The sequence below is a fragment of the Podarcis raffonei genome, chromosome 2 (assembly GCF_027172205.1).
Source record: "Podarcis raffonei isolate rPodRaf1 chromosome 2, rPodRaf1.pri, whole genome shotgun sequence".
In the NCBI taxonomy this organism is placed as follows: domain Eukaryota; kingdom Metazoa; phylum Chordata; class Lepidosauria; order Squamata; family Lacertidae; genus Podarcis; species Podarcis raffonei.
In genome coordinates, this window is record NC_070603.1 from 68,198,878 (window position 1) to 68,303,868 (window position 104,991).

The 104,991-nt window shown below is 42.8% G+C and overlaps 5 protein-coding genes across 7 annotated transcripts; 1 reads left to right on the top strand and 4 right to left on the bottom strand.

Annotated features, from left to right (window-relative positions):
• Positions 1 to 1,635: 1,635 nt before the first annotated feature.
• Positions 1,636 to 16,036, bottom strand: LOC128403675 (serine protease inhibitor Kazal-type 10-like). Its single transcript, XM_053368655.1, has 8 exons — positions 15,889 to 16,036; positions 14,972 to 14,997; positions 14,248 to 14,366; positions 11,538 to 11,616; positions 6,544 to 6,679; positions 4,262 to 4,287; positions 3,068 to 3,198; positions 1,636 to 1,725 (listed from the first exon to the last, which is right to left on the bottom strand). Exons 1-8 carry the CDS (start codon positions 15,944 to 15,946, stop codon positions 1,680 to 1,682), a joined length of 621 nt encoding a protein of 206 aa, XP_053224630.1. The 5' UTR covers positions 15,947 to 16,036; the 3' UTR covers positions 1,636 to 1,679.
• A 6,386-nt stretch (positions 16,037 to 22,422) lies between these two features.
• LOC128408025 (ovomucoid-like) lies at positions 22,423 to 27,557 on the bottom strand. The gene is made up of 4 exons (XM_053377142.1): positions 27,383 to 27,557; positions 26,678 to 26,712; positions 23,321 to 23,430; positions 22,423 to 22,631 (listed from the first exon to the last, which is right to left on the bottom strand). The coding sequence occupies exons 1-4, from the start codon at positions 27,435 to 27,437 to the stop codon at positions 22,568 to 22,570; spliced, it is 264 nt and encodes an 87-aa protein (XP_053233117.1). The 5' UTR covers positions 27,438 to 27,557; the 3' UTR covers positions 22,423 to 22,567.
• Positions 27,558 to 36,087: 8,530 nt separating this feature from the next.
• Positions 36,088 to 68,024, bottom strand: LOC128408026 (ovomucoid-like). The gene is made up of 4 exons (XM_053377143.1): positions 67,933 to 68,024; positions 38,555 to 38,583; positions 37,694 to 37,803; positions 36,088 to 36,324 (listed from the first exon to the last, which is right to left on the bottom strand). Exons 1-4 carry the CDS (start codon positions 67,985 to 67,987, stop codon positions 36,264 to 36,266), a joined length of 255 nt encoding a protein of 84 aa, XP_053233118.1. The 5' UTR covers positions 67,988 to 68,024; the 3' UTR covers positions 36,088 to 36,263.
• On the top strand, positions 50,011 to 53,489 carry LOC128408027 (ovomucoid-like). The gene is made up of 4 exons (XM_053377144.1): positions 50,011 to 50,132; positions 51,020 to 51,048; positions 51,768 to 51,877; positions 53,260 to 53,489. Exons 1-4 carry the CDS (start codon positions 50,078 to 50,080, stop codon positions 53,312 to 53,314), a joined length of 249 nt encoding a protein of 82 aa, XP_053233119.1. The 5' UTR covers positions 50,011 to 50,077; the 3' UTR covers positions 53,315 to 53,489.
• A 9,151-nt stretch (positions 68,025 to 77,175) lies between the features above and the next one.
• LOC128408028 (ovomucoid-like) lies at positions 77,176 to 86,738 on the bottom strand. 3 transcript variants are annotated; one of them, XM_053377148.1, is made up of 4 exons: positions 86,618 to 86,738; positions 80,098 to 80,126; positions 78,747 to 78,856; positions 77,176 to 77,401 (listed from the first exon to the last, which is right to left on the bottom strand). In XM_053377148.1, the coding sequence occupies exons 1-4, from the start codon at positions 86,670 to 86,672 to the stop codon at positions 77,347 to 77,349; spliced, it is 249 nt and encodes an 82-aa protein (XP_053233123.1). In that variant the 5' UTR covers positions 86,673 to 86,738; the 3' UTR covers positions 77,176 to 77,346. The 3 variants fall into 3 exon arrangements, with proteins under 3 accessions (XP_053233123.1, XP_053233122.1, XP_053233120.1); XM_053377147.1 differs by lacking the exon at positions 80,098 to 80,126 and adding an exon at positions 86,044 to 86,072; XM_053377145.1 differs by lacking the exon at positions 86,618 to 86,738 and adding an exon at positions 81,006 to 81,126.
• Positions 86,739 to 104,991: the final 18,253 nt, after the last annotated feature.

The following is a 104,991-nucleotide window of genomic DNA, read 5'->3' on the forward strand; positions in this document are numbered from 1 at the left end:
AAACATCCATATTTTATAATTTATTGGAAATTCAGCACAAACTAGAACTAGGGTGTGTGTATATATATATATATATACTGATCTGAATGGCACAGTAATAGCCTAGGTAGGGCATAGACTTGAAAGGGATATTGTTGGCCTTCTACTTCAACCCCTTGTTTGAGGCAAAAACTCAGAGGTGGCTTTCTCAGCCTCTGCTTCAAGACCTTCACTTAAGGAGAACCCAACACTGCTCATGTAGGGAACTAGCTGCTCCTAGAGCTAAGTTGTTTCTCCTAATGTTCAGCTGAAACCATCTTTTCCTTTAACCCTATTCAATTAAATATTGCCCTGTCAGGCAACAGAGAACAATTCCAATGTCAAAAAATGGGGCAAGTGGCCGTGGGTTTTGTGGATTGATGCTGGAGTGCCACATGTTTAATTAGTGGTGCTTGATCTGAATTTGTTCTTACATGACTCTAAATCATATATCATACGGCTCCTGTTTTGTGAGCCTAAGCTGTCAGCCTTCCCTTTGGCAAGAAGCACGTAGATGTGTGAATTCTTCCCAGATATCAGGAACTCCCCCCCCCCCGAGAGCAGGAGAAGAGTTAGACTCAGAAATTGAACTAAACAAACGAGGGGCAGACTCTGCAGATAACAGCTGGCTGTCAGTCGAGAAAGGGCAGTTCGACCCTCCTTCCCGGGGAAAACTCTGTTAGCTCTCGAGATGAAGAAGAGCTGGAAGGCAGCTAGAGCGTTGCTAGGCAATCAGCAGATAAGCAGAGATCTCAGTCTGGGTCGAGTAGCAGTGGGAAGGGGGCAGGCCAGCCTCTCAGTCCTCATGCTAGGCGTCAGGAAAAGATCAGATGGCAACGGAAGGGCAAGAGGGGAAAGGCGGGAGTTTGGCGTCCTTCCTGCTGTGGGAGGGGCAAAATTTCAGACTGACCAACTATCGTAAATACGAGCAGGCAAGAAGCTGTGCTGTGGATGTGTCTTTTTTTGTAAATAAAAGTACATAAAACTGCCAGAGAGTTATTACTTCATATCGAGGCTTGGTTGCCTGCCAGAGATCATTACACCACAGATAGGTTGTCACAGCATAGGCTGTCACATAGATCTTCCCCAGTTTATGTGAAGAGTACAGTGGTACCTCGCAAGACGAAATTAATTCGTTCTGCGAGTTTTTTCGTCTTGCGAATTTTTCGTCTTGCGAAGCATGGATTCCCATAGGAATGCATTGAAAATCAATGCATTCAACAAACTTGCAAGACGTTTTCGTCTTGCGAAGCAACTCAAAAATGAAAAACTCTTTCGTCTTGCGAGTTTTTCGTCTTACGAGGCATTCGTCTTGCGAGGTACCACTGTATCCATGTCTGTGCTAGATTTCCTGGTGGCATCTGCTGCTGGTGTGAAACCTCACCATATGACCCTGGAGATTCTGGGTGTGTCAAGTAGCAGTGAAAGCACTTAACACTGAGCTTAGGTCCTGGTTTAGTGTGCTACTGCAAATGTTTCTTGAAAATTAATCATTCCACATAAGACTGGGAAGTCTTTATTTTAAATCAACAGATCAGGAGAAACTTGAAAAGAACAGAAGCTTGAGTGGATTAGGATGCGGCAGGATGAGTTGAAAAGAGCAAGGCAGAGCTGCCAGAGATGAACGGAACACGCCTCCATAGACCGTGTGTGGCAATGACTCAGCATTTCCCATATTGCTTAAAATGGATCTTCCCTTGACTTGCTCTAGGGCGAAAACAAGAAAATAAAACAAAGCTAATAACAATACTTAACATTTGCACAGTGTTTTTAAGTGTCTGACATACACACTTGGTTGCAATCCATACAACAATCTGATCGGACACAGATGTGAAGCCTGTGGCCCTCCAGATGTTGCTGGACTACAGCTTTCATCACCCCTGACCTTTGGCCATACTGACTGGTGCAGATGGGAGTCCAAAAAGATCCGGAGGGCCCCAGGTTCCCCAGCCTTGCTGTCAGATAGGTCAGTATTATTAGGCCAAATGCTGCAGATGGGGTGGAATAGAAGCTGACAGAGAGTGGCTTGCTTATTGCCACCTAGTGAGTTCACAGTAGAGACAACCTTCAAACCAGGAACCTTGATTTGGAGTTCAGCTGCACTAGCTCTAGTGCCCTAAGTGGATAGCCTTAGAGAAAAACCTTGATTCAGTGCCTCTGCTGATCCCCCATGTTCCAGAAATGAAATTTCTGTGGGTTTAGGGATGGACAAACCTGTCCATTTTGGTTTCTCTCAGTTTCTCATTTTCCCCATCTTAATTTCAGTTTTCCACATTTCTGCCAGCATATTAGTGTGAATCTCCGCTAATGTGTGCATTTAGCATGCAGTTTTGAATAACATGCATTCCTTTTTTACAAGCAATTTCCCTGAACAGAATGCATTTCTGTATGTTACTTTCATAAATGTATACAGTTTAATGCACACTTCACCCAAGTATATGCATTGCCTGCTAGGAGAACTGGTGCAGCTCAGTGGTAGAGAACCTGTTTTGCATACAGAAGATTCTAGTTCCAATCCCTGGCATTTGCAGGTAGGGCTGGCCTGGGAGAGACCTTTGCCTGAAATCCTGGACAGCTGATGCCAGTTGGTGTGTAGGCTATACTGAGCTAGGTGGACCAATGGACTGATTCTGCATCTGGCAGCTGCCTATGTTTCTAACAACGTCGCAAAATTCAGAGAAGCATGAATTTTAAAGGATTGTTGTGTTTCGGTTCACATATTGGTTTAAGAAGTACAAATTAGGTAATTTCTCATTAAAATGCAAGCAAAATTGAAATCATTTCTCATCCCTTGTGTTGACACCACCACTAACCTTGAGGATATGAGGAAAGGCTTGCTGGCATTGGCACAGAGGATGACTGCCTTGAAATGTGTTATTGTACTCTGTGCATTTACTTATATGGGCATGAGAGAGCACTATCATGTAAATACAACAAAACTAGCATTGATGTCTGAATGAGTCTATCACATTATAGGAGTCATGTGCCCCCTTCACAAAAGTAGCTTATCTCTGCTTCACTTATTCAGGAGTGCTATTTTCCTACTTACATGGCTGCTCTGCAAAAGAGACATTTGTTGGTGTACGTTTGGCCATTGGAACCACATACTGGGAAGTACTCCAGGGTGCATCCTTTAGGTTTGGTCCTGTCAGAAAGCTTCATATAAGCACTGCAGTCAACCTGGAAAAGGGAAAGGTTCTCTTCTTAAAACCACGACCACTTTGGCACTGCTGAATTTAAATCCTGACTGAATTGCTCTCTTCGCCTTTTTAGCCTTGGGGAAATTATGCAAACTCCAAAGCATATGTGCTTTTCCTGGTTACAAAAAATGGAATCAGCTCAAGCAGGTTTGTGAGCAAAGACAGCACATAACCCCAGAATGTCCTGTTTTGTCAAATCAGACCCTTGATCATTTCAGCTGCCCTCTTCTGCACCTTTTTCAGTATTCAGTTTAAGGAGTGGAAGTGGCAGAACTATACAGTAGACCAGCAACATATGCAGGAGTTGTGTTCCATGGATAGCACATAAAGTTAAAATCATATATAATCAAAACACATTGGGTGGGTGTGCTGGTGGTTGTCAAAGTCCCCTCACCCCACCCCCAGGACGCCTGCCCCCCTTTTATTTTATTTTTATTTTTTTGCCAAGCATGTAAACACAGAATTCCAAGTTATAGACAGTAGAGCCATTAAAATAAATGGACCTAAGCTAGTCATGTTTATTCATTTCAATGGATCTATTCTGAGGAGTACTCTAAGGAGTACGGCATTATGGTATTGGAAGTTTCATCTTTGATATTATTGATATTGTTTCCTAATGAACAGAACTTTGCCTGTTCAGACTCCCAGAACTATGCTCTCAGCAGAAAGAACTGCATTATGTTTTGAGAGACAGTATGTCTCCTGTGACCAGTGTCTGGATGGATACACAAGCATATTTTGTGGATTCAGAAAGAAATTGTGAAGTGCAGGACTTGAGGCCAGAATACTTAAAGCTGCCCTCACTCCTCCTGTCTGTTCACTGAGGTCCAATGGATGTGAATTCAGGCAAGGGATCATCACATGTCTGGAACATGCATTATGAGACTTGTACTAAGTGAATATGGTAAGATTTGTTTCAGGATCTCCATTTCTCATGGTGGTGTAATAACAGGCTTTTTATTTAGTTTCCACACAAGGGATCTTGCTCAAAAATGTTATTACTATCTAGATATCCACAGGAAACAATCAACAGGTGGACTCACCTGTGGCTCATAGGAATGATGAGCATCTGCAAGAGAAAGCAAAGAAACAACAGAGATGAAAACCATTTTTAAAAACTGAATTAAAGCTTATTGTGTAAAAGCTTCTCAATTTTATATTTTCTTTTACAGTGTGTAAAACAACCTGATCCTCATTGCCCTTGGGAATACACATACAAATTCATCAAGACACATGAAATGCTGGTTCTTATGATAATAATATGAATGAGCGGAACTACCCACGCATTCACCTTTGGCACACCTTTGGCAAACCACTCAGAGCACTGTGCTAAAAGTCAGCGTTCACAGAATTTGCACAACACCAGCCTTACGTGATTGTTTGTGTGTGTGGTCCTTACGTCACCCTGGCCAGTGGCAAGCCCGGGAGGGCTGGAGAGCACAAAAAGGCCACTGTGTGTGGAGGTGCCTATGTAGAGGTCTTTGAAGGCCAGTGTAGAGAGATGGTGTAACTTTGCTGATACCTCTGCTGCTCTATAAAGACTCCTGTTGTCACACTCTCTTGGCCATAGCCACCTAGCTGCAAAAATTAAAACAACTGGGATCCCTCCCAGGTGGCAGCTGCAGAGTGGTCCAGGCAGCCCTTTGCCACTGGTCACCACTCTCTTTATGTTCATTTGGTTTGTTGATGCTAGGGTGATGACCTGCGGATTCCAGGTTTCAAATTTTACTTTTGTTATGTCTGCACTGGGTGGTCTTAGGGTAGCCACTACCAGTCATACTCAGTTCCTTATCTGCAAAATGGAGATGAGAATACTGACGTCCCTCACTGGCCTTTCAAGGGGCTATTGGTATAAGAAGCAAATGCACATCACTTGTAATGAGAAAAGTTTAGCACGCTCACATTGCTTATGTGCATTAAAGGTAAAGGTAAGGGACCCTTGGCAGTTAAGTTCAGTCGTGGCCGACTCTGGAGTTGCGGTGCTCATCTCGCTTTATTGGCCGAGAGAGCTGGTGTACAGCTTCCGGGTCATGTGGCCAGCATGACTAAGCCACTTCTGGCGAACCAGAGCAGCGCACGGAAACACTGTTTACCTTCCCGCCAGAGTGGTACCTATTTATCTACTTGCACTTTGACGTGCTTTCGAACTGTTAGGTTGGTAGGAGCTGGGACAGAGAAACGGGAGCTCACCCTTCGCGGAGATTCAAACCACCGACCTTCCAATTGGTAAGCCCAAGGCTCCGTGGTTTAGACCACAGCGCCACCTGCATCCCAATGGGCCCATTGTGCAAAAAGGAAGCCCTAGGCTATCTCCTTTGGCCCCAAGACCTAAAAATGAATTTTACCTTTTGGGCTGCATTTTCTTTTTAATTTATTTATTTGGTTTTTCAAATTACAGTTTTACAATCACATATCCAACATACAACATAAAGACAAGATTCCATAGAATCTCCTGAACTTCCCTCCTCCCTTTTGTGGGTCCTATTGTTAATCATTTCCTCCTGCATCTTTTATAATAATCCAGATCTTTTACATCTCCATTTTATCCAAAATTCACCATTAAACTACAAGTGTTATTCCAATCCTACTAACAGTTTTAACTGTTTACAATGGTTTTTAAGATAAATTATAAATTTACCCCATTCTTTATTAAAATTTTGGTTTTCCTGATTTCTGATTCTTCTGGTTATTTTTGCCATTTTGGCATAATCCATCAATTTAATCTGCTATTAATCTGCATTTTAAAATATATCCATAAATGACATGAATCATTCTTTTCAAGACAGGTGACATTCAGGTGACAAGACAGGTGATATTCAGAGAGACATAGGAAGCTACCTTAAACTGAAAGAGACCACTGATCTATCTAGTTTAGTATTGTCTGCACTGACAGGCAGTGTCTCTCCAGGGTTTTAGGATTACACCTGAAACCTTTCGCATGCAAGGCATGTGCTGTGGCACTGAGCAAAAGCATTCCCATTGGACTGCTTAACTCTATTTACTCCCTGATCCTCCCGGAACAGACAAAAGGCACATTTAGTTCTCTCTCTGTGTGTACATACATACATACATACATACATACATGCATGCATAAATATATATGTAACCCACTCTACTCTTCTGATTTTAAATTGTTTTAACTGACTTTAAGAATGTATTTTTAAAGGCTGTTATAACCTACCCTGGGATCTTATGGCAAAAAGTGGGTAAGAAATCTTAATAATGATAAAGAAAATAATATAGCAACCACCCTTTTCATAGCTGCTGCACACTGGGTCAACATCTTCATTGAGCATGAAGTAAAAAAAAAAAAAATTATACTCACCTGAGGCAAAGAAGCAGCAATAGAGTCCTAGGAGGAGAAACAGCACAGCTGCAGCCTTCATCATGCAGACAGTGTGATTTGATGCTGATGCTTTTGGTGGTGTCCAGTCTCCCAATGCTCCCCAGCGATGGAATCCCTGTATTTATATATATCCAAAAAGTCTCATTCTGTGCACACTTGCAATGATGACATCTTCTCCCCCTGCCTTAATGATTTGTAGTAAATAGTAGAAGTCCAAAGGTCCCGGCCTTTTTAGATATTTCTAAAGAGGTTTGGCTGCAGACCAATTTGTAGGAACAAGTGGGGCAATTATGTGCTGCTTTGTAAACATCTGAAACTCATAACTGAGATAACTTGGCCATTTCCCATGTTGCGCAGCAGGGAGACCAGAAAGAAACAACTGCTTGACAGTAGTTACAGCCACGTAGGCTGTGGCCTGTCAAAACAGCATTTGACTGCAGGAACCATAAACACACACACTGATTAAGACTGAAAGCTATACAGATGCATTCCTCTCAGCTGCATGCGTCAGAGATACCTCCCCGGTGCTCTGTCCATAAATGAAAAGTAACGACCTAATAACCCACCTAGGAAGCCTGTTGCAGGGCAAGCTGAGCATTAGTTCTAAAGGCTGGTGCTGTGTCCACTCTTGGAACAGTGGCCTAATGCTGACACTTGACTTCGTGTTACACACACACACACACACACACACACACACACACACCCCACTGCACCAATACAGTGGCTCTGCTTTTCATAGAAATGCTGCAAAGAAAGTGTGTTGGTTTGCTCCACATTCGCTTGCACGTCATTCTTTTGCAATCACCTGTCAGATGCAATGAGCTCACCATAGGTGTTTTTGAGGGCTTCAGCCATATATGGAGATGGATAACCAATCTGCTAAGTGGGGAAAAAACATGAACTCTCACCTCACCTAGCCTGAGAGTGAAGCACATGCCTGTCCTTCCAAGTTGGGGTGGGAAGGCCTGCCACTTTCTTTTGTCCTGCTTGTGGGAGTACTGTTCCCACAGGGCAAACAAACCATCTGACTTGTTGCCCCCATGGAGAAGGTACATGTGGACGTCAGAACACAGTAACATGAAGTGGCTGGATGGAAGGGCCACTGCAAGACATTAGGTGAATTCAGTCTTTTTTCCCAGGAGGTACTCAATGGTATGCAGTACTGACACCTCTTTTTTGTAGTTAAAAAGTGTGGCACTTACTATAGCAACTTTATGGTGAGTAACCAGCACCTATTTTTCTAGGGGGGAAAAGCACTGATTGTAATTACTTGCATATTTTAAATGTATTGTAGATAGTTTTAATTGTATTAATGTTTAATTGTTTGGTAATGAATTTATAGTCTATGTTTTTAGCTATACTTGTTTTCCTCTGTCCCGTCAGAGGAAAGGTGAAGCATAAATAAACATATCATCATCATAATCTAGTGCAGTGGTTTTCAACCAGTGTGCCGTGACCCCCTGGGGTGCCTTGAATGATGGTCAGGGGTGCCATGGGCAACACTGGCATCCATACCTCTTTCCTTCCTTCCCTTCCTCCTCTGATGCCCTCTTGTGTCTCTGCCTCCCAAAGGCTTGCACAGCTCTTCACTGAAGCATCCCTGGCTACAAGCTCCGCAGGCAAATGTTGCCTCGTGAGGCAGGGTTGTCAGGAGCTGAGGCGGCCTTGGAGTAAGCAAGCCAGCCATCCAGCCATCCAGTCCACCAGACCTTGCTGTTGGGAATGGACAGACAAGTGGGAGGTTGGGCAGGCAGGCAGGTGCTGTGCTGGCCTTTCTTGTGCTTGCTGTGTGCAAGACCTGCCTGGGAGCTGAGTGCCCAGCACCAAAGGGGAACCTTTCCCCATGCAGGCCTGGTGGTGCCTGCTGCTGCCACTGCTGCCTCCCAAGGTAAGTTGCTGGCCTCACGTTCATCTCTGGACAGTCTCCATTGGGCCACTAAGGCTGGGGGTATCCTCTTCCCAGGCCCCCTGTTGGGCAGTGTGAGGAGGACCATCTCTTTGGGGGAGGGAGCGGCAGCAGTGGCTGGCCAGAGGACTCCCAAGGGGGGAAGAGAAGAGAAGAGGCTGAGGGGACACTGCACAAGGAAGAGTGTTTGAAACAGGGTAAGAGGCTGCCAGCTCTGCAGGCAAGGGGTGACATAACTGGGCTCCTGAGCCCCACAGGGGTGCTGCAGGAATAAGGTAGTTGGTCATGGGAGCCGTGGACTCAAAAAGGTTGAAAACTTCTGATCTAATGGATCAGATACATTTTCTAATCTGTTTAGGTAAAGAACATGCATGGTGCACTTTGCTAGAAAACAGGTTCCACACTTCTTAAGAAATATGTAGTGTTCTGAACATGTGTGCAAACTAGCAGTAACAAGAAAGCATGTGGTTCATGAAAAGAAGGAGGCACAGCTTTCTCTAATCAGCTGAGAATGCAGGAGGGGAATTAAAAAACCGAGTGCTTCATCACAAATGTTCCCTTGCCTGTGGGCTTGGAATGCAGGAGAAAAAGCACCAAGCAAAAGTCTTTTTTGTGTAGGTGATCTAAAACATGAGATTTCAGACCTACATGGGCAGTACCATATGGTTTTTCCCCCTTGAATATTTGCAGCCCAATCAATGCATGCTAACTCAAAATTCACTCTCATTGTGTTCAGTGGGGCATCATCCCAGTAAGCATATTTAGCACAGGAAGTTTCCTTATCAGACTATTGATTCATCTAGCAGCAGCTTTCCAGGGGGTTCAGAGGGGGTTCTCTCCCAGCCCTCCCTGGAGATGCTGGGGTTGAAGCTGGGACATTCTGATGCAAAGCAGATGCTCTGCAACTGAGCTATAGCTCTTCCCTTCAGTGACATTTGGGTGTGTTTCAGTCCTGTGTCTGACTCTTTACTGAAGGAGTGTCTCCATCCCCATCGTTCAGCCCAGACACTGTGGTCCAGCTCCAAGGGCCTTCTGGCGGTACCCCCATTGCAAGAAGTGAGGTTACAGGGGACCAGGCAGAGGGCCTTCTTGGTGGTGGTGCCCGCCCTGTGGAATGCCCTTCCGTCAGATGTCAAGGAAATAAACAACTATCTGACTTTTAGAAGACATCTGAAGGCAGCCCTGTTTAGGGAAGTTTTTAATGTTTGATGTTTTATCGCTTAAAAAAAATATTATTAATATTCTGTTGGGAGCTGCCCAGAGTGGCTGGGGGAGGCAGTGGTGTAGCTTCATGCTCTGGCACTGGGAGCGAAGAGCAGGTGGGGGTGGGGCTGGCGCACGTCCTGGGGGGGCGTGTCACCCGCAGGAGTGTGGTGCACATCCTGGGGGCGTGGTGTGCGTTCTGGGGGCAAGGCGCCCAGCGCGCGCGGGGTGGGGGGCAGCTGCAATGGAACCCTACTGGGATCACGCTGCCAGGGGTGGTGCACTCCCCCCACGCCCTTCTTCCTCTGCCAGTGGGGTAGGGTATAAATAATAAATTATTATAATATTATTATTAATTTCTTTCCCATGATAGCCACATGATAATCCTACCTACTCCCACCCCAAGCATATTTCGCCCCAGGAAGAATGAAATGTAACAACAAGAACGTCCTCCTCATCTAGCAGGTAGTTGGTTTAAAGCAGAAGTTACGGTGAACCAAACATTGACATTTTGCATGTTTGAATACATACCGTTAAAAAAAGTGTTCAGATTTGGGATGCAACCATACATTCAGCTGCACATTGTGTCGTCCCCATTTTAGGGGGGGGAATATTACTAATATTCCTAAAAATGTTACTGCTGTCTGAAGTCTTTTCTGCTCCTTTCTTTATTAGAAGGGAATGGAGGCAGAGTGCATGGCTTCAGATCAATGGCACCAGGATATCTTCTGAATGCCCTTGTAATTACAATAATATAACCAGTGTTGCCTGAAGCTGGGAGATGAAAATGATAAATAAGGCACCTCTCTGGCAGAGTGATGCAGTGGAAAGTCACAAAAAGATTTTTGAACTTCAAGCCAGCTGCTTCTGCTTCTTTTCTTTTCCCCCTTGATGTAATTAATATCAGTGGGACCTGAACTGCAGAGAACCCTGTGGCGAAAATTCTCCTTTAACAAGTGCTTTGCATACATTTATTGCCCGTGTTGCCCAAACTATGCATTGTTTTCAGTGCGTCTGGCAACTAAAACAACACAACCTCCAGTCTTCTGATTGAAAACGTTGTTTAAATGGTTTTACCTGTATTCTCTTTGCCTTCAAGTTATGAGCAGGACTGGGTGAGGTTTGTCCCCTGGTCTAGCCCAATAGGCTTGGAAGTGTGCAAGAAAGTGCTTGCTCTCCTTGCCCACCCAACTTGTCTACAATTGTCCTTACACATCTTTGGGTGTGTGTGGGTGTGTGTATATATAAAATTGAGAGCAAACATGCCAAATATCCAATGGCCAGTTACTGGGATTTGTTTTATGGAGACCAACTTTATTTTGCCTATGCCCTTTGGATTTTACATGCACAAGGTGTATTTCAACCCCACATGGGCATGGAGAGACATCTAGAGTAGGGCAGATACGCAAGAGAAGTGGGGAGCTGGAGTCATCTCTCTCTCTTTCCATGGAGTGGGCTGGACTCAATGGGAGCTATCCAATCTAGCCCAAAGTCAGTTTAAAAAAAATAAAAATAAAATAGGGCTATCTGAGAAACATGCATATGTACAATCATATGCATAGAATCATAGAACTGGAGAGTTGGAAGGGACACTGAGGATCATCTAGTCCAACCCCCTGCAATGCAGGAATGTGAAGCTGTCTCATATGGGGATCAAACCTGCAACCTTGGTAGTATCAGCATAGATGAGCTATGCATGACATGGGATATATATTAATGCAAAATCTGGTGCTGTATATATGCTTACAAGGGGTTTTATTGTGTTTTTATATGTGCTGGAAGCTCATATAATTTCATCTTGAGCAGCTGTGGAAAGGGTGTGTGTGAATCTTTTAAACGAATAGATAATAAATCAGCCTCTGACATTTGCTGAGAAAGACTTGTTGATCTGCTTTTCAGATCTGAATATCAGGATTGTGTTCGATGGTGCTGGGTCATCTTGCCTGCAGGATTAATAGGGCAGTTTCTTTGCTCAATGGGTCACCAAAGAGGGTTTAATGCCACGGATATGAAGCACACCTACAGGGCGAGATTGCAAAATTGTGGATTTTGGAATTTTCTGTTGATGTTGAAAATCTGAAAAGGAACTTTTGTGCTAGAGAAAAGCTATTTAGAAATAGTTTTGTTTTGGCTGTGAGCACACTCTGAATCCAGAACAGTGTGTGTGTGTGTGTGTGTGTGTGTGTGTGTGTGTGTGTGTGTAATATATAGTGAAAACTTGAAGCTACGAACATGAGTTTGACCAAACAGTGGGAGGCAGTGGAAGACAGGAGTGTTTGGTGTGCTCTGGTCCATGGGGTCACAAAGAGTCGGAAACGACTAAACAAGAAGAAGAAGAAGTGGAAAAGGAGCTTCAAACTAGTTTAGACTGGCAGATTTGGATCTTCAGATCTGCTCAAAAGCAAGCTCTGATATAAAGATGGCCCCTGGCTCCAACAACTCTCCCTCTCTCTCTCTCTCTCTCTCTCTCTCTCTCTCTTGGGTCTTAACTATGTTGCTGCCACTATCATCATTCTGGCTGTGTATTAGGAAAAGGAAAAGAGGCAACACAGACGCTGAATTATGTGCAGACCTGTGTAGAGCCATAGTCTCATGAACAACATGCCTTACTCCCAATTAACCCCATGCTTCTGAATTTCCAAATCACAGAAAGTATTCATAGTTTTATCTTGCATACAACATAATACTCTCTGAAACTTTTTCCATGGAAAGTGTTTGCTCCTTTCCAACAGACATTTTATGAGAGTGAGAGGGATTGGAAACAGGGAAGAATGTGGACTCACCAGTCAATGGAGCCCCCTAGTGAATATTAAGTGGAACGTATCCTTTGCATCATTCTGAGGCTTCTTATTGTACAAAGAAGAGCCAAAACATTCTGCTGAGTTTTGCTTTATTGAAGATGTGTGCTGGAGACAGTAGCATCACCAGGAGCCCAAAGCGGGGAGGGGAGCACAGCAGCAATGACAGCTCACACCCCTACATAGAGCTTCTCTAAGCATTCACCAGTACAGCGTAGAATATGACATCTTAGTGTTCAGCTGCGACAGTGAAACCTTCAGGAGCATCTTCCCATGTGCAGGAGACCGAGACTCCCATTACTTTTCCTAGAAAAATAGGATTTGCACATGTAAATTAAAGCCATTGGTCTGTGAAGAAACAGGATTATACACGGCAGGAACTGATGAATAATGACATACCAGTCTACTTATGGAAGGCCAAGTTCAGAACTTTTAAGGAAGAGAAAATTCCCGAGTTAATTTTCCTTCACTTCTCATTTTTTATTTGTAGGGATCCTGATTGTGAGATGCTGAAAAAGTCTTACTTTGTCATTTGTCATATATCATACCCTCCAACATGTTGAGGCCAAAAACCAGGACAGACGTATTCCTGGCTGCACTCCCGCACGGTCCATGTGACATCACAATAATGTGTGTTTTTGGGCGCCCTACTGAGAGCAGGGCACCCAAAAATGGGATGTCCTGATTTAATTGCTATATGTTTATTGGGAGGAATAGCAGTGAGTAAAAACAGACCAGTCCATTTAACAGCAAGAGACCCCCTTGACTGCCAATAAGGGCCAGTGCAGGCCCAACACCACAGGCAACTCAAGCAACTGTTAAGGGCAGCGACATTTTTAGGGACACAGTCAAACAGTGCACAATATGAAAGATGCATCTTTCACATATCTATTTTTTCTCTACATCAAAGCAACACATTTTGTGTGCCAAAGCTAAACTCTGACTCGTGCAAAAAGAATACCAATAGTAGAAATGGGCATTATTTGCATGCAGATTTTTTTTTAATCATTTATTTCTTGTCTGCCAGTTCTGGTGAGGGGCAAAGAACTCCACAAGGCACCTAGTATCACCTTCTCGTGACTGGAAAGCCTTCTTGACTCCCATTTCACCTCATCTTGACTGTGCATTCAAGGGCCAGAAAGCTGTATCACATCATATACTGACTGTCTCTCCATCCTGCTACGATAGGGAGAGTTGTCACCAACAGCTTGGAAGGAGCCAAACAACTCCCTCTTTTAATCCTCTTGTAGCTGATGCATCACGCTGGGAAAACTCCCCTACCTTGTTTGCATAGTTATACATCCTTGTAAAGTCTTAACTCATAGAACAGCAATCTCTTGTAAACCCAGGTTGGTTGGCTGTTTTTTCATACCAGTGGGAATCTCTCTGATTTGGCTCTAATATAGTCTCAGAAGATCACAAATAAATTCACTTGTTGAATGCTTAAATGTGCGAACCCTATTCCAACATCGTATAGAGGCAAATTTCTTCCTGACTTCAACAAGAAACTAATTCCTAGCAAGGCTGGATTCATTGGGGGTCTCTGGGCAGAAACATAAAGTTGGTGGAAACATAATTTCCATAAAAGGAGAGGACATGCAAATCCTGAAAATAAGTTTCACTAACTGTCGCATAGGGGTAGCCAACTTACAAGAGTGAGTGCACATCAGTCAGTGGACATTTTTTCAGTCCCCAAGCCTGGAGTTGACCATGAAAGCAACATAACAGTTATACTTTCATCCGCTGTGCGTATAGAGCTCTCTTCAATATACTTACTCAACTGCCTTGCAAAAAGCACACTTGTTTCCGTAGGTCTGGCCATCTGTGCCGCAGTGAGGGTTAGATTCCCTGGTGCAGTATGGTTCATTGTTATCAAACTCACTGCAGTCAATAGCCTAAAGGGATAAGAAACAGCTTTTAAGTGATAGTTTTCTTTATAGTTCAGAGGATCCAGATTCTCAAGATGATTGTGGGGGCCCGACAGGATGTCACACAATGTCCTGATGCAGCGTATGTAATGTCGTGAGGAGCTAGAGGCAGAGCCAAATCCCAACTGAACACTGAGGGGGCCAGCTTCCTAAAAAAATAAAATAGCCCCCTCCCCGAAACTGCCTTGATCCCTAGGAATCTGTGCCTATGGTCCTATTAGTCCTGCCATTTTGCACTCATGACAGAAACACGGGCCATTCCACATACCAGCTTAAACAGTCTTATAGCAGCCAATTTTGAATCAGGATAGCCTAACCAATGTTGTCCATGCCCCTTAAAATTGCTTGCCTTGATCAGAAAACTTGGAAGAGCTATGTTCTATTTGCCCCTTCCCCAGATGCTAACACAAAGGGAGAAGACAGGTGTGTAGGACCACGGGACTGGCGAACAATCCCTTTCAGGGTCAAGATAGGACCTCTTCTCTTCCCAGCAACCTAATAGTATGTCTAGATTTGAAATGGGGCCATATACAAGCAACATCCCAGGAGGAAATAAAAACAGCTGCACTGACCTCTCCCTCACGTTGGCTGGTAACATCTGTAACAGAAAGGAACAGCAAGGCTTACTAACATATTATAGACCTAATACCGAAGGAGCAATAGAATCAGAATGTTGTATGTATTTATAAACTGCACTTTATAAACTTCACTTTCATGAAAATATGACAGGGCAGTGTACACCATACAAAATTGCAAGAGGAGAGAGAAAAGAATACTGCAATTGCTGCTCAAAGTTTCCCTCAAGTTAGAAAGACCGTCATTGTTAGGTACACATAATATTATACAAAAATCACACAGTCCTGATGTGTGTAGGTAGCACCATTGCACTAACTTAGCATTTTCTTCCTAATGTATTTATTTGCTTTGTTAAGATTTTATCCTCTCCTTACTTCCAAAGGAGCCCAGGGTGGTATACTCATTAAAAAAATATATACAATCCATTTAAAACAGCCATATAATAGTACAATCAGTAAAACTGTTTAATCATGTTGTTGTACGTGACCACTAAACTGTACTTGGCTTGGTGTGTGCCAAGTTGTACAGATCTGCATAAATCTTACTCGTATTCCCAAGGGTGCGTGGATGTCAATCTGTTTGATCAAGTCATTGGGTATAGTAAAAGAAAACAATGAGGAACAGCAGTTATGTCAGATATGGACACCAGAATCTGGATAGCTGAAGTTTACACAGCTTACAGTCTTATATAGGTGAAATGCTCAGGTGATGATGCTTTCAAGCAAGAATTGTCTTATCTTTTAATATCCCTACTGGTGTTGTCAACAGAAGCACAATTCATTTTACAACAAGCGGTAGAAGGAAAATATTCTGGTACACTCTGGGACAGTACCTCTCCCTCTTGGGAGCAGTCTTTTATGGAGACTGAGGCTGTTTTTTAAAGACTGGAGTCCTTCCCCCCCCCCTCACTTACCTGAGAAGAGACAGAATACAGCCAGGCTCAGCAGCACAAAGACACCTGCAGTTTTCATTCTGCTCCTATAAGTTGGGTTCAAGTCAAGCGGATGGGTTGTCAGTGCTGAAACTCAGGAGAAGCTCTGACCCATCAAACTCTCCATTTATTTATATGCCCAGCACAGTAGGCCCCACCTCGTGAGAAAACATCTTTACCTTCTTTTAAGAGCAATCATTGGCCCAAGACACCAGCAGATGTTTATGGGGTTGTCGCATCCTTTAGGCATGCTGCTATATCCACAACAAGCCCAGACTACAACAATAATTATGCAAGGCACTCCTTGGAGCTTGTAATTTATCCATCAATTGCTACTTTCCATTTCCTCCCTAATCATAGCCTTCTCACAGCTTGGAACTTCCCAACCAGTCACCCAGCAGGGCAACAGCACTGGTGACATGGGATTCTTACCAAGTCCTTGCAGTGTAGATTCAATGTGTTATGAGCTGTTTCTTAATGGGCACAGGAAAGATAATAATAGAAGGATTGAGATTTGGAGAACATAATGGCTCCAACACAGCTTTCTATTTTGGAAGCAGAGTCTAAATTTGTTCACGAGAAGTGTTGGGAGAAGGCAATATAAAAGAGAATGACTTCAGTGCTGCTTGTGGAGTCTCATAGGTTACATGTGCTGCTGCTGCTGCTGCTGCCGACACTCCTTTGAACTATTTAGACTATGAATGTCAGCTTTATTTTTTCAATTCTACAAAGAGATGAAAGGACGTTATAGGTTTGTTCCTAAACAGGGAGTCCCTGTGGTCCAGCAGGGAAACTCAGAATGAACCACAAATGGTAAGTTGTAGACCCAGATTTGCTACTCATGCTTTGGGTGGTCACAATGTAGGGTTGTGTAAAATAAAATAAAATTCTGAAGCTCAGCATCCTCTCTGGATAGAATGGCACAGCAACCTTCACTGGCCTGGTGCTCTCCAAATGTTCTAAACTACAACTTTCATCAGCACTAGGCAGCATGGCTAATGGGAGGGAACATCTGGAGGAGTCCAGGTTGGGGAAGAATACATGATGGTACTTAAGGAATACCTCTCCCCTTACTCCCCTTACACATTTTGGTTGTCTCAATGTGTGACTTATGTCAGGTGTAGGGTGGCCTATTTTATGGAGGACTGCCTTGCACTTGGAAGGCTGATTCATCTTCACTCCTGGGAAGATGGTTTTAGCAGATATTTGGGGGAGATTACTGAATTTGAAGGTGACTTCTATTTTTGAAGGGTTGTTAAAAATCGAACCTTTGAATAAATATTGTCAGGGTGAATTTTAACATGGATCCTTCCTGTTCAACAAAGAACATCCATTGTAATGCTTGTGGCAGATCAGAAGACTCATGCTGTGACTCAGATGTCGAGCAGTGCACACTTTGCATATAACATACATTATACTGACACTGAAATGAATGAAGCTGGATTACAGCAAGGACACTGAAGGTGTTTTATGTGGTTCATAGAGGGCGAGATCAGTCCGCAAAGTAAGGCTCACTTTACTTAGCCCAAAAGCAAATGTACAAACAATTTAGGTTGCAAAACATGTACATAAGCAGGACAATCAGTGCAGGATTAAACCCTGTGGCGGCCCCTAGGCAGTAGAAATCTTAGGGGGCCCTTTGCAAATTATCTCCTAATATGTGTTTTGATCCATTGTCGTAGGACCCCTAAAAGGTGTGGGAGAAGAAGAAGAAGAGAAGAGTTTGGATTTGATATCCTGCCTTTCACTCCCTTTAAGGAGTCTCAAAGTGGCTAACATTCTCCTCTCCCTTCCTCCCCCACAACAAACACTCTGTGAGGTGAGTGGGGCTGAGAGACTTCAAAGAAGTGTGACTGGCCCAAGGTCACCTAGCAGCTGCATGTGGAGGAGCGGAGACGCGAACCCAGTTCCCCAGATTACGAGACTACCGCTCTTAACCACTACACCACACTGGCTCCTAGAGCCATAGGTAACTCTGCTTATTTGGTAATCCGGCACTGAGGACAATCCACTGGGAGTTTCTCTTGCTTGAGTTCCACTGCAACGAATGGGAACTGTGCTAGAACATTACTGCCTCCTTCCTCATCTCCCATTCATTTCAGCTGGAACTGTGCAGGGAAACCATCGCTGTGTCCACCATTACCTCATACCTTCCAACATTTCTCCAATGAAAATAGGGACATCCTAAGGAAAAGCGGGACATTCTGGGATCAAATCAGAAACCGGAACGGCTTCTCTAAATATGGGACTGTCCCTGGAAGATAGGGACCCTTGGAGGATCTGTCACCTAGAATGGATTGTCCCACATCAGATTCACTGAACTACTGGCCTGTTGTGCTCATATTGTCCACACCAGTTTTAAGTAATAGGTAAAATATCTTCTTGATATTAGGGTAATGTTTCAAGGAGCCTAGAAGCCAAAGAGGGCCACCTAAATGAACAAATCTGACTTCCAAAGGCTTAATTAATTCAACTCAGTACTGTTATCGTTGGTAATATGGCTTGCTCAGAAGACAAAAATTTTTTTTCTTTCCAGTAGCACCTTAAAGACCAACTAAGTTAGTTCTTGGTATGAGCTTTCGTGTGCATGCACACTTCTTCAGATACTCAGAAGAGTAAGGCTGAGTTCTTATCATCTCAGAGTTGTTTACCCAGGGACTCTGCATAGATGAACAAGGAAATTCCAGAGTGTGTTCAGCCACTCTATCCCCACTTTTTATTAACTTGTGAAAGGAGAACTTGCTCTGTCACAGGACACACTCCCCAAGCCAAAGGAGAACCTGTGGGCTTTCTGAATATATCTGACTGGCCATTGCAAACACTCCAACATCCTGAGTCCCAAAAACAGGGACGCACGACTTCCTGCCTGTATTCCCACATGTGTCACATGACCCACGTGAGATCACAGAGCCCAAAAGACACGCTTTTTCAGAGCTGTGCTTACATGTTGCCCAAAAACACACATTTGGGGGCAACACACGAGATCATAGAATCATAGAATCTTAGAGTTGGAAGGGACCCCAAGGGTCATCTAATCCAACCCCCTGTAATGTAGGAATCTCGGCTAAAGCATCCATGACAAATGGCCATCCAACCTCTGCTTACAACCTCCAAGGAAGGAGAGTCCACAATCTCCTGAGGGAGTCTCTTCCACTGCTGAACAGCTCTTACTGTCAGAACGTTTTTTTTCAAATGTTTAGTCGGAATCTCCTTTCTTGCAGCTTGAAGACATTGGTTCAAGTCCTACCCTCCAGAGCAGGAGAAAACAAGCATGTTCCCTCTTCCATGTGACAGCCTTTAGATATTTGAAGAGGGCTATCATATCTCCTCTCAGTCTCCTATTTTCCAGGCTAAACATACCCAGCTCCTTCAAGCGCTCCTTGTAAGGCTTGGTTTCCAGACCCTTGATCATCTTGGTTGCCCTCCTCTGTACACATTCCAGCTTGTCAACATCCTTCTTAGATTGTGGTGCCCAGAATTGGACACAGTATTCCAAGTGTGGTCTGACTATTACTTCCCTTGATCTGGACAGTATAATTCTGTTGAGGCAGCCTAGAATAGTGTTAGCTTTCTTTGCTGCTGCATCACACTGTTGATTCATGTTAAGTTTGTGGTCCACCAAGACACCAAAATCACAGCCCCGGAAAAAGCACCGGGGGGGGAGGGGGGGAGATCAACACGAAATCGCGTGAGATCTCAGCACCCAACATGGCCTTGCTTACTTTTGGATGAAACTCTAACCCTTCTGTTGTTAGGTGTGGGAAGGGTGTGGCTTTGATGCTACTTTTTAAGTACTTTGAAGGAAAACAATGATCTTAGAAGAGAACAATAGACATCCAGTCATTCAGTTTGATGTACAACAAGCACTTCATGAGTGACATGTTCCCAAACTGGAAAAGATGAAAGAAAGGTGCTACAGGCTGATTTAAATGTCATCATGTGTATGTATGTACAGCTTGTGTATATATAAAACACACACACACACACACACACACACACACACACACACACACACACCCAGCTGGTTTCAAGGGATGAGAGGGGGGAAATGTCCTCCCCTGTCCTCTCTGAAATGTAATTATTACTGCTGGGCCAAATGCCTAAGGCCCGGGGGCCAGATGCGGCCCAATTGCCTTCTCAATCTGGCCCGCGGACAGTCCAGGAATCAGCGTGTTTTTACATGAGTAGAATGTGTCCTTTTATTCAAAATGCATCTCTGGGTTATTTGTGGGGCATAACAATTCATTCATCCCCCCCCAAAATATAGTCTGGCCCAAGGGATGGTGGACCGGCCCATGGCTGAAAAAGGTTGTTGACCCCTGATAGAAGCACAATGCAAGAGAAATGTAACAGATGAAATATATATTACCAAGGAATGCTGTGCAGGACCAGGATGCTTGGCTGTGTAGGTGCAGACCCATGCAGAATTTGTCTGAGTCCCGAGGTGGGAGTCCCCAGTCGGTTTGGAGGCACAAGGCATTCTTGGCATGACAGTCTAAATCCAGAAGGCCCCTGCCTTTGACCCCAAGGTGCCCCTCGGAGGTCTGGGGCGAGTGTACCCAGCTGACCCCTACACCCAACTGTGTAGATGTCTGTTCCAATATCATTCTCCCAGTGCCTGCCGAAAGCAATTGTGATGAGGAAAGTAATCAAAACCTGAAATAGTGGCCAAGATGATATACTATATATTGATCTGGTATAGATATATTCCTAAATGATATACTATATATTCCTAAATGTAAAATGATTAATCCATGCCTGATTAGTTCTACGCTGCCACAAAAAGCAGTGCTGATGCATAGTTTCCATATCTTCTCTTCCCAGCCATCGAAGAACAAACCATCTATTTTTGCTGACCTGTAATTTCTGTAAAATAACCTCCATGCCTCCTCGTTATGAGGACAGGGACGCCTTGGTCAGAGGTGCTTCATCGACACACCTGAGCCCAGAAGAATAAAGGTATTATATTAGAAAGCTGCCCCGGATTATTATTATTTTTTAATGACACGCTTTGCATTGTAATACATGGGATATAGGCTCCATCCATTTCAAAAGGGCCTTCCATTTCTGGGGATATTTCATAGAATAAATGTGAAACATGACGGCAGCACGAATGCTACAAATGTGAACAAGGCCCACAAAACAAACTGCTTTTGGTTTTTATGAAATCTCTTTCATATTTTCAAAGCTTTTCAACATTGAAAGCGGAAATAGTGCATGAGAATACTGCTGCTGCTGCTGCTGACAACAACAACATTATTTTTGTTACTGTTTTTATTTTGTGTTAGCAAAAGTTATGTACCTGTCACATTGACCTAAGCAAGATTTTTGGAGGGAACTGGACTATCCAAAATCTGAATATACCAACTGGCCCTGTTCCACCATAAATTAATTGCCATGTGCATATTTTAAGGTTCCGTGCTTTCACCTCCAGTTTCCACATGGGACACCCATCACTCAAGCTGAAATGTGATATAGGCATGAGACAACATTCTTCCCATTGACTCCTGCCCCTCCTTCACCCTTTCCCCCAGGACTGCCCAGTCAGACTGAGGGAGGGAACTTATATTGTTACAGCTGCAATAAATCATGAATTCACCTACTCTTTTGCGGTGTCTCTTCCATCCAGCCATGGCCTGGCTATATCTCTCCCCCCCCTCCAGGTATCCCTTTCCTTCAGGGGACCTCAAAAATGAGACTTTCTGCAATAAGGAAAATGACAGGGAAATGCACTGGGAAGAGTGAGATAACAACTGAGCGACACATGCTGTATAATCTCACCTCAGCAAATAGGGACGACTGCTTAGAAGCCAGGCTCTGTTATGGGAAGGGAACCTGAATTTGCTAGTAGGCCACCGAGTCCTACACCAAAATAGGGACACTCTGAAAGCATCCATGGGGAACGCAATTGCTCAGCTGATCCCTGCAGAAAGCAGGTATGAACTCATCCTCCATGATCTGATAATCATGATGTCAGGTGATTGCCAGGTGGGTTGTCCCATCTACCTGTCAAAGATGACCCATGGAAATGGGAACAGATAACTATCCAGCCTACCAGGCCAGAAACAGACATTGTAAAACTAAAGGTTTAGTTGCAAAGCCATGAGGTCCTTCAAAGGAGATGTTAAGAACAAGCTATGTGGCCAGCAGAATTAAATGGTGTGGCTCTTGCTAGACTGCACCACTTCAAGTTGCTGGTGCATGAATCACATCACTGAATGCTTCCCCGCGGGGTGGAGAAATTAGAAATGTAGAACATCAGACAGAAGGATTCAAATTTAGACTTGCTTCTGCCTGATATGCTGGTTTCCTATGTATAGGCAGGTGTATTTTGTGGCAACCCACCATCCACAGTGTCAAGCATAAACTGTAACTCATGATATTACTGTTTGTGTAGCTCCACTCTTAGTGGGTATGACAACATCTACTTTTTCTCTCTTCACAGATCCGAAATATATACAAGGTGTAAGAATGGGAAAGAAGACTCTGAGATAGATAATGCTGCTTAGCTTATTTATTGATAAATCCAATCAAGATGACGCAATGTTTTCTTCAGCTACTAAAGCAGAAAATGCAAGGAGGAAACAGTGGGTGGCTTTGTGGTGATGCTAAAAGGTGAGCAAGGCATGAACTGAAGGTGACATTCTTTAGTGGATGTTCTTTAGACATTCCTAGCTCCATAGCATGGTCCATATCTAATCAGGGAGAGCCTTCCACGACTTTTGCTGGTGAGAGAAAGACAAAGAAGAGTGTGAGGATCCACAAGATGCAAAATTATTAAACAGAAGAAATGTACCAGTGAGTAGGATCAACTGAAAAAGAGAGGTCACTTGAAATTGGCAACCATAGGGTGGCCTCCAACTGGACAGGTCTACTAGTATAAGGACTTTGGAGCTGTGCAATGAAACTTCACCATATCCTCTCCCCCTACACCATGCACAACTCCTAAATATGTTCAGGTGGGAGAAGGGAATGAGAAATTCCACTGTGTAGCCCCAAGTGTTTGTTTAGCCCAACTGCTTACCGCCCTAAGTTACATTTCCTGTTGGTGACAACACTGGATGAAATTGCTTCATTCTCCAAGTTTCATGTTACAAAATTATTTGGATTGCATCTGGCGGTTGTTTCGTTCAGGCAAGGACTTCCACTTGTGCCATGGAACTTCCCTTTCCTCTCCTTGTGCCCTCCCACCCACTCCAAATTTGGTTTAGAGGGTTGGAGGAACCCCTACAACAGGTGTGGGGTTCCTCATGCCAGAGTGGGGGAGAGAGGAGAGAGGGGAAGATCCACTACACAAGCAGAAAACTTGCACGAACATTGGATCCAGCCCTTTGTAAGGCAGCGTTTCTCTTAAATAGGCTACAAATCCTGCACATCCTTTTCAGATTGTTCATCATGGGAAATCTGTACTCACACAAAGGCATTGCAGAAGAAGCACTTATTGCTGTATGTCTGGCCATCAGAACCACACATTTGTTGCAACTCCAGGGTGCAGAAGTTTCTCGGATAGCCTTGGCAATCAACCTGCAGAGAGCGAGAGAGCAATAGCACCTTTTCAAGCTTCCTTGCCCACTTAGCATTAAGCTACACAATGACTTCTTTGAGTGTTATAAATATAAGCACATACATAAATACAGAGTGAGTGAATAGCCATGATCATTCGCCAAGCATTGTTATGCTGTGCCTTACCATTCTGCCAAGAGAGAAGGAGAATTTCAGGTGCAGATGTATGATAAACATATAGTAAGGTAGTCCTCCTTGTTTTCAAAAAGCGAGGGATGTTCTCAGGCTTACTTGCAAAGCCAACTCAATGTAATTTTTAATGTTGAAACTAAAGAAATAAATGTGACCATACCTATATACCCACACAGATGCACACCCTGACTAGTTTAAAGCCATCAAGCCAAATACTTATCTTTTATTTCCCATCAGAGGATATGTATAATATATAACTGTGCTCTGTTACAGCTTAAGCTAGTGTTTGGTTTTATTATAATTTTTAAATTGTTTCATTGTTCCATGATTTTTTTGCCTTGTTTTATAAGCACTGCTCAGAGATGCAAACAATTAGGAGCTGTATAAATGCCTTAAGTAAAAGGAAATAAATGAATAAACTTTACATTGTTCGTTTTATTTATCTGTATCTATTTTTTGTTTATCTGTTTCCAGGGATTGAGGGGGTCTGTTAATTTCAGTCCTCTCTGTTTCTGCTTTCCAATCTTAAAATCAGTTCTTCAGTTATTTCTGCTACAATTCATGAGTTTTCTCTCTCTTTATGTTCTCCTGGAAGTTTATTACAATTTTGAGGCAGGTTTATTCCAATCATTTTTAATTTTTTTTACTATTGTACACGTTTTTGCAAGCACTTTCCCTCGGTATAATTTGTTTTTTGTATGTTATTTCATTATTTATTCATTACATTTAGACCCCACCTTTTTGCCCCAAAGAGCTCAAGTTCTTCCCCCCTCATTTTAGCCTCACAACAACCAAGGTCACCCTGTAAGCTTCATGGCTGAGCACAGAATTGAATTCTGGTCTCCCAGATAGTAGTCCAACACTCTAAGCACTACACCACACTGGCTCTCATATATTATTTTTTAAGCACACTTTCCTTTTAATATATACATTTTTGTAAATGTCTGTTGGCTGGAGGAATGCAGTGCAAAATTTGGATATTGTATTTTTATGTTTATAACACGCTCCCGTGTATAAGACAAGCCCTATTTTGGGGGACTCAAAATTAAGAAAGTGGGGGGAGATTGCCCAAAGTTGTTGACATTTTTTGGGGAAGGATTGCCCATAGTTGTTGAGCTTTTTTTTAGGTGGGATTGCCGAAAATAGCTCACCCGCATGACCTACACTGCCACTCACACATGTCGCAAAAGCCACCTATTGTCTGTCACCTTGCTGGCAGAAGCCACCGATTGCCCGCCCAATTGCCACAGCGACAGCCAATCAACACCAGCCCTTGCCACAGCCACCAATAACATACCATTGACAATCTCCGGCTCGTGGCAGCAACCAATCCTACGCCCCCCCATGCACTATCCATGTATAAGACGACCCACAATTCCTAACATACTTTTTACATGGAAAAATACGGTATTTGAGAATTTTGAATAATAGCTTTGCTTCAGTTCCCACATTGCATCAGAAAGTGCAATGTGACAGTTTTGCCTTTAAATGCAAACTGAATAGAATTTCTCCCCATCTCTGCTCCCGCGTGATACCAACATTGCCACAGCTTAGCTGGATGGGGCAGGGGGATAAGGACCAGCTCACCCATGAGTCAAGCCAAGGTGACCACCTCAGGGGGCAGGTTCCACAGGGGCTGCAGATCCAGCCTCCAAGGAACCTGCAAGGAACAAACCACCCACCGCTGCTGTGGCAACAACAGCTGTGTGCAGGTAGTTGAAGCCGTTTCCAGGGTGTGTCTGCTGTCATGAGAGCTGGGTGCAGGGTAGGGATCCCAAAGGTGGACAAACTGCCCCAGAAGCAGCACAATGTGTCCTACCCCTTTCCCCCAAAAAGCTCAACAACTTTGGGAAGCTCAACCAGTTCCCCCAACTTTTTGCCCGGGCTTTTACTTCTTGAAATATGGCAACCCCACTTACACCCCATACTATGCAGTAGTGCATCATGGACACAGCCAGGATTTATGTTAGTGGCCGCAGGCTTTATGAGCCTCTTGAGCTTGCCGATCAGAAGGTCAGTGTTTCAAATCCCTGTGACGGGGTGAGCTCCCGTTTCTCTGTCCCAGCTCCTGCCAACCTAGCAGTTTGAAAGCACACCAGTGCTCTCTGGTTTCTGTCACAGTGCTTCATTGCGCCAGAAGTGGTTTAGTCATGCTGGCCACATGACTTGGAAAGCTGTCTGTGGACAAACACCAGCTCCCTCAGCCTGAAAGTGAGATGAGCGCCACAACCCTATACTGTAGTTGCCTTTGACGGGACTTAACCGTCCAGGGGTCCTTTACCCTTTACCTTTTTACCTATGTTAGTGAGGGGAGAACAAGCTATCTGCGATGTGATTGGTTGGTAAGTTAGATATTTTTATTTATTTACTTGATTTAGGGGGTGGATAGCTGCCCTCTCCTGTCCCGTCTTGGCTACACCCATGGAGTGCATAGCTATTATAGCTAGTAGCCATTGGGAGCTTTATCCTTCATGAATTTTATTTAATGCTCTTGTAAAAACACCTATGCTGGTGGCTATAACTATCATTTGTTGGATTCAGTTCCATAGTTCAACCACTGAAGAAGCCCTTTCTTTTGTCTCTCCTGAATCTTCAAAAATTCAGCTTCACTGTATGCCCCAAATTCTAGTGTTATAGCGGGAAAACATTGATCTATTCACTTCTCCCATGCCCTGCGTTATTTGATACACCTCTGTCATGTGCCCTCTTTCTCACCATTTTTCCAAACTAAAACGTTCCATATATTGTATCCTTTGCTCATAGTAGAGTTGTTCCGACTGCTTTTGAGCCACAATTCTTACTTAATGCATTTCATTCCCATTTCTAAGCGAATTATTTATCCCTGTTCCATTCAGGAGCACATTTCCTTCATGGAAATGAATATGCTGATGAGACAGGACCAGAACTTTACATTTGCCCCCTGTAAACCTCTTGGATTCAACAGCACACCAGTGCAAGAATTAGTTTAATCCTAAACTTTGTTTTCATTGTTCTTTACTTACTATTACGTGCTTTAATTCTCCTCTACAGCTACACGATATTGATTGTGTAATCAGAAGAAATAGCTGGCTCTTACCTGCAGTTGGGGTCTTCTTGCTTCAGCGACAGTATCTAGAACCAAAACAACAATTTTAAAAGCTTCAAAGCCAAGCCACCTGTTGAACAGCAGTCCATTGGGGGGACATTTTATTCACCTCTGAAAAATGAGGTGCATTTTCTCTTACCTTTCCTTTACTATTTTGACATGGAATATGCCAAATAACATAACTGATTAATAGTTGAAGTGAAAATGAGCAAATAAATTAAGATTCATTATCTGGTTGACAACACAAATGAAAGCTTTCCCCCCATAAATTTGTTCAGATCCGATCGGTTTGCAACACAATCCTGTCAAACTTCCTCTTGTTGATGCTTAGAACTCCACATAAGTTCTGTTTTTGTGTGTTATGGCAACCCTGTAGAGGCCACCAAAAATGTGTGTGTGGTGGCTCCTGGGGTCCTTAATGTTTGCAAGCTATTCATCATGTGGATTGGCATGGAGAGTACCAGGTAACAGTGCCAGGTACCCCCAGGAATTTGCTGTGCTGTCATTGAGCCTCTCCATGTGGCAGAGTAAATTCTACATGTTAAGCATTTGTATTCCCTGTGGCTCTTACATCCAGCTCATGGAATCATGGAATAGGCGTGTGTCCCTTTCTGAGATGTGAGTGTATAATGCGACACAAATTTCAAGAGGAAAGTCTCTCTAAAAGGTACCTTGGCAGTACGATAGGTGACTCACCTGAGTACAGGAAGAAGAGTGTCAGAACGAGAAGCAGAAAACCCAATGTCTTCATGATGCGTCTTGATCTCGCACCTCCAAGCAGACTTTTCTCAGATTCCACTGGCAGAGGAAAGATCGAATATGAGGTCTCTCTATATCCCCTTTCCAAACAATATCTACATGTGGAAATTTGATACTGCTGTGGGCAGGTGGAGCAAATTCAAAGGTTTCTTATCGGTGAAGGGGCAACTAGCTTTTTATCAGAGAGCAAGTAAATTGATCTCGTTGCCTTGGCCGTATGCCACAGCAAAGAACAGCATATACATAAAAGGGCTTGCTAACAAATTACATATAAGGATTGCATGCACAAAAGAAGCAGTCAATAAAAAGAATGCTCAATAAAATTCTTAGTTGTATTTCTGGCAACCTTCCCTATAAAGGCCCAGATAAGAGATAAGACCAATGCCAATTCTCTCCAAAAGCAAATAGAGCCCTTCCCCACCCCCTCATTATTCTCCTTTCAATGTTGGCAAGCACAAACTGTTTTGCTGTTGCTTCAGCCTGCGGTCTCATTAAACTGAAGAGTGAGCCAGGCATTTGGATTGCAGTTCCATAGAAACGTAACAATGAAACAGAAAGTTATGGGGAGGGAGCCTCTTCAACCTCAAAACCCCATCGAATTAACAGTCCTGTGCAGATGGCAAAACTTTATAGAAATGCAGGGGCTGGAAGGGAATTGGAATCATAGACTCTTCTGGTATAGAACGGGGCAGTGCTTTTTTCTGGGGGGGACGCAGGGGTACGCATACCCCTAAACATTTTGCGAATCTTTGAACTTTTGTCCATTTGCTGTATTTATCTTTCCCAATTTGAACTATAAAATGGTGGTTTTCTTGAGTCAAAATGAGAGTACCCCTAAACATTTTTTTAAGAAAAAAAGCACCGGAATTGGGTATAGAATCCACTGGCTTTGGGGCAGCTACATTGTTCCTCCCCCCCTCCAAATCTGGCTCCAGCCCGACCCACCCCTGGCATGCAGCACCCAGAAGGTTCCCCCATTCCTCATCTACCACTGTAGTTGCATCCCTGAGTCACCTAACTTTTATGAGATGGGAGGGAAAAATCAGTTTGCTTTCTCTTCACCGTGGATAATTTTTGTTCTATCCTATTGCTCCTAGGTTATCGTGTCCCATGCAGCTTCAGCTAGAAAATGTGACTGTAAAATGAATAGGGCCCTCTGAACAACTCTTCGCAATCTGAACAAACTACATTTCCAGGATTGTTTGGGGGAAGCCATGACTGTGAAAGTGGTATAGGTAAAGGTAAAGGGACCCCTGACCATTAGGTCCAGTCGTGACCGACTCTGGGGTTGCGGCGCTCATCTCGCTTTATTGACTGAGGGAGCCGGCATACAGCTTCCGGGTCATGTGGCCAGCATGACTAAGCCGCTTCTGGTGAACCAGAGCAGCACACGGAAACGCCGTTTACCTTCCAGCCAGAGCGGTACCTATTTATCTACTTGCACTGGTATGTTTTTGAACTGTTAAGTTGGCAGGAGCTGGGACCGAGCAATGGGAGCTCACCCCGTCGTGGGGATTCAAACCGCCGACCTGATCAGCAAGCCCTAGGTTCTGTGGTTTAACCCACAGCGCCACCCGCGTCCCAGGTGAAAGTGGTATAATGCTGCTTTAAATGTATTGTCCAGATGTGGCCAAAATCAGTGCCAGATCCAGTTGTTTTGTGTTCAGGGGGGGTGCTTGGTCAAGATGCCATCAGTAGGCCTCAACACCCCCCCCCCCGTTTCCTAATTGCTGTCCCTGTTCTCCATTTCTTCCCCACTTGCTTGCCCTCTCTTCCTCTGGGCCCAATTGGTGCTGCCACCTAGAGGGAGAAGGCAAGGCAAGCAGAGACTGCTGCTCCTTCTGCTGCCATTGCTTGTTTGCAAGGAGGGGACAGGTGTAGAGGCAGCAACAAGTGAAGGGGAGGAGCTCCATTTTGGTTGCCTTTTTTGCCACCTTTCCCAACTCTACGTCCTTGAAGTGTTGTGACGGATTTTACACAAAGCATTGCTTGGATCTAGACCCGTGGTTCCCCTCAGAGGGGCAATTTGATTTTTAAGGGGGGCAATTCGAGAATGCCAGCTTAGGGTGCAGCAGCAATGAAATAGGCACTTGCAATTCTAGGGTTTATTAGGAAAGGGGCTGAAAATAAAATAGCCAGCATCAAATTGCCTTTGACTGGATTTATGGTCCCCTGAAACCAATGAAAACAGTGAGCAGTGACTTAAGTTCTATTCACGTAAATGGGAACTAAATCTAGCCAACTTAGTCTAGATCTGTGGTTCCCAACCTTTTTTTGGCCATGCCCCACCTAAGCATCTCTAAAATCCTGACCCCGCCCCCCTGGTGACATATAATTCTTATTATTCAAAAAGTGAACTATTCACATGGCCTAAAAGGCCATTAACTGTTAATAACTCATTATCATCAAGCTAAGTATTGAAACCTTTTTGCTAATATTAACGATGGCATCGCACCCGTTTGAGCATATGACAATGGAATGTTAATTTATCCCTTCCCTTCTTTGGTATCATCAAATGCTTACCCCATGGGGAGGAAAAATTGTTATGGGACATGCTATGCTTGAGATGCACTTACTCATACATTGTTTGGGGAAGTTACTGTTAGTAACTGAATTACAGGAAGCTCATGTTTTACATGGCAAACATTTCACATGGCAAACATTAATGTAATGAAACCCAGCACAGAATGCCACAGATGATTATTATTAATAAGAATATCAATAGTACAGCAGGGGGAACAGTTCAAGTTACCATTTATAGTTGTATTTCCCCCCAGGAGCACCAAAGGAGCACCAGAAAAGGTACAAGGTTTTATATTAACGTCTCTTGACAATAGCCCTCAGATGTCACTTAGGCTTCGACAGGATGACCTCTTCAAAGAACTTCCCTGCTGAGCAGGGCTCTGAAGCTGCACCTCGATTTAAGCATGTGATTTTCTCTCTTCATTTGAGTGCAACTGAAGAGTACTGAAGAGGTTATGTGCAATAATTCTGGAAGCAGTCTCCGGTGGAAACTAGGGCAAGACAGGGGCAAGATTCACATGGAAGCAGTTGTCATGTATCATGAGGATTTGAGACCCATCGGCTACTCTCAGCTGGTTTAGCAGGTCAGTGTGGCCACTGTCATATGCTGACAGCTTCTAGGAGCCACAAGTGAGAGCTGAGTGCAAGACGGGGACCAAAGGTGGACAAACTATCTCAGAAGGAGCACGGCCTGTTCCCCATCAGAGGTACTACCCTCCTCTGACACCGCATAGACTGCCACAGATATACTACCATATGCTACCAGTAATAGCCACTAGATGGCCCCCCTGCAATATTTATTGTATAATCAGTTCAGGCAGAGCAAACTTCTGTAAACCTCAATTACTGTTACAGCTTTTGCTTCTCTCCACTGACTTTGTAAAGCTGGCACATGTGCTACAGTGGGTGAGCAAGGCACTGTTTATCTTGCTAGACTATTGTATGTGGGATATATATATATATATATATATATATATATATATATATATATATGAAAAAAGAGGGGGGGCAGGAGTGGAATGGTAGCACTGTGCTCCCATTGAAGGGTATTGAATATTGTACAAAACTATTGCATATATAAGGATCTCATTAGATCGGATATGTAGCTGTTTCTAAGGAGAATTCCCCAGTGCGTAATAAAGAAAGAGCTGGTGGGGCAGAAAAGCCATCAGAGGTGTGACTTCTAAAGGTGAAAAGCCTGATCAGGATCTGAATAAATGAATAAGCCACATCCTTAGGGCCTTTACCTTGTACATTTTAAACAGTTGTCTTCCTTAGAAGCTTTTAAAAAGGGGAAGTTTAGGTTCTTGGGCTTTTCCCTTCAAGCCTATTGGGATTCTTAGGCTTGATCTTTTTGTCTCTTCACATATTAGAGTACTTCTTGCCTGCGCATATGTTGGCGCATTTATTTTTATCTTTTGCATGATGGTGGTTTTGTATTTATCTATCCATTTACAAGGCACAAGAAACTTCAAGCTGAACCCAGCTGTATCCTAGATACTGTGGGTCTATTCCTCAAAGTAAATATGGTTTGGGGCTGAGTTCAGCTTGAAGTTTCTCATACTGTGCATCTGCCAAGGTTTCATCATCACAGCATAGTTAAATCATCCACAGCAACTTTCTTTTATTAGGGCTTCCATAATAAAAAATGGTCATGTAGAAGAGGGAATTCCACTAGTTGCAGCACATTAGAAAGGTTTGAAGTGAGGGCTTCAAGCCAAACTTCTCATTACATCAAAGTTTGATTTATGGTATTTATATAGCCTGCTGTTCAGCTCAAATGTTTTCCAGGTGCTACACAAACAGTTCATTAAAATGCAAGACAATGGTATCAAACAAAAACCAGAAACCCAACAAAGATAACAAAACAGCAATCTACCAGCAGAATAAACCAATTCTTAAAGCAGCCAACTCTGTAAGGGAGAAATAAGTTTTAACTTGATGCCTAAAAACAGATAAAAGTGGGGAACATCAGTATCTTCAGTGGGAAGGAGTTCCTCAGCTGGGGTACCAGAGCAGAGGCACCCAAAGAAGGGCCTCAGAAGAGGATCTCAGGGGCCGGATGGGTTCGTATGGAAAGAGGTGGTCCTTGAGGTATTGTGGTCCTGAGGTATTTAAGACTTTATAGGTTAAAACCAGTGCTTTAAATTGGGCCTGGAAACCAATTGGTAGCCAGTGCAGTTGGACCAGGATCAGTGTAATATGCTCAAACCACCTTGCTCCAGTGAGCAACCTGTCTGCTAGCTGAAGTTTCCGAACTGTCTTCAGAGGCAGCCCTATGTACAGGGTGAGTCTTTTAAAAGAGGCCCCATGGAACATGTGTACTCTGTATCCACAGGGCCTCTTTTAAAGGACTCACCCTGTATAATGCATTGCAGTAATCTAACCTTGTGGTTACCAGAACATAAACAACAGTAGTTAGGCTATCCCTGTCCAGAAAGGGCTGTGGCTGGGCCCCCAGCCAAAGCTGATGGAAGGCACTCTGAGCCACTGAGGCCACCTGAGCCTCAAGCAACAGCAAAGGACCCAGGAGTACCTCCAAACTACAAACCTACTCCTTCAGAGGAAGTGTAACCCCAGCAAGGGCATGTGATCTCCCACCTATCTGGTCTAGGGAACCACCCACTAACAGTGCCTCAGCTTTATGTGGATTGAGCTTCAGTTTGTTGGCTCTCATCCAGTCCACTACTGAGGCAAGACACTGGTCCAGCAATTCCACTGCTTCACCTGAAGATGTAAAGGAGAAATAGAGCTGAGTGTCATCAGCATATTGCTGATAATGTACTCCGAACCTCTGGATAACCCCACCCAGCGGTTTCATGTAGATGGGGGATAGTGGATAGAATTGAGCCCTGTGGAACCCCACATTGGAGATTCCAGGGGGCTGAAAAGCATTCTCTAAGTAACACCCTCTGGGAATGACCATCCAAGTTGGACTGGAACAACCGCAAAGCGGTGCCACCCACTCCTAGTTTGGAGAATCACACCGGAAGGATATCATGGCTGATGGCATCGAAAGCCACTGAGAGGTTGAGAAAAATTAACAGGCACATGTTCCCTTTGTCTCTCTCTCTGTATGTCATCATACACGGCGACCAAAACAGTTTCAGTGCCAAAACCAGGCCTAAACCCCGATTGAAACGGATCTAGAAAATCAGTTTCCAGAAAATCCGGCAGAGGACACGAGAGGGTGGTCCCCGGCCACGCTGCAGTTTAAATTTCCTATGGCCACGCTTCCTGCCAGTGCTGAATAGACAGTGGGGCCATCCCTTGGTGGGGCCCTGCCCAGCACTGGCAATGCAGCCGGGCAACGACAATGAGGGGGCCACTTTTCACCCCCAGCCGGATCACAGCGGGCCCAATGTCTGGGCGCAACACCGCCCAACAGAAAAATGGACTTCTCTTAAAAGTGCATTTATAGTGAGGTTTGGCAATATGCAGCTGAATTTAAATGTTCCTGATCAGTTGACGGGAAGAGAATTAAATCAAATCAAATCAAATTAGTTAATCAGTTAATCAGTTGACAACACTAATTGAGAAAACAGTTATAAACTGATTCAACCCCTAGCTAAAGAGAAGCCCAATCTGTTGCTTTCAGTGGGATATCCAGCTGTTTGATAGAATAAATTTCACACGGCAAGATGTTCCATTCCGGTTCCCTTTGACTAATTTTATATACAAGCTACGTCTTGTAGAGAGGAGCCTGATGGATCAAGCTAATGGCCCATGTAAGTCCTGCATTGTGTTTTCACAGTGGCCAACCAGGTGCATGTGAGAATCCCCAAAGGAGGACCTGAGTGCAGCAGCAAGCACTCTCCCCTCTTGTGGTTTCCAGCAACTGGTATTCAGAAGCATTGCTGCCTCTGACTTTGGAGGTAGAACATCTAGCCATCACATTGATAGTCTCCTTCATGAATTTGTCTAACCTCCTTTTAAAGCCATCAAGGGTGGTAGCCATCACTGCCTCCTGTGGGAGCAAACAGCCACATGGTGCGATACAGAGGCTTGGGACCAAATCTCTCTACAGCTTATCTCCCAGTTTATGGTTGTGCCTTGCTCGATGGAAGCATTGCTTATGAGAGAGAAAGATAACAGCACAAAGGGAGTAGCATCTTCACTGCCACCCTCTCCTTCCATAGCCCTTTCTATGTACAATAATTGCTTGGGCCTCTTTTCAACTGTTCCTTCTCCTTGGAGACAGAGGTGAGAATCTACAGAGGTGGCAATATACTGGTATTATTGTGGGTGACAGGAGAAAGACTGGACCTTGCGTTTTGAGAGTTTGGAGGCTTCCAAATCTTGGCAGGGCTCCACTCTGCCCTTCAGCGCAGCTTCCCCTGACCCTATGCATGTTTACTCAGCAGTAAGTCCTGTGAAGTAAGGATTCACTCACAAGCAACTCTGCATAGGATTGCAGCCTGACACTTTATCTGAAGTTGGCGCAGGATGGGGAAAGCTCCAGCCTATCCGTGCCATAAGCAGATATTCTGTAGAGAAGCTGGGGCGCTTCTAATAATAATAATAATAATAATAATAATAATAATAATAATAATAAATTTTATTTATATCCCGCCCTCCCCAGCCGAAGCTGGGCTCAGGGCGGCTAACAACAATCAAAATAATCCAACATTCTAAAAACATTCATTATAAAATTAATTAAAATCAAATTAAAATCAAATTGATGGCAACCATTAAGCAAAATTCTGTGCAGATTGCCAGAGGAGGGGGTCAGGCTGCGCCCTGACCAAAGGCCTGGTGGAACAGCTCTGTCTTGCAGGCCCTGCGGAAAGATGTTAGATCCCGCAGGGCCTTGTCTTTTGTGACAGAGCATTCTACCAGATTGGAGCCGCAGCCGAGAAAGCCTTGGCTCTAGTTGAGGCCAGCCTAACCTCTCTGTGGCCTGGGATCTTCAGGATGTTTTTATTTGCAGACCGTAAATTTCTCTGTGGGACATACCAGGAGAGGCGGTCCCGTAGGTACGAGGGTCCTAGGCCGTATAGGGCTTTAAAGGTTAAAACCAGCACCTTAAACCTGATCCTGTACTTATATTCATATGTTCTTATTTTCTCCTTGTGCAGCAAGCAAAATGGCCTCCCCCTCGCCTCCTCTTCTGCACAGCCTAACCTGTCTTGAGAATTTCTCCAATCCTCCAGAGAAAATTAGGGGACAGAGTGGGATGCACAGGTAGGGGAAGCAGAGAGGAAGGGAATCCCATTGCAATAATATTTATTCTTGTGTTAGTGCATGACTGTGGCTGAATACACAGATATATACAGTGGTACCTCGGGTTAAGTATTTAATTCGTTCTGGAGGTCCATTCTTAACCTGAAACTGTTCTTAACCTGAAGCACCACCTTAGCTAATGGGGCCTCCTGCTGCTTCTGCGCTCCCAAAGCATGATTTCTGTTCTTATCCTGAAGCAAAGTTCTTAACCTGAGGTACTATTTCTAGGTTAGCGGAGTCTGTAACCTGAAGCGTCTGTAACCTGAAGCGTATGTAACCCGAGGTACCACTGTATTGTTATATATCAATTTAAATGATTTTTTTGTATTTCTCTCTCATTTCTCTCTGTTTCTTTTTCTCCTTTTCTTCTATTGGAAATCAATAAAAGAGTTTTTAAAAAGTAACATGGCAGGGTGATGGGTTCTAGCTTCAATGTCTAACTAAATCATCTGGCAAAACAAATTTTTTTTTTCTTCCAGTAGCACCTTAAAGACCAACTAAGTTAGTTCTTGGTATGAGCTTTCGTGTGCATGCACACTTCTTTGGTATCTGAATTTTGGTATCTGAAGAAGTGTGCATGCACATGAAAGCTCATACCAAGAACTAACTTAGTTGGTCTTTAAGGTGCTACTGGAAGAAAAAAAATTTTTTGTTTTGACTATGGCAGACCAACACGGCTACCTATCTGTAACTAAATCATCTGGCTACAGGTTTTTTTGTTTTTTAATATACATAAATCAATTGCCTGAAGTCAGAAGTGTTACAGTCCAAAGGGAGTAGATTCTGCTGATTGTTTGACTTAGTTCTTTGATTGTGTGTTATTAGTAACAAACTTTGAGATCTCTCTTTCACCCAAATCACATAATAAATTAAAAAGTAGATAATACAGAAATAAATGTATGGAGAGGTTTATAATGCTGAGCTTATTTATTGATAAATCAAATGAAGATGTTGCAAGATATTCACTGGCTAGCAGAACAGAGCATAAGCAGAGGGAATAATAATGAATTTCTTCCTGAAGATGGCATGAACAGGGTATGATGAGAAATCGACCTTCTTTTGTAGATGTTCTTTAGTCGTCAAATTTTCTGCAGTCTCCAAGGTTCCTCAGTCTAAGACGTCTTCTACTTCGGCTGATGCGGGAAAGACAATGCCAAGAACTCAGGATGAGAATTCAGAAGATGCAAGCTTCATTATTACTCATTAAACATAAATAGTATTGGTGAGAAAGGTAAGTTCATCATTGCTCTATTTCTCGGGGAAGGGAAATGGATGAGAAAGAATCCTGTCCAATAACCTGAAGAGCTAGGGTTAAGTATAATTGCTTGATTCTACATTGACATTTAAAATAACTGCATGTGCATTGCTCAAGACATGGCATTGGAAGCTAAGAAAGAGCAACAGAATGCCTAACATTTAAATGATTAACTGAGAATGTATCTCTGCTACTCATCATGATCACATGGGGTATTCAATTGCAGTTCTCCATTTTAGGTGTGTGAGTTGGTCTTTGTTTTTCTGAAAAAGGGCTGAAGAGATAGGACCACTAATGGGGTCCAGGAGAAAATAGCCTCCAGGCTAATGGAGTCTGTGTGGAGAGAAAGAGCTTTGTTTTCAGCTCTGGGAAAAGTTATTTCATATTTCTAAGATGTTAGGCCTGTGTTGAAACAAGTGCATGATATTATGCGACTATTGGGTGTGTCATTATTGTTTTGTGTCTGGTTTTGGAACAAGTTCTTTTAGCTTCTAAAGAGCAATATTAATAAATACAATAGCCGCTACCCATCAATCTAGACAATACTGAGCTGGATGGACCAGTGGCCTGACTCTGTATAAGTCAGCTTCTTATGTTCATATGTTCTTTCCAGCACCACTGCTTGGTAAAACACCCCCATTTTCCAGCTTTCACTGTTCATCCATGTCAGAAGCTTCTGTAAGAGTATATGTTAAGACTTCTCACCAGAGCAATTCTGAGATCCACATTAGGGAAGCGCCTAGCGTAAGCCTTTCCTACCTTCACAATAACTTTCTTATTACCCCCTAATTTCCTGATGGACCTTTGTGTTATTTTTCTTCTGGGCCAACCTTACTACCTTTTGTGTCATGATAGGCATGGTGGGGCACTTCAACATGATTGCCGTCCTGACAGGGGCATCTCTGCTCCTTGGGGGTGGGGAAAGAGAGTGGTGAGGAGGTTGGTGGACTTGTGAAAGCGTAAAAGAGTCTTGGGAAATGATCCATAATGAATTGGAAAAAAAAAACATTTAAAAGTACTCCCCCCAAAAAACCCAGAGTCCTTTCTGTTGGGGATAATACAGACTAATATTCCCAGGTGTTAAAAAAGGTTATTTATGTATGATACTATTGCGGCCTGTGTTTTGTTAGCCCAAAAAAGGAAAACAAGCAACGTCTCAACCAAAGACGAATGGCAACTTAAGTTGACAGAATATGCACGGCTTGCAGACTTAACATTTCCACCTCATAAGCACAACCTGTACTCACATATACGCATTGCAGAAGGCACACTTGTTGCCATATGACACGCCATCAGAGCCACAGTGGGGATTGAGTTCCAGGGTGCACTGTGGTTTTGGATATCCTCGACAATATGTCTACAGAGAGAGTAAATTTTACAGTATTACCCATTTTCTGGCAAATCTCATGTGGTTGCTTTTACCAGTCAGGTCTTAGTTGCACATCAGGTTTTTCTTGTTTTAAGAAATCACAAACACACCCGCCCCCCAAATGAAGAGTACTGATAAAATGGGACAGGGCTGCAGTCTTATTTTTGCACAAAGCAAATCTGCTGAACTCAAAGGCGACCTGCAAACATTGCAACCAACTATGCTATAACTATGTGGAAGGACTGGCAAGGAGAGAGGCAGTGCAAAAAGCCATCTGTGTAAACTCCAATAAAGTAGAAGTAGAAGAAGAAGAGTTTGGATTTGATATCCCACCTTTCACTCCCCTTAAGGAGTCTCAAAGCAGCTAACATTCTCCTTTCCCTTCCTCCCCCACAACAAACACTCTGTGATGTGTGTGGGGCTGAGAGACTTCAGAGAAGTGTGACTAGCCCAAGGTCACCCAGCAGCTGCATGTGGGGAGCAGGGACGCGAACCCGGTTCACCAGATTACGAGTCTACTGCTCTTAACCACTACACCACACTGGCTTTCATGAAGTAGCCCTCTACTCCATGAATTTGTCTAATCCCTTTCAATGCCATCAAGGGGGGTAGCCATCACTGCCTCCTGTGGGAGTGAGTTCTATAGTTTAACCATGAGCTGCAGGAAAAAGCAATATTACACATCTTGACAGCAAGTTATTTTGATGTTCTGTAATAAGAATAAATGACTGCCACTCACCCGTTCAAAACTTGCTTCAGTGACAACGGCTAGAATGAAAACATTAAAAATGTAAAAATTCCAAAGCAAATCTACATGTTGAATAATAGTCCATTTGAGAACAGTCATTTCTGGGAATGTAAGAGTGAGATGCATTTTATCTTACACTTCCTTTTTGCGTGCCAAGGCCCTGTGACCCACAATTCCCTAGTGGAAAAATAAACACACGGACAGTGGATTTGGGTTTATGGGTTTGAATATGCCACAACTTTATTGGTTACAGATGTGAGTGGTTTGTCTTAGGCATTGGATGAAGACAGACTATATCTCGACTTCTGCCCGTTTGCAGGGAGTCCAACTAAGGGTAAACCACCAAAAGGGGGAGCCCTATGACTTACATAAAATAGGGGCACCCTGAGGGTTTCCTGTTGGGATCGTGGCATGGCCCTAGCTCACGTCCAGGCATTGGACAGAACCCACACCCCTGGATTCCTTTAACAAGATACCCTTAATGCGGAGGGGATGATGGAGGCTACAACCTCCCCTCCAGCCAAACAAAGGCTTACCCAATGCCCGACTTATTTCTCCATTTGAAAACATTTATTTCTAGGAATAGAAAAATGAGATACATTTTATCTTACATTTCCTTTGTTCTCTTAAAAGTTCATTTATAGGAGCTGAATTTAAATGTCCCTGATCAGTTGATGGGAAGAGAATCAAATCAAACTAGCTAATCAGTTGACGATACTAATAAAGAAAACATGTATATACCCATTCAACTCCTAGCTGAACTGAAGCCCATTCTGTTGCTTTCAGTAGGGTGACAGAGCAAATCTCACATGACAAGATATTCTTTCTCGTTCCTACTGACTAATTTCATATAGAAGCTTCCTTGAGAATAGCTACATCTGAACATTCAAAAGAATATGTGAGGGTTTAATTCGTGTGTGTGTGTGTGTGTGTGTGTTTGAGAGATGTGCTTCTCTGTTCCCATGTCCCTGTGTGGGACAACAATGCCTCCTTCTTCCACAAGCTTTCACAAATGAAGCACTGAGGTTTGCAGGGAGATTTTATCAGATTCAGTTGACAACCTAATAAGAGCCTTCATACAGTCTTTGGAACACCTGGACAATTCATGGATTTTGGGTTCCTTTCTGAGATGGAGTATCTAATGGAACATTTGTAGAAAAATCTTTCCCCCAAGGGAACCTTTGTAATGTGAAATATGACTCAGCTGAGCACAAAAAGAGCATCAGAGTAAGGAGGAGAAAGCTGCTTGGCTTCATGATGGGTTTAATTATGTCTTCCTCTTAGTGCTTTTCAAAGCAGTAGATCCTTCTCAGAGTTCACTGGCTGCAGTGAGGTCTGGACTCTCTGCCCTGAATATATAGAAGTCTCTGTGGCCCTGATGATGAAAACTCCCAGTCTCAAGAAATATTTACATGTGGAAATAGGATATTACAAAGGGCTGCAATGTGATGTACCAAGCATAACGGTTCCTTTCCTGTGCAGAACCCAGGCACCTGCAAGAGATATGGTAACCAGTACCTTAGGAAGTAGCATACGAAGTAGCTTGTCTTGACCATAAGCCAAACCCGTGATGAAAATGGACTATAACAACAAATTGCATATCACATAGTATTGGTCCAATTTATTTGTGTCTTCAAACGGTCACCCTGAACCAGGACCTATCTGGCCCTGACTGATCCAGACTTGTTTTTTTACAAATCTCTAGAACAGATCGTGAAGCTGAGGCTCCAATACTTTAGCCACCTCATGAGAAGAGAAGACTCCCTGGAAAAGACCCTGATGTTGGGAAAGATGGAGGGCACAAGGAGAAGGGGATGACAGAGGACGAGATGGTTGGACAGTGTTCTCGAAGCTACCAGCATGAGTTTGACCAAACTGCGGGAGGCAGTGGAAGGCAGAAGTGCCTGGCGTGCTCTGCTCCATGGGGTCACGAAGAGTCGGACACGACTAAACAACTGAACAACAACAAGAAATTTATTCATTTATTTTTATCCATAACATTGTTGCTTTTTGACAGAACAGGGCTTTCCTAACATCTCTCAACACCCTTACTTTACAAGCTATAATTACCAGGATTCTTTTGGGGAAAGTCATGACTGTTTAGAATGGTATAAGAACATAAGAAAAGCCTGCTGGATCAGGCCAATGGCCCATCTAGTCCAGCATTCTGTTTTCACAGTGGCCAGCCAAATTCATGTGAGAATCCCCAAAGGAGGACCTGAGTGCAGCAGTACAATACGATAATCTTTATTGTCATTGTCCCATACAGAACAATGAAATTGAAAAATCTACATAAGACATTCAAAACCCAACAAGCCTGCTATCCCAGCCATCCCAACCTGGTTAGCCCCCTAAAAACTCTGATACCCCATTTTTAAATACAATATACTCCCATACAGACTCCTTACAATGCGTTTAAAACCAAAATCGCATTTGGGTAGAAACTGTTTCTCAGGCGGCTAGTCCTAGTCTTTATAACCCTGTACCTTCTTCCAGAAGGCAGAAGCTGAAAGAAATCATTTCTGGGGTGCGCACTATCCTGCGCTATCTCTGCAGCTTTCTTATGGCACCTGGAAGCATAGATTTGATCCAAGGTGGGAAGAGTGCACCCAATTATTCTCTCTGCAGTCTTTACAACCCTGGACAGCATTGTTTTTCCCCCTGACCGTGCAGCTCCCAAACCACACACACAGACCATAAGTTAATACACTTTCCTCTTGTGGTTTCCAGCAACTGGCATTCAGAAGGGCAGCGGCTGAAGAAGGAACAAAAAGGGTTTTCTTTTGATCCAACAGTTTGATCCAACTTTTAGATTTAGGGGAGCTAGTCTCAAACGTTTGTTGGGGGAGATATAGGTTTATTTGGGGGGATTTATTTGTCCTGTCTTCACGCTTTTTATGATGGAGGACCGCTGTAGTCACCCCCAACGACACCTTCTCAAGATGGAGGGTCAGGGAACAGCTGCAGTCGCCTGTGGTTCCTGCGCAATGTTTGCCATCTTGCCAAAGGTTGCAGGCAGCTTTACATGCAGCAATTGCATGTTGATTGCCCTCTTAAAAGACAAAGTCCAGCAACTGGAGGAACGTGTAGCTACGCTCCAAAGAATTAGAGAGCTGGAGCTCTTCTTGGAAGCAACAGAGCACACCGTCTCCACCAGGGAGGAGACAGGGGACTCCCCAGAGAAGGAGGCTAGTTCACCAACACAGGAGCCAGATATATGGAGAAACGTGACTCAAAGAAGTAGGAGGCCCAGGGTTCGCTCTGATTGTTTAGAAATACGCAATTGCTTTGAGGTCCTTTCCCCTAGCATGGAAGACGAAGAGCAGACTCCATTTGAGGATCTCTCCCTCATTACAGTCGATCAGGTATATGAAGACGAGCAGCAAAGGCAGTCCTCAGGGAATGTGCAGGCGACCTTGGAACGGACAGCTCATGGAAGAACCCCGACCAGACCTAAGAGGAGGCGTGTAGTGGTGATAGGGGATTCCCTACTGAGGGGAACAGAAGCAGTGATCTGTGGGCCTGACAAGATGTCTCGGGAAGTGTGCTGTCTCCCCGGGGCTAAGATCCAAGATGTAACTGAACGACTGCAAGGAATCATAAAACCCACTGACAAATACCCCTTCCTCTTGGTTCATGTGGGAACCAATGACACTGCAAGCAATAGCCTCCAGAAGATCAAAAGAGATTACGAGGCTCTGGGCAGGAAACTGAAGCAATTAAATGCACAAATTGTCATCTCATCTGTCCTCCCAGTTGAACGACGTGGCCCAGGGAGAGAGGGAAAAATAGTGGAAGTGAACAACTGGCTTCGCAAATGGTGTAAACAGGAACGGTTTGGATTCTTAGATCACGGAATGCAGTTTCTTGAAGATGGACTTCTGGCAAGCGATGGGCTGCACCTCACAACGGTTGGGAGGAATGTTTTTGCAAAAAATCTCAGAAACCTCATCAGGAGGGCTTTAAACTGACTAATGTGGGGGAGGGAGACAGTGCTCCTGAAGGTAGGAGTCTATCAATTGATGAAGATGATCATCCAAATGTCATAGACCGAATGGAGCAAACAGCACGCAGACCTAGTGGTGGGAGGAAAAAATCCTTAAATAAGAGACACGGGGGAATGATTAATGGACTTCAATGTCTGTACACTAATGCGCAAAGTATGGGAAATAAACAAGATGAGCTTGAGCTCTTGGTACAGCAAACTAAATATGACATAATAGGAATCACTGAAACCTGGTGGGATAAGTCCCACGATTGGAATGTAATAATGGAGGGATACAATCTATTTCAGAGAAACAGACCAGACAAGAAAGGAGGAGGAGTGGCATTATATGTCAGGGATGTGTATACCTGTGAAGAGATCCAAGATTTAGAACCTCAAAGCCAAAGTGAGAGCATTTGGGTCAAAATTAAGGGAGAGAAGAATAACAGTGACCTCATTGTGGGAGTTTACTATAGATCCCCAAGCCAAACGGAGGACATAGATGATGCCTTCCTGGAACAGATGGCCAAGCATGCAAAAGGAAGGGAGATAGTAGTAATGGGGGACTTCAATTACCCGGATATTTGTTGGATGTCAAACTCAGCCAAGAGCATAAGGTCAAACAGATTCCTCACTGGCCTTGCAGACAACTTCATTGTCCAGAAAGTGGGAGAAGCAACAAGAGGAACAGCCATTTTAGATCTGGTCCTAACCAATGTTGATGACCTGGTTAGTGGGGTAGAAGTGGAAGGATCATTAGGCGCGAGTGATCATGCTCTTCTGAAGTTTACTATACAGCGGAAAGGAGCAGCCAAGCATACTAGGACTCAATTTCTCGACTTTAAGAAAGCCGACTTCATAAAACTTAGGGAAGTGCTTGGTGAGATCCCATGGACAGTAATACTAAAAGGAAAGGGAGTTCATGATGGCTGGGAGTTTGTTAAGAGGGAGATAGTAAAAGCACAACTTCAGACAATACCAATGAGACGGAAACATGGAAGGTGCCTAAAGAAGCCAGGGTGGCTATCTAAAGAACTTTTAACTGAGTTAAGATTAAAAAAGGATGTGTACAAAAAATGGAAAAGGGGGGAAACCACCAAAGAGGAATTCAAACAAATAGCCAGCACGTGTAGACACAAAGTCAGAAAAGCTAAAGCACAGAATGAACTCAGGCTTGCTAGAGAGGTTAAAAGCAACAAAAAAGGCTTTTATGGGTATGTTCGTAGCAAAAGGAAGAACAAAGAAACAGTGGGGTCACTCAGAGGAGAAGATGGTGAAATGCAAACAGGGGACACAGAAAGGGCTGAACTCCTCAATGCCTTCTTTGCCTCAGTCTTCTCCGATAAAGAAAACAATGCCCGACCTGAAGAATTTGGAGCAAATGATTCAGCAGAGGAAACACAGCCCAGAATAACTAAGGAGATAGTACAAGAATACTTGGCTAGTCTAGATGTATTCAAGTCTCCAGGGCCAGATGAACTGCATCCAAGAGTATTAAAAGAACTGGCAGATGTGATTTCAGAACCACTGGCAGTCATCTTTGAGAATTCCTGGAGAACAGGCGAAGTCCCGGCAGACTGGAGGAGGGCAAATGTTGTCCCTATTTTCAAAAAGGGGAAAAGAGAGGACCCAAATAATTACCGCCCAGTCAGTCTGACATCAATACCAGGGAAGATTCTGGAGCAGATCATTAAGCAAACAGTCTGTGAGCACCTAGAAAGGAATGCTGTGATCACCAATAGTCAGCATGGATTTCTGAAAAATAAGTCATGTCAGACTAACCTGATCTCATTTTTTGACAGAATTACAAGCCTGGTAGATGAAGGGAACGCAGTGGATGTAGCCTACCTTGATTTCAGCAAGGCATTTGACAAGGTGCCCCATGATATTCTTGTAAAGAAGCTGGTAAAATGCGGTCTTGACTATGCTACCACTCAGTGGATTTGTAACTGGCTGACTGACCGAACCCAAAGGGTGCTCATCAATGGTACCTCTTCATCCTGGAGAAGAGTGACTAGTGGGGTGCCACAGGGTTCTGTCTTGGGCCCGGTCTTATTCAACATCTTTATCAACGACTTGGATGATGGACTTAAGGGCATCCTGATCAAATTTGCAGATGACACCAAACTGGGAGGGGTGGCTAACACCCCAGAGGACAGGATCACACTTCAAAACGACCTTGACAGATTAGAGAACTGGGCCAAAACAAACAAGATGAATTTTAACAGGGAGAAATGTAAAGTATTGCACTTGGGCAAAAAAAATGAGAGGCACAAATACAAGATGGGTGACACCTGGCTTGAGAGCACTACATGTGAAAAGGATCTAGGAGTCTTGGTTGACCACAAACTTGACATGAGCCAACAGTGTGACGCGGCAGCTAAAAAAGCCAATGCAATTCTGGGCTGCATCAATAGGAGTATAGCATCTAGATCAAGGGAAGTAATAGTGCCACTGTATTCTGCTCTGGTCAGACCTCACCTGGAGTACTGTGTCCAGTTCTGGGCACCACAGTTCAAGAAGGACATTGACAAACTGGAACGTGTCCAGAGGAGGGCAACCAAAATGGTCAAAGGCCTGGAAACGATGCCTTATGAGGAACGGCTAAGGGAGCTGGGCATGTTTAGCCTGGAGAAGAGGAGGTTAAGGGGTGATATGATAGCCATGTTCAAATATATAAAAGGATGTCACATAGAGGAGGGAGAAAGGTTGTTTTCTGCTGCTCCAGAGAAGCGGACACGGAGCAATGGATCCAAACTACAAGAAAGAAGATTCCACCTAAACATTAGGAAGAACTTCCTGACAGTAAGAGCTGTTCGACAGTGGAATTTGCTGCCAAGGAGTGTGGTGGAGTCTCCTTCTTTGGAGGTCTTTAAGCAGAGGCTTGACAACCATATGTCAGGAGTGCTCTGATGGTGTTTCCTGCTTGGCAGGGGGTTGGACTCGATGGCCCTTGTGGTCTCTTCCAACTCTATGATTCTGTGATTCTGTGAGAAGCATTGCTGCCTCTGACTTTGGAGGTAGAGCATAACCATCACATTGATAGTCTTCTTCATGAATTTGTCTAACCCTCCTTTAAAGCCATCAAGGGTGGTAGCCATCACTGCCTCCTATGGGAGCAAACAGCCACATGGTGGGGTAGAGAGGCTTGTGACCAAATCTCTCCCCCCCCCCCCTGGCAGCTTATCTTCCAGTTTATGTTTGTGTCTTGCTCGATGGTGTGATGTACAAGCATAACAGTTCCTTTCCTGTGCAGAAACTAGGGGCATGCAAGAGATATGTGGTAACCAGTAGCTTAGGAAGTTGCATGCAAAGTAGCTTGCCTTGACCATAAGCCAAAGCAAGGCTGAAAAAGACTCCAGTGATAAATTGCATGTCATATAGTATTTGTCAAAAAATAACAATTTATTACATGGACCTAGCCAACACTGATTTCATATATATTGGCGTGGGGGTGGGGGAGTTTAGATGTGGCTAGCATGAAAACCTACGGAAGCAGCTGTCTCCAGATTTCAGACTCCCAATTCCGACAGTCTCAAAACGAGAATCATATACAGGCCAATTTGTGATACAATGCAAGTCACTGGTCTCGAATCGGATTAGGGAGGGGCTATTGAGGCTATTAATATTACATTTATGAGAGCAACAGGGTGAATAAAAATGGACTCTTCTTGAAAAAAATTGTCCAGTCCTCTTCTGCACAGCCTAACCTGCCTCCCTCGGGGATTTCCCAAATGCACCAGAGAAATCAAGGATACACAGTGGGACACCCAAGTGGGGAAAAGGCTCTCCTCCTTACAGAGGGGAGGAGTTGTGGGCAGGAGCCGTTTCCCGCGTTGGCAGGGGGCGTTCCAGCCCCCTGCCCAGCTGACCTGGCTGCTGCACCACGCCCCCAGGCAGCCAACCAACCAGCTGGAGGCTTGGGGCAGAGTTTTGCTGTTCAAACGTGGCTGCAGCAGCACTTCCCTTTCATTCCGCTGCTGGTTTTCGTCAGATCCAATTTTATCCAATGCCTAAGCCAATACCTCTCACATGCTGTAATCAATAAAGTTGTGGCCATTTTTAGCCCATTAACCTAATATACCGTGTCCATGTCTCTTTCTTATCCCCAAGCGAGTGGCGGGTCCTTGAATCACAAACAAGGAGGAGAGAAATTCCATTGCAATAACATTAATTAATAACATGAATAACATTAATTTTTGATTCAGGTAGGTAGGCGTGTTGGTCTGACGCAGTTGAAATAAATATAAAAAATTAAAAAATTGTCCAGTAGCACCTTATAGACCAACTAAGTTTGTTCTGGTATAAACTTTTGTGTGCATGCACACTTCTTCAGATATTTTTTATTAATTCTTGAGCTAATTCAAGGGTGTAGTTGAATACCAACCTGGGTGGCATATATCAATTTATATTGGGGTAATTGAATTTTCTATGAATATGACAAAGGTGTTGATGGGCCAACTTGGAATCCACGATGTGGACGTTACCAAGGTGATGGGGTGTATTTGGGGTGACAGGAAAAGGTTGTCTGGAAGCAAAGGGTGCTGGGAAGAAGAAGCAGGAAGAAGAGCTGGGATCCATCTTGGGAAGGTTGACTGAAGGCTGCCTTCAGTGCTGTGGGGTACAAGTCCCTCTTGAAATGCCCATAATTGTAATATCTAGACTCCCGTCATGCAGATCAAAGGTGTACATAGCTTAATAAACCATATTTCTTAAAGCCACGACAGTCTCTGCTGCATCCTCAATTCTCCAAAGAAACACAGACCCTGTGTGGGTGCCTAGGACCCCATGGGCTTTTGCCACCGCTTGGCAGAGAGAGGGGCAGGCATTCAACTTTTGTAGCAATATTCATTCTATTGAGATCACAGTGGTTTGGAAAGATCTTGTACTTTTAAAAAGAAGGATAATGCAGGACATATGCAGAACAGGATGATGGACCTGGTAGGCCATTGGCCTGATCCAGCAGCTGCTTCTTACATTCCCCTTGGGCAGCAGAACGGTCTCCCCTTCTCTCTCTCCTCCTCTGCATAGCCTAACCTGCCCTAGGGATTTCCCAAATCCACCAGAGCAACATAGGCAACACAGTGGGACACCCAGGTAGGGAAAGCAAGCAGGAGAGAAATCCCATTGCATTAACATTAAGTCTTCTGCTGGCACAATGATGTAGTTGGGTACCCAATTGAATGGCATATATCAATTTATATTATGGCAATTGATTTACTATGTGTATTTTTCTCTTATAACTCTGTCTGTTTTTTTTTTAATTTTCTTCGATTAAAAATCAATAGAAAAGCAAAGAAATGTATCATGGCAAGTCCCAAGAATAGCTGTGGATCACTGTTTGGGGGGGGGCACCTTGTGGCTACCTCCTTCTGAATCAGAGGGACTGTACCTGCAAAAATCTTTGCAAAAGCTTTGGGACACTGTTTGGGGGAGGGGCATCTTGTGGCCACATTATGGAGTGCTTATTTCCAATGCTTTTTAATATCTACATGAATCCATTGGGAGAGGTCAATAGGAGTTTCGGAGTGAGGTGCCATCAGTATGCTGACAACACTCAGTTCTACTGTGCCACAACATCTGAATCCAGAGAGGCTGTACAGTACCTGGGCCATTGCCTGGAAGCAGTGGTGAAATGGATGAATAAAATCAAGCTGAGGTTGAAACCTGGCAAGATGGATGCACTGTGGGTAAGTAGTCCCTGTGTCCAAGAAATTGGTCCATTGCCTATCCTGGATGGGGTACCAGGCAGAGTTCAAGGTATTCCCATTAGCATACAAAGCCCTTAACAACTTGGGACCAGTTTACCTACAAGATCGCCTAACCTCCAGAGTCAGCCCACCCAGATTGGAGAAATGAAACAGACAGCACCCCCTACTGGCACCTCGCTTGCCCGACCACTGCCAGAGAAGCAAACCCAGGCAACTTCATGATTGTAATGGTGGATTTGTCAGCCTCTTAGTGCTTAGAAATGGAAATGGAATATTACAGAGAACTGCAGTGTCCTGTACCAATTTCAACAGTTTCCTTTTAGTGCACAATTCAAGAAACATTTGGCAACCAGCCAGTTAGCAAATAGTACGTGGAACAGCTTACTGTCTCAAGCATAAGTCATAGCAAATATAACAGATATTTTCAAAGTAAATCAATAAAAATGAATTAAAAGACAGTAACATTCTCAGTTAACTTTATTGCAATGTATCACATGGGTTTCTAGAGAAGGGTGATATCATTTCATTGCTGCTGAAGTAAATACAGCTCCATATCTGCTGGACCCACTGCCAGCCAACATGAAAAATACTGTTGTATTTTTCAAAACTGGAGAAGGTTTTGAGAAGAAAAGCCCTGTTGGATCTGGCTGAGGGTCCAAGTCAAAGTTCAGCATCCAGAAGTGGCACATTGGGTGGGCCAGAGCTGTGGGGCTGCCCTCCTGCTACTGCAGCCACTGGAGCTTACCTGAAGTAAGCATTATTATGTTCTGATGCAAAGATAGTACAAAATACCTGACACTTTTAAAAAGAAGGCAATGCAACCAGCACTCTCCAAAATTACCGAACCGTTGAGTCCCATTTACAATTGTGAGACTTCTGTCCTTAGAAGTATCAAGGATTTGCCTTACCACTGCGATCTCAATAGAATGAATATGGCACTTCAAGGAGAATCTCCAAGGAAAAATGGGAAAGATATTGTTAGGGCAATACTCTGAGCATCGGAAGTGTGGTTTAATCAGAACATAAGAATACCCCTGCTGGATCGTGCCCATGTCTCTTCTGTCCCAGGATCTTGTTCTCACAGCTGACAACCAGATACCTATGGGATGCCTGCAAGCAGGACCTGAGGGCAAAAACACTGGCCCCACCTGCTGTTTTCCCAGTAACTTGTATTCAGAAGAAAATGGCCTCAAACAATGGAAATCCAAGATGCTCACGCCATACATTCATGGCTTGTTTTCTCCTATCACCAAATCTTGTTTTCTCCATGCTTGTTTTCCACTTTGTGGTTTCCAAACAATTAAAGATAATAAGTGTGTTTGACGTATATAACGCATTTGTATTACTTTCTGGGACAACAATACCTCTTTTATTTTATGGCTTACATGCTGAACAAGTAAGGCTCCTTTGTTTTTCTTTGTACTAAAACAATTGCCTATGATCAAAAGAATCCCAACATTTCTAAAACTGTTTTGTTTGTACCTCATTTCTTGTGACCTGCAACAGCAATGTCATCATCACACCAGAAGGCCGTATTTCTTAAGGAACCGGTTGCCAAATGTTTATTGCATACACGTGGAATGTGCATTGAAAGGGAAACCATTAAAATTGGTACAAGACATTGCAGTCCTCTGCAATCACATTTGCATGTGTAAATATTTCTCAAAAATTGGGAGATTTCATCATCAAGGCTGCAGAAACTTCCATAAATACATGGAAGAGATACGAGACCTCATCCATAACCAGTGGAATCTGAAAAGCGTCTACTGCTTGGAAAAGCACTAAGAGGCCAACAGATCCAAACCCACCAGCAAAATCATGAAGCCAGGCAGCTTTCTCCTCCTCACTCTGATGGTCTTCTTTTTGTACTCAGGTGAGTCATATTTCATATTGCAAAATTTCTCTTTCTTGGAGAGGTGTAGGGACCAAAGAATCCATGGACTATTCATGTCTTCAGATGAGTGTAGGGAGGCTCCACCTGTGTTGACTAAATCCAGTTAAAATCTCCTTGCAAACCATTGGGTTTGCTGGTTTAAACCTTACGGAAGGAGGGGACATTGTTGTTAAGCATAGGGACCCTGGGGGCAGGGACACACATCTCCCCAAAACACATACACACTTGAGCCTTCCCACATTCTTTTGGGCACTGAAACATGTCTGTTCTCAAGGTTCCTCATATATGAAATGAAACATGCCAGAAAGAACCAGAATGAATGTCTTGCTATGTTAAATTTACTCTATCAAATAAAGATGCTGTACATCAGGGCTCTACATTGCACACAGCGCCCACCACTTTTCACACAATAGGAGCCTTTTTGAAAACGGAGGCTTGAAATATTAATGCCCCCTGAAGCTACCATGTACCCTCTTTTCTTCATGGTCGCCTCGTGGCACTTGTGACATAAAAAGTGGACCTAGCCATGATTCTAAACATGCAAAGCACCACAGCCAGGCATTCAAGGGAAATCAACAGAACTGGGTCCCAGTTAGATATGGACTAAACCAGTATATACAGTTATTTGTATTTAGTGTAGTTAACAGACTGAACCATTTCCCATTGATTTGATTGTCTTCCTATCCATGCTCAGTGACATTTAAAGGAAATTGCATATTGCCAAGGCACTTTTAGGATAACATAGGATGTACAAGATACAATGCATCCCACTTTTCGGTTACTAGAAATAAATGTTATCAAATAGACTATTATGCAGCATATGGATTTGCTAAATCATTTTCACATTATCTGTGTTTTGCATCTAGATGTTGTTGTGAAAGCAACATGGGAAGCGGTAAGTGGGAAATCATTTATTATGATAGAACATGGAAGTAGCATGGAGTTAAGATAAGTGAATTTATACTTCTTTTGGAATTTTAAAATATTCTCTCTCTGTGTGTGTATGTGTGTGTCAATTTTTAAAATAGAATTTAAAATACAGGGAACAAAAACACATCGACACAAATATAACATACAAGAGCTGGGTTTTTCCCAGGATTTCACATCTCTAATCCCACCCCTTTAAAAAATAAATAAAAAAGTTGGTGGTATTATTATTAGTTCCAGTTGCTACCCACAATTTATAAGAGAGTCTCAGCTTGTGTTCTGTAGTAGCCTACTGGGGTTATTCAGTTATTACTAGGCAGACCGCCCAACTTGCAGGCATATTATTTGGCCACTGTCTTAAGAATCCAGGCACTCACTGTGTGTTTTTTTAAAGTATTTTTTTGCAAAAACAACTGTTAAATGTGTCTAGCATGAAACCCCTAGAGCTGCTCACTCGCAATTTGGCAAGATTAATCTCTGAGGGGACTACCATGTCTGCAAATTTTGTTTCACAGCATGAAAAAATTTGTACCTGTTCTAACCCTGCAATATTTTAAACTTTAAGGTGTCTTGCATAAAATCCCTGGCACTGACGATCTAAAATTTGACAGGTGTAAGCGCCCACAATGGGTAGTCCAAAGGTTAAGCGGGGAGGACCTTTAAAACTGTTGTGTCCTTCGTCTTCAGAAATATTGCAAAGGGTATCCAAACCCAATATGCACCATGGAGTACCAGGCCCACTGCGGTTCTGATGGCAAGACCTATGGCAACAAGTGTCTCTTCTGCAATGAATATATGTGAGTATATCATGGAATCATAGAGTTGGAAGGGACCCTGAGAGTCATGTAGTCCAACCTCATGCAGTGCATGACATCTGACATCTTTGTTGGAAGTTAAAAAGTACATGATTATATTTGCAATAAGCATGGTGAGATGTAAATAAAAAAACGGAAAAGAAAAAGAGAATCAGCACCCATGTAGAAGGAAAGTCAAGCAGGGGGACACCCCTCCCCTGGGAAGTGCAGGAATCATTTTGCAGAATGTCAGGTTCTAAGCCATGGCCCTGAGTTTTGTGTTGCTTATGAGGCCCAACGGAACATGGTGAGCAGAGCTAATCTGTAGGTAGCCCTGAATTTGAAAATGGAGTGGATTGAAAATGGAGTGGATTCACATGCACCACTCTCCTGACACTCTTATTGCTCCTGCTAAGAGTGATGTGGGGGGCAGGGGAAATATGCCCAGAAGGGCTCTATCGCCATCCCACCAGGCCAGACACAATGCAAAAGGTAGTAGGGTTGGCCCAGAAGAAAAATAACCAAAAAACCCATCAGGGAATTAGGGGATAAAGGTAAAGGGACCCCTTGTGATATGTATGTTTATAATGTGTGAAAAAGTTAATAAATATCTTATATATATATAAAAAAGGTAAAGGGACCCCTGACCATTAGGTCCAGTTGGGACCGACTCTGGGGTTGCAGCATTCATTTTGCTTTATTGGCCGAGGGAGCCGGCGTACAGCTTCTGGGTCATGTGGCCAGCATGACTAAGCCACTTTTGGTGAACCAGTGCAGTGCATGGAAACGCCGTTTACTTTCCCGCCGGAGCAGTACCTATTTATCTACTTGCACTGTGACGTGCTTTTGAACTGCTAGGTTGGCAGGAGCTCGGACCAAGCAACGGGAGCTCACCCCATCGCGGGGATTTGAACCGCCGACCTTCTGATCGGCAAGTCCTAGGCTCTGTGGTTTAACCCACAGCGCCACCCACGTCCCACAATTAGGGGATAGTAAGAACATTATTATGAAGGCCTACATTACAAAGGCCTACACTAGGTGTTTCCTTAATGTGGATCTTGGAACTGCTCTAGGTAAAAGTCTGAACATTTGCTCCTAGAGAAATTTGACACAGATGTACGATGAAGGCGGGAGAAGGGGGATCTTCTACAAATGGTAGACCTGAAAAGAATATTGTTCTCTCTTGCTCTATATTGGCTAGGTTGACAGGAAGCTGTTTTCCAGGGTCTCAGACAGGATTCCTCCTCAGCCCTTTCCCATCCCAAAGACAAAGAGCAATGATGGCATAAGCTTTCCCACCTATATAGTATTTCTCTTTAAGGAGTTATAATGAAAGCTTCATCTTATGAATTCTCATATTTATTTACTTCTTTTTTTCTCATCAGCGAAAGTGGAAGAAATTTGAAACTGAAATACTATGGAGAATGCAAAAAAGCTTAAGATGCACATGACTATGAAACATCTACAAAAGAAGTCCCATTTCTCTTTAAGCTTCACTCATTGCATCACCACCAAAAAATCCATTCTTCTCTTTGCTTATCCCCTGTGAGCCAGTGAATATCTCGCAACATCTTAATTCGGTTTATCAATAAATAAGCTCAGCAACATTATCAAACTCTCCATACATTTATTTGTGTATTATCTATTCTTAAAAATATTATATGATTTGGGCAAGAGATTGGTCTTGAAGTTTGTTACTAATAACGCACAATCAGGGAACTGAGTCAAACAATCAGGAGAATCTTCTCCCTTTCGAGTATGACATTTCTGAGTCCTGGCAATTGAGTTCTGCAGAGTAAAAAAACAAACAAACAAACAAAAAACCTGTAGAACACCAGGTGATTAGTTAGACACTGAGGCTAGAACCCATCCCCCTGCCATGATACATTTCTTTTCTTTTCTATTGATTTATTTTTCTTTTTCTATTGAGAAATAAGAGAAAAGTACACATTGAAAATTCAGTTGCCATCATATGATTGATATAGGCCATTCAAGTGGGTACCCAGGTATATCATTGCACCAGTGCAAGAATTAATGTTAATGCAATGGGATTTCTCTCCTCCTTGCTTTCCCCACCTGGGTGTCCCATTGTGTTGCCTATGTTACTCTGCTGGATTTGAGGAATCCCCAGGGCAGGTTAGTTTATGCAGAGGAGGAGAAAGCGAGAAGGGGAGACTTCTGCTGCACAAGGAGAACGTAAGAAGCAGCTGCTGGATCAGACCCATCACCCACCAGGTCCATCATCCTGTTCTGCATATGCCCATCTCTGAGAGGCAGCAGCCACCTTGTTTTAGTAAGGGAGAAAAGCAGAAGAGCTCCTCAATTTCACAGGTATTGTTCCACAAGCAGAGAAAATAGAGAGAAAAGGTCTTTCAGCCTTTTCTACTGGAGGACTAGGAGAAGAATGGAGAGAAAGCATTGGAAGGCAACTCAACTGCTCATCAGAATATCCGCTTTTGTTAGGAAAGGCTGGAAGTACCCCCATGCTGTGCAAACTTCAAAAAAGGTGTCAGGTTTCAATCCTATTCACTCTTCCTTGAAAGCGAGTTCTTACTTCTGCCCCTTACCTCTGAGGGGCAAAGTGGGGCATGGCTCAGGCAAGATTTGGAACCCTCCAAACTCTCCAAGCCCAAGGTCCAGTCTTCGCCTGTCAACCACAATAATGCCAATGCATTTTTAACAACTGAGGGCTAGTGCGCATCTCCTTTGCTTAGTCAGTCATAAAAAGCACTGGCAGCAGATTCCTGCCCTGTCTCCAAGGAGAGGAAACAGTTGAAAAAAGGCCCAATCAACTATCTCACATAGAAAGGGCTATGGAGGGTGAGAGGGAAGATTCTAATCCTCTTGTGCTGCTGTTTTTTCTCTCAGGCGCCATGTCTCCATCGAGCAAGACACAAACATAAACTGGGAGATAAGCTGGCAGTGGTTTGGTTACTAGCCTCTCTGCTTCACTGTGTGGCTGTTTGATCTTTTCCACCGCACACATCTTCTCTTCCTGTCATGCATGTGATTGTGTGTATGTGTAAGAGATGGAGAGAAGGGAGATAGAGAAGATAGCCAGGTCCAGGAGCTCAGACCCTCCAAGTGTCCCTATTTTCCAGGGATGTCCCTGATTTAGAGAAGCTGTTCCGGTTTCTGATTTGATCCCACAATGTCCCACTTTCCCGGGGGCCACCAGGTGGCGCATTGGAAGATGGCCGACAATAACATCTATCCGACCCACGAGAGGTAATTAAGAGGCTGCTATGGGAAGTATGCAGTCTTCCTACCCCCCCCAAGGATATGGGGGGGATGCCTTGCCAGCGGTGGTCACAATGCACCCCCCGATTCGAAAGATGGGGGTGAGGAACACTTGGCACAACCCCTCTGTGAAGTTGGCTCTTCCTGAAGCCGACTCCAGTCAGCGCCCCGGTTTGCTTCAGCTCGGGAAAATAATTGGAAATATATAATTGGAAAAGAAGCTGAAGCACATACATCAAACAAAGTTCGAGAGATAAGGCTGCTGATTAATGCATCTCTGTGATTGGAGCGACGGGAGGAGACAAATAAATCAAGCGATGAACCACCATTACAAGACTGGTACGTGCGGAGTGAAAAAAGAGGGGGGTGGTGGAGGAAAAAACTTTTATTTTCTTTGCCTATGTGAGTATTTATAAACCTCCACCCCAAAGAGACGAATCATTGCCTTTTACTAATCGCAAGCAAGAATTTAAGAGCTGTGTGGAGTGAATTATTGGTTGAAGAGAGGACTGGTAAATATTGGAGAGCGGAGGAAAAATTCTACGATGCAGTTTTTAATGGCGTTTTGCTAAGACAGGCTTGTCGAAGAAAAGCGAGGGGAGGAGGAATGTGAATGATGGATTGAAATGTGATAACCTGGCAGAGCCCCTTTGTGAAATACGTGGCAAGCTTGGGAAAATTAATAGGACAGACCGGGGATAAATTTTTGAAGAAGGGGAGGAATGGCGGCTGTCCTTATGAGATATGACTTTTGGACTGTGCAAAACCCACGCAGATGTTGTTTGTTTCTAAACTGCTTGTGAAGACTATCAGAGATTGCAAAAAAAGGAATATATGATAACAACAAGAAGACGAAGAAAGTAATAAAGAGACTATCTGGACAGATCTGGATAGAACTGTTTGATAAAAGCAGGAACAGAAGTGATGTTTTGATCCTCGTTCAGAGCTTGATGTATGGGTACCCCCAATAAATTTAAAAATTTGGCTGTATAACTTGGAATTATGATTTGGAAATAATGTGATTGGATTGGCCTGCTAATAAAAATTATGTTTAAAAAACAACAACAGAATGTCCCACTTTCCCTTAGGATGTCCCTATTTTCATGAGAGAAATGTTGGAGGGTATGAGACCTACCAGCTGCCCTTGGAGAGAATTGAGGGTGGGTGGAGGGGAGCTAATTTTGACGGTATGTATAGAATTGGCAAGCTATCCCATTCAATTTTTTCTAACCAAATTGAATTTATGAACCTAAGTTAATTAGCTTCAGTGGATTCAACTAACATTGAACCCCACCCAGTTGAGCCAGAATACATTGTGTTGATAATGATAAGGGGTGTGGGGTGCAGAGCTAATTAGAATCACAGAATCGTAGAATTGTAAAATTGGAATGGACCCCAGGGTCATCTAGTCCAACCCCCTGCAATGCAGGAATCTCAGCTACAGCATCCACAACAGATAGCCATCTAACTTCTGCTTAAAAACCTCCAAGGATGGAGAGTCTGTCACCTTCCATTGGAGTTATTTCTACTGTCGAACAGCTCTTACTGTAAGAAAGTTCTTCCTGATGTTTAGTCAGAATCTCCTTTCTTGTAACTTGAAACCATTGGTTCAAGTCCTACCCTCCAGACAGGAGAAAACAAGCTTGCTCCCTCCTCCATGTGACAGCCCTTGAGACATTTAAAGATGACTATCATATCTCTTCTCAGTCTCCTCTTTTCCAGGCTAAACAGGCCCAACTCCTTCATCCGTTCCTCATAAGGCTAGTTCCCAGACTCTTGGTCATCATGGTTGCCCTCCTCTGCACACAGGAAGGAGATGAGGCAGGATTCACGCTTCACGATTGTAGGTGTGATCCCTGAGTTCTGATGTTGGAATCTATGCTCCTAATGATAAAAAATCGATCTTTTACTCAACATTGGGAGATAAGTTGTTAGAATTGATGGACCAACACCTGATACTGATGGGAGATTTCAACGGCATGATCTTGGATAGATCAACAAGGAAAAAAGAAACGAACGAAGGCAAACTACCTAAAACTTTTTTTGAATTGGTGGATAATATGGGACTAATTGACATATGGAGATTCAAAAATCCTACAACAAAACAGTTCACCTTTTTCTCAAACCCAAACCAGAGTTGGGGAAGAATAGATCACATCTGGATCTCGAAAGAATTAATTATGAGAGCTAATAAAGCGGAAATTCTTCCACAAACACTATCTGATCACAATTCGGTGTACATGGAGTTAAGAGGAAAAGACCCCGCAACCTTCAGATGGAGAATGAATGAGAACTTGTTCAATGACCAGAAGATAATAAACAGGGCGAAATAAACAATTGAGGAATACTTTAAATACAACTTGAATAAAGGAACACCCATAGAAATAGTCTGGGACGCAAGTAAAGCGGTTATGAGGGGGTTTTTAATTCAGAAAAACAGTCACTTAAGAAAGGGAAGAGAGAAAAAGAAAGAAGAAATCTTGATACATCTCATGGAGAGTGAGAGACAGTTAACATCTAAACCAGAAGATGAAACAATAAAACAAAACATAAAGATGCTACAGGCCCAATTTTCCATGGTGGTGAATCAAGAAGTAGAATGGAGAATTAAAATGATGAGGCAAAAATTTTTTGAATCAGCTACCAAAATTGGGAAGTATTTGGCTTGGCAATTAAAGGAAAGGAAAAAACAAAATATAATAGGTAGAATAAGGGATGGAGAAAAGATAGTGGAAGACCCCAAAGAGATAAGAAAGATGTTTCAGAAATACTATAAAGAATTATATAAAAATGAGAAAGAGACAGTAGTAGTAGTAGTAGTAGTAGTAGTAGTAGTAGTAATAATAATAATAATAATAATAATTTATTATTTATACCCCGCCCATCTGGCTGGGCCTCCCCAGCCGCTCTGGGCGGCTTCCATAGAAACCAAAAATACAGTAAAATATCACACGTTAAAAACTTCCCTGAACAGGGCTGCCTTAAGATGTCTTCTGAATGTCAGGTAGTTGTTTATCACTTTGTCATCTGCTCGGTAGTGGTGGGCGCCACTACCGAGAAGGCCCTCTGCCTGGTTCCCTGTAGCTTTGCTTCTCGCAATGAGGGAACCGCCAGAAGGCCCTCGGCGCTGGACCTCAGCGTCCGGGCAGAACGATGGGGTGGAGACGCTCCTTCAGGTATACTGGACCGAGGCCGTTTAGGGCTTTAAAGGTCAGCACCAACACTTTGAATTGTGCTCAGAAATGTACTGGGAGCCAATGTAGGTCTTTCAAGACCGGTGTTATATGGTCTCGGCAGCCGCCCCCAGTCACCAGTCTAGCTGCCGCATTCTGGATTAGTTGTAGTTTCCGAGTCACCTTCAAAGGTAGCCCCATGTAGAGTGCATTGCAGTAGTCCAAGCGGGAGATAACCAGAGCATGCACCACTCTGGCGAGACAGTCCGCAGGCAGATAGGGTCTCAGCCTACGTACCAGATGGAGCTGGTAAACAGCTGCCCTGGACACAGATTTGACCTGTGCCTCCATGGACAGCTGTGAGTCCAAAATGACTCCCAGGCTGCGCACCTGGTCCTTCAGGGGCACAGTTACCCCATTCAGGACCAGGGAATCCTCCACACCTGCCCACCTCCTGTCCCCCCAAAACAGTACTTCTGTCTTGTCAGGATTCAACCTCAATCTGTTAGCCACCATCCATCCTCCAACCGCCTCCAGACACTCACACAGGACCTTCACCGCCTTCACTGGTTCTGATTTAAAAGAGAGGTAGAGCTGGGTATCATCTGCATACTGATGAACACCCAGCCCAAACCTCCTGATGATCTCTCCCAGCGGCTGCATGTAAATGTTGAAAAGCATGGGGGAGAGGACAGAACCCTGAGGCACCCCACAAGTGAGAGCCCAGGGGTCTGAACACTCATCCCCCCACCACCACTTTCTGAACACGGCCCAGGAGGAAGGAGCGGAACCACTGTATGACAGTGCCCCCAGCTCCCAGCCCCTCAAGACGGTCCAGAAGGATGTTATGGTTGATGGTATCAAACGCCACTGAGAGATCCAGCAGAACTAGGAAACAGCTCTCACCTTTGTCCCTAGCCCGCTGGAGATCATCAACCAGTGCGATCAAGGCAGTTTCAGTCCCATGATGAGGCCTGAATCCCGACTGGAAGGGATCCAAAGGGTCCGCTTCTTCCAGGCGTGCCTGGAGTTGTTCAGCAACCGCTCGCTCAATCACCTTGCCCAACAATGGAAGATTTGAGACTGGGCGATAGTTGGCCATCGTGGCCCCATCTAAAGATGGTTTTTTAAGAAGCGGTTTAATAACCGCCTCTTTCAGTGGGTCTGGGAAGGCTCCCTCACGGAGGGAAGAAGAAGAAGAAGAGTTTGGATTTGATATCCCGCCTTTCACTCCCTTTAAGGAGTCTCAAAGCGGCTAACATTCTCCTTTCCCTTCCCCCCCCCACAACAAACACTCTGTGAGGTGAGTGGGGCTGAGAGACTTCAGAGAAGTGTGACTGACCCAAGGTCACCCAGCAGCTGCATGTGGAGGAGCGGAGACGCGAACCCGGTTCCCCAGATTACGTGACTACCGCTCTTAACCACTACACCATACTGGCTCTCAATCCCATGTATACTCAGAAGTAAGTACTATTCAATTCAGTGGAATTTACTCCCAGGTAAGTGGGGTGAAGCATTCACCACCCCACGAAGCCCATCACCCAGTCCTTCCCGGCTAGCTTTTATAAGCTTTTATAAGCCAGGATGGGCAAGGATCCAGGAGACAGGTGGTTGGTTTCACTCATCCAAGCAGCCTGTCCACATCCTCGGAGACAGATAATAGAATAGAAGAATATTTGGAAAAATATCAACTGCAACAGATTACGGAAGATGAAAGAGAACAATTAAACCAGACAATTACAGAACAAGAAATTCAGAAAACAATAAAAAAAATGAAAATGGGAAAGGCTCCGGGGCCAGATGGCATTTCATCTAAATATTATAAAACACTATGTGATCAAATAGTTCCAGTGTTATGCGAGGTCATGAATAACATCTTAAAAGAAGGAAAAATCCCAGCCACATGGAAGGAAGCCTACATTACCCTGATCCCCAAAAAAGATGCAGATGGCTTAGAAGTTAAAAACTACAGACCCATCTCTTTATTAAATAACGACTACAAAATATTTGCTGATGTATTGGCGGAAAGATTAAAAAGACTTTTAAATGGGAAAATTTACAAAGATCAAGCAGGCTTTCTTCCGGGAAGACAATTGAAAGACAATGTAAGAAGTGTCATAGACATTATTGAATATTTAGAGAATAGGATAGACAAGCAAGCGGCATTGATATTTATTGATGCCGAAAAAGCATTCGATAACATCTCCTGGAGATTAATGAAAGAAAATCGAAAAGCAATGGGAGTTGGAGAAGGGTTTGGAAAAGGAATTGAAACCATATATCAAGATCAAAAAGCCAAACTTATAATAAATAGCAATATATCGGAACCTTTTGATATCGCTAAAGGGACTAGACAGGGATGCCCCCTGTCTCCCCTGTTATTCATAACAGTATTAGAGGTTTTTAATAAGAGGCTAAGAGAAGCATCAGAAGTTAAAGGGATCAAGGTAGGAAGTAAAGAGTACAAAATTAAAGCATTTGCGGATGATCTAGTGTTAACACTTTCTCTGTGCTTGTTTTCCACTTCTGGGGTTTTCAAATAATTAAAGATAATAAGTGTGTTTGATGTATATAACATGTTTGTATTGCTTTCTTGGACAACCTTTACAATACCTGTTTTATTTTATAGCTTACATGTTGAACCAGTAAGGCTCGTTCCATAGGTTTTCATGATAGTCATATCTAAACTCCCCACCCCCGGAAAATATATATTTATCTGAAATCAGTGTTGGCTAGGAGTACATGTAATAAATTGTTATCTTTTGACAAATACTATATGACATGCAATTTGTCACTGGAGCCTTTTTTCAGCCTTGCTTTGGCTTATGGTCAAGACAAGCTACTTTGCATGCAACTTCCTAAGCTACTGGTTACGACATATCTCTTGCATGTCCCTAGTTTCTGCACAGGAAGGGAACTGTTATGCATGCTACATCACATTGCTGCCTTCTGTAATGTCCTATTTCCACATGTAAATATTTATTATATGGACTTCTAGCCAATAGAGATTTATCACACACACACACACACACACACACACACACACACACACACATATATTTCGGGGGTGGGGAGTTTAGATGTGGCTAGCATGAAAACCTATGGAAGCAGATGTCTGCAATTTGGTAATGCAATTTCTTCTGAAGGGGCCACAGTGTCTCCTGATTTCAGACTCCCAATTCCTACATTCTGAAAACGAGAATCATATACAGGCCAATTTTTGATACAATGCAAGTCACTGATCTCGAATTGGATGAGGGAGGGGCATCCTATTGGGAAGACCCAGTTTTCTGAGTGCATGTTCTGGAAGTTGGGCAATAGGGGCAGTACAGGATTCCTTTTGGTGTACCGACTTCCCCACTGCACCAAGGATTCCCTGGCCAAGCTGCTTCAGGTCGTGGCAGATGTCTTCCTGGAGACACCTAGTTTGGTTGTCCTAGGCAGAGGCGGAGCTAGCTGCTCTGGCATCCGTAGCGGCGCACATGCTGTGCACCCAGGGGCGGGGCCAGCACCCAGGGGGCGGGGTGAGCATCCCAGGCCAATTTATATACAGGCCAATTTGTGATACAATGCAAGTCTCTGGTTTTGAATCAGATTAGGGGGGGCTACTGAGGCTATTAATATTACATTTATGGGAGCAATAGGATGAATAAAAACGGACTCTTCTTGGGAAAAAATTGTCCAGTCCTCTTCTGCACAGCCTAACCTGCCTCCCTCGGGGATTTCCCAAATCCACCAGAGATATCAAGGATACACAGTGGGACCTCCAAGTGGGGAAAACAAGGAGGAGAGAAATCCCATTGCAATGACATTAATTCTTGAGCTAGTGCAAGGATGTAGCTGAATACCAACTTGGGTGGCATATATCAATTCATATGGTGGTAATTGGATTTTCTATGTGTACTTTTATTTCTCTGCTTCTCTTTCTCATTTTCTTCCATTAAAAATCAATAGAAAAGAAAAGTATCATGGCAGGGTAATGGGTTCTAGCCTCAATGTCTAACTAATCACCTGGCTGTCAACAGGTGGTTTGGGGTTTTCTTAATCTGCAGCAATCCATTGTCTGCAGTCAGAAGTGTTACAGTCCAGAGGGAGTAGATTAGGCTGATTGTTTAAAACTCAGTTCCTTAATTGTGTGTTATGTACTAATTCTTGCACTAGTGCAAGGATGTAGCTGAATACTAACTTGGATGACATATATAAATTCTATTCTTAATATGTTTAAGAATAGATAACACACAAGTAAATGTATGGGGAGTTTGATAATGTTGCTGAGCTTATTTATTGATGAACTGAATTAAGATGTTGCGAAGTATTCACTGGCTCACAGAGCATAACCAAAGAGAATAATGGAATTTTTTTGGGGGGGTGATGCAATGAGTGAAGCTTGAAGAGGAATGGGACTTCTTCTGCAGATGTTCCATAGTCTTGTGCATCTTAAACTTTTCTGCATTCTCCAAAGTGCATTAGTATCAGCTTTCTTTTCTTTATTCTGATGAGAAAAAAGAAGTAAATAAATATGAGAATTCATAACATGTAAGTTTCCTTATAACTCATTAAAGATAAATACTATATAGGTGGGAAAACTAAGTTCATCATTGCCCTAAGTCCTGGGGAGGGAAAGGGCTATGGAAGAATTATGTCTGAGTCCCTGGAGAGCTTCTGCCATTTGCCTAGACAATATCGAACAAGATGGACCAGTGTTCCTTTCAGCTCCACCGCTTGGTGGAAGATCCGTCTTCTCCACCCTTCATTGTTGATCTGTGTCACAGAACATAGAACCGATTTGGGCATCTTTCCCCTGCCCTCTCCTCCCACAGGATCCCACTTAGCAGCAGCAACAACAGTACTGTCAGGAGGGTGGTGCATGTGAATCCATTTGAGTTTAAAATTCAAGGCAGTCTACAGATTAGCTCTGCTCACCATGTTCATTTGGGCCTCATATGCAACACATAACCCACATTGTGCAAAAAAAAATTCCTGCATTGCAGGGGTTTGAACTAGATGATCCTTGTGGTCCCTTCCGACTCTACAATTCTATGGTTCTCTCCATTCTGAAGGAAATCAGCCCTGAGTGCTCACTGGAAGGACAGATCGTGAAGCTGAGGCTCCAATACTTTGGCCACCTCATGAGAAGAGAAGACTCCCTGGAAAAGACCCTGATGCTGGGAAAGATGGAGGGCACAAGGAGAAGGGGACGACAGAGGACGAGATGGTTGGACAGTGTTCTCGAAGCTACAAACATGAGTTTGACCAAACTGTGGGAGGCAGTGGAAGAAGGGAGTGCCTGGTGTGCTTGGTCTATGGGGTCACAAAGAGTTGGACACGACTAAACGACAACAAAATGATATACTCACATATATTCATTGCAGAAGTGACACCGGTTGCTATAGGTCTTGCCATCAGAACCACAGTGGGCACGATACTCCTCAGTGCATATGACTTTTGGGTACCCTTGGCAATATTTCTGAAGAAAAAGGACACAGCACTTATTAAGGGCTCCTCCCCCCTTAACCTCTGGACTGCAAGGCCTTTCTTACTATGACTTGCCTAATAATGAAGCACAGATAACAAATACACCAAGTGTTAATTTAAGATATACATTCAAGCACAGGAAAAGCTGGTTTATCATCCTGCCAAGCAGTGAATTGCGTGATAATGTTGTTCCATATTCAACCCAAGTTACCACTTCTTCCAAAGACAGGTTGATGCTCCCAGACATGACATGTGTGTGTGTGTGTGTGTGTGTGTGTGTGTGTGTGTGTGATTCCTGTATTCAGTTCGTAGGAAGAGAATTTCAGCTCTGTTTTGCTTTAGTTAGCATTGCTCTTCCCAACTATTAACAGGCTGGAAAGGGCCAGAAAGGTACACCACAAGAGCCAGTGTGGTGTAGTGGTTAAGAGCGGTAGTCACCTAATCTGGGGAACCGGGTTCGTGTCTCCGCTCCTCCACATGCAGCTGCTGGGTGACCTTGGGCCAGTCACACTTCTTTGAAGTCTCTCAGCCCCACTTACCTCACAGAGTGTTTGTTGTGGGGGACGAAGGGAAAGGAGATTGTTAGCCGCTTTGAGACTCCTGAAGGGGAGTGAAAGGCGGGATATCAAATCCAAACTCTTCTTCTTCTTCTTCCCATCTGAGGCTCTTCCAGCTCTTGGCAGTCAGGAGGAAAGCTGGGAACGTGGATTATTTTTTGCCATTTAGACTGTGCCAGCTCCACACAGCAGAGAAGGCCAGTGTTTAGGAGCCTTGGGGATTTACTTCCAACCTTGTTGTCAGCATGTGTACTGACTGTGTGATGGCCTGGGATTCGAATTTGAATGCTGAACCTGAGGAATCCCAGCCTGCACAGGATTCCCCGCTTCCAGAACCAGCTGAGCTGGGGCATGAGCCTGAAGGGTCCTCACTTGTGCTGGATCCTCAGGTGCAGGCACCAGCTGAGTCTGCTCTGGCTCCTGAGGGGATGGAGGACCCATTGCCTGCAGGTGCTCCACCCTCAGCCCCGTCAGAGGAAGCTGAGGTTGCCTCTGGGTCCGGTAACCCTCCAGCCTCTCCTGAGCTGCAGAGGCTCAGGGCAGAGAGGCGGAGGGAACTAAGTTCCCTCAGGAGGAGTGCTCGCCTCCAGGCCAGGGGAGGCAAGTCACCTGTGGATTGGGGCCACCCTATGCCTTGGGGGAGATAAAAGCCAGCCAGCCCCAGTCCCAAGTTGCAGGAGCAACATCGTTGGTTGTCAGTAGCAGCCTGATCCCTGCCCTGCTTCCCTGCCGGAGCTCCTGACCTCACCCGACGCCCTGCCCTGCAACCAGCTTCGACTTCTATGGACTGCCTTCATTTTGCACCATTGACCTCGGACTGGACTCGGACCTCACCTCTCGGTTAGCCCCCAGGACCAGCACAGACAGTGTGTGTGCTTTCCTCATGTGGAAATTGCAACCTTCAACATCCTCCCTTTATTTGTACCTCCAGCTGGCACCAATCAAGCCTAGAGTGCCGCTCGCACACACTAAACAAAATTCTGGAACCCTTTTTAAAGCTTCAAGGAACTTTTATTTGTTTCTTAAAGAATATTTTCCTAACGCTATCATAATATTTGGCACTTACCGCTTCCCATGATGCTTTAACAGCAACATCTAGAAGCAAAAGACAGAAAATGTAAAGTTATAAAGAAAATCCGTATATTGAATAACAGTTCATATTAGAACAGTTATTTCTAGGAACAAAAAATGAGCATTGTATCTTCTACATCCCTAGCCGGAATTAAGACTGCTGGAAGAAATATCAACAACCTCAGATATGCTGATGACACAACCTTGATGGCAGAAAGTGAGGAGGAATTAAAGAACCTTTTATTGAGGGTGAAAGAGGAGAGCGCAAAATATGGTCTGAAGCTCAACATAAAAAAAACGAAGATCATGGCCACTGGTCCCATCACCTCCTGGCAAATAGAAGGGGAAGAAATGGAGGCAGTGAGAGATTTTACTTTCTTGGGCTCCATGATCACTGCAGATGGTGACAGCAGTCACGAAATTAAAAGACGCCTGCTTCTTGGGAGAAAAGCAATGACAAACCTAGACAGCATCTTAAAAAGTAGAGACATCACCCTGCCAACAAAGGTCCGTATAGTAAAAGCTATGGTTTTCCCAGTAGTGATGTATGGAAGTGAGAGCTAGACCATAAAGAAGGCTGATTGCCGAAGAATTGATGCTTTTGAATTATGGTGCTGGAGGAGACTCTTGAGAGTCCCATGGACTGCAAGAAGATCAAACCTATCCATTCTTAAGGAAATCAGCCCTGAGTGCTCACTGGAAGGACAGATCGTGAAGCTGAGGCTCCAATACTTTGGCCACCTCATGAGAAGAGAAGACTCCCTGGAAAAGACCCTGATGTTGGGAAAGATGGAGGGCACAAGGAGAAGGGGACGACAGAGGACGAGATGGTTGGATAGTGTTCTTGAAGCTACCAGCATGAGTTTGACCAAACTGCGGGAAGCAGTGGAAGACAGAAGTGCCTGGCGTGCTCTGGTCCATGGGGTCACGAAGAGTCGGACACGACTAAACAACAACAACATCTTCTACATCCTTTGTTATACTGAAAGTGCACCCATAATGTGGCTTGGAAATATGCAATTTACTTTAAATGTCACAGGGCATGGATTAGAAGATAATCAAATCAATGGAAAATGGTGTTGTCAGCGCTGCCCAAGGTCCCAGCTCACACAAGACCAACGGTGCTGCGTTCTTTAGTATAAAAGTCTTTATTGAAGTTCAGTTTCACTTCCACACGCGCAGCGTGCAACGCTACGTCTGTAACTTTAGACCGCCGAAGCTCCATCTGAATCTCCTCCCCCCTGACACCAGTTTAAGATTCTAGCCTTACTCCACCTCTTCCTCTGTTCCTTCCTTCTCTGGGTCCGCCTGCTAGTCGGGGTCTCACCCTTCCTAGACTCCTCTGGCGCTGAGTCCCCTGACTCTTCCCCCTCCCTCCTTCGGGCTTTAGGACCTGGCTCCCAATCCGGGTTTTCTGCTGTCCCGCGCTCCTGCACATTTGAACTTGGCGCGCGCGCGCAGCCTCCCACTTTCCTTCTGACCGTTACACTTGTGTCACTGCTCCCTCCTTCGGGGAGGCTAGCTGGACCTGACCTTCCCTCCGTTTCCCCACTTTCCGATGGGGGCGTGGTCATCCCTGACTCATCTTCTCTCCCCGCTGGAGGAGAGGCTGGTCCTGACTCATGTGACTCTTCCCCCCCACTGCGCTCTGGTGGGGGAGCTGGTCCTGATCCTCCAATGCTCCCTTGGGAGTCCCCGCTGGCCCCTTGCTTCTGGTGCGTCCCCCCTGGGACCCCCCTTGCCCTTACCATAGGCGCCCCCTTCTGGGAATCTTCTGTTTCGCTGGAGAAGCTCATGGAATCTCTCGGGTCACTGTCATATTCCCCTACGCTCCCCTCGGATTCCTCTCCTCCACTCTCTATTTGCTCTCTCCCCTGTGCTTCTGCTCCTGAGCCTCTGACAGGTGTAATCAGTTAAATAGGAATAACTGAATATACTGATTCATTTACTAGCTAACTGGGTACCACTTTTTTTATTTCAGTGGAATACCCAGCTGTGGTGCCATGTGTGTTTAGAATTGTTCCCAAGTCTACTATTTATCTTACAAGAGCCATGTAGAGATTGTGAAGGAAGCATGGTGTGTGGTGGTAGTAGCTTTAGGGGGCATTAATGTTTGAAGTCTCACCTCACAAAGAGGTTCCTATTGGGTGGAAAGTGCTGGGCACTATCTGGAATGAAGAGCCCTGATGGATTGTGAATCTCATATGGCAAGACATTCATTCTGGTTCTTCCTGACATTTATCATTTCATGTAGGAGGAACCTTGAGAATAGACATGTTTCAGTATTCAAATGAATGTGGGAAAGGCTCAAGTGTGTGTGTGTGTTTTGGGGCGATGTGTGTCCCTATGTTTGACCAATGTCCTCTCCTTCATTTAGCTTTCAGACATCGAATACCAAGGTATGCAGGGAGATTTTAACTGGATTTAATTAACACAGGTGGAGCCTCCCTACACTCATCTGAAGACATGAATAGTCTTTGGACTGTTTGGTCCCTACACCTCTCCAAGAAAGAGAACTTTTGCAATATGAAATACGACTCACCTGAGTACAAAAAGAAGACCATCAGAGTGAGGAGGAGAAAGCTGCTTGGCTTCATGATTTTGCTGGTGGGTTTGGATCTGTTGGCCTCTTAGTGCTTTTCTAAGCAGAAGATGCTTTTCAGATTCCACTGGTTACGGATGAGGTATGGCATCTCTTCCATGTATTTATGGAAGTTTCTGCAGCCTTGATGATGAAATCTCCCAATTTCTGAGAAATATTTACACGTGCAAATGTGATTATACAGGACTGCAATGTTTTCTGCCAGTTTTAATGGTTCCCCTTAAGTGCACATTCCCCGTGTGTGCAAGAAATATTTGGCAACCAGATCCTTAGGAAATACGGCTTCTGATGCAATGATGACATTGCTGTTACAGGTCACAAAAAATGAGGTACAAACAAAACAGTTTTAGAAATTCTGGGAGTCTTTTGACCAAAGGCATGTTGAGTTTCTGTTAATTGGTTCTCATGGGAAACTTACAGATTCTGGCTTCACACAATTAACTCAAGGCAGTGTCAATTTACTCTTGGCAGAAAGCCAAGGTCAGCTTGACCTAGAAACTACTTACTCTGATTGGTTAACGACCAGCACTCAACTCTGTTATCTAGGGATTGCTAGCACAGTGTGGTGTTAGGTGTGTTAGGTGTGTGTTAGGAGTAGGAGTGCTGTGTATGGTTAAGAGAGAGAGAGAGAAAGAAAGGATTTATTTTGCTTTGTTTTGTATGCAGAAACTCTGCTGGTTTTATTTTTCCTTTTAATAAATCCTGTAAATAGTTATTCTGAGTCTAGCTGACTAGTCATTTCCACCTCAACTAGCTTCTTCGCTGTGCAGGAAAACTCTGCTACGTTTGGGCTAAAGCCATTAGAGCTATGCCTGACACTTCAAAGTTCCATGAAGGCAATCATTTTAGCACAAAGACAAACAAAGGAGCCTTACTCGTTCAGCATGTAAGTCATAAAATAAAAGAGGTATTGTTGTCCCAGAAAGCAATACAAACACATTATATACGTCAAACACACTTATTATCTTTAATTGTTTAAAACCACAGAAGTGGAAAACAAGCATAGAGAAAACAGGATTTGCTTGATAGGAGAAAACAAGCCATGAATGTATGGCGTGAGCATCTTGGATTTCCATTGTTTGAGGCCATTTTCTTCTGAATACAAGTTACTGGGAAAACAGCAGGTGGGTCCAGTGTTTTTGCCCTCAGGTCCTGCTTGCAGGCATCCCATAGGTATCTGGTTGTCAGCTGTGAGAACAGGATCCTGGGACAGAAGAGACATGGGCATGATCCCACATCTTGGCCAATTTTGGAAACAAGAAGCTGGCAGGAGAAAGTCTGGACCTTGGGTCTGGAGAGTTTGGAGGGTTCCAAATCTTGGCAGAGCTATGTCCCACTTTGTCGCTCAAAGGAGCTTCCCCTGATCCTATGCATTTTTATTCGGCAGTAAGCCTTATGAATTTATTTATAATTTGGACAAGAAAGTTGGTTTCCAGGTGGAAAAATCTAAATTGGAAACAGAATTGTTAGAATCCAAAACTAAGACCTTGTCAAAAATGTATAACTTGCTGCTGAAATGGAATACTCAGGATGAGACGGTTAAATCTGTAATGATTAAATGGGCACAAGACGTTGGACATAATATTATGTTTGCTGACTGGGAACAGTTGTGGACCACCGGGATTAAATTTACGGCATGTAATGCCTTAAGAGAGAATATTATGAAAATGATATACAGGTGGTACATGACCCCAGTCAAGCTTGCAAAAATCTATCATTTGCCCGATAATAAATGTTGGAAATGTAAGGAAACTGAAGGTACATTCTTTCACCTTTGGTGGACGTGCCCTAGGATTAAGGCTTTCTGGGAAATGATATATAATGAATTGAAAAAGGTATTTAAATATACCTTCTTGAAGAAACCAGAGGCCTTTCTCCTGGGCATAGTCGGCCAAGTGGTGCCAAAGAAGGACAGAACTTTTTTTATGTATGCTACAACAGCAGCAAGAATACTCATCGCAAAGTATTGGAAGACGCAAGATCTACCCACTCTGGAAGAATGGCAGATGAAACTGATTGACTGTATGGGACTGGCAGAATTGACGAGCAGAATCCGTGACCAGGGAGAAGAGTCGGCTGAAGAAGATTGGAAAAAATTCAAGGACTATTTACAGAAATATTGTAAAATAAAAGAAAGTTAGATGGTGCTGGATTGAAATTGAGAGGTTTCTAGCTGTAATGATACATAAGAACATAGATGGGGGGGGAAAGGGTTTGAAAAATAAGGTAATGTTACAAGCTGTAATGCTTTAAATGAAGGATTTGCTGAACAAATAATCTTAATTGGGATACAAGAAGGAGAAGTATGAGGAGGTCTGAGAAATTTGCTATCTAAAAGTATGGTTTATGAATTTTATGCTTTTGTTTAATGTTTCTGTTTGTTCTGTTTTTGTTTGTTTGTTTAAAAAATTGGAAAATTTAATAAATATTCTTTAAAAAAAAGCAGTAAGCCTTATGAAGTAAGGATTCTCTTTCAAGGAAGAGCGAATAGGATTGAAGCATGACACTTTATCAGATGTTTGCACAACATGGGGGTACTTCCTGCCTTTCCCTGCCATAAGCGGATATTCTGATGAGCAGTTGAGTTGCCTTCCAGTGGAAAAGGCTGAAGGATGGACACTATTTTCTCTGCTCTGTTGAGATTTCCTTGTGGAACAATACCTGTGAAAGTGAGGAGCTCTTCTGCCTTTCTCTCTCACTAAAACAAGATGGTTGCTGCCTCTAAGAGAAGTCCTAATGAACTGGGCAACTGGGCATATGCAGAATAGGATGATGGATCTGGTAGGCCATTGGCCTGATCCAGCAGCTGCTTCTTACGTTCCCCTTGGGCAGCAGAACGGTCTCCCCTTCTCTCTCTCCTCCTCTGCATAGCCTAACCTGCCCTAGGGATTTCCCAAATCCAGCAGAGCAACATAGGTGACACAGTGAGACACCCAGGTAGGGAAAGCAAGCAGGAGAGAAATCCCATTGCATTAACATTAAGTCTTCTGCTGGCACAATGATGTAGCTGGGTACCCAATTGTATGGCATATATCAATTTATATTATGGCAATTGATTTACTATGTGTATTTTTCTCTTATAACTATGTCTGGTGTGTTTTTTAATTTGCTTCGATTAAAAATCAATAGAAAAGCAAAGAAATGTATCATGGCAAGGGGATGGGATTTAGCCTCAGTGTCTAACTAATCACCTTGCTCTCTACAGGTGTTCTTTGGGTTTTTTTAATCTGCAGAACTCAATTGCCAGAAGTCAGAAATGTAAAAGTAGAAAGGGAGAAGATTCTGCTGATTGTTTGACTCAGTTCCCTGATTGTGCGTTATTAGTAACAAACTTCAAGACTGATCTCTTGCCCAAATCATATAATAATTTTAAGAATAGATAATACACAAATAAATGTATGGAGCGTTTGATAATGTTGCTGAGCTTATTTATTGATAAACCAAATTAAGATGTTGCAAGATATTCACTGGCTCACAGAGGACAAGCAAAGAGAAGAATGGATTTTTTTTGTGGTGATGCGATGAGTGAAGCTTAAAGAGAAATGGGGCTTCTTTTGCAGGTGTTTCATAGTCTTGTGCATCTTCCTAAGTATTTCAGTTTCAGCTTTCTTCCACTTTTGCTAATGAGAAAAAAAGAAGTAAATAAATATGAGAATTCATAAGATCCAGCTTTCATTATAACTCCTGAAAGAGAAATACTATATAGGTGGGAAAGCTTAGGCCATCATTGCTATGTGTCTTGGGGATGGGAAAGGGCTGAGGAAGAATCCTGTCTGAGACCCTGGAAAACTGCATTCTGACAGCCTAGCCAATACTGAGCAAAAGGGACCAATATTCTTTTCAGGTCTACCATTTGTGGAAGATTCCCCTTTGCCCGCCTTCATTGTAAATCTGAGTCAAACTACTCCAGGGGTAAACGTTCAGACATTTACCTAGAGCAATTCCAAGATCCACATTAAGGAAACACCTAGTGTAGGCCTTTGTTACCTTCAGAATAATGTTCTTACTATCCCCTAATTCCCTGATGGCTTTTTTGTTTATTTTTCTTCTGGACGAACCCTACTACCTTTTGCGTTGAGTCTGGCCTGGTGGGATGGCGATAGAGCCCATTTGGGCATATTTCCCCTCCCCGTCCCCCTGGATCACACTTAGCAGCAGTAACAAGAGTGTCAGGAGGGTGGTGCATGTGAATAGCCCTCCCAACCCACTCCATCTTCAAATTCAGGGCTACCAACAAATTAGCTCTGCTCACCATGTTCCTTTGGGCTTCATAAGCAACACATAACTCAGGAGAGGGGTTTCCCTCCGCTTGACTTTCCCTTCTACATGGGTGCTGATTCTCTTTTTCTTTTCAGTTCTTTTATTTACATCTCACCATGCTTAGTGCAAATATAATCATGTACTTTTTAACTTCCAACAAAGATGTCTGGGGGGGGGGAGAGATTCCTGCACTCCAGGAGGTTGGACTACATGCCTCTTGGGGTTCCTTCCAACTGCATGATTCTTTGATATACTCACATATATGCATTGCAGAAGAGACACTGGTTGCCATAGGTCTTGCCATCAGAACCACAGTGGGGATTAAGCTCCCTGGTGCATACTGGTTTTGGATACCCTTTGCAATATTTCTGAAGATGAAGGACACAACACTTTTAAATGTCCTCCCAACTTAACTTTTGGACTGCAAGGCCTTTCTGAATGTGACATGATTAATAATGAGGCAAAGATGAGGAATGCAAATGACAGTACGCCAAGTATTATATTAAGGTGTACATTCAAGCACAGGAAATGCTGATTTATCATTCTGGCAAGCAGTGAATTGTGTGATAAAGTTGTTCTGTATTCATCCTAAGTTCCCACTTGGACCTTCCTTTTAGGAATTACAGGAAATGAAATAAGAAGGAAAGACTGTAAACTTTTTCAATATGCGGTTACAGCAGCAAGAACTCTACTGGCCCAGAAATGGAAACAAGAAGAAATTCCGACGTTAGAAGAATGGAGACTGAAGTTGACAGACTATTCAGAATTGGACAGATTAACTGGAAAAATTAGATACTTTAAAGACCAAAAGTTTATCGAGGATTGGGGGAAATTTGTTGAATATCTGAAAAGAATATGTGATGTGCAAACAACGCTGGCGGGGTTTCAAGAAGCACTGTAAAAGTCGAGATATATTGTTAAAAAGCAATAGAGGTGGGAGGGAAGATAAATGGCAATATAAACAGAGAAATGCGTATCTGAGATGTAAATACGGATGATTATCAGAGAAGTTGAAGGAAGTCAAAAAGGAATCAAATGTATGGAAATTTGTGCAATTTGTATTATTGTTTTGGAAAATGAATAAAAATATATTAAAAAAAAAAAGTTCCCACTTGGAGCATGTGATTCGGTGACATGGTAAGGCCCCATTGTGGGTGCTTAAACTTGTCAAATTATAGATCGTCAGTGCCAGGGATTTCCTGCAATATACCTTAATGTTTAAAATATTGCAGGGTTAGAACAGTAAAAAGTTTTTCACGCTGCAAAACAAAAATTGCAAACATGAGAAAATTAATCCTGTCAAATTGTGAGTGGGCAGCTCCAGGGGTTTCATGCTTGACACATTTAACAGTGGTTTTTGCAAATAAATACTTCTTTAAGAGAAAAACACAATGAGTGCCTAGATTCATAAGACAGTGGCTAAGTAATATGCCTGCAAGGTTGGGTGGTCTGTCTAGTAATAACAGAATAACCTCACTGGGCTACTACAGAACACAGTGGTAGTGCAACTTGTACAGCACGTTGGCAACAAATATTCACACAGGTGTTCAAAAATAATTTTACACCATTTATCAAATATGTGAGAAAGAGACAATTACTTACAAAGTGCCATGAAAACTTACAAACTACCTAAAATAAAGTGAACTTGCAATATCAGATTTTCTAGGTTCTTACAAATTCTTGACTCAGTTTTTCGTTTTTTCTTGTTTTTCAAGTAAGTTCAAGAAGATTCAAGAAAAGGGCAAGTTCAACATTGTTCCCAGTAGCTGTGAGGTGCTGATGAAGCAGCGTATAATAAAGAAGACAGGATTCCAGCGTTCTATCCCCATTTTGCCCTAGCAGTCCATGCAGTCTGGAGGCTGCTGTTTTGCCCCCGCTGGGGCCAATTTGTTGGGGTTGGCAGATAGCACACTCCCTGAGCACAGTTTTCTGGGCTTCTTCAGTTGTCTCGTGCCATGTGTCTATTAGTGCTAGCTGATAATAATCCAAACGGAATCTTATCAGAATCAACATAATACACTTCTAGGTGTTAAATTAGATACAAAGTAAATATAATTTCTCCCACTATATAGAAAGAATCAATTTTCATGCAAAAGTTCATAATTATGTACTTACATATCTCTGAAGAGACAATTTCTTGGCTTAAGCATACAAGACTGAATAGCTTAGCAAGGTAGCCCTGTTTGATTACAGATATATATATACATTCTCTCATTCTAGGTTTTTGAACAGGTGTTTTACATTAGTAGAGAGGTGAGGTGGTGGAGTAGAGGCTGGACATGATACTATTAATACTTACATCTCATACATTTCACATCCAGATACACATTTCAATACCCATTGCTGTAATTAAATGAAAACTGAAAGATCTAATTCGGAATTTAATCCTACTGGCTGTAATGTTTTAATATTCAGGGAGTGTGCTATCCACCAACCCCAATGAATTGGCCCTGTCTTCTTTATTCTACGCTGCTTCATCATGACCTCACAGCTACTGGGAACAACGCTGAACTTGTCCTTTTCTTGAATCTTCTTGAACTTATTTGAAAAACAAGAAAATACAAAAAAACAGAGTCAAGAATTTGTAAGAACCTATTAAAATCTGATATTGCAAGTTACTTTATTTTAGGTAGTTTGTAAGTTTTCATGGCACTTTATAAGTAATTGTCTCTTTCTCACATATTTGATAAATGGTGTAAAATTATTTTTGAACAACTGTGTGAATATTTGTCGCCAACGTGCTGTACAAGTTGCACTATTTTATTAATGACACAGGTTGCATTTTTCTAGTAGTATGACAAAACACAAGCTGAGACTTTCTTACAAATTGTGGGTAGCAACTGGAACTAATAATAATACCACCGACTTTTTTTTTAAAAGGGATGGGACTAGAGATGTGAAACCATATGAAAAACCCAACTTTCTCTCTCTCTCTCTCTCCCTCTCTCTCTCTCTCTCTCTCTCTCTCACACACACACACACACACACAGAGAGAGAGAGAGAGAGAGAGAATAATTAAAAATTCCACAAGAAATATAAATTCACATATCTTCACTCCATGCTACTTCCATGTTCTATCATAAGAATAAATGATTTCCCACTTACCTCTTCAAATGATGCTTTAACAACAACATCTAGATGCAAAACACAGAAAATGTGAAAATTATTTCGCAAATCCATATGCTGCATAATAGTCCATTTGATAACATTTATTTCTAGGAACTGAAAAGTGAGGTGCATTGTATCCTTTGTTATCCTAAAAGTGCATCTATAATGTGCTATGGTAATATGCAATTTCCTTTAAATGGGACAGAAGAGACATGGGCATGATCCACCAGCGCTATTTTTATGTTCTTCTGATGCTCAGAGTATTCACCCAAGGTCACCTTCCCCATTTTTCTGATTCTCTTTGAAGTAGCATATTGCCATAGATTTAAAGGGGGACACCCCCCAAAAAACCCTAGAAATGAATATATGCTAGGATTTTGATTAATTGGGATATGGATTAAAATACATGCTGCAGGGCTGTGCCAGACAGAGAATTCCTGGACTGTCTTATCCAAACCAGCCTGGTTGGCTTAGCAGAGAGCAAACCTGTTAACATGAGAAAAGGTATTGATGGGCCAACAAGGAGGAATCCACGATGGGGATGTTAACAAGGTGATGGAGTGTATGTTTAAGGTGACAGGAAAAGGGAGTCTGGAAGCAAAGGATGCTGGGAAGAAGAAGCAGGAGGAAGAGCTGGAATCCATCTTGGGAAGGCTGTCTAAAGGCTGTCTGAAGGCTGCCTTTGCTGCTGTAGGGTACAAGTGCCTCTTGAAATGGCCACAATTGTAAGATCTGGACTCCCTCCATGCAGATTGAAGGTGTATATAGCTTAAGAAATTTGTTTCTTAAAGCCACAACAGTCTCCGTTGCATCCTCAATTCTCCAAAGAAACACATACCCTGTGTGGGCGCCTGGGACACCATGGCCTGTTGCCACCACTTGGCAGAGAAAGGGGCAGGCACTCGACTTTGGTAACAATATTCATTCTATTGAGATCATAGTGGTTTGGAAAGATCTTGATACTGCCATAAGCGGATATTCTGATGAGCAGTTGAGTTGCCTTCCAGTGGCAAAGGCTGATGGGCAGACACTGTTTTCTCTGCTCTGTTGAGATTTCCTTGTGGAACAATACCTGTGAATGTGAGGAGCTCTTCTGCTTTTCTCTCTCACTAAAACAAGATGGCTGCTGCCTCTCAGAGATATCCTGAATGAACTTGGCAACTGGGCATATGCAGAACAGGATGATGGATCAGGTGGGCCATTGGCCTGATCCAGCAGCTGCTTCTTATGTTCCCCTTGTGCAGCAGAATGCTCTCCCCTTCTCTCTCCTCCTCCTCCTCCTCTGCATAGCCTAACCTGCCCTAGGGATTTCCCAAATCCAGCAGAGTGACATAGGTGACACAGTGAGACACCCAGGTGGGGAAAACAAGGAGGAGAGAAATCCCATTGCATTAACCTTAATTCTTGCGCTGGCACAATGATGTAGCTGGGTACCCACTTGAATGGCCTATATCAATTCATATGATGGCAACTGAATTTTCAATGTGTACTTTTCTCTTATTTCTCTGTTTGTTTTTTATTTTATTCTATTAAAAATCAATAGAAAAGAAAAGAAAGGTATTATGACAGGGGGGTGGGTCCTAGTCTCAGTGTCTAACTAATCACCTGGCTGTGTACAGGTGTTTTTTTGGGGGGTTTTTTAATCTGCAGAACTCAATTGCCAGAACTCAGAAATGTCATAGTCGAAAGGGAGAAGATTCTGCTGATTGTTTGACTCAGTTCCCTAATTGTGCGTTATTAGACCGATCTCTTGCCCAAATCATATAATATTTTTAAGAATAGATAATACACAAATAAATGTATGGAGAGTTTGATAATGTTGCTGAGCTTATTTATTGATAAACCGAATCAAGATGTTGCAAGATATTCACTGGTTCACAGAGGATAAGCTAAGAGAAGAATGGATTTTTTTTTGTGGTGATGCGATGAGTGAAGCTTAAAGAGAAATGGGTCTTCTTTTGTAGATGTTTCATAGTCTTGTGCATCTTAAGCTGCCATGCATTTGCTGAAGTATTGCAGTTTCAGCTTTCTTCCACTTTTGCTGATGAGGAGAAAAAGAAGTAAATAAGTATGAGAATTCGTAAGGTGCAACTTTCATTATAACTCCTTAAAGAGAAATACTATATAGGTGGGTAAGCTCATGCCATAATTGCTATGTGTCTTGCGGACGGGAAAGGGCTGAGGAAGAATCCTGTCAGAGACCCTGGAAAACTACTTCCCGTCAGCCTAGCCAATATTGAGCAAGAGGGACTAATGCACTTTTCAGGTCTACCATTTATGGAAGATTCCCCTTCTCCCGCCTTCATCGTACATCTGTGTCAAACCTCTCTAGCAGCAAATGTTCAGACTTTTACCTAGTGCAATTTCAAGATCCACATTAAGGAAACACCTAGTGTAGGCCTTTGTTACCTTCAGAATAATGTTCTTATTACCCAATGATGAGGATTTTTGTTATTTTTCTTCTGGGCCAACCCTACTACCTTTTGCGTGTTGTCTGTCCATGTGGGATGGCGATAGTGTTGGGATGCTCCTAAGGAATCGGGGGCAATTGGCAAGCACCCAGCTGGCCTTAGCCCACGGGCCAACATGCCGGTCGAACTCCAGTCCTTTGTGCAGCATGAATCTGTGACCCAGAGCTTCAGAAGTTCAGAAGCTGGGCAGGCAACTCAGCAGAGTAAACGCACAACAGAAGCGGGAGGGAGAGGCTTTGTAAAGCTTATTTACAAGCAGTTTATTAAGCATACATCAGGACAAAAGGAAAAACATGTCTTCTCCCCTTCATGTCCAAAAGCAAGCAGCTTAAGCGATAGCTACACACAAACGGAAGTTCGCAGCAAGCTGTGCTGGAGTGTAAACAGGCATGTGACACACAACAGTCATACCTGTTCCTCTTAAGATGGAATGGAATATTCTAACAGATGGAGCCCATTTGGGCCTATTTCCCCTCCCCATCCCCCTGGATCGCTCTTAGCAGCAGCAACAAGAGTGTCAGGAGGGTGGTGCATGTGAATAGCCCTCCCAAGCCACTCCATCTTCAAATTCAGGGCTACCTACAGATTAGCTCTGCTCACCATGTTCCTTTGGGCCTCATAAACAAGACAAAACTCAGGGCCATGGGCTAGAACCCCACATTGTGCAAAATGATTCCAGCACTGCCCGGGGGGTGTCCCCCCCGCTTGATTTTCCCTTCTACATGGGTGCTGATTCTCAATTTCTTTTTATTTCATTTATTTACATCTCACCATGCTTAGTGAAAATATAATCATGTACTTTTTAACTTCCAACAAAGATGTCTGAGAGGAAAAAAAAGATTCCTGCACTCCAGGAGGTTGGACTACATGACTCTCGGGGTCCCTTCCAACTGCATTATTCTATGATATACTCACAAATATGCATTGCAGAAGTCACACTGGTTGCCATAGGTCTCGCCATCAGAACCGCAGTGGGGACGTTTCTCGAAGATGCATGCTGGGTTTGGATGCCCTTTGCAATATTCCTGAAGATGAAGGATACAACACTTTTAGAGGTCCTCCCCACTTAACCTTTGGACTGCAAGGCCTTTCTGATTATGACATGCCTAATAATGAGGCACAAATGAGGAATACACCAAGTGTTATATTCAGTTATGCATTCAAGCACAGGAAATGCTGATTCATCGTCCTGGCAAGCAGGGAATTGTGTGATAATGTTGTTCTCTATTCATCCCAAGTTCCCTCTTGGGGCATGTGATTCGGTGACATGGTAAGGCCCCATTGTGGATGCTTCAACTTGTCAAATTATAGATTGTCGGTGCCAGGGATTTCATGCAAGACACCTTTAAAGTTTAAAATATTGCAGGGTTAGAACAGGTACAAAGTTTTTCACACTGCCAAACAAAATTTGCAGACATGGTAGTCCCTTCAGGGAAGATTACCGTATTTTTCGTCCCATAGGACGCACCTATTTTTTTTGGGGGGGGAATAAAGGGGAAAAAATTTCCCTTTATTTTCCCCCCAAAACCAGGTCGGGGAATCCAAACCAGGTCGGGGAACAGCGGGATGGCGGTGCTGTGCCTCCCCGCTGTCCCCCGAGCTTGTGGGGCTGCCTGATGTCTGCCCGAAGTGCAGGGCGCTCTGCTTCAGCGCTCCCCGCGCTCCATGCAGCAGGCTGCTATCTGCAGCCTAGGGAGCCCTGCGGGAACTCCAAGCTTCAGCGAAACCCTGCATTCGCCCCATAGGACGCACACAGATTTCCCCTTCATTTTTGGAGGGGAAAAATTGCGTCCTATAGGGCGAAAAATACGGTAATCCTGCCAGATTGTGAGTGGGCAGCTCCAGGGGTTTCATGCTAGACACATTTAACAGTTGTTTTTTGCAAATAAATACTTTTAAAAAACACACAGTGAGTGTCTAGTAATAACAGAATAACCCCAGTAGGCTACTACAGAACACAAGCTGAGACTTTCTTACAAATTGTGGGTAGCAACTGGAACTAATAATAATAATTCCACCGCCTTTTTTTTAAAAAAGGGATGGGACTAGAGATGTGAAATCATGGGGAAAATCCAGCACTTGTATGTTATATTTGTGTTGATGTGTTTTTGTTGCCTGTATTATAAATTCTATTTTAAAAATTGACACATACACACACACACACACACACAGAGAATAATTTAAAATTCCACAAGAAATATAAATTCACTTATCTTAACTCCATGCTACTTCCATGTTCTATCATAATAAATGATTTCCCACTTACCGCTTCCCATGTTGCTTTCACAACAACATCTAGATGCAAAACACAGAAAATGTGAAAATTATTTCGCAAATCCATATGCTGCATAATAGTCCATTTGATAACATTTATTTCTAGTAACCGAAAAGTGGGATGCATTGTATCTTGTACATCCTATGTTATCCTAAAAGTGCCTTGGCAATATACAATTTCCTTTATATGTCACTGAGAATGGATAGGAAGACAATCAAATCAATGGGAAATGGTTCAGTCTGTTAACTATAATAATTACAAATAACTGTATATACTGGTTTAGTCCATATCTAACTGGGACCCAGTTCTGTTGATTTCCCTTGAATGCCTGGCTGTGGTGCTTTGCATGTTTAGAATCATGGCTAGGTCCACTTTTTATGTCATAAGAGCCACATGGAGACCATGAAGAAAGGAGGGTACATGGTAGCTTCAGGGGGCATTAATATTTCAAGCCTCCGTTTACAAAAAGGCTCCTATTGTGTGAAATGTGGTGGGCGCTGTGTGCAATGTAGAGCCCTGATGTACAGCATCTTTATTTGATAGAGTAAATCTCACATAGGAAGACATTCATTCTGGCTCTTCCTGCCATGTATAATTTCATATAGGAGGAACCTTGAGAACAGACATGTTTCAGTGTTCAAAAGAATGAGAGAATGGTACAAGTGTGTGTGTGTTTTGGGGGGGATGTGTGTCCCTGTCCTTCGTGTCCCTATGTTTGACCACAATGTCTCCTCCTTCCTTTCGCTTTCAGACAGCGAACACCATGGTTTGCAAGGAGATTTTAACTGGATTTAGCCACCACAGGTGGAGCCTTCCTACACGCATGAATAGTCCATGGATTGTATGGTCCCTACACCTCTCCGAGAAAGAGAAATTTTGCAATCTGAAATATGACTCACCTGAGTACAAAAAGAAGACCATCAGAGTGAGGAGGAAAAAGCTGCCTGGCTTCATGATGATGCTGGTGAGTTTAGTTCTGTCTGCCGCTTAGTGTTTTTCAAGCAGTAGATGCTTCTCAGATTTCTCTGGCTGCAGTGAAGTCTGGACTCCTGCCCTAAATATATAGACGTCATTGTGGCACCAATGATGAAATCTCCCAGTCTCAAGAAATATTTACATGTGGAAATAGGACATTACAGAGGGCAGCAATGTAATATACCATGCATAACAGTTCCCTTCCTCTGCAGAAACTAGGGACATGCAAGAGATATGTGGTAACCAGTAGCTTAGGAAGTTGCATGCAAAGTAGCTTGTCTTGACAATAAGCCAAAACAAGGCTGAAATAAAGACTCCGGTGATAAATTGCATGTCATATAGTATTTGCCAAAAAATAATTTATTACATGTACTGATTTCAGATATAAATATTACGGGGGTGGGGAGTTTAGAGGTAGCTATCAGGAAAACCCATGGAAAGAGCCTTACTGGTTCAACATGTAAGCTATAAAATAAAAGGTATTGTAAAGGTTGTCCAAGAAAGCAATACAAATACGTTATATACATCAAACGCACCTATTATCTTTAATTATTTGAAAACCACAGAAGTGTTGCTACCACTTGGCAGAGAAAGGGGCAGGCACTTGACTTTGGTAACAATATTCATTCTATTGAGATCATAGTGGTTTGGAAAGATCTTGATACTTCTAAAAAGAAGGATGATGCAACCATCATTCAGCAAAACTATAGAACTGAGGAGTCGCACCTACAATTGTGAGGCCTTAATTCTGTCTCATCTCCTTCCTAACCACCGCAGCATCTCTCTCCAACCCTTATGCCTTTGCTTATTAGCCACCCATGTATAGTCCACACCAACATCCCCTCTCCATTCACCAGACCAGCAGTTCTCTGCCCAATATCCCTTATATGTTTGTATGTGTTTTACATGATACATCTTGGCCAATATTGGAAACAAGAATCTCGCAGGAGAAAGTCTGGACCTTGGGTTCAGAGAGTATTGAGGGTTCCAAATCTTGGCAGAGCTATGTCCCACTTTTTCCCTCAGAGGCACTTCTCCTGATCCTAAGCATTAAGCCTTATGAAGTAAGGATTCTCTTTCAAGGAAGAGCGAATAGGATTGAAGCCTGACACTTTATCAGACGTTTGCACAACACGAGGGTACTTCCTGCCTTTCCCTGCCATAAGCAGATATTCTGATGAGCAGTTGAGTTGCCTTCCAGTGGCAAAGGCTGAAGGGCGGACACTATTTTCTCTGCTCTGTTGAGATTTCCTTGTGGAACAATACCTGTGAAAGTAAGGAGCTCTTCTGCTTTTCTCTCTCACTAAAACAAGATTGCTGCTGCCTCTCAGAGAAGTCCTGAACGAACTGAGCAACTGGGCATATGCAGAACAGGATGATGGATCTGGTGGGCCATTGGCCTGATCCAGCAGCTGCTTCTTACATTCCCCTTGTGCAGCAGAACGGTCTCCCCTTCTCTCTCCTCCTCATCCTCCTCTGCATAGCCTAACCTGCCCTAGGGATTTCCCAAATCCACCAGAGCAACATAGGCAACACAGTATGAATCCCAGGTGGGGAAAGCAAGGAGGAGAGAAATCCCATTGCATTAACATTAATTCTTCTGCTGGCACATTGTTGTAGCTGGGTACCCACTTGAATGGCATACATCAATTCATATGGTGGCAACTGAATTTTCAAAGTTTACTTTTCTCTTATTTCTCTGTCTCTTTTTTATTTTCTTCTACTAAAAATCAATAGAAAAGAAAAGAAAGGTATTATGACAAGGTGGTGGGTCCTAGTCTCAGAGTCTAACTAATCACCTGGCTGTGTACATGTGTTTTTTGGGGGGTTTTTTAATCTGCAGAACTCAATTGCCAGAACTCAGAAATGTCATACTCGAAAGGGAGAAGATTCTGCTGATTGTTTGACTCAGTTCCCTGATTGTGCGTTATTAGTAACAAACTTCAAGACTGATCTCTTGCCCAAATCATATAATATTTTTAAGAATAGATAATACACAAATAAATGTATGGAGAGTTTGATAAAGTTGCTGAGCTTATTTATTGATAAACCGAATTAAGATGTTGCAAGATATTCACAGGCTCACAGAGGATAAGCAAAGAGAAGAATGGATTTTTTGGTGGTGATGCAATGAGAAAAGGGATTTCTTTTGTAGATGTTTCATAGTCATATGCAGTTTCCTAAGTATTTCAGTTTCAGCTTTCTTCCACTTTTGCTGATGAGGAACAAAAGAAGTAAATCCTTAAATATAAATACTATATAGGTGGGGAAGCTTATGCCATCATTGCTATGTGTCCTGTGGCAGGCAAGGGCTGAGGAAGAATCCTGTCTGAGACCCTGGAAAACTCCTTCCTGTCAACCTAGCCAATATTGAGCAAGAGGGACCAATATTCTTTTCAGGTCTACCATTTATGGAAAATCCCGCTTCGCCCACCTTCATTGTACATCTGAGTCAAACTACTCCAGGGGTAAATGTTCAGACATTTACCTAGAGTAATTCCAAGATCCACATTAAGGAAACACCTAGTGTAGGCCTTTGTAATGCTGGCCTTCATTATAATGTTCTTACTATCCCCTAGTTCCCTGATGGCTTTTTTGGTTATTTTTCTTCTGGGCCAACCCTACTACCTTTTGCGTTGTGTCTGGCCTGGTGGGATGGCGATAGAGCCCATTTGGGCATATTTCCCCTCCCCGTCCCCCTGGATCACTCTTAGCAGCAGTAACAAGAGTGTCAGGAGGGTGGTGCATGTGAATAGCCCTCCCAACCCACTCCATCTTCAAATTCAGGGCTACCAACAAATTAGCTCTGCTCACATGTTCCTTTGGGCTTCATAAGCAACACATAACTCAGGAGAGGGGTTTCCCTCCGCTTGACTTTCCCTTCTACATGGGTGTTGGTTCTCTTTTTATTTCCATTCTTTTATTTACATCTCACCATGCTTAGTGAAAATATAATCATGTACTTTTTAACTTCCAACAAAGATGTCGGGCGGGGGGGAGATTCCTGCACTCCAGGAGGTTGGACTACATGCCTCTCGGGGTTCCTTCCAACTGCATGATTCTTTGATATACTCACATATATGCATTGCAGAAGAGACACTGGTTGCCATAGGTCTTGCCATCAGAACCACAGTGGGGATTAAGCTCCCTGGTGCATACTGGTTTTGGATACCCTTCGCAATATTTCTGAGGATGAAGGACACAACACTTTTAATGGTCCTCCCAACTTAACTTTTGGACTGCAAGGGCTTTCTGAATATGACATGATTAAGAATGAGGCAAAGATGAGGCTTGCAAATGACAGTACGCCAAGTGTTATATTAAGGTTATATTATGCATTCAAGCACAGAAAATGCTGATTTATCATTCTGGCAAGCAGTGAATTGTGTGATAAAGTTGTTCTGTATTCATCCTAAGTTCCCACTTGGAGCATGTGATTCGGTGACATGGTAAGGCCCCATTGTGGGGGCTGAAACCTGCCAAATTATAGATCGTCAGTACCAGGGATTTCATGCAAGACACCTTAAAGTTTAAAATATTGCAGCGTTAGAACAGGTACAAAGTTTTTCACGCTGCAAAACAAAAATTGCAAACATGAGAAAATTAATCCTGTCAAATTGCGAGTGGGCAGCTCCAGGGGTTTCATGCTTGACACATTTAAGAGTGGTTTTTGCAAATAAATACTTCTTTAAGAGAAAAACACAGTGAGTGCCTGAATTCATAAGACAGTGGCTAAATAATATGCCTGCAAGGTTGGGTGGTCTGTCTAGTAATAACAGAATAACCCCACTAGGCTACTACAAAACACAGTGGTAGTGCAACTCGTACAGCACGTTGGCGACAAATATTCACACAGGGGTTCAAATATAATTTTACACCATTTATCAAATATGTGAGAAAGAGACAATTACTTACAAAGTGCCATGAAAACTTACAAACTACCTAAAATAAAGTGAACTTGCAGTATCAGATTTTCTAGGTTCTTACAAATTCTTGACTCAGTTTTTCATTTTTTCTTGTTTTTTAAATAAGTTCAAGAAGATTATAGAAAAGGGTAAGTTCAACGTTGTTCCCAGTAGCTGTGAGGTGCTGATGAAGCAGCATATAATAAAGAAAACAGGGTGCCAGCATTCTATCCCCGTTTTGCCCTAGCAGTCCATGCAGTTGAGAGGCTGCTGTTTTGCCCCCGCTGGGGCCAATTTGTTGGGGTTGGCAGATAGCACACTCCCTGAGCACAGTTTTCTGGGCTTCTTCAGTTGTCTCGTGCCATGTGTCTATTAGTGCTAACTGATAATAATCCAAACGGAATGTTATCAGAATCAACATAATACACTTCTAGGTGTTCAATTAAATACAAAGTAAATAAAATAAGTTAATATAATTATATGAAAGAAAATAGAGAAAGATGGAAAGGAATTGCTGAAATAATTAATAGAAGTGCCAGAACTCAGAAATGTCATAGTCGAAAGGGAAAAGATTCTGCTGATTGTTTGACTCAGTTCCCTGATTGTGCGTTATTAGTAACAAACTTCAAGACCGATCTCTTGCCCAAATCATATAATAATTTTAAGAATAGATATTACAGAAATAAATGTATGGGGAGTTTGATAATGTTGCTGAGCTTATTTATTGATAAACCGAATTATTCACTGGCTCACAGAGGATAAGCAAAGAGAAGAATGGATTTTTTGGTGGTGATGCAATGATAAAATGGATTTCTTTTGTAGATGTTTCATAGTCATATGCAGTTTCCTAAGTTTTCCAGTTTCAGCTTTCTTCCACTTTCGCTGATGAGGAAATCCTGCCAAATTGCGAGTGGGTAGCTCCAGGGGTTTCATGCTTGACACATTTAACAGTGGTTTTTGCAAAATAATACTTCTTTAAGAGAAATATAAAATTCACTTATCTTAACTCCATGCTACTTCCATGTTCTATCATAATAATAAATGATTTCCCACTTACCTTTTCAAAAGATGCTTTAACAACAACATCTAGATGCAAAACACAGAAAATGTGAAAATTATTTTGCAAATCCATATGCTGCATAATAGTCCATTTGATAACATTTATTTCTAGGAACTGAAAAGTGAGGTGCATTGTATCTTGTACATCCTATGTTATCCTAAAAAGTGCCTTGGCAATATGCAATTTCCTTCAAATGCCACTGAGCATGGATAGGAAGACAATCAAATCAATGGGAAATGGTTCAGTCTGTTAACTATAATAATTACAAATAACTGGGACCATACAATCCATGGACTATTCATGCCTTCAAATGAGTGTAGGAAGGCTCCACCTGTGTTTTGGGGGGATGTGTGTCCCTGCCCCCAGGGTCCCTATGCTTAACAACAATGTCCCCTCCTTCCGTAAGGTTTAAACCAGCAAACACAATAGTTTGCAAGGAGATTTTAACTGGATTTAGTCAACACAGGTGGAGCCTCCCTACACTCATCTGAAGACATGAATAGTCCATGGATTCTTTGGTCCCTACACCTCTCCGAGAAAGAGAAATTTTGCAATCTGAAATATTACTCACCTGAGTACAAAAAGAAGACCATCAGAGTGAGGAGGAGAAAGCTGCTTGGCTTCATGATTTTGCTGGTGGGTTTGGATCTGTTGGCCTCTTAGTGCTTTTCCAAGCAGTAGACGCTTTTCAGATTCCACTGGTTACGGATGAGGTCTCGTATCTCTTCCATGTATTTATGGAAGTTTCTGCAGCCTTGATGATGAAATCTCCCAATTTTTGAGAAATATTTACACATGAAAATGTGATTACAGAGGACTGCAATGTCTTGTACCAATTTTAATGGTTTCCCTTTCAATGCACATTCCACGTGCATGCAATAAACATTTGGCAACCGGTTCCTTAAGAAATACAGCCTTCTGGTGTGATGATGACATTGCTGTTGCAGGTCACAAGAAATGAGGTACAAACAAAACAGTTTTAGAAATGTTGGGATTCTTTTGATCATAGGCAATTGTTTTAGTATAAAAAAAAACAAAGGAGCCTTACTCCTTCAGCATGTAAGCCATAAAATAAAAGAGGTATTGTTGTCCCAGAAAGCAATACAAACACGTTATATACGTCAAACACTTATTATTTTTAATTGATTAAAACCACAGAAGTGGAAAACAAGCACAGAGAAAACAAGATTTGCTTGATAGGAGAAAACAAGCTATGAATGTATGGCGTGAGCATCTTGGATTTCCATTGTTTGAGGCCATTTTCTTCTGAATACAAGTTACTGGGAAAACAGCAGGTGGGTCCAGTGTTTTTGCCCTCAGGTCCTGCTTGCAGACATCCCATAGGCATCTGGTTGTCAGCTGTGAGAACAGGATCCTGGGACAGATGAGACATGGGCACGATCCACCAGCGCTATTCTTATGTTCTGATTAAACCACACTTCCGATGCTCAGAGTATTGCCCCAACAATATCTCCCCCATTTTTCCTTGGAGATTCTCCTTGAAGTGGCATATTCATTCTATTGAGATTGCAGTGGCAAGGCAAATCCTTGATACTTTTAAGGACAGACTTCACATTTCTCGGCTGTCTCACAATTGTAAATGGGACTCAACAGTTCGATGATTTTGGAGAGTGCTGGTTGCATTGCCCTTCTTTTTAAAAGTGTCAGGTATTTTGTCTGATCTTTGCATCAGAACATAATAATGCTTACTTCAGGTAAGTTCCAGTGGCTGCAGTGGCAGGAGGGCAGCCCCACAGCTCTGGCCCACCCAGTGTGCCACTTCTGGATGCTGGCAGTGGGTCCAGCAGATATGGAGCTGTATTTACTTCAGCAGCAATGAAATGATATCACCCTTCTCTAGAAACCCACGTGATACATTGCAATAAAGTTAACTGAGAATGTTACTGTCTTTTAACTCATTTTTATTGATTCACTTTGAAAATATCTGTTATCTTTGCTATGACTTATGTTTGAGACAATAAGCTGTTCCATGTACTATTTGCTAACTGGCTGGTTGCCAAATGTTTCTTGAATTGTGCACTAAAAGGAAACTGTTGAAATTGGTACAGGACACTGCAGTTCTCTGTAATATTCCATTTCCATATGCAAATATTTCTTGAAACTGGGAGAGTTCATCATCAAGGCCACAAAGACTTCCTTATATGCATGGGAGAGAGGTTAGATCTAACTGCTTGGAAGAGCACTAAGAGGCTGACAAATCCACCATTACAATCATGAAGTTGCCTGGATTTGCTTGTCTGGCAGTGGTGGGGCAAGCGAGGTGCCTGTAGGGGGTGCTGTCTGTTTCATTTCTCCAATCTGGGTGTGCTGACTCTGGGGGTTAGGCGATCTTGTAGGTAAACTGGTCCCAAGTTGTTAAGGTCTTTATATGCTAATGGGAACATCTTGAACTCTGCCTGGTTCCTCATCCAGGATAGGCAATTGACCAATTTCTTGGACACAGGGACTACTTACCCACAGTGCATCCATCTTGCTAGGTTTCAAGCTCAGCTTGATTTTATTCATCCATTTCACCACTGCTTCCAGGCAATGGCCCAGGTACTGTACAGCCTCTCTGGATTCAGATGTTGTGGCAAAGTAGAACTAAGTGTCGTCAGCATACTGATGGCACCTCACTCCGAAACTCCTATTGACCTCTCCCAATGGAATCATGTAGATATTAAATAGCATTGGAAATAAGCACTCCATAATGTAGCCACAAGATGGCCCCCCAAACAGTGTCCCAAAGCTATTCTCAGGACTTGGTCCTGAAGATAGGATCAGGACCACTGTAATACAGTGCCCCCAATTCCCATTGCCTGGAGCAGAGGCAGACTTAGAGGAGCGTGACCAGTTTGGTCGCACTGGGCAGGGAGTCTCTGGGGTGCCTCAGGAGTCGTTGCAACTGGGATATAGAATGGAAGGTGACAGGTAGGCGGGGGCCTCAAAATTTGGGACTCCAAGGCCCTCCACTGCCTGGAGCTGGTCCAGGAGGATACCATGGTTGATGGTGTCAGAATAAATGGCATCAAAATTATGTCAATGCTGCTGTTGCTTCTACAGTGGGCAATCTGCACCTAATACCACGCTGCCCATTTCTGATTCGCATTGGAGCTCCATTGAAGTTACTTATTTTAATTAGAAAAATAAATGCATTTAAAAAGCAGGAGCAGTTTTTTCCCCAATATCCCCTTAGTACTAGGCATGGTTATTTTGCAGAGGGTGCATATATGTACCAATACATGCAGGATGACTGGTGTGCAGGGATGGTCACTTCATCCAGCAGGCAGAGGGATTTGGCAGGGGGCATCAGCGCCCTCACCTTCGTTTTCCCACTCTTAAGATCAGTTTCCCACATTTCCCATAAGTTTGCAAATAAAGAAATAAATAAATCTGCACAAAATTTCACCAGCATTTTAGTGCGAATTTCTCCCCAAAGGCCCATTTTTTGCATGCCGTTGCTCCAGCTATAATGCATTTTTACTGTTACTTTCATGAATATGTGAATTTATATGTGTACTTTACTCTAAAATATGGATTTTTTTAATACACATTACTTGGCAGGAGAACCGAGCTGAAAAATTCAGAGAAGTGTGAATTTCAAAAGATGGCTGTTTTTTTGGTTCACATCTTGCTGTGGAAAGCGTCAAACAGGTCCGCTTGCCATTACATGCCAACTGAATGGAATGTCTCTCTCATCCCCACTTGGGGGTTTTGCTTGCAGAGTTGTCGCTTCCAAGACCTTCTACAAGAAAGACTGACACCAGAAGCTGGTCAGCAAAACCATTGGTGCAGCTCAAGTGTTTTTCTCTTTTTTTCATGCCTTTTCATTCTTGCTGACAGAGAATTTCAACCTGTGGGTTACTTTGCAACAACAGGAATGTCTAGATTAGGACCTGTGATAGGGATCTGCACATCCACATATACAGTGGTACCTCGGGTTACAGACGCTTCAGGTTACAGACGTTTCAGGTTACAGACTCCGCTAACCCAGAAATAGTACCTCGGGTTAAGAACTTTGCTTCAGGATGAGAACAGAAATCGTGCGGCAGCAGCGGGAGGGCCCATTAGCTAAAGTGGTACCTCAGGTTAAGAACAGTTTCAGGTTAAGAACGGACCTCCAGAACGAATTAAGTACTTAACCCGAGGTACCACTGTAAATACCCAACAGCCCTACTGGAACTGCTTGCCTGTCTGGAGCTGTATTTACAGTTGAATAACTACCTCTGCCATGTAGATAATACGTAGGTGTATTTGCGGTGTTCTCTCTGGTTCTTTGTTTCTTCTCAGATAAACATCTTTCAGTATATCAGAAGTTTTATTTCTAACCCGCTCAATGGTGCAAAAAAACCTCTCTTGTTAATCAACTGAAAAAAAACAACGAGAGAAATCAATGGGATTTCACACTGTTAATACAATATTTGAAATATCGGTTATTTCAATGGGATTGCAGGCATTGGTAGACTGAACAGTAAAACTCTACCCTTCCCTGCCTTCACCAACCATCCATCACCTTCATGTGTGTATAATTCCAATAGTGACTTAGAGTAGAGAACATCAAATAAAAAGAATAAAGGGGAAATGGGGGGGGGGAGAGAGAAGAAAGAGAAGAAAGAAAGTTAAAAATAAAAGAGTGAAAGAAGGAAGGAAAAAAGAATGAAAAAAAGAAAGAGAAGTAAAGAAACGACATCCGATTCTCTGTTAGTTACATTTAAAGAGAACATTCAAAGTATTTACTCCAGTGTGACATCCAGCTGCTCCTCCTTCTGCCAAGTTATATTTTCCCCATCTTCAGACCCAGACATCTCAAATTCATTCATTTTCTCTTCCACATAAAAAGTTCAAAAGGGGTTCTCCAATTATTAATTTCAATAAATGTCATTGACGATTCCGCCATGTTGAAAAATAAATCCTTTTGTCCTTGTTCACACAAGAGCCTCTCCGCTGTGGTCATATGTTAAAACAATATTCCATAGTTATTTACGTATTGTATATTCATTAATCCACATCCAGCTCCATATCTTCTGAATCCATTTCCCGTTGTCCGTGATTTTTCATCCTAATTTAGAGGCAGATTTTGGACAGTGTAGGTGGTTCCACTGCACTGGATGCTGACACTAGAGGGAGCTGCAGAGGTTCACAACTATATTGTACTGAATTGAGCAGAATGGAAGGCGAGAGGTGGGGGTGGGGGTGCCAAATTTTGGCCTGAAATTTTAAAGACCAAGGTTCACCACTGAGTTCAGAAGTGATTACCCAAGATGATCCCATTCTTATGATTAATAACAATTGATTATATTGAGCTTCATGAAGAAAGGTGATTTGCAACCCCATCAAGTCAACAACATGAATTAAGGAAAGGACTCATGGAATTTATTCAACTAGGACACCTGAAAGCCCCTGAAAATGAGGGGAGGAAATCATTGCATAGGCTACAGGCTCAGACTCTTCTCACCCCCAAACGTACCATATAATCCAATTTTCCCCATGGTGATCACAGTGATCCCATCATAGGATTCATCTTTTCTGTTACATACTGGACCTCCCAATTCTAGCCTTTTCAACACATGCAGGCAATGTGAAACATTTTAGGCCTTAGTGAGTGTGGCACAGACTTATAAAAAGGTAAAGGTAAAAAGGTAGAGGACTCCTAGACAGTTAAGTCCAGTCAAAGGTGACTATGGTGTGCGGAGCTCATTTTGCTTCAGGTTGAGGGAGCTGGCGTTTGTCCACAGACAGCTTTCCAGGTCATGTGGCCAGCATGACTAAACTGCTTCTGGCACAATGGAATACCATGATGGAAGCCAGAGCACACAGAAATGCTGTTTACTTTCCCGCCGCAACAGTACATATTTATCTATTTGACCTGGCGTGCTTTCAAACTGCTAGGTTGGCAGAAGCTGGGACAGAGCAACGGGCACAGGCTTATACATGGGATCCCGACCAAGCTGAACACTACCTGTTAACTGTGTGGGCTTGGGCTTCACAAGCTGCTTGTTTCTGAAGTCCCAGCCAAGCAGCTAAACTAGGGATTTTAATGAGCCGCTGGTGGGCTTCCATGCAGGGCTGGCAGATTGTGTTGGCAAAGTGAGCATAGGTAAAGAAGATACAGGTTAACTCTAAAGGTTTCCTAAATTCACTGCTCTCCACTTGTAGGGAATTTTTTAGGAGAACCCACAGCACCAGAAGATGCCCTCAGCCTCCTCTTCCTGTCAGCTTGACTCCAAAAAAAGCTCAGGCGTAGCTTGCCCTGCTCCCACCTGGCCAAGGGGAGGATAAAAGGATACAATCTTTCTGTCTTGCAGACCCATTCACAAAGGCAGCAGCTGAGCTGAGAACCATAATGTCATACTGGATCATGTTTGTGTGAACATCTGACCAAACTATGCATTCACAGGGTTGAGAAGTGGGAATCTTTGAAAGAACATTCAGACTCTTCTCCTTCTTCATTATAGTATTAAAGGAGACAAACATAAGGAAGATACACAGCAGCACCCACTCACCCCCCAAATACCTATGCAGTATACATGTTAATCCAGACACAGATTAATATTCACTTCAAGTTCCTCAGAATGCACAGTAGCTTGATATTTTGAAAATATCATTTCCTATCAACCCATCCATGTGACTTTTCAGCCTTTTACAATGCATTGGCAAATGACAGTCGTATGCTGAAAAACAGCATCTTCTAAAAATTCAGTTCCAAAGAATGAAACGATTTAAGGAATAAAAATCAATTTTTAAGACTTTGTAAAAGAAAAGGGTTGAATAAATCCTTTCGCCTTTGTTCACACAAGAGCCTCTCCACTGCAGTCATGTGTTACAACAATAGTCCATCATTATTTACTTATTGTATATTCAATAATACACATCCAGTTCCAAATCTTGTGATCCCTGTACCTTCTGATTCAGGCAATGAGAAATTAAATTTCTTCCTATGTAATAAGTAGGTAGGAATGATTTTTTCATTCATTTCTCCTCACCAAAAAAGAAAAGAAAAAAATGATCTATACTCTTCCTTATACTTGTAAAGCTTTGTGCAATGTACCTTCATTCCAATGTGATTCTTGGAAGAACAAAGGTTTAACTATGATACGACAAATAAATAATCTTATTTTATTTATTGAGTTCAGAAATGAACCGTTTTGTTTGGCACTGGAGAATTGGCACTCTGACAGGTTAGTTCAGATATGTTTCCTCTCCATTTTTCCATCATTGTATATGCTGTGTAATTCCCTTGTATTTCAGGTTGGGCTGCTTCTGTATCCTTAGAGTTACTGGACTTTTTTTGGTGAAAGAAAACATAACAGCTTCCAGAATCAATCAGCATAAATATTAAATTCAGTGTATTTTTTTTATCAGGCCTCTGGCAGGTGCTTCTACTCACTGAAGTAGTCCTATTGATGAAATGGCAGGTAGACCCAGAGAACAATGAGTGAATCCACATGCCTGAACTGCATGTTTGCTTTTTCACGATAGCCATGTGTGAAAGAGCAAGGGTTAGTTTTGCTGCAGTGGTGTAGCCTTGCAGAGGAGAAGAGGCAAAGGTGTTTGGCGGAAGACCAGCAGTAGGCAGAGGAAGAGCCAATGATAGCCAAAGCCAACTAAGTCTGGTCCACTGATCCTTCCTGCTGAGTTTTCAAAGGGCAACACTGAGCCTAAGGAGGAGAAAGTTGACAGGCTATGGACCCTCTATGGACTGGTTTTGCTACCTGAGGCAAAGTGGGAAGGTGTCACCCTGCCCTGCTGCTGCAGTGCCATCCCCACCAAAGCCTCCCCTATTGTGGTCCCAAAACTGCTGCTGAAATCTCACAATGCACTCCATGAGATCTCATGAGATATCTGTGAGATACTGCCACCATTTCACCACTAGCAGCACCACCGTTTAGGCTTCCTGCACCCAAGGCAGCTACCTCAGCTCGCCTCATGGGTGGGCCGGCCCTGAGCATAAGGCAGCTTCCTGTGTTACTATGCATTTTGAGTCCTTGAAAAATGTCTTTCCCTCACAAAAGCAGCACTTACTTGTGTTTGCTAGGAAGCTCCCTCATCCAGTCATACTGCTGGTCCATCTAGCTCAGTACTGTGCTCTTTGTGTGGCAATGCCTCTTATGTGTTTAAATCTAGAGTCTTTTCCTGCCTGGAGATGCCATGAATTGAACTGGGGACCTCTGGCATTCAAAACAAGTCCTCTGCTATGAGGGAGCTATGGCTATGGATTTTCTACAAATCCATAAAAAGTACTGGGACCCTGTTCTGTGATCCCCTAGGTATGGACATAAGTAAGGATGGAAGAGAGTTTGGTTTGGTTTGCATTTTGATGTGCACCTACTTAATTCACACTTCTTGATAGTTGAACTGAAACACGGCTATCCTTCAAATTGTGTATGAAAAATGTGCACAAGAATGTTTCTACTGGGAGGGATTGTGCATGATAATACAAATATTACTGAAAATAACTTACAAAAATGCAACGTGCTGGGGGGAATTGCTTGTAAAAGTGTGTATTTTAGGACAGATTAACACTCAAATGTGGTGGACTTTTAAAATGCAAACTGAAACACAAACCGAACATAAGATTGGGAAAATGGCACACTGAGAAAGCAACATGGACAAATCCATCCCTAGAACAGGAAAAATATTATAGACCTGATTAGAGGCACACATTTATAATCATATGAAATGGTTAGTGCTCAGCAAACCAACTGTTGATCATACTCCCATCTCTTTATAATCTTTTGGAAAAGTTGTTATTAGGCCCATTAAAGCATTAATTGGATATATATAGTAGCGGTAAAAATGTCTCATACAGCAAAGATTTAATACAACTGAGTAACTGAGTAATCTGAAATAGTTCTAGTAAGTCTTATAATTAATTTGTTCTTCTACAAAACATTCTTAGTTTTAAAAAAGGAGAAGCCGTTGTGCAGCTATTAATCTCTTTAGAGATTTTTTTCTGAATTTTTGAGAGATCAGATATGGCATCCATGTGTTTTTGGTCTCCTTTTAGGCACCTTTAGGGGATGAATACATTTGGGAGAACACGGTGAGTAACGCCGTATTACAGCTTTCTGCAGTTGGTTGTATAATATAAAGTTGTAAATGCAAGTTGGCAGGTGGAGAAGAATTTGAATTGTGTTCCTCGAGTGTAAGTGGGAAATAGTGAAGGAGAGCTGTGGAAGAGCACAGTTATTAGCAGTGATATGACTACTCATTTCAGTGGTATGTGAGACCTTCTCTTTGAATTTTGCTTCGTTTTTTGATTGCTGAGGTTGAGGAAGGGCAGGAGGAAGATCCAGGTCCATTGCTCTCCCCAGGGCAAGGACCTCCACCTTGCCCCAGGCCCATTCCCCTCCCCCTACACATCCAGGGACTACAGAGATAGTGGTGTCAGGAGGACAATTCTGCAGCTCTGGCTCACCATTCATACTGCTTTTGGAACAGGAAAGACATTCAAGAGTGGAACTGGTCATCCAGGAGGCCATGCCCAATTGCAGAAAAGCTGATGAAAGTTTTGTACAGCTGACCCTGCCTTGTGGCTGACCACTACAGACAACCCCACACCTTGCAAATAGCATTAAATCTACAAAACAAATCATCAGGTAATTGGGAAGCCTGTGCTTTTATTTACACACAGTACTCAGCTATACAGCTGCAAACAAAACGTTTTAAGTGTGTTGTAAAGTACATTATGCAACTAGATGGTGATGGTGAGCTATGGCAAATTCAATATATTTTTCATTTTTTTAAAAAAAATATTGTCTAGATTCCACCACAGAAATGTCTGGCTATTCTATATATTCCAAGTTTCAGTTTTTATATGGTGCCTTTTGTACAATGATGCCCTAGGCAAGTCCACACTTGAGAAATTTATTCAACAATTTTTCCTTGGTTCAGTCTTCTGCATGCTTTTTCCTTGTGAATAATAGGAAATGTAAATAGGACAAGTAGATTCATAAGGTACCCTCTTTTCTCCTGTGTATCGGTTATAAACTTCAAAGGATGAAAGCCTTGAGATGTTATATAAAGGATAACTGTTGTGTAGACATATAATGTTGTTTGTTTTCTTTTTATAGTTGGATTGCAGCCAACACCTCCGGGCAACTGGTAACAGACTAATAATCTGCACAAGGATTTATTTTCCAGTCTGTGGTACAGATGGCAACACTTATGCCAATGAATGTGAACTGTGTCGCCATAACCAGTAAGTAGCGCAGATGCAGAAGATTCTTTGCTGGGCAACAGACCGTGGCTACCATTAGTTATAATGATGTCTCATCCAATTTGTTTTATCTGTCCCTTTCCCATCCCACCCCACTTCCAAGATGGGGACATGTCTTACATGGGACCATTCCCATTTTACCACTATTCCCCTGTGGTTAGCCAGAGACTGAGAGATTATTTCTGGGCCAAGGTAACCAGCTAGGCTTCAGTCCTCAGTGATCTCTGTGTAAATCCAGTGTGCTTACAACATGACATTAAACTTACTCTCTACTCTCTGCAATTCAGTTCATATTTTAATGTACTTCCAGCTAATTTGTACATCTCCCAAAAATATGTGATCCAAAACACAGATATTGTTCAAAACATATGTACAAAAATCTGTATATTAAAAATAATGTACATAAAAATATGAATATTGCTAAAATAACATATACAAATGCACATTGGGCAACATGGCATACAAAAATGTATTAGGATAAAATGCACGCAAAAAGGAATTCCAAAGATCTTTTATTTAGTTAGTTTTTTAAAAACTCAAACAGATGTGGAAATGGGGTGAATTAAGCATAAGACTGGAAAGATGAGGAACTGAAGAAGAAAGCACTGGATTTATCCATCCATATGCCACATATATTTTACTTCATCGCTTTGACTGTCAGCAGGGTACATAGCAGAACTAGCTCAATGGGGCATTTGCCTGTGACTTGCAAGGTCTATTAGTGCCAACCAATGTTTATTATTAGTATTATTAACCCAGAATACAGGAAATTGTTTGCTAAAGTTCCCTAAATTCTTCTCTTACGCAGCAAAGAAAACAAACTAGTTGGTAAGAAGCATGTTGGAGAATGTGCAAAGGTAGGTATAAAGAGTTTTGTGGTGAGAAATTGAACCTGCAAGACCAGATGGGCAAAATTGTCGTGTGATTTGGAGGGAACTGAAATGTCTTAAACTTATTAATTGCTTTTCATCTCAAAGTAATCTATAGATAACTGCAAGATACAATATATCTCTCAAAACAAAATAATTAAAAGCAACTCCTGGTACAGTGGTACCTCATTTTTCGAATGTTATCCATTCCCGAAGACCGTTCAAGTTCTGAAACATTCAAAAAGCGAGGGCGGTCTGCAAATTTAATTGAGAAAATTGAGAAAAATACAGTGGTACCTCAGTGCAAGCCGTTCAACTTCTGAGGCACATTCAGAAACAGAAGCATTTACTTCCAGGTTTTCAGCATTTGAAAACCGAAATATTAATCATCGGAGACGTTCCAAAACTGAGGTACTGCTGTACAAGGTAATCAGACCATAAAGACAACCCCTCTATTCCTTAACCACCAAAGACAGAAACAGACACACACATAAACATGTCTGCAAAGAAGAAGAAAAATAACACTCCAAACACCTGGGGTGAAGGAAATGTGCTTGTGCAACATGAGCCTCCCTTGTTGCCACCCAGAGCCATAGCTACGGTGTGTGTGGGGGGGGAGCCTTTTTTATTTGCCCCGGGTGAAGCCTCCAGAGGAGCACCACTGAAGCTCCCAGCCTGTGTGTGTGCAAAATGTGCATGGGTTTTTTTTGTTTTTGTTTTTGCCAAACTGGGTCTTTGACCTGGGAGAAATAAAGCCTAGTTTTACGCCTGTTGCCACCCTCTTCCTGATAGCTGCCAGAGGGGCACATAGAGAAGAGTCTTGATGCTGACCTCAGGGCATGGGCAGGCTAATATGGGGAAAGGTGTTCCATAACGTGTACCATATTAGGGCCCTGAGCTATATAAGTCTTCACAGGTGAAAATTAGCCCTTGAAATGGGCCTGAGAATAATGGCTATTAGCTTCTGTGAATAATGGGAACAAACCTCACTTACAAATTCCTAAAAGGTATTTGGCTTCCCATAAACTGCATGCAAGTCCATTTGCCTTGATTCCTCAGTAGGGATGCAAATTCTCTCTTTATGTAGTAATGGCAATCTCCAGCACATTTGTACCCCTAATGTATGATTCTGAGCAAACCCATGCTAGAACTGTAGCACATAGTGTGATGTAGTGCCCCCCAAAACTACTGTGTTTTAGGCTACCTTAATAGAATCATAATTTCTCATAATTTCTAAGCAGCTGGAAGTATTAGTTTCACATTATTCAGCACTAATCAGACTTCATCTGGAATACTATTATTTTCCTTAAGATTTTTATTAATTTTTCATAACTTTAACCAATTAATTTCAAATTTGTTATACATTTCTCTTATAATTTGACTTCTCACCTTTGCTTTCAAGCTGTTTTTAAAGCCTTCCTCCCACATACTGCATAATATCACATGCTCCATCTAATACATATTCCCTTATTATATCTCACATTGCATCTAATACATATTCCTCTATTTCATGTATTATCATTTTCTTCCTGTTGCTCAAATTTCAAATCCTGGCCTCGATTTCATTTGGTTATGATATTTTTTTCAAATAATCCCCAAAAGGCTTCCACTCTTCCATAAATTAAGGTAACCAGACATCCCCGTTTCCTGGGAACAGTACCCAGATTTACAAATCAGTCCCCTGACAAAATCCTATCATTCCTGCTGAAGTTGAAAGTGTCCCCAGATTCATTGGGGAAAAAACTGGTAACCTTACCATAAATTGTCCATCATTTTGACCTCATCTGGAATACTGTGTTTGCATTTTAAGAATGATGTAACTCAATTGGTACAGGTTCAGAGGGTGGCAATTAAGAACATCAGCACTATGGAAAACAGGTCCTAGAAGGACAAATGGAAAGAATACTTGATAGGTTTAGCTTGGAGATGATGAGGGATGTGATAGCACTCCAGATCCTTGAAGGACTGTGGCATAGAAGTAAATATTGTTCTTTGCTGCCCCAGAGAACTAGGGCAAAACTAGATTGAATGTGCTCAAGTTATCGGAGGATAGGTTTTAGTGGGAAATTGGAAGAAACTACTTGGTGGTCATAGCAGTTGAACAATGAATGAATTACTGAGAAGGGTGGTAGGCTTGAGGCCTTAAAGCAGAAGCTAGACCATCATTTGTTGAGGATGCCTTAGTCCTGGATTACCCCCCCCCCAAAAAAAAACCCCCCAATGATTCTAAGGACAGCCACAAGCCCCCTTAATACACTGAAGAAAATACAGCTAAATAGCTATCCAAATCAAATGCATTACTGATGGTGGATAATAGTGTGATTCATTATGACCAAACATTTATGCCTTCCACATTGTAGAAGTTTGAAAACTCAACTTCTCAATACATCAAACATGGACATTAGGGGTACGAATGTGCTGGAGGTTGCCATTACTACATAAAGAGAGAATTTGGGGGTGGGCATTAAGAGCTCTCTGTGTAAGCGCACAGAACTGCATCCCACACCAACCCAATCTGTGTGGGGTGCAAAATGTTTGCTTTGCACATATGAAGAATGTGATAGACATTTCCCCATGTGCAGCATTGGGAAACAATATGTAAACAACAGCAAAGGCCCAGGGTGTAAGTTTTATTCCTGGTACACTTTACTTTTTTTATAATATACGCAAGTAATAAATAAAAACAGGCTTGAATTAGATTGTCAGAAAATATACTAATGTCAAGAAATCAGGATGCCTGTGCTTTTCAGTAAAAAAAAGCCACACTGGATAATTTTGTCCTATCAATGCTATTTGGTCTAATGATTCATATGTTCCTTCTTCCTCCTGTGAAATAAAAAGGCATGTAAAAGGAAATGGTAGATTGAATGGTAGATTCTGTTTACTCCATAAACAGAAATAATACAATGATGAGTAGAGATGGATCAATATGTCAGTTTGGGTTTCTGTCATTTTCTTATTTCTGAAGTCTTAAATCTAGTGCCTCATATTACTTAATCAATCTGTCATTTTCATTAAAAAATGCCAACATTTTTGTGCAGACTCCCCCCCAACTTTGATTGTATTGTTTTTCTAATATAAAAATTTTTGCACAGTTTTTTAAAGCTGCAAAACTGCATCACAAAAGTTAAAGACGTGGAATTTGAAGGATAGCTTTGTTTCAGTTTGTGTATTGGTTTGTGAAGTGTGAATCAGGTAATTTTGGCGAGACGATGAAGAATGAGGCCGGGGAGAGGCTGGCGCCGCAGCAAAAGGCCGCTGAACACGCCCCCCTCCCAGGCACCTGGTTGGATGCCTGCCAAGGGGGCGTGGGCGCCAGCCAGGTGAGGTGGAGGCAGGGGGCTAATGCCCCCTGCTAGGGGTGGTGCTCGGCTCCCGCCCACAACCACTCCCCTCTCTTGCAGGGAGGAGAGTCTTTATGAAACTGTCCTTAGAGTGCCAAGTCTTTCACAATGAAGAAATCTAAAGTAAACTCCTGTGCATATATATAGAGGTGCTTCCACGTGTCCATCTGATATCCTGCTGGTAAAGTTGCTCTACAAGACAATCTTCTCATCTGAACATTGGTGCATTCAGTGCTCAGTGAAGAATGGGTGCATTTGTGGTTGTTGCTCTGGCACTTTGGTGCTTCACAGGTGAGTCACGCAGAAAGAGTGAGAGAGAGACAGAGAGAGACAGAGAGAGAGTATTACTGCTGACATTCTGAAAAAGTCTTCTATATTGCTCAGATGACTGGCCTGATATGGAAGAAAATATTTAGTTTAAGAGGGAATTTTGGCAGGTGCAGCCTGCCATGAAAGGGTAGAAGAAAGCTAAACTGTCCCACTGAAATTCCCTTACTTACAAATCCATAAAAAGTACTGGGACTGTTATGTACTGAGTTGAATAGGATCCAAACTGCAGCAGTCTGATTGGTCCTAGAACAATACGATCCAAAAGGCAGCAGTCTGATTGGTCCTAGAACAATAGGATTCAGAAGGCAGCAGTCTGATTGGTCCTAGAACAATGCAGCAGTATGATTGGTTGGCAGGAACCACCCAATCATGCTCCAGATAGAAGTGAATCCACAACCTGATTGGCTTACAGTAGAATTCTGGAATTAGCCAATCATGTGCAGCCCATTGTGTAAATAATGTATATAAAGCAGATACCTTGAGGGGACTTTCATTCATTCCTCCTCACCACTATGAGCTGAATAAAGAGCATGAAATCACTTTGCGACTCTGAGTATATTTCAGGGACCCTGTCCTGTGATCCCCTAGGTATGGCCATAAGTAAGGATGGAAGAGAGGTTTGGTTTGGTTTGCATTTTGAAGTGCGCCTGCTTAATTCACACTTCTTAATAGAAGCAACATGGACAAATCTACCCATCCCCAGAACAGGAAAAATATTATAGACCTGATTAGAGGCACACATTTATCATCATATGAAATGGCTGGCGCTCAGTATACCAACTGCTGATCATTCTCCCATCTGTTTAAAATCTTTTGAAGCCATTGTGCAGCTCTTAATCTCTTTAGAGATTTCCTTCTGAATTTTTGAGAGCTCAGATATGGCATCCATGTGTTTTTGGTCTCCTTTCAGGAGTCTTCGGGGATGAAGACATTCAGGCAAACACGGTGAGTAATGCCGTATTATCCTTACAGCTTCTGCAGTTGGTTGCGTAATACAGATAAAACTGTAATTGCAAGTTGGCAGATGGAGAAGAATTTGAATTGTGTTCCTCAAGTGTAAGTGGGAAATGATGGTGTTCTCACTGCTCCTTGTCAACGACAAAGCAGACACATAAACACACACACAGCAGTTCTCCAGTGCAATTATAGTGAAGGAGAGCTGTGGAAGAGCACAGTTCTTAGCAGTGATATGACCACTCATTTCAGTGGGTATCAAGAGTGAAAGAAGGCATAAACTTAGTATGTTTAGACAGAATTGGGTAAAGTCTATTGAATACTGACATAACAAAGCACATGCTTCACATGAACCAAAATACTTATTTGAGATAATATAATGCATATGAAATTATGACTGTTGTATTTCCTATTTCTTCATTTTTTTGGTTTTTGTTTCTTTGTTGCAAATATGTATGACTCTACAAAATTGAATACAAATTGCACTTTAAAAAAGAAGTTATGTTGAACTGGTGAGCAAATGTAAAAGTTTGGTGGGTACATCACTATTTCTTTTGTAAAGTGGAACTTAGTTTTATTTAACAGGGTGACAGATTTAGAATGCCACTCTTTTTGCAGGACTATTGCAAGGACTTTGGCCCAGATAAACCATACTGCACCCTGGAATTTATGCCTCACTGTAGTTCTGATGGAATGGTCTATGGCAACCAGTGTAATTTCTGCTTTAATGTCCGGTACATATAGAAATAATTATTTCTTTTTATAAAACAATTTAAAGTGATGATAACATGATAGAAGAGAAAGATATATTCAAAACCTCCAAACTGTTCCGTATCTACTTACGATGACACTGGGAATGTTTTGGTAGGATGAGAAGTAAGTCACCATACATATATCCTTACTGTGTTTTTATATTTTGTTGGAAGGTGCCCAGAGTGGCTGGGGCAACCCACTCAGATGTGTGAGGTAACGACAACAACAACAGTGATTCTCTAGAGCTGGGATACAGTCACATTCAAATTCCTTGATTCACTTTTGTCAGTTGAAAGGCATAAAAATATGGTCTCATAATCATGCTTCCAGCCAGACCATGGGTAGGCAAACTCAGGCCCAGGGGCCGGATCCGGCCCAATCACCTTCTAAATCCAGCCCACGGATGGTCTGGGAATCAGTGTGGTTTACATGAGTAGAATGTGCCCTTTTATTTAATATGCATCTCTGGGTTATTTGTGGGGCATAGGAATTCGTTCATTTTTTTCTCCAAAATATAGTCCAGCACCCCACAAGGTCTGAGGGCCCCCTGCTGAGAAAGTTTGCTGACCCCTGATCCAGACTATACTTTGAAGTTTTTTCCTAATTTGTAAACTCTCACAAAAATATGGTGTCTGTGTTACTGATCGACCCATGATTTGCCAAGCAACTATGGCATCACCCAGACTATACATACCACTTTAAACTATGGTTTCTCCTAAGGAATCCTGGGAAGTGTAGTCTGTTGTTTGCAGCTGAGAGTTGTTAGGAAACTCTATTCCCCTTACAGAACTACAATTCCCAGAGTTCCATGGAATAAGGAATTCTCTGGGAATTGTAGCTGTCTGAAGGGACCTTTAACAAAGTACGCTGCTGCATAGTGCAGATGTTGCTGAAGTAAGGTATTCCGAAACAACGCTGCTCATATTGACAGTTCCACTTGCAATGTCTATTGTGTTTATTTCAATGGGAAGATTTTACTAGTCAGAATTCTGACTGATTTTCTGTGGTGAAAATGGCTTACATTAGGAACCAAAATGTTCCCTTGCAGTTCTAGGGGACAAGATGGAATGCAAGTTATTGTGTTTCTCAAACTAAGAGCTGCTCTTAAAATAGAAAAGAAAATTTATATAACTTTGTTTTACGATTCCAGTTACCCACAGTAATAATTTCAATATATGTTACCTTTTTCTTTCCAGGAAGAGCAAAGGGGCTCTGTCGCTCCAACATTTGGGAACGTGCTGAGAAAGACTCTCCTCCCTGCAAGAGAGGGGAGTGGTTGTGGGCGGGAGCCGAGCACCGCCCCTAGCAGGGGGCATTAGCCCCCTGCCTCCACCTCACCTGGCTGGCGCCCACGCCCCCTCGGCAGGCATCCAACCAGGTGCCTGGGAGGGGGGCGTGTTCAGCAGCCTTTTGCTGCGGCGCCAGCCTCTCCCCGGCCTCATTCTTCACAGATTTCCAAGAGACCTCTTTGCGTTATACTCTAGTAGCAAATGTTGCAAAAGAAGTTCTGATTTGCCATTAAAGATGTCTTACCTGCAACCATGTATTGTTTTGATCTCTCCTATAATGTCTCGTTTTGCACCATGGAATGTATTGTTATTTTGGTTGTTCTCTCATTCAATACCAGGCTCATGTATATTTGAGGGTCTGTGTAGGGTTTAGGGCTTTAATCTCAGGAAGAAAAGCATTTTTGTCCAGTGTGATATTCTATCCTTTCCGAGAAAGTGTCACTCACAGTAGCATACATGTCAGGAGATTTGAGCAAGTGGGGGAAAGGAGAGAGGGAGAGAAAGAGAGATAACACATGGCCATGAACGTTTAGAAAAATAATTCAGGAGTTACTGCCAGGCAAATGTGAAGGCAGGTTGGTCAACAGACATAGAACAAATACTTTTTGGGAGACTGTTTCTTCAGAGAAACAAGATGGTGATGTATTTGGGATAGTAGGATGAGGCCTAGCTTGAGGTAGACATAGCACTGGGGTGGGCAATTTGGCCTGGAAAACTTGAGACCAACGTAACAGGAAGTTCTATATTCCCAATTCCATACAGCTCTTAGAGAGACCTCAGAAAGTCTCTCTCTGTCCAGGAAATTGAGGCTGTGTACACATTACTATTTAGTATGGCTCTAGTATTCTTCATAACTGGTGTGTGAAGCTGAGTATGCATGACATTAGTCCAATCCATATGTATCCTGTAATATCTTGAGACATACTGCTCTTTCCCTTGAAATAGGCTTCCACCTGATTTGAAAAGCAAGCTGTGGTTAAGCTGAAATGTGTGCATTTCAGACATACATTGCATATCCAGGTGACAGCTTCACTGAATAGGAGTTTAGGGGAGAGTTTCTGTTGTGAGGAAACCAAACAACTAATGTGTATCCCCTCCCCCTCTCTGGTGTGTACAGCAACATAAAATTGTGACTTGAAATGCAGCAGGAAGAAACGACCTCACTGCATTGCAAGCCACTAACTAAT

Coding starts and splice junctions, on each gene's coding strand:
- LOC128403675 (XM_053368655.1), bottom strand. CDS start 15,946: ATGAAAACTGCAGGTGTCTTTGTGCTGCTGAGCCTGGCTGTATTCTGT. Junction 4,288..6,543: donor TTGCTGCTTCTTTGCCTCAG/GTGAGTATAATT, acceptor TTTCTCTTGCAG/ATGCTCATCATTCCTATGAG. Junction 1,726..3,067: donor CTCTTTTGCAGAGCAGCCAT/GTAAGTAGGAAA, acceptor TTTTCGCCCTAG/AGCAAGTCAAGGGAAGATCC.
- LOC128408027 (XM_053377144.1), top strand. CDS start 50,078: ATGAAGCCAGGCAGCTTTCTCCTCCTCACTCTGATGGTCTTCTTTTTG. Junction 51,049..51,767: donor TGAAAGCAACATGGGAAGCG/GTAAGTGGGAAA, acceptor CTTCGTCTTCAG/AAATATTGCAAAGGGTATCC. Junction 51,878..53,259: donor CTCTTCTGCAATGAATATAT/GTGAGTATATCA, acceptor TTTTCTCATCAG/CGAAAGTGGAAGAAATTTGA.
- LOC128408028 (XM_053377148.1), bottom strand. CDS start 86,672: ATGAAGCCAAGCAGCTTTCTCCTCCTCACTCTGATGGTCTTCTTTTTG. Junction 78,857..80,097: donor TGAAAGCAACATGGGAAGCG/GTAAGTGGGAAA, acceptor CTTCATCTTCAG/GAATATTGCAAAGGGCATCC. Junction 77,402..78,746: donor GACTTCTGCAATGCATATTT/GTGAGTATATCA, acceptor TCTCCTCATCAG/CAAAAGTGGAAGAAAGCTGA.
- LOC128408026 (XM_053377143.1), bottom strand. CDS start 67,987: ATGAAGCCAAGCAGCTTTCTCCTCCTCACTCTGATGGTCTTCTTTTTG. Junction 38,584..67,932: donor GGTCTTCTTTTTGTACTCAG/GTGAGTCGTATT, acceptor TTTTCATTCTAG/CCGTTGTCACTGAAGCAAGT. Junction 36,325..37,693: donor GCCTTCTGCAATGCGTATAT/GTGAGTACAGGT, acceptor TTCCCGCATCAG/CCGAAGTAGAAGACGTCTTA.
- LOC128408025 (XM_053377142.1), bottom strand. CDS start 27,437: ATGAAGACATTGGGTTTTCTGCTTCTCGTTCTGACACTCTTCTTCCTG. Junction 26,713..27,382: donor ACTCTTCTTCCTGTACTCAG/GTGAGTCACCTA, acceptor TTTTGGTTCTAG/ATACTGTCGCTGAAGCAAGA. Junction 23,431..26,677: donor CAAGAAGACCCCAACTGCAG/GTAAGAGCCAGC, acceptor CGCTCTCTGCAG/GTTGATTGCCAAGGCTATCC.